Consider the following 144,179-nt stretch of genomic DNA (forward strand, 5'->3'; position numbering starts at 1 on the left):
TTAGGATTCTTTGGTTGTCCATGGAATTCAATATTTTCACCAGGATATGTAAAAATGTTTGTCAGATTTAATTAAATCTTCTGGAGAAAGTGGATAAAGTTCACCTGACAGGTTCACAACTTATTTGGTTTTAGAAACATTTTATTCTGTATTACTTTGAATATTTTTTTCTGATTTGTTCTTTAGGCCTAGCAGTTATTCTTTTTTCTAGTCCATGTTTATTTACATCATCTTTTTTCTGACTTTTTACATCTGTCATTTTTCTCTCCATCCAAATTTCACTTTGATTTGGTGCTCTGTTATTACTTTTGTACAACACTGAATTTCTACTCTGCTATTATTTGTTTTACTTTATTTTCTGGAGTCTGTTTTATCCAGTCGTGGTAATGCAATTTCAATCAAAATACAGTGGAATATCTTGGGAGACTTGACATCCTAAAGATTATCTATAGGAAAAAATCTATAAAACTAAATGGGACATTATGAGGGAGGGAATGGGGAAGAGTAGAAATAAAAGGAGGGGATCCATGCAATAAAAGATATTAAAATGAACTTTAAAACTAAAATAACAAAAACAGAAAGAATCATAGCCTCTTGCCAATATAGGTAGGCAAATAAATGGAATGGTATAATTTTGTTTCAGCTGGAAAGAAAAAGGATTCTACTTGGCAAAGGCAATGAAACTCCTAGCTAACCACTTAGGGAAAAAATACCATACTAGAGCCCTGACTTATATTTTATAATCTAAGTTCTAAATGAATTAAAGATTTCATTTTTTAATACATAAGAATACTTAGATAAAATTGATCAATATTTACATAATCCTCATATATAAGAAGACGTTTGAAGTATATCAACAAAGATAAAAACGATAGAGCAAAATCTAACAAATTTAGAAAAATAAACATTGAAGGTAGTGGGAAAAGATACAAATGAGAATTGTTTTTAAAAGGAAAGAAAAGAAGAAAGAGAGAGAAAGAGGGTGGAAGGAGGGAAGTGTAACTGAGCAGGAGACTGTGGGGTCTTCCCAGAACAGGGCTTCCCCCATGCCCTCTGCTTGCCTTTTGTCTGTACAAAAACTTTAGTCAAAGAATAAATTTAATCAGAGAAGTGAGAAAATGCAGAAAGAAAGGAAAACAGTCAAGCAAGACAAACTAATATTAGTTTGGCCATTAAGCAAAGTCAAGGACATTTAGTTCCTCCTCAAGGGCTGTAGATAATATTTGGAACCATGTCCTTTGAGCTGTTTTGCAGATACTGAAACTCCCACCAGGTGGAAGAAGTGAACTGTATGCTGCCCACAATGACATAGACCCCAGATCAGTTGGAACCAGAAGGTTGATCATGTTGATTCCTGATGACCTCACCAGCAACCAATCAGAAGAATGTCCACGAGCTGATCACACACCCCACAATGCCCCTCCGTCACCCTGTCTTTATAAACCTTTCCCTGAAAGCCTTTGGGGAGTTCTGATCTTTTAAGCACTAGCTATCTGGATTCCTTGCTTGTCGCCCCGAATAAACGCTTCATTTTCCTTCACCAAAGCCTGGTGTCAGTAGATTGGCTTTACTGTGCGCGGGCAAGCGGACCCAAGTTTAGTCCAGTAACAGAAGGAAGGAAGGGAGGGAGGGAAGGCGGGAGGGAGGGAGGGAGAGAGGGAGGGAGGAAGGAAGGAGGGAGGAAAAAAGAAATATGTATGGCCCAAAACTTAAGAGAAACAGTAAACTCACTATAATCAAATCATTGATTATAATCAAATCATTATAAATGGAAGGTAACTCTTAACATGTTCTCAACTTTTATCTCTTGCTTCAGAAGCTCTATTTTTATGCATTTGTGATATGTAAAAGGATTTAACTGGACAGTCTTGTAAGACGTGAAGTTGGCAGAACTTGCTGGAAACTGGCTAAAGGGGAGACAGACATGAAGTAGAATACTATAACTGTGCCCGAAATAAAAATCACAACAGGTAGGACTAGGCTCAGATGACAGAAAACTCACCATGGCTGATGTCGTCCAAGAAGACATTCAGGAAAACTGGAGTCTTGAACTTGAGCTTGAGAAAAGAAAAATCCAGAACAGTGAACTTGAGTGTACTTCATACTTGGCAACCTGCCTCAGGTGACCAAGATGGCTGTGAATTCACGGAAGATAACTGGGCAGTAGAAAATTTACTCAGCCTAGATTGCAAGAAAATGTGTTTATGCATCATGCTTTATAGTTCTAAAAAATCCTTTGATACATTATTTTCACATAATCTTCCCACAACCCTTAGCGTTAGGCAATGAACAGGTCATAACCCTCCTTTTAAGAAGAAACTGAGGTCTAGAGAGATAGGATGATGCACCTGCACTTGAACTACTAGATGTAACTGGAGGAAGTACTTCAGCCCCATCTCACAGGGAAGCTTGCCTTCTTCTTCTCCACCCTGTTGCCATGTGGAATAAAAATAACCAGCTCCACGCCTCTGCCGTACAGCTGCACCAGCTTCAAAGAGTGGATGCTCATCCAAATTTCAAGTTGTTGCGCTAAGGAACACCAATTGCTGTTGCATGTAAAATGTTCTTAAAAAATTCAGGGCTTCCCTGGGGGCGCAGTGGTTAAGAATAAACCTGCCAGTGCAGGGGACACGGGTTCGAGCCCTGATCCGGGAAGATCCCACATGCTGCGGAGCAGCTAAGCCCATGCGCCACAACTACTGAGCCCCACTCTAGAGCCCTCAAGCCACAACTACTGGGCCCGTGCGCCACAAGTACTGAAGCCCACGCGCCTAGAGCCCGTGCTCCGCAACAAGAGAAGCCACCGCAATGAGAAGCCCACGCACCGCAACAAAGAGTAGCCCCCGCTTGCCGCAACTAGAGAAAGCCCGTGCGCAGCAACGAAGACTCACCGCAGACAAAAATAAATGAATAAATAAATACATTTATTTAAAAAAAAAAAAGAATCCAGATACGCTTACCACCAAGAGAACCCTTTTGCTGTATCTGGAGCCCATTCTCGAAAGAGTAAAGAAACACTGCAATGAAAGTATAAAAGTTGCTGCCACAATGGCATCACAGCTGTAAACAGATAAATCAGAAAACACCTACTAGGATATGTCGCCGACCACGACAGAACTTGCTGTGCTATTACTCCTCATGTTGGGCGTCTGTTTCCCCAGATACAAAACTACAAGTGAGATGCTCTCTAAACACCCTCTCTCCCTTGGCTCTGAGGGGTACCATGGTTTGAGTAGGAAGTAGGCACACACTCAGAGAGGATTAAATAAGGCAAGAGGCCTGGAAACCACGTGACGACAAGGAGTGACCAAAGGAACCAGGGATAGAGATGAGACACTGAGGGACAAGAGTGATGTCTGCAGGGCTGGCTTAGGGAAGACTGACTGGTGGCCACAGAGAGGGAAACTGAGACTGATGAGCGAAAGCCCGGGGAGTCAGAAATTGATTTAAAAAAAAAATAGAGCCATCCAAAGATAAAACAAGCAGCTTCCAGGGAAGGGAAAGAGAAGGGAGAGAGGAAAACAGTTATTGCACTCCTGTCTTGACCTTTGACTTGCATGACCTCTGACCCCTGAAACAATCTTGATACCTGGGCATTATCAACCCTATTTTCCAGGTTAGGAAACTACTGCTCAGAAAGAAACCATTTGATCAACATCAGGGTAGTGAGTTACTGAATGCCCCATCAGGAGGATATTGAAACAGAGGATGAAATACTAATTTAAATGTATTTAGGCATCACATGTAGGAGGTTAGAGGAAAAGGTCTCTATGATCCCCTCCAGCCAGGGAATCCCATTATTCTATTGTATTTGGGTGCTACTTCCTAATCACAAAGAAGAATCATGTACTTCAAAATACTGAATGGGAAGAAAAAGCCCCATTGCTACTAAGCCGCCAGCACCATGATGACCACCACCATCACTGTCATCACTAACAGCGGCGCCGTTATCAGTAGCAACACCTACTACGTGCTGGGTACTAGTATAAGCTATAATTGGAGATACTGATTGCCATTCAATACAAGAGCTGTCAAGGTACGTTTCTCTGTCATCATTTCCCAAGTGAGAAAACTGAGCCGCAAAGAGGTAAATTATTATCACCTAGCAAGTTAAAGGCAGAACTCAGCCTCAAGCCCAGTTCTGTTTTCTTCCAACACTGGTGCTGTCTCCAGGATACCCCACTCTCTCCCTAAGACTTCCTGCATGCCGCCATACCAACCTTGCACCTGAGCACAGGATATACCACGTTAGGAAGCAGAGGAACAGGTGTTAGAGCCGCCCCTGCTCGCATGGTTTAAAAAAAAAATGCTCTCCTGCATGTAGCTATCACAACAAGTCTTGCTTCGATGGGCTACCACACTCCTTGAGAAACATGAACTTGATGGCACGCTAAGAAGCAGCCTGGCTTCTCAGCTCTCTGTGGCTCTCGAAAGGAAGCTCCAGGACTCTGGCCACTCCATTGGAAAGCTCTACTGGCAGGACCTCAAGCAGGCAAGACGCCAACTTGCAGAGTGTACCTCATTGGGAAGATTCGGCCCCCAGGGCCATCCTCCCCGCTCTGGGATGCTGACTTGGCTTGCCTACCTCACAAGGTACCAAGGCTGTCAGTAACCTTCCCCACACACGCACTTGTTCCGACTCTCTGGCTCTTTCAGCTGAGGCTGCAATGTTAAGCACATAGTTCTGTAAATTAATTCTTTGAAGATTCACTCTCGTCAGCTAACTTTTCTCACTGCAATAAGCCAAGGAAGTCACTTCCTCGCAACTGAATTTTCCATTTTCACGTACTCCTGAGCCTTTTTCATTTGACAGTGCTCCAAAACCTCTGTTCAGCAGGGCTCAGCAGTGAGATCCAGGAATCTCAAAAATGTTCGCTTAAAATTATCGGGGAAAGGGATAATCCCATCTTGGCCTTGGATTTTAAACAGTGGGTATATCATCTGGGGTGAGAAAGGAGGCAGAAGATGAAGACGCTTTCAGTCAGCAGTTGACTTAAGACCATCCCAGTTTTTCAGTCTTGTTCTCCATTCCAGCCTCAGTACCGCAGTCATCTGTGCCTTGAATAGACTGGCCAGGCTACAGGTAAATGTCACGACAGGTGAGAACTTAGAAGAACGAGTCACAGCCTCTGCCCTCCAAGAGATCACAGCTGAATAGTGGACACACCATCCACCATGGGGCAGGGCAGACAGTCCTCAAGGTGCAGGGTGTCCTGGGAGCAACTCTGGGCCCAGAGGCTTGAGTCCTGCCTTTGGGTTCTGACTGCATCCCTCATTTACTCCATAAATTTGGACAAATTGCTCCCCTTCCTAAATTTCAACTCATTCATTCTTCTAAAACAAAAAGGTAGCACCAGAGGATAACTAAGATTCTTTCTGTCTCTAGCTTTCTAAGAGTTAGGAATAGCAAAACGTTCCAGGAGAAATACAAAGGTTCTAGCAGAAAATGAGAAGAGTGGTTGTCATAGGGTTGATCGGGGAGAGTGCTGGGAAGGCGGCCGTCGTGAGCTGGCCTTTGAGAAACGCCTAGAACGTTGATGGATCTGGAGATGAAGTGTTGAGAGATATTTCTGTCAAAGGTGACACCCCTGCAGCTGCTGGAGAGGAGAGGGAGGGAGATGGAGAGGTAGGGGAAGGGAGAAGAGCAGAGGTAACACCACCTGATGAATAGTAGTAGTCACAGCTGCACCACGCTTTACCGTTCTCAGAGCAGTTCCCCATACACTGGCTCGTTTCAGGACACAGCCGGGAGGCAGGGAGCGGCACTTTAGCCCACCTTATGGACTCAGAGTCGCTCACACGTCTGGTAAGTGGTGGAGCCAGGACTCACCCTGAGGTCTGACCGACAGCAAGCCTCACATCACACAGCACAACTACAAGCTCGGCCTGCTGCCACCACACGACGTGGTGTCCAAAGGCAGTCTGCACGCATGCCCTCAGCTGTGTCAGTGGCTAACGTGGTCTCCAGAGGCAATGAGAGGGAACCTGCTGTGTTTTTTTTTTTTTTGGCTGCGTTGGGTCTTCGTTGCTGCGTGCGGGCCTTCTTTAGTTGCAGCGAGCGTGGGCTACTCTTCGTGGCGGTGCGCAGGCTTCTCATTGCGGTGGCTTCTCTTGTTGTGGAGCACGGGCTCTAGGCGTGCGGGCTTCAGTAGTTGCAGCACATGGGCTTGGTAGTTGTGGCTCGCAGGCTCTAGAGCACAGGCTCAGTAGTTGTGGCACAAGGGCTCAGTTGCTCCACGGTATGTGGGATCTTCCCAGACCAGGGCTCAAACCCCTGTCCCCTGCATTGACAGGCAGATTCTTAACCACTGCACCACCAGTAAGCCCCTCTGCCATGTTCTCATCAGCCCGGGACCACTGCTTTCACTCTAGGTCCCACACTTCATCAGGGAAATTGCCCCATTGGAACATTGCAGAGAATAGGTAGAATTCCTAAAGCCATGCAATGTTAGTCACAGTTGAGGGATCTTGGGGCATTCGAGTGGAGAAGACATAGTGGATATGCAGTGTATTAGAATTATCTGAGGGGCTATTGTATCAGCCGGAGTCCCAACTGGAAACAGATGGCTTTATCCAATTGGGTTAATTCGAGGAAGATTCGTCTACGAAGGGACTATTTGCAGTGGAATAGGTATAAAAGGAAAAAAAGAAGAAGGCTAGAAGCAGAGAAGCTGTCCCCCCAAGACACAGAGTATGTAGGGAGGAAGTAGTTCCTGAAACCTGAAGAAAGTCATGCAGAGAGAAGGTCTCCTTGAAAACCAATCAGTGACAATCAGTAAGAACAAACCCCACCAGAGAGAACCCCACAGGTAGGCGCCTAGGTAATACAGACATCCGAACCCACTCTCCTCTCTCCTTTCAGTCTCCTATGGCCAAAGCCAACCAGAAGTCAGAGCACACAGGACCCCACGGATGAAGCCCCTTGAATTCCATATAGGTCAGCGTCCCAGGGCAGAGAGCAGGTGAAGAGACGAGGTGAACAGAGGGTCTGGAGGGCCAGAGGGATGTTACCAGACACAGCTGGTCTTGTAGAAGAATTAGACGTGGGTGTGAGACCATAACGGGAAAGGGGGGGTGGAGGCAGGTGGAGAAGGAATTAGGACCAAGAAACTTTATGAGGAAATGAATTTTAGCTAAATTTTTAAATAAGTAAGGAAGAAATTAATAGTCAAAAAGAGGGAGGTATAAATTAGGAGGTTGGGATTAACAGATACACACCACCATATATAAAAGAGATAACCAACAAGGACCTACTGTATAGCACAGGGAACTCTACTCAATATTTTGTAATAACCTATGAGGGAAAAGAATCTGTAAAAGAATGGCCGTATCTATCTATCTAGCTATAAATATGTATGTATATATCTCTGAATCACTGTGCTGTACACCTGAAACTAGCATGACATTGTAAATCAACTACACTTCAATTGTTTACAAAATCTAGTGAAAGACAGCTGAGCTAGGAAGACTGCTAGTTCCTGCTGAGCTTCCCACCACCCAACTTCAAGTCGAAGTTAGAAGACCAGTGACACAAATTCTCTAGAGGAAATTCAGTGGTCAACTGGATTAAATAACTTGTAAAGTTTCCTCTAACCCTGATATTTCAACATTTTATACATAAAAAAGGATAAAAAGTAAAATAATAGGAGGGTGTTTGGTGTTTTTAAATCAATCTAGAAGTTCTCCCAATCTTCCCCCTCCATCTTCTCCCCAATTAAGTACCTGCCTTCACTGTGCCTGGAAGATAATAAAAGATGCTTAGTGACTAAGGAGGGCACCAGAGTTCAAGTTCTGATTAGGTACAATTTTGAAGTCCTTTGAGTTTTTTAAACAAACCTCTTGCTTGCCTGCTGTGAAAATAGGATGACCTTGACAAGGAAAGGGAATGTTTTTGTCCAAACCAAACAACATCAGAAGACCACTTTCTTCATCATCTCAAGAGGTGTCACATTTCCTCACAGAATGTTCAGCCATAACTTCCCCAGAGTCTCCCTAAAATGGAGCCGAAAGTTACAAATGAGGGAGTAGCTGAGAAGTGATTTGCCAACTTTATTAACCTCTAGATTTGTTTTCCCTCTTGTTTAGCAAATAACAATAACAGTATTTTTCCCAGCCTTATTTACCAAAAGAGTTACACTGTGATCACTGTCAAGGTTAATTAACATCTGGATTTGCTGATGTTTCCATTTCCTGAATTTTCAAACAAATGCTTTAGAAGACTTTAACAACTGCATAATTACCCATAATGTATTTCATATACTAGAGGCATCTCACGTGGGCTCTGTATTAAATGAATAATAGCAATGTTGTTTTGAGTGAATAGTAGTTTCGTTAACTCCATTGTTACTAAGTAATTTACACTTAGTTAGAAAACCAAGAAGGTCATTTGGAATTGTGTGCGCTGAAATCTGCCATACAGATGATGTGTACCTCCGTTACACAATGTGCTTCCCATTATTTCACAATGTCTTGAAGAATGGAACTAATAAAACTGATATTCCATAGTGTAGGGTGCAGGCTAGCAGTTTGATGTAATGTTTCAGCTCACGATTCCTTTTATACAAGGAACAGATTAATCTATTCAACTGGAGAAAAAGACCACCCAATGTTTCACTGTGCAGGTGAGGTGCAAAGAAAAACTGGCTGGCGACTGTTTTCTCCCAGAATTAATGGAACCAATTGGCATATCTCCCGAACAAGCATGACAGAGCCATAGGTCGACGGATTCCATTACTGGTCTACAAAAACCATGAATTAATTCAGTTATGCTCAGGAAGCCAAAATATTGCAGCCATTAGGGAATCTTTTAGGAACCATGGTTTTGATTTCTTTGTTCCCACATAGTCAGTAGTAAGTGGAAGACGTGATCATGAGCTCAGGCCGTGTCACGACAGATTAGTGGAGAGCCATTCCCACACAGGCCGCCCCATGAGGAGGGCAAGAGGAACGTTGTGCCTGGCAAAATCTTCCAAATGCGATTCCCAATGCCAGAATTTCACCTAATCCCCGAGAAATTCTTGTTGCCTACATAATCTCTTCTACCCACACAGTACGACATTTTTAAGTCCTAAACCAAAAAAGCAATGCTGTCTCTTCTCTGCATTCATTCAGCAAAATCCACCTTCATCCATGCATTTGTTCACGTTTGTTACAGACACTCACAGGCTCTTCGCCTACACTGAGCAGGAGGTCTTCACAGACCAAGTTTCATCTTATCCACATACTAAGTCTGCCATGCATATGTCATGGCTGTTTTCATCATTATTGTGTGTATCACTCCCTCCCAGCAATGTTGGCCTATGTGCTTGCTAACACAGCACAACTCACAGATGGGGAAACAAATCCACGTGGGCAATGGGCTTGCCCAAGTCACCTGGTGCCTTCGTGCACTCAGGCTACTGTAACCAAAACACCAGAGACTGGGTGGCTTATGAACAGCAGATATTTATTTCTCACAGTTGTGGAGGCTGGAGGTCCAAGATGAAGATGATGGCAGATCCGATGTCAGGTGAGGGCCTGCTTCCTGGTATATAGTCTTTTGGCTGTGTCCTCACGGGGAAGGGAGGAGGGAGTTCTCTGGGATCTCTTTGATAAGGGCACTAATTCCATCAATAGGGCTCCACCCTCGTGACCTGATCACCTCCCAAAGACCTCACCTCCTCATACCATCACATTGGGGGTTAAGTTTCATCACATGAATTTTGGGGGGACACAAACATTCAGTTTATCAAACCTGGTGAATGGTCACAGAACTTAGGTATTGAGAGCATTCCAGGTCAGTCTGACAGCAAGTTCCATGATCCTTCTACTGTAGCAAATGATTTCAAGCACTGCAGCATCAACCATTTTCTCATGGGCTCTACCAGCGATAGTAGGAGAAACATATTCTGGACACTGTCCAGTGGACTCACACATACAAATGCCTGGTACTCACTGAGCACTTCCTGTGTGCCAGGCACTGTTCTAAATGCTTTACAAGTTGTTTTACACACCTTTCAATCCTTACAACTATCATGAGGAAAGTTATTAGTATTATCCTCATTCAACAGATGAGAAACATGAGGCACAGAGGGGTTAAGTAACTTTCCCAAGGTCGCACAGCCAGGAATTAGCAAAGTTGAGATTCAACACCAGGTAGTATGGTTCCAGAGTCTGTGCTTTTAACCTCTACATTCCCCTCCATCAACATATGGGATCTTCATTTATTGAATAAAGCAACCATTTACTAAATGCCTCCTATGTGCCATCAGGGAACAGGTCCTGGGCACCCCAGAGGTAGTGAGAGGATGTGATCCTTTCTGTGCTAGCGTTTATAGCATGATGCGAGGGGCAGATAGTAAACAATTAAGAGCTATGGAGGAAAACACACGGTAAGAAAAAAACGATGATGCAGAGGCAGGGGACAAGATCGTTTTTAGACTGAGTGGTCAGAAAATGCTTCCTGGCTCTAATTTGATGAGAATCAGCACTTCAGAGAAATATAAATAATGGATGAGAAGGACACAGATTCTCCCTTCATAGTTCATTTCCTCAGCCTGAGTTTGCATCTCAGCCTGGACCATTACCAGCTTTGGGGCTTTGAATAAGTTCCTTCCTTGAGATACCACATTCCCATCTATAAAAGGGAGGTAGTAATAATAACTCCCTAGGCTGCTATGATCTTTAGGATGTAGAGGAAGCACCTGGTTCAGGCCTTGCTACCCAGTAGATGCTGAACAAGGGTCTGTCCTTTTGCCCTTATTTCTTCTCATGAGCCTCATGAGCCAAACCAGTGCTGGGGCCCTGGTACCAGCGGGGGCAGGTGTCAATGGAAGGTTCCAGCTCAGTCACCCTCACACCCAAATCTTCTCGGCGAGGCCCAGACCTGCTCCATTAGTGTCTGAAATAAAACACACCTGAGTGTCAGCTGTGAATGCAGCACTGTGAAGGCCATATGGGCAAAGTGAAGCCATCTGCATTTCCACCTCTGCCCTCAAGTAGTGTATCAGTCAGGATAAGCTCGGTTCTGCTGCAATTAAGAAAGAAATAATCCCAAATACCCAGAGACTTAAAACAACAGAGGCTGATTTCTTGCTTGTGTTATTGGGTTGGCCAAAAAGTGCTTTTGGTCTTTTAAGTAAAAATAAAAGACACATTTTTCATTTACACCAAGAACTTCATTGAACAACGTATCACCCTTTTGTTCCACTACCTTCTGCCATTTTTCTAGCAACTTCATAATTCCATCTTCCCAAAACTTTGTATCTTTTTGAGCAAAGAACTGTTCCAGGTGCCTTTTACAGTCTTCCAGGGTATTGAAATTTTTTCCATTAAGAGAATTTTGTAAAGATGGAAATAAATGGAAATCCAAAGGTGCAACGTCTGGTGAATACAGAGGATGAATCAGAACTTCCCAGCCAAGCTGTAACAGTTTTTGCCTGGTCATCAAAGAAATATGTGGTCTCACGTTATCCTGATGGAAGATTATGTTTTCTGTTGACTAATTCTGGATGCTTTTCGTAGAGTGCCGCTTTCAGTTGGTCTAACTGGGAGCAGTACTTGTTGGAATTAATCGTTTGGTTTTCTGGAAGGAGCTCATAATAGAGGACTTCCTTCCAATCCCACCATATACACAACATCACCTTCTTTGGATGAAGACCGGCTTTTGGCGTGGGCGTGGTGGTTCATTTCGCTTGCCCCACGATCTCTTCCATTCCACATTATTGTACAGTATCCACTTTTCATCGCCCGTCACAATTTGTTTTAAAGACAGAACTTTTTCATTACATTTCAGTAGAAAATGGCATGAGAAAATATGGTCAAGAAGGTTCTTCTCACTTAACTTATGTGGAACCCAAACATCAAAGGGAATCACATAACCAAGCTGGTGCAAATGACTAACACTTGATTTGGATATTTTGAGTATGTCAGCTATCTCCTGCGTGGTGTAACATTGATCGTTCTCAATTAGTGTCTCTATTTGATCGCTATCAACTTCAACTGGTCTACCGGATCGTGGAGCATCGTCCAGCAAGAAATCTCCAGCACGAAACATCGCAAACCACTGTTGACATGTTTGATCAGTCACAGCACCTTCCCCATACACTGCACACATCTTTTTTTGCGTTTCAGTTGCGTTTTTACCTTTCTTGAAACAATAAAGCATAATATGCCGAAAATGTTGCTTTTTTTCTTCCATCTTCAATATTAAAATGGCTACACAAAAATTCACCGATTTTGATAAGTCACTTTTTAAATGCACGCTGATATGACAGCTGTCACATACAATCTAACAAAATTGTTTCTAATTAAGTTAAGGGCAACTAAGTGCTACGAGAGCCATCTTACGGCAAAAACCAAACGAACCTTCTGGCCCACCCAATACATGTCACTGTGACCTGCTGGGAGACCCTGCCAGAGACCCAGGCTGAGTGAAGCTTGTCCCATTTCCACGATGGCTGAGACTGGACAGAGCAAAAGGGCGAACCAGATGCTGGCTCATGAGCTTCTGCTCCCATGACAAATATCACTTCTGCCCACGTTTCGTTGTCTATGACAAGTTCCACAGTTACACCAAATGTCAAGGGGCCAGGGGAGTGCCGGAAGAACAAGATATAGTCTCTCCACAGCTCCAATGTCCCCACAAGGAGTGTATAAAGATACTGCGCATGCCCAAGAGGAGGGAACCTTCCTGGGAGGTTCTCTTCCAGAAGGCTGGGAGGAAACTGCTCCCTCAAATCGCCCTGGTGAGCAATTTCCTTGAAGCCTTATGTTTTTTCCTAGAAGTTCATGTGAATTTTGCATCCAACTCCATTACATGTAACTGTGTGTTTTAATATCAAAATCGATGCTTACAGAAGGTGGGCAGTGCTGTGTTTTTGCATTACACCTATCCCATCTCACCTCATGTTTCTGGGAAAGCATAGAGACAGATCCCTGACATTCCAAAAAATTATTCTTGAAATTTTCACAAATTGCCAACATCTGTAAACCATCATTTAATTTTTTTGACTTAGATCGCTTTTTTTTTCTGGATAAAAATACTATTAACCGGGACTTCCCTGGCAGTCCAGTGGTTAGGACTCCACGCTTCCACTGCAGGGAGCACAGGTTCGATCCCTGGTCAGGGAACTAAGATCCCGCATGACGTGAGGTATCGCCAAAAAAGAAAAAAAAAAAAAAACACTATTGACTGTTTACTGAGAACCTATTATGTGTCAGCCATGATCTCATTATCTCATTCCATACATGATCTACATCACCTCATTCCATACTCGTAACAGTTCTCTGAGAAAGACAGTTTCTACTAATGATCAGAGGTAGAGGCTCAGGAAGGTCAGGGATTGGTCAGAGCAACATAATAAGAGGCTGAAAGGAACGGGAACCCCGTTCTGAATGGCTCTGTATCCCTCACCTTTTTCCACAACAACCATGTTCCCTCCCAGTTGCCACTAGGAAGTCAACCTCAGATCCCCATCAGTACAAATGAGAATCTGCAACACCAATGTTATTTCCTTGCATCTTTAGCGCACATGAAGAAAGAACCACTCGATTACTCCACAGGTGGCACTAAAAAGCTACTTTGAAATACAGGGATGGACAGGGATGGCTCTGCTCATCAATCTGCTAAGCAACACCGTCACACACCAGCCTCACGGCCACTGGGATTCAAGTTCACACCATGGGGAAGACGACAGGCTACCACGCAGCGTGGACCTCAGAGTATCTGGTGATGAGTCCAGCCAGGATTATAAAAGACACAAAGAAGAGTGTGGCCCCCGCTTCCCAGGTAGGATGATGGGAGGCTGGGGCCAATGGTAAGAGGACAAGCAGCGGGTGTGAGCGAGGCGCAGGCTTCCTGATGGGCTCACAGCATCACCACGAGGCCCCAAAGGCCTTTGCCAAGCATCCTTGTGTCAGTTAACCATGGACCCTGGAGGCAGTGGACACAAGCTCAGCTGGAGGGGAAATGTCACACAGCACATCAGCTCTACCTGTCAGTTCTGGTTCCAGAGACAGAAAGCCTTTCTGAACATTGTTCTGCTAAGTGGCAAAGCCACTACATCTTACATTTTTTAAGAGATAGGTCAAAAAAGATGTTCTAAACATGAAAGCAATGGCTGTTATCAAAAAAGAAAGAAAAATAGATGCAACAACAAAACACGTTAAACCCCACATGTCAAAAACAATTCCCCAAACAAAATTAAAAGGCAAATGACAACCTAAGTAGGAAAATATTTGTAATTTAGCAAACATGAATACAGGGCAATTCATACAAATTGATGTAAAATGGACATTTTTTTAAAGAAAAAGACATTCACAGAAGAACTATAAATGGTCAATAAGCATTTCTAAAATGTTTATCCTTACTGCTTACCAGGAATGCAAATTAAAATAAGGTACCTTTTTTTGCCTAATTGGCAAAAATGATCATTTTTCTCTTTTCAAGAGAATACTCAGCACTCTTGAGAGTGCCACAATGCAGGCTGTGAGAGGGTAGATTCCAGGAAAGCAGTTTAGCAAAATGTATCAGAAGCCCTAGCAATGTTATCTTCTTTGATCTAGTCATTCACTTCTGGGGATCTGTCCTAGGAAAATCACCAGAAATGTGGATAAAGATTTATATTCCAGAGTCTTCAATATACTGTCATTTATAATACCTAAAAACGAACAAACAAAAAGAAATGCAAGCAACCTAAACAGCAGAAAAAAAATTAAAATTAAAGACAGGGTAAGGATAAATATGGTGGAGAGATACAACAGAATATTGAAAGGTATCATATTTTCAAGAATTATTTGGTGACATGGGGAAATGTTCATAATATAATGTCAATTTAAAAGGCAGGCTCTGATATTCTTTTAGAAGAAAATATTACACAAACGTATATACACGCACAGTCATCAATTCACTCACATGCTCGTAAGACAGGAGGAAACACTAAAATACTGACAATGATCATCTCTGAGTGGCGCGTTATAGATGATTTTTGTCCTTCTTTAGATTTTTCCGTATCTCCCCAATTTTCCAAACGAACACAATATACGTATAATACATGTATAAGATATAAATATATCATACATACATTCATTTTTATAACCTAAAAGAAGTGTTTTGAAAACAGAATGTGATAGGTGGACAACAGTGCCACAAATTATTCCCTCCCTGCATCCATGCCCTTGGGCAGCGACCACCACGCAGATTCTGAGCCAGGTAACTTGGTCAGCGGGATGTTAGCGGTTGTGACACAAACAGAGGCTAAAAGGCGTTCACACGCTGGAGCTTGTCTAACCTGGTTGCTCTTGGATCCTAAGACAACTACCGTGCGACAGAGCCTGGGCTTGTCTGTGGCGTGATGAGAGACAAACTGTCCCGGTGCCCCAGCCATAAGCCAGCTAATCTCGAGAAACAGAGGTGCCTAGCCAGTAGCAGCTCACCACTGAGGCAGAAAAGCCACCCAGCTGATTCCAGTCCAAATCGCCAACCCAGGGAGTCATCAAATAAATAAGTTGTTGTTGTTTTAATCCACTAAGATTTGGGGTGGTTTGTTATGCAACAAAAAATAAATGACATAGAAGAAAACATACTCTAGTAGTAAAGTGGGGAAATCTTGGGTTTCTCCATTAGGTACTTTATTTGACCTCCCAGTGACTCTATTTTTTAATCTCTAACATGAGAATAACACTACGTGCTTCCCTGGGTAGTTGTGAGAATCAAATGAGTTAATGTACATGAAAGCATCTGACGTAGAGTGAGGCTAATGAATCTGAACTACTATTGTTAGGAATTGTTAAGAAAAAAGAAACAGTTAAGAACGTTAGGAATAGATGAATCGGAATACGTCTATCTCCACAGTGCAGGAGTGGGCTAAAAATATTATTTTAGGAGTCAAAGGATTTCAGTATTATGAGCAAAGGATAAAGCCTTGGGCTGGAAATTGGGAGCATGAGTTTTACACCCTAACTCTCCCACTGACTTAGAATGTGACATAGGATGCTTTTTTGATATAGCCATTAACTCCTAAGTGGTGGTCCCTCAGGTCCGAGCCAATTGCAACAGAGCCAGGGAAGAGCTCTAGCCAGGGTTATTTTGGATGTAAAGCCTGAAGTCCATCTTCTTACCTGGACTTTTACAAATTAGTTTCAAACTGCTTCTGCCATTCACAGCCCTTCCTACCCCATAAGCTTAGCACTTCAGCCAAATAAAACATCCCGATATTCTCGAGACACAGCACATGACTATTGTACCTTTCTTATGCTGTTCCTCTGCTTGGAATGTCTTTTCCTATCATCAAATTCGCATGCATCCTTCGAGACCTACCCGAAGGAAGACTCCTCTGAGCTCCCAGACAAAAGCATCTCCTTCTCTTCTGTCCCAACAGCTACTGATTTTCAGTCAGGCTCTCTAGAACTAAATCAGAGATCCTTGTGCAAGTAAACCATTAAGGGAGGGCTCTCAGTAAGATCCTTACGGAGGAGAGGGAAGCAGATGGGGCAGTGGAGAGAGCTAAGCAAAAATCTGGGCTCAGCTGAAGCCAATGTGGACCATAAAAGAAACCCTAGGGTTGTCCTACCTTGAGGCAAGGGGTCAGTCTAGTCTTCTGTATCCCGAGTTAACCTTTGGCTGGAACCCATCCTCTGGGGGAGAATGTAACCTTGCAAGCATTTCCAGGGCTGCACCCACTATCCAAGGCAATTCTCAAGAGAAGGAACTATCAGGTAGAAGGGGTCTACATGGGCATCAGCAATGCGGTCCAACGCTTCACCACTCACATCCTTTGCCTCTCATATTAAGTTCACTCTATTAAGGCACAGCTTCTTTGGGATTCTGACTGGGCATACTTCCTGGGGAAACTTACAAGACAGGGGCTGTTGCGTTGTTCCCAAGGTCGTATCTGAAGTTCATCATCTCCTTCCTCCACCACCCACACTGTTTCCCACCATGTTAGCTAGCACTGCTGACCTATGTGGATTTTCCCGAGGCAGAGGGAGACCCGACCATCCCCTAAGGGGGCCTGAGCCCCTATTAAGCCATAGCTGTGGAACTTGCCCATTTACTGTCAAAATCGAGTGTGGGAGTGCCAAGAGATGCCCAGGGGACCAACTCAACGCCAAACGTATTTCCCCTGCCCTCATTATAAAGCAGCAGTCCCACTTCCTCATGATGAGCACGGCCAATTACCTCTACCAGTAGAGGAACTCCTTTCTTTGCCTCATGATTATTGGCACAAAGAGCCCAAAATGGCCAGCAGATGCTGTAGCTTTAAGTCTATGGTTTCTTGTATTCCTTGGTGATGACATTGCCACTCTGGGACCCAAGACCTCTAGACCCTCAGAGCCCAAAGTTGCAGAAGTGACAGGAAACATAAATTCCCCAAGTGGGTCATTAGGGGGCGATGGTGAGCAGAGCCACTCCTGCTCCCATCTCTTAGCTCCTGGACCCGTGTGATCTACCTATTCCACAGCACGTCTCACTCCAGGGACTATATTTGTGTCTGTCTTCTAATGCCCCCTTGTCCAAGGGCTCCTTGGGGGCCGGATCTATTTTCATTGCTCAGAACTCACAGTGCCCAGCATACAGTGAGGGTGATGAAAGCAATAAAAAGAAGCACTTTCTTACACCGCATACCGCATGCCTCTGGATGGCCAGTCTCACCTTCCTCCAAACAAATGGCTCCAAAACAAATGGCTACCCAATTGGGGATAGCTCCTTGAAGACCTGGCAAAATTAAAAATACCAGCAGCAGCACATGTGTGGTTGGGAAGAGGGAGAGGGAGGGAAAAGGCCGGGGTTTCCAAGGTAAAAAATCAGACTTTGAAGATGAAACCCATTTCCCTGCCAGACAAGACTCCCCTATGTGGGACTTGGGGCTGAGAGACAGTCACCTGGGATCACAGCAATGTCAGGTCTCTGTCCCCAGGACCACATCTGTTTGGGCTCTGGAAGTGGGAGATACGATGGGTGGGCAGAAGGAGGGACCATAGAAAACTCTGGACAAGGACCAGCTCCCTGGCCACAGCCAACACTGCATATCCTGCCTTGGTCAGAAGGGACCTGGAAAGGAAGCAGACACAGAACAATTGGGAAAGGTCTAAAAACCATAGGAGTCTGATGAATAAAGCCAAGAGGCTGCCCAGTGATGCAACTCATGGGAGACAAAAAAAAAAAAAAAAAAGAAAGAAAGAAGAGAAAAGAAAAAAAATAAATAAGAAAAAAGAACCTTCCAGTCCTACCCGGGAGCATTCATCCTTCAGCTTGACCTTCCAGGAATCTGCTGACAAACACAAAGTGTTTTGTGTGACTTTCTGCCTGGGTCCTGGAATGACTGAGAAGGGGAGGAAGGCAGGGAAGGGGCTGGAGTGGGTGGGGGAGACAGGGGGAAGGGGAGGGCTGGGGACCGGGGGAAACCTCGTTCCCGGCACGGTGCGTTGTTGGGCGCCATCTGCTGGTGTCCTGGGGAACCACACCCATCTCCCTGCCCAAACAAAGTAAAAACAATGTTTCAGAGAGAAGGTACATGTCAGAGGAAAGCAATAAAAATCTGCCTCTGATGAGCCAGATGCTTCCATGTACCTTGAATGTTACGTTCCTGTTAGGTGAGAATTGCTCTGCCAGTTTTACAGATGGGAAACTGAGGTTCAGGGAGATAATTAATTTCACAGAGGGCAAGACGATGAATTTGCTGTCATTGAAAAATCCATCCTCTTTCTGAGCTCATACAGCCTGGAATAGTTCCTGAAGCATAAACGTTCTCTGAGTGAATGACTGGACCAGGCTTCAGTAACTGGATCTTTTTGTAATCTGTCTGTATAAATCCAACAGAATAGGAAAAACTAAATGCAAAAATTAGAACAGCAGCTGTGTTTGTCAGTGGCGCTCAGGAAATGCCCGGGGCTTTATCATCCTCCAAGATTACAAACTACTTCAAAGCCTGGGAGGGGTTTGATTCCTTCTGGACCTCTTCCTAGCCCTGAGCTGCTCCGGAGGGGCCACATTAGGAAGGAGATCAAGCTGCACAGGCAGGCGCCGAATTAGAGGAACTCGAACCAGTCCTAGGTGGCCGGTGGCAGCCACCACTGAGGGTTCTGAAAAAACATTCACTATTGTGACAGCTTTATCCCCTTTGTTTCCTGTCCCAGACTAGGACCCTTCTTCCTCTCCAATGTCTGGTGATATTCAGGCTCATCAAGTCTCTTCATGCTGGGCCCTACCAACCGTTCCATTCATTCCCCCCCCAACACCCCCCCCCCCCCACACACACACACACACGACCTTCCTATAAACACAGAAGCATACCTACTATCCATACTCCTATACACAGGCAAAAATTGCACCAGTCATGGACTCCGGCACAGAAACCTCAACATCCCCAAACACGCCGGGATCTGTCACATCTTTGAATCTTTGTGGTACTTCTCTCTGGCTGGGATGACTCTCCTTCTCAGGCAAACTCCTATTCAACCTTCAAGACCCATCTCCAATATCACCCCTTTGTGAAACCTCCCCCCACGACCCCATTCACTATTTAGTTGTTCCCTTATCTGAATACCCAGAGACTTTGTTCATACTTTACTACCATACATAAAGCACTATCTTCATCTGTGCATGTCCTAGATAGAAGTAGATACTTGGTAAGCGTTCACTGAATGCGTACAGGAAAGAATGAGCACAAGCTGCTTACAAACGCTCTGAGAAAAAGAAAAAGAGTCAAAGCGGGAAGGAACCCGCACACCATCAGCCACTAGATCCCAGCTTCAGGACCAGGCAGCTCTCAACCCTTGGTCTGGAGCCGCTCGGCAAGGGAAGCTGACTTTCTGGAGGGGGTGGGGGGGGGGGAAGTGGGAGGCTCCTAACTTGTGGAGGAACAATGCACAGCCAGTCAGAGAGAAAAATGACCCTCGTGTCAGCAGCATGTCAGAAGTACTGAGATCTAGAAGCTTCTGCATCCAGCTCGGCTCCTGTACAAACGTGGTCCAGCACTGGGCACTCAGTTATTGTGCTCAGGCTCTGATCTCTCTTTATATTTACCTAGAAAATGGGATTTCCCGAGTGCCCAAGCTAGGAAGCAGCACCGTTCCCTCATTTCTAAATGAACGGTTTAAAAATAAGAGGACAAAAATGACCAAAACCAGTGGTAAATCTGCTCATCTGAGATCTTCATCCCTGTCCCAAGGCCCTGAGTCCTAGATTACAATGATCCCGCCCAGGAAGGGAGAAGAGCGCCAACAGTTAGTGACCATCCACTGTGCACCAGCTGCTTGACCTGCACAAACGGCTTCGAGGCAGATGTCATCAGGCTCTTCTGCCAGATGAGGACAGAGGCTCAGAGAAGCAGAGGAACTTGCCCAGGGCGCCCAGCTTGTCAAGCAGGGCAGCCGGCCTCACTCGAGGGGTTGGCTCCAGCACCTCACCCACTGCACTGCAAAGACAGCCTCCCGCGCACACTGGGGGCTGGGGAGCAGGTAGCAGAGCCAGCTGGCTTCCTTTGCTGTTTGTCCTCTAAGTGACCCCCTTTCAACTCTGTATCCCACGTGGGAAGGACTCTACAAAGGGTTTGAGGGAAAACTCCATCTACGCAAGGAAAACTGCAGAGAGGAAGACAGAAGCTGAAGCCTTTGCTCTCCTTTGGATGAGCAGGTATACCCCCCGCGGACCAGGTGTGCCTGGCCCTCCCCTTCACGGCACAGCGACAGAACGCGCACTGCCCACACCTTGACTGTGGGGCAGTCCCGCAGGCCTTGGGACTATAAGCCTGGTTCAGGGCTGCGAATAGGTGCACTACCACTTTTTGACCAAAGCTTGGCAAAGGCGGAGAAGTGAGAAGATCATATATTACAGGATGTGAAACTAAGTTTCAGGCTAGCAAACCCTTGATCAGCCTTCCTCAACAGTATCGCTATGGTGCATGTCAGAAACACTCACTGTATAAGCCAAACACTGCCTCAATTTTTTGGAACACAAAGGCAAAAAAAAACACCAAGTTATGATCCTTACGGCAAAAACAAATGGCTCATCAAAACGGCAGGACCTTCCCTCGGGGAGAGCAAGATGCCTAGCAGTGGCAGAGAGATTTGCACCATTATTTCTCCCTTATTTATTCATTAACAAAAGTGCATTGGGTGATTACCAGGTCCCAGCCACTGTCCCAGGCCCTGGAGATGCAGCAGCGACAAGATGGACAAAATTGCCCGTCTGAATGCAGCTTACATCCCAGTGGAGGAAGACAGACGGACAAGGCAAGCTTGCAAAGCACAGGCAACGTAAGAAGGTGATGCACGCTACAGAAAAGATACAATGAAGAAGGCAGGGGAATGAGAAGCGCAGGCCGCACAGTGCAGAGCACCAGCTCCCACAGTGCCACTCCCCTAAGGAGCTTCTGGAAAAGGATGGATAAAGGAAGGCTTCCCAGAGGGGGTGACCTTTGAGCAATATTGTCCAGCAGACCGGGGGCAGGGAGGGTGGGCATTTCAGCCGACAGTCAAAGGCCCAAGTGCACACGCAGACAAATGTCCTTAGGGGTGTTGACTAGCTGAACGTATCAGTCAGCTCAGGCTGCTGTAACAAAACACCATAGACTGGGGCCTCAAACAACAGAAATTAATTTTCTCCCAGTTCTGGAGGCTGGAAGTTCAACATCAAGGTGTCAGCAGTTTGGGTTTTTTGAGGCTTCTCTTCTTGCTTTGTAGATGGCCACCATCTCACTGTGTCCTCACGTGGTCTTTCCTCTGTACCCACACATCCCTGGTGCCTCTACATGTTCAGGTTTCCTCTTCTTATAAGAATCTCAGTCATACTGGATTAGGGATCACTCTAAAGACTTCATTTTGACTTAATCACCTCTTTAAATGCCCCATCTCCGAATGCAGTCATATTCTGAAGCACCGGGGTTGGGACTTCAGCATATGAACTTGAGGGGATACCATTCAGCACAAAACCCCTAGCTTATCAAGAAATGATTTCCCATGGATAAAGAAGAAGAGGTGGTGTGTGTGTATATATATGGAATATTACTGGAATATTGGAATACACACACTGGAATACACACACTGGAATATTACTCAGCCACAAAAAAGAATGAAATGTTGCCATTCACAGCCACATGGATAGACCTAGAGATTACCACACTAAGTGAAGTAAGTCAGACAGAGAAAGACAAATATTATATGATATCACTTATATGTGGAATCTAAAAAATAATGCAAATGAATCTATTTACAGAACTGAAACAGACTCACAGAAAACAAACTAATGATTACCAAAGGGGATATGGAGGGGAGGAGGGGTAAATTAGGAATATGGAATTAACACATACACACTACTATATATATGAAATAGATAAGCAACAAGGATTTACCATATAGCTCAGGGAACAATATTCAGTATCTTGTATTAACCTATAATGGAAAATAATCTGAAAAAAATATATATGTAGAACTGAATCACTGTGCTATACACGTGAACCTAACGTGATACTGTAAATCACTATACTTCAATTAAAAAAAGAAAGAAATTTAAATTGTCTAAAAAAAACAAAGTTCCCCTTGACCCCTTCAGAGCAGAACACCTCAAAGTGGTCATCCAAATTCATTGCTTCCATGTCTTCATATCCATTCTTCTGAAAATGTTCTTCTTAGGATTCTCAAGCCTCCCATGGTGCCAAGTCCAATGGACCCGTGTGTCCAACCACCCAACGGGGACCCTAAATTTAACGTGTCCAGCATGGAGCTAAGTGGGCTTCTCCCTTTGCCTTTCCTAATTCGCTTTATCTGCTACCATCGTCTTGCTAGATTAACCCCAAACACAGGAAACACCCTTGATTTCTCCTTTTCCTTTAAGCCTCCCATCTAAACAACCAAAATCCCTCTGGCTCTACCTCCAGAATTTCCTAAATCCACCTGCTGTTCACTGCCCCCACCACCCCTTCCTTGGGGCAAGCCTCCGCCTGACCCTCACGTTCACTGTTGCTGTTACTCATCCTTCCCATCACTTCCCCCCACCTCCTTAAAATACCTCAGGGACTTCCCCATGGAAGGCCCTGAGCAATCAGCCACCTGCCATTTTCTCTCAGCTCCTGTCATGTCCCTTCCCTCCCCCGCTGTCACACTGGCCTTCTTTCACTGCTCTGAGCACACCTGGCTCTCTCCAGCCCCAGGTCTCTGTACTTACTGTTCCCTCTGCCTGGAAAGCCCTCTCCCCAGCCCATCTCATGGAGGAATTGTTCTCACCCTCAATGCTCAACTTCAGCACAGACCTTAGCCAGTCACCTCCCCAAAGCAACCACTCCCCGCATCCGGCCCCTGCAATAATGCTGCCTCACCTCCAGGTGGCACCTTTTAGAGCACCCTCTTGATTACACGGTTACTGTCTGTACTTCAACTACAAGGGCAATGCCAAGGCAGCAGGGACCTTGTCTCCTGTCACTGGACCAGTGCGGATAGAAGGAGCCCCAGCTGAGCAGAGGCATCAGCGGAGACATGAACAGAAGCACTGGGATCTAAGCGCTCACACGGCGTCATCCTGGACAGGCACACGTGGCCGGCCCTCAGAATGTTCTAGCCTCCAGTGACTCAGGCCATTCAGAGGAGGTGTCTGAGGGGGACTCTAGTCCTGGCCACCTGAGATGCATTTCCCTCTCAGCATTCGGGAAAGACCCACTCAATCAAAAACCTTTATCTTTGCAGGAGTCCCTGCTCCCTGGCCCCAACTAACAGGACAAGAATTTTCTCCATTGTTTGGTGTTGCGTTTCTCCCTAAGACCCTCCATTAGCTCCTTATCACCTACAGGCACTCCAAGCCGTTGTATCCAGACCAGATTGCCCACTCTGGCCTCATCTCCCACCACCAGCTCAGAGGGCCTGCACTCCAGGCATATAAACTCCAAGATTTCTGCATGCCCAGCTAAGCTTTTGCTTACACTTGTTCCCTGAGCCTGGATTGCTCGCTTCCTTTCTCTCCATCTCTCTAGAATGAAGCACTTCTTCCGAGTTAGTCCCACACCAGTATATTGATATTTCCCATTTGAGCCTCTTACAGCAAGTCTCTTGGATCGATGGAAACCAGTTTACTCCACTAGATGGTTGTAAGACCCTAACACCAAACTAAAGTTGTTACTAGAGTATGATCCACCACGAGTCACCACAGGAAACATGGCTGGGGCAGGACAGCTGAGACGGATGCCACAGTAAAGATCTTACAGGATGGGGTGGAACCCAGTACGGGGATGCCGGCCAGTGTAGGAATAGAAGTGGACTTGGAGTCAGGCAGGGAGCAGCGTTCAAAACCCACCTCTGACACTGCTTAACAAGGCAGACTTGAGCAAGCCACTTCCCTTCATCCCTGAGCAAGATCATGAACCCCTGATCAGAGTCAGTAATTGCCCATCCCTCCTCCCTCCCCTCCCTGGCCTCCCCAGGACTCTGCCGTGAGGCACGCTGCCGTTCTGTGACCTCTCTGCCTCTATCTCCTGCTCTCGGCTCTGCCCTGAATCTCTCAGGTCTGAGGGATACACTTTGGGTGATGTCACCCCAGCCTTCCCCAGCTTATTCCCATCCATAGACTTCACTGTCCCAGCCCTGCCCCTGCTCACCTACCCTGACGCTGGCAACCACATGAGATTTCAAACCTCAGACACAGGTTTAAGTTGCAGCTCTGCCCCTCACAGGTCGTGTGATCTTAGACTCAGCAAAACATGTCTACGTGGGGTGGTATTTATTCCCTCACCAGCCATGCGTTCAATCCTCTGGCTGACATGTGAATGTGCTCTGTGACCTGCAGACCCCACGCTCATCGTTGTTACTTGGAAGTCAGGAAGGGCGTTTTCTCCACTGTTCTCGTATCTGTGAAATTTAGGTTACTTGACAAAAATTACAGACCGTGTCCTGTTGTGTGATCCCTTAGGATAGCCTATCTATCTGCACTCGATGGTGGGCTTCTATCTGCCACTCGATGGTGGGTTTCTTGCAGGTGGGGATGGTGTCTTCTCTCTGTCTTCCCCTTCCTTGGCACAGAGAGGTGCTCAGAATAAGTTTGTCGTGGGCGTCAATGATTTGCTGACTGAGTGACTCCAGTTTAACCGAACCTGTCTTCCAACATCTCTAGGCCCACTTCTTCATCTGAAAGATGGAGAGCACATGGCCCCAAGAGGCAAATGTAGTGAAGGTTTTCTTCATCCCTCTCCTTTCCTTCCCTCTTCTTCATCCGTCCCTTTCCTTTCGGAATTCTCCTCTGGACAGGTGCCCCACCACCTGCCCAAGCTCCAGGGGTTCCCATACCCCTCGAGGTGCCTCTGCCCAAAGGAAAGCCTGTAGATGAACTACGTGCTCAGTGTGTGAGCTTGTGACATCAACGCCTCACCGAATGTGTCATCAGGTACAGTTCATGTGACTTATCTGATGGCTCACCTGTCCAGGACTAACCACACTCACTGAGAAAATGAATCACTTGCTAAAGGGGGCTAAAGGAGATTAGAAGCCTAAGTATTCTAAGCTGGTGAAAATTCAGACACTGCAACCATGGATAGGAAGCAAGTTTCTTCCAGGATACACTCAAATCCACACCGCAGAGGAACACGGCTGAGAACAGACTATGACGTTTTCCATCCATCCAAATACCTACTGGGGTACAGTTCAAGCCCAGGCACTTCCTAGCTCTGTGACCAAGGGTAGGTTAATTTATCCCCTTGAGCCTCAGTTTCCTCATCTGTAAAATGGTGACAATAACACCTATTTAAAGCATTACTGGGATGATTAGAATAATTAAATAGATACATTAAATAAAATCAATAAAAAGAAGTAGATATAATAACTAAATACATAGGATAATTAGAAACAGAAACCCATTCTATAATGAGTACATTATTTGCCTGCATAATAAGCACTCAATAAATGAAATTAAATTTAGTATCTTGACTCTAGACTCACTTTTTGTGTGACTTTGGTCAGGATCTTTATTTTCTGCACCCTAGAGTTTTCATCTGGAAATTAGAAACAACTTCCACCCAGCAATGCCATGGTGAGTGTAATGCGATATCGTAGACGTGAAACCATCAAGCCTGCCACGTGGCAAAATGTAATTTCCTTCCACGGCTTATCCGTTAGACGGGAGCTGGGGAAAGCAGGAAGGTGAGATCATGTGTCCCTCCCTGCAACACCAGGAGCCAAGGAGCTGCCCAAATTTGATTCTGGGATTCCGCTTGAGCCCCGAAGCAACTCTTAGTAGTGATGATGATGTGTGATGTTCATCCCACCTACTACGTGCTAGGCTCTGAGATAACTGTTTCCTGGCTCCGTCCCAGGCTAGCTCCGGAAAGCAGAAGTTTTGTGAACGACAAACCTGTCCACAGGAGCCGGGGATCCTCCCGGGGAAACAGATCGCCCCTTCTCGGGCTGCCAGGCGCCCTTCCAGGGAGCGCGGGGCACACAGCTGCAGCTGGAGGCTGGCCGGGCCAGTGCACACTTGCCCGATTGTGTCAGCAACCAATAGGAGAAACAGTGTCCGCTCTGAGATGCACAATGGTGCTGTCAGCCTCCCTCTTCAGGTGCTGCCCACAGGGCACCTTTCCAGGGACAACAGAGCTGTTCCTCATGCGTTCACTGCAGGGTGTCAGGACCTTCCCACGGGTCTGCTTTTTGCTTCAGTAAACTAGCAAATGGCATTTAGGTAATAGCGATAATAGGTGATGCCTTGAAAGGAACTTCCAGAGCCACCTATTTTAGCTCCATTTTCATCGTGTGAGGCCACTCTCCTGCCGGTCATCATCCCAGATGTTACTGGTAATAGGTATACTCTGTCCTCTTCGTAGATTAGAGGAGAGAAGCGTAGACTCTTTGAACCAGAAGGAAACTTAAAATTCACCTAACCAGTGGTTCTCAAACTTTAGGTTATACTAGAACCACCCCCTTCCAAAGGGCCTGGGGAAACAGACTGCTGCTCCCTGAGCCCTGAATGCTGATTCCAAAGGTCTGGGGAGCGGCCTGAGAACACACATTTCTAATGAGTTCCCAGGTGGTGCTGAGGCCGCCCGCCCAGAGCCCGCACTTGGAGAACTGTGGTCCAGCCCCATCAGTTAACCTCATGGTGGAGAAACAGGAGCCCGGAGAGGGGAAGGGACTCTGCGGGGGTGACACCAGGAGTGAGGAGGGGGGCTCCTGACAGGCAAGGCAGTCTTAGCCCGCCCGCCCAGGGCCCTTCGAGCTTGCTTTTGCGGTGACGCTCTTGTCTCTACGACTGGGAACTACTAACAGAAGTTAGCGTAGGGATTGCCTGAGATCTGTCCAACGTTTTCAGAAAATGGTCCCCAGATTTCTCAAGGGAGGAAAGAGCTGGGGCGATGGGGAGGGCTGGTGGCTCAGTGTGGCTGGGCTGGGGGCAGTGGGCCGGGAAGGCGTGGCCAGTGAGATCCATTCCAGCCCAGCCCAGCCCCGCAGCCCACCCGGCCGGGCCCCAAGCCTTGTGAGAGATTCCCTGTCCATACCCCCTTCTCTGCTCACCTGTCCCTCCATTTACCACTGAGCAGCATGGCTCAGGGAAGCTTGCCCAATAGCAAGTCATAGCCAGTGAAGAGCCAGGTCTTCACCATCTCCGTGCAGAGGAACTCAGCCGCTTTGACACCGGCTTTGGGTTCGAGTCTACGTCCATTACACACACGGCCTTCACTGCCCTCACCTTGAGGGTGGTCTTGAGCATGAGGTTGATAATAGTCCGAAGCTCCCCTCACGATGCCTGGTACATAGCACGTGCTCAAGTCATCACTTCACCCCTTGTAGTTCTGACCCTGGGTCAAATGGTGACTCATCAGATTTCTATATGCACTGAAGACTGTGCCACACACAGAAAACAACAGCAGAGAATCAGAGATGCCTTCTCTGACGAGGTGAAAACTGTGAAAAATGCCTTCGGAGGCTGTTCCGCAGAGCTGACAGGAGCTGGTCCATTTGGGTAGGAGAAAAGGCCCATAGCGTTAGCATCTTCACCCTTTCTGGGGGTCGTTAAGGGTTTGCAAGAGCCGTTTAAATCTAGTCTGTTTTCAACCTCCTTCAGGTGTCCCCTGCATTCAGGACCGGCAGCCACTGAGGCCAAAAGACCAGCCCAATCAGTCTTTAGCAGGAGTGAAACATAAATCTTTAAGCTAAAGAGTCCAGAGATAAGAAAGGAAGCCCCCAAGAAACAAACAAACAAAAACAGACGGAACCAGCTGGGACCAAGGTGGTGACCAATCTGACCTCCAACAGATCCCGACTCATTATATGCTGATTTGACGACATCAGCATATTAAATGACACGCCTACCTACCAACGACCAGGGCCAGACATTAAGGACCAAAAAAGGATAAAGAGGGGGTGGCACCCCTCTCCCTCAAAAAGTCCCACCCCTTCCCCATAGACTAATGCATATGCCCCCCATCATTAGCCTCACTCCTCCTCCCTTTGTCTTTACTCTTTAAATTAAATTCCTCTTGCCACGTGGGCAAGAAATTGCTCTGTGAACTTAGTTCCCGCTTCTCCATCTTTTGGCCACTGAATAAAGCCTGTGCGGCTTTGATCTCAGCTTCAGTTCCATTATTCCGGCTGCTCCTACCCGAACGGAAAAAGAACCCTTCCCACCAACACAGAGAGCCTTGGCCAGGCTAGGGCCCGAGCGGGGTCCATAAGATTTAATTCCGTACCAGCTCAGCCTGGGGAAGAAACGACTTGCGGGAGAAAACAGAACACGGTAACATCAAGTGATTGCCTGAGTGTGGTGTATCAGTGCAGTCTAGCAACAGGAGATATGAATGCTGTCCTGTGATTTTTGTCCTTCCCTGACTTGGGTTTTTATGGAGAAACTATTTTTGTTCAATCTACGTATATTAATTCATTAAATAGTAATAGCTAATACTCAGAATGCACTGAATAGGCACCAGGAGCTGCTTCAAATGTTCACAAACATTCATTCGTTTACTCAATCTGCACAAGCTACAGGTATCCTCCCCATTTTAAAGGCGAAGACGCTGAGGCACAGAGAGGGTAAGTAACTTGCCCGTGGACACAGTTCATTAGCCCAGGCTGTGTGGCTCCCGAGTCACTGCTTTGAGCCACTACTTACACGCCCTGGGCTACCCTCCCAGGATTCCAGTTATCCCTGTGCGTGTCACAGGAAATCGTAATTACTGATGTACTTGTGGGTCTGTCTCTTCAACACCCCCTGCCTCCGGTCTAAAGCTCCTCCTAGCCTTCGATTTGCTCATCGTGTGATCATTAGCTGTGCGTGAGAGCCTGCCACGTGCCTGGTGTCATGGGCCTACAGCAAAAGTGGAAGGGACAAATGCACGGGGGATTATGGGAGAGCAAATTCGCGTATCCGTTTGAAAAAACATACAGTGCAAGAAGATCTAATATTGATGGGAAAAATCCTCTATGTCAGAAACTTTCTAGGTATGTTATTATTTTTCATCTGCAAAACAAGACGGTGAAGAAATATCAGCTTGATTTTACAGATGAGGAATGAAGGGGTTAAATAACACGGCCAAAGCCACGATCCCAGCGTTCTCCGGGCTCAGAGAAAAAATTGTGAAAGTCTCTGAAATGGGAATAAAACAGATTACTAGGTGTTTTTTCTAGAGCATCCTTTCAAGATATCTAAAACTTCTGTGCTATTTACTACTCTGTAAACTGTAGAAAACTGACAGTAATGCAAACAATTCTTGTCCACGGAAATGCAAGTGAATTTTGGTCCCCGGAGACACAGCTGATTATTGCCCTGTGGACACTGAATTGTTTTGCATCTATTTGCAAATTCAGTTCCCAACTGCTGACTGCCTGTGTTTGTGTGTTCTTTGAATTCTCCATTGAACCTGCCTGTACATTTTACTGATTCCCTCGTTAATTAATGAGTTAAATAAAATTCTTGGCATGCATTCATTATGTATTTCCATGAGAGTCTCCATTTTACCTTTATTTTAATTTCAGCAGCAATTAGGATTCAAATCCATGTTTGTTGGTTCTTTCTGATAAATTATACACACACATACACATACTCACGTCACCGCTGATCACAAGTTCTTTATCATAAAGCTCTCTGTCCAAGGCAAAATAAGCTTGGCTAAAATGTCAAAGCAACACATATTTAAATAGGCCTTTTAAAAATTGTGTTTTTCAGTATTGTCTATTAAGGACTGAATTAGAAAGGTTTGATTTGAGTAATGCGGCAGGTCATCCCCGGGGGCAGCCCTGGGTTCCCACTATAATATGTACCCCAGTCCTCTCTATTCTGTGCAGTCTTTGTTTCTGTGCTTGCCTGCCTCCCTCTCCACCAAAGCCACAGGGCACGAGCCACGTATTTTCTTCTGTTTCTCCTACCCTACACTGTAGCCCACAGCAAACCAACACACGGTCAGGGCAAAAGAATTCAGGCTGGATTCAATCGAACTGAACTGAACTGGGCCAGCCTCCAGCATCTACCCAGGAATCCTTACCTTCCCACAAAGCCAGGTCTTCGAGAACTGTCTTCCAGAGATGCTATCCTGAGAAGCCTGGGGGAATCCCAGATTTTTCTCCCAGGAAGGTGACCAGAAGGTTATCAAGGCAGGAAAAATGGCTGCTGCCATCAGCAGACCCCGGGGTTAACAGGTCCGGTGCCCCTACCCATCCATACACGCGCTAAATGAGACGGTGTGGCTTCGATGGAACAAATTCTGGAGTCAGCTCCCGACTCGAGTCCTAGGTACACCAGCCCATGTTTCTCTGAGTTTCAGCTTTATCATCTGTGATGGTTAGTTTTTCTGCATCAACTTGGCTAGACTATGCCTGGTGCCCAGATGTTTGGTCACACACTAGTCCAGATGTTGCTATGAAGGTATTTTTTTAGGTGGGATTAACACTTAAATCAGTAGACTTTGAGTTAAGCAGAGGACCCGCCATGATGTGAGTGGTTTCATCCAATCAATTGAAGACCTTCGGAGGAAAAGACTGAGGTCCCCTAAGGAAGAAAGACTTCTGCCTCCAGACTCCCTTTGGACTTGAGTTACATCACCTCTTCCCTGGGTCTCCAGGCTGCCAGCCTGCCCTGCAAATTTCAGACTTGCAGCACCCACAACTCTGTGAACCAATTCCTCTCTCTCTCTCTCCCTCTCCCTCACCCTCTTTCTCTCTCTAAATAAAAAAATATTAAATGACAGTCCAGGGGTGAACTTGCAGGACTGGGCTGTCTTGGATATTACAGAACAATAAAAAATTTACTTTCATAGACCCAGTGAGAGACTATCTTACTTGGCTATTGTCCTGCAGATAAACGAAGGGCCAGAGGAAACTCTAATGCATCACAGTGAATCCTCTGCTCTCCGCGCTGTGTGACCACCTCACTTCCAATAGGTGTCTGCACCTTTGGTTAAATAAACAGAAAACTTAATGCAACCGGAGAGCGGATATTTGCCTGAGATGAGGTGGTAGCAAACCCATAATCCACCTGAAATGTTGCACAACTGAAAACTGAAAGATGATTCTAAAATGTGATCTCTTCTGAGGACCGCTTTACCAGCCGCAGAAAGGTCAGTGAGCGAGTAGGCTGTTGGGATAGTGTTTGGAATGTTTTACGTCACCCATAGTCCCCCAGGCTATTCCATCTGATCAAATGCAGACTGAAACCAACAGGGTGGCTGCTGCCACCAGACTCTGCATTCACATCGAATTCCATGCGTGTCTATGAGTGCAGCTGTCCTCCTGATGGGGACTCCCCGAGGTGTCCCTCACAAGGTGTGACCCTTGGGGGTTCACACTCCCCAAGGTGTGAACCCACTCCCTCAATTCCTATCACTATTCCATGGGTATCGCCAAAAGCTCTGATGGGAAAAAACAAGACAATAATTAACTCCAAGGCCACATTTCCCCTCTTCTGAAAATTCACCTTTATTCTATTTCGCTTTGTATGTTAAGGTCAGCCATATAGTCTAATACAGCCCTGGAGAGATTGTACACGGAGCCCAAATATACATTAAAGAATGCTCTGAAATATGGACACTAAATTGTTTCCCATTTTTAAATTTCCACATAGGAATTAAAGGCCAAAGAAATCGCATCTAAAATAATTCTCCTTTCAAATGTCTCATTCTACTCAGAATTAGAGAAAGAGGTCCTGATGAAAGTAGATTCTGGATGGATTTGTTCCAAAGCGGCTGCTTCCTGAGCTCCTTCCAATGGAAGGGATGTGATTTTTTTTTTTAACACTCGCAAAGGGGCAGAAATCCAATGCCAAGTCTCTCGTATGCCTCATTTTTCCAAAGATCCATGAAGAACCACAAGATTACCTCAGCACCACCACCACCACCCACACATGTTACAAAACCCTAGCAAATCCCTAGCTCTGTGAAAATTAGGGTGGCGAGACCAGTTCACTGCACAGTTCAGCACCCAGCCAGACATCGCTACAGATTTCAGAAATTCCTGTGAGAGGACAAGAAATGGAAAATACACGGGAAAAGTTCAATCTGCTTGGTTTCAGCTTCAGCAGAAGCCCAGTGAGTCTGGCCATTTTTGGGTTGCGTTTTTTTTTTCCAGAAGCACAAATTTAGCAGGAAGCCTTCACCTTGGAGGAGGTTCGGGGTGATGGCTGCAAATAGACGGCTCTTCAGAAAGTGACATTTGAGACACCGCCGTCTTCCTGAAAACTTGAGAAATTTGAAGTCTCCGTATTTATTAGAGGCTCCCTTCTGCCTCTTAAAGTCTCTTCATCTGTTTCCCCAGGCGTTCCTGGCACCCCCAGTGCCTAACCGTGTCTCCCATCAATCTCTGCTCCCTCAGCAGAGCAAACCACATTTATGTGTAGCGCTTTGCTTCCTGACAATTCCGTTTTGGTTTTCTTCTCTCTGCGTTACTCAAGAAGATGGAATAACCCTCACAAAACAACTCCTTCCCCCGGCTCACAAAGGTCTTTATCCTTTTGTAGATAAAATCCACCATCACGCTGCTGTGGTTGAACCCACTGTCTGGGTCTTTCAAATCCCTAATAATCAGAGTTTACGACGTGAGCACTGACGAGGAAGCCGAGCCCCACCTCCCTGGAGGATGGAGATCCAGAGACTCAGATCCAGTTGGTCTGGGGCGGGACTTTCACATCAGTGATGTTTAAAATACCACCCCCCTCCCATTAATTCTAAAATCCAATCAACGTTGAGGATCTCTGATGGTAGGAACTCGAAGGTTCTCTGTTCTAAACCAGCATCAGTCACAGCTGTAATGCTGATGGGGGCACAGAGCTGCAGCCTCCCCAAGGACAACGGAGGCCCACAGGGTCTGTAAACACTCCGCCTCCCCACCAAGAATCTGCTTCTCTTCATGTAAAACTCGCAAACTTTATGCTCAGAGATTCCCAGCCAGAACGCACCGAGATCTATCAGCGACTCCTCCTCCATTCTGCACCAGGAACTAACAGGCCTGCAGGAACCAAATATCAGGTTTTTTTTTTTTTTAACCTGGACAAGGTGTCCACAGCCGCCTCTCTCCTGGAAGAACAGGAGAAGAGCTGGGATGGAGATGACCTGGACCTGAGCCCAGATGAGGCTCCGCCTCCCTCTCCTCAGGTGTGAAGATGCTGGGAGCCCACCCGGCCAGCCTTGGGCTCGGAGGTCGAGAGGGAGCGAGCAGAAGGTGGGTCCCCCCTGCTCACACGTTTTCGGAGCTGGGCTCCGGGGGGCTCTGAGAGGGCCTGAGACTTGTTCAGCCAGAAGTGAGACTCAGTCCAGGCACCTCCCTAACACCCACCGTCCCCGCCCCCAGATAAACTTACCCTTCCCTCCACGCTGCCACCCCCGCCTAGGACCCTGGACGTTTCTATCGCTGCACCTGCCCCACCTCAGCACACCATTTCTTAAACGTCTATCTCCTCCTGAGCACGGGCTCCTCGGAGCCCCTAGCAGCTAGCATTTCTTCAGGCGTATAGTGGGTCTGCAATGTACTTTACTCCTTCAGAGGCTGGCTTTGTTGTCAAGTACTAGCTCTAAGGTGCCAGACACCACTCATTGTCCCATAAACACTCACTCTAGGCAAAAAGCAGCTTATAAATAAATGGATTGGCGCTCTTGAGATCTGGCCACTGGATGGAATAAAAAGGACTGTCCTTGAAGAGTCTGATGAGTGAAGAAGCCTTGTCCCTTAGGAACAGTGGAAGCATGGAGGCGACGGGAGGCGGGTGCTGGGTCTAGTCTCCGCAGGTCGTTTCTCTCTCTTCTTCCTGCTTCTTTCCTGCTCCTGCTGTGTTGTTCTTTTTGTTTCTTTCTCACTTTATTTTGCTGGCATCCTTTGATAATTTTCATCTGTTTTATTGAAACCCTAATAATATATTCACATAGTCCTAAAAGTCAAAGAGTGTTACTAGAAGACACAGAACCAAACTCTAGCCTGGCCTGGCCACCACACACATACCCATTCTGCTCCTTGGAGACGGGCCTTTCCAACTCTTTCAGCTGTTGATTCTGGTATTTCACTTTTTCTATTTCTAAATAACATGAACGTACTATAATATTTGCATTAACCAAATTGAGATACTACTTACTGACTTACTATGACAGATGAAGATTTTATCTTTCATATGCCCTCTTTTCCCATCCCCAAACCTCCTAGTATAAACGCCATGATATTTTGTATTTCTATAACTTTTTACTTTTCCTGGGGCGGAGAGTTGCTCCTTTGTTATTGCTTATCATTCTTTCAATGTAGTTCTAATTCCTCCCTTCTCCAAAAAAACATCTTATGGGAGAAGAAAGCTTCTCAGTAGCATTTTTTCACATTGTCAAATACCTCCCTCCTTTTTTCTCCTTCTTTAACAAACAGGAAAAGAAAACACAGAACTCAGGATGAAACACCACTTCTCCTAAAGCACAGTGACCTCGCTGTCACAGGAGGCCTGGGCCACCTCCCTCCCCAGGACTGCTCTGTCATCGTGCTTCTCTCCAACCAGAATCCCTTCCCTCATCTGTTCTCTCGTTCTGTGGATCAGTTAGGTAGCACCAGCTGCTGTCGCAAATAAACCTCTGAATCTCAGAGGTTATCACCATGGAAACTGATTTCTCCCTCTGCAAAGTTCATCTGCGTATTTGGCGGGCGGCCCACTACAGAGTGAGTCGGGGATCCAGGTTCCTTCCATCCTGTGGCTCTGCCCTGGAGACCTTCGCTTCCAGCGATGCAGAGAGACAGGGAATGTGAAAAAGGCACACCTGGTTTTCAACCGCTTTGGCCCAGAGGTGGTCAGATCACTGCTGCTTATAATTCCATTGCCAAGATGGGGGTGACACAGCCCCACCTAGATGTGGGGCTGGAGGCTGGGGTCTAGGGAACTTAGTCCCCGGGCGGAAGCTGTTTTTCAGCAACGACTCTCCAGGACAGCAGGACTCTTCAGAGGACAGCTAACCACCTCTGCTCTACCTCCTAAAGCTCAGGGTCTCCAAATGCCCTGCCCCATTTTCCCAGGAAGTCCAAAACCAATTAACATTTCCACCAGGATATTATACAGCAGGAATTCAGCAACTGAACATGAGTGTCATTCCTTTGTGTTCCTAGGCTGCTGTAACACATCTGTGGCAAACAAAGAGCAGAAGGCCGAAGACGAGTACCATTCACTCACTCCCGCGCCCCAGACGCTATTTCCTCGGTTCACACTCTGGTGCGTCCAATCGGTAGGTTTCATGGTGCCTGGCGAGTCCTCCAGTGCAGCCCAGAGTCGGTGTCTTTGGCAGGAGTTTCAGTGACACATGCTCCATTCGCCCACCCAAGCAGAATTGGGTCTTTGCAGATACTTCTGAATCGAAAGGTCAAGCTCTGCTTGGTGAGAGGAACAGGGCCTGGTTTGCATTCGTTTCTGGTCGAAACAGGAAGCGCTTACCCCCTTTTTCAAAATGTGTTAGTTCGAAAAGGCACTGCGGCACGCACAATGATTCAGCCCTGAGTAATCTGTGGAAGATGCTTCAGGTCTTTCTCACGGCCTAATCCCTGCTCTGTGTCCTCTTGTCTCCATCAGCCCAGCCAGGGCACGTGTTGGTGCCTCTCTTGTGTGCAGAGTTCTGGGCACACCGTGGGGCTGCTCTGATCTTAGCTCACTTCACCTCCATCGCCCCAGTGGCCACCCATACGTCTGCCACTCTCGGTGGGTGCAGTGGGACAGGGCCTGTTAACACTTGAGATCATGCTAGATTTGGAGACCCCAGTTCCTGCTCTGCCTTTTACTTATCAGAGGACCTTCAACCAATCACAGTCTCTCTGAACGTCAATTTTCTCCTCAGTAAAACAGAGCGAATGTAAAAAGTGATCGGAAACAGCAATGACAATAAAGCTCAGGATAGTGCCATGTCCAAAGCACAGACATGCCCGTAATTTTGTGCCCTTATTTGCTTCATGGCAACCGTGTGGAGCCAGCAGGGATAACGATGCTCTCCCACTTCACAGATGAGGAAACTCATGCCCAGGAAGGATGCTGGTGCCCGTGAGGAAAGACTGCAAGACCGACGAGGGTTACAAATCAACCTTTCTGGACATAAATGGGGCGCCAGGCCCTGCAATCATTGCTTTGGAAAAGAAATATAAGAGCTTGTCCTTCTACGGGGCTGAGTTGAAGTGGGATGACACAGGGAAAGGGAGACTTCCCTGCTCCTGGCCCGGCTCCGTCTTGCTCAGCAAGTCAGGATGAACTGAATGACTGGCGTGCGGCAGCCACCCAGAGAGCTTCACGGAGACCATAGGAAGGTGAGGCTTACACCAGGCCTTGAGAGATGCTTGAGGCGTGCCTGCAGAAGGGGGCCGGGGGGGGGGGGGGGCGGCAGGGACCAAGCCAGTGAGCTCAGGAATGTGCAAGCACTCCGTACACTGGAAAGAGATGCTCAGAGGGGCACTACTGTAAGTGCGGCCTATCGGCACGCGAGTTGAGAGATGTCCTTAGAGGACTTGTTTCAATGAACATATTGTCAAAGAAAATAATCAATCAACGATCTCTAATAAGAATAAAAAAGCGTTTTATTTGAGCCACACTGAGGACCTACAGCCCAGAAGCCACCTTCCCAGATTACTCTGAGAAAGTGCTCCAGAGAAGCACGGTTTTCAGCACAGTTTTATATGTTATCAGAACAAAGGACATGGAAGAAGTCAGGGATATATTTCTTCAACCTTAAAAAAAAAAAAAAAACAGACCAGCATGTGCACAGCGAGTCAGTATGGCCTCGGCACCTGGGAAGGGAGTCCTATCGTCAAAGGAGTCCCAGCATTGGTGTCCCAGGAACGGAGGCGTTTAATCTTTATTTTTTAAATGGACATTCTTTAGCTCTGGTCACTGCGCCCTTTTCGTTAATAATTAAAGCAGATGTACAAGGTGTGCTTGGTAGGTCACAAAGAAAGCTGTTCTAATTAGCATAAAATTCGAGTTAGCGCATGTATAAGCCAGAATGACTTCCCCGGAACTCAATATGTGAGCATTTCTTTTATCAATATGAACAGGCATATCAACTATACCGAAAACAAACGGCCTCAGAAAAGCCATGTTTTATCCACAGGCATGGGTGAGACCTTCCCACAGACATGCAGGACACGCTCAGTTTTAATGTCTGCCCTTTTCATAAGCTCTCGTTTTCATACGTTGTCCATCGACAGCCCTAAATTATTTCTTGTATCTGAATTTCAATTTCTGTACTTTAGCTGATGATTTTACACTGTTGTAAAAGGATGCTCGTTGCCAGGTACTGCCATTCTGCGGAAAGAAAAAGCCACGCCTTCTCTGAGGCCCAAGTCAAGTTCATTGTCATTCATGGGCAGGAGAGGTGCCAGGCCTGGTTCCCCAGTCCCTGGGAAAGCCATTCCAGGGCCCCCCAAATTCATGCAAAAGTTCTTACCTGACCACTCGCCAACTTTCTCCCAAAGCAAGCAAAACCACCCTTAGAAGTTTCAAAATCGCTTTGGTTCCCTGGAAACAGAATTGCCCACCTGCCTCCCCTAATGCATGCAGATGTGCATTTAGCCCATCAGACCCTCCACATCGTTGGAGGGACGGTCCCCGCCCTGTGTGAGGGGCTGCCAAGCAGGCCTCATCCTCGCTGTTCCCTCTGGCGGGTGGGGGCGCTGAGCTTCTGCTGCACGATGCAGGTGCAGGCCAGCTGGGCCCAAAAGCGGCAGGCACGCTCCCTTCTCCACGGAGCCAAAGACGGGAGGAATTTTCTAGTGTGGGGGGTGAAAAGAGATATTTAAACGCTCCAATGAAACTTCAGGCAACTTCCATAACTTCTGTCATTTTGGGGAAAAAAGCTGACCCGTGAGTGCCCATTTTCTTCACTTGTGCTCCATCAACCAGAATCCTGGAGGAGAGAAGGGCGATGGGCACCCCAGACCCAGCCTCCAAGTGTGCTGATGCGTTAAGTACCGAATGATGTCGCACGATGTCCGAACGATAGTTTTAGGGCACTTCAAACAGAGAAGATTAGGACGATGGAATGGTAGTGCGAGCCCTGGCTAAATACCAAAGTCCCCATTTCCAAATCAGTGCCACGCTTATCCCATCAGACAATTTACTGAGGGGACCTCCATCCTGTTGGAAGAATCTGCAACCGCTCATTAGCCGTCAGTGTTGCTGGAAATGGGAAATAAGAACTTCTTCATTCCTGTGTTTTGCAGAAGTCAGTGTTAATAATGATTTAAACGATGACCCACCATGCTCAAAAAATCAAAAGGATCAGGCTGACAAATGAAACATAAAACACGGATACGTCTATTATAAACCCAAACCCAGCACCATCTCGCCAGCCTTAATACACCATTTTCTACCACATAACATTCAGGTTAATTTGAATTTCATTGGTGCTTTAGTTTTATCTGCTCTTAATTTTGAAGGCATTTTGTTTTTATTATTGTACAAGGGCTCTTGCTTTCTGTTTATGCGTACTTAAATACAACTATATAAAAATGATTTAGTTCAACACCGCAACACTTTGAAGATCCCTGTATTGTTTGAATTGGAGAAAAGACGCTACGTAGCATTTGTCCACTTAACACACGCTCTCCAGTCCTAAGAGGTTCGCCTATTCGGGTACCGTAAACTTATTTCTGCGGAAGGTCCAGATGAAAACAATTTTACTGCGTAAGAAATTATTTCCATTATCATCCTTTGTGTGCTGCATGAAGACAAGAACACGAACTTTTGTCCAGAACTAGATCTCCCTCAATAAAACAGAGGTTAACGGCTTCACTCAGTCAACAGGCACTGTTTATTTTTAGAATATCCCTGAAATATGAATCAAAAAGACAAAAGAATAAAAGCGAAACTATCAGGCCACTCTGGAAGGAAAAATATAAAGTTCCCAAATGAATGTGTTCCTTGAAAATATAAACCATTTCTTCCTAGCTTGGCTCTGTCGTGCATCTCGGAAAAGGATGTTTTTACAATCAGAGCAGAAATATGACTGGCGCTCCTACACTTACATTTCTTTGTTGCAAAATGAATGTAACTTGTTCGGATTCCAGCAGCAGAGAAGTCGTGGTTACTTTCCAAAGTGAAACCTAAAACCACCATCTCCGGTTCACAAAAGGCAGAATGAGTCACCGGAAGAGGCTACTTGCTTGCAAAACTCATTAAAAGCAATGCAAGGCTGAATGGACTTCCTGCACCAGTGAAAGGATCGCTGGCATCAGGACAGCAGCTCAAGGCTCCAGCAATCTGGGGGAGGAAGGGAGCCGTCAGAAATCCGGGCCGAGCCCAGGTCTGCGGGTTCACACGCACTCCCATCTCCTCCCAGCCGGGACCAGCGGCCCGAGATGCCCAGGAAGGTGGTTCCGGCTGGCAGCTGAGCCTCAAAGGCTCGGGACACCTTGGACTCGGTCGAGGCGCTGTATTGGGTTTCCAGGGGCCCCCAACCTTCAGCAGCTTTCTGTGGCCCTGACCAGGCCAAAGTTAGATGTCAGCAGCTATAACACAGAAGCGGCTCCCTGGGAACAGGATCCGGCCTCAGGTGTGTCCTCTGGAACTTGAGCGTGCATCAGAATCCTGGGGAGGATTTATTAGTACAGACTGTGGGCCCCATGCCCAGGGTTTGATTCAGGAGGCCCAGGGAAGAGCCCAGGAACGTGCATTTCTAGCAAGCTCTGATGCTGCCGCTACAGGCCCTGAGACCACATACTTTTGAGAACCACGAATCTAAATGGGTCTTAGACCTGAATGACGAGCTGCCACAAACTGCTCCGTCCTCGAGGCTGGTTAGTGACGTCTGACCTGGGGCCATGCCAACTGAAGGCACTTGGGTACCAGAACGGTCCCTCCTTTCTCTCCCCATAAGCTCACAACACACCTGGCTGGCCTCCAAGGCAAGCACTACAGGGAGGGGCCTTTGTCAAGCCAGGACAATGTGTTTAAAGGTTGAACTGCCAACCAAAACAGATTGCGCCCCCCGGTGGCCATCTGGGGGCCAATGACTTCCAGGGCCAGCTTCTGTCTGCTCAAATTCTGGTTTTCTGCAGACACCGAGACCTATCGCGGTGGTGGTGACACCCACCTCCACCTTCCACTGCAGCAGGAGTTGAAAAAGGGGTCAGAAACAGGAAGGAGACTCTAGTGGCATTTTTTTTTTTTTGGTTGGGTTTTTTTTTTTAAATTATTTTATTTATTTTATCTTTGGCTGCATTGGGTCTTCGTTGCTGCGCGCGGGCTTTCTCTAGTTGCGGCGAGCGGGGCAGTGCCCAGGCTTCTCGTTGCGGTGGCTTCTCTTGTTGCAGGGCACAGGCTCTAGGAGCATAGGCTTCAGCAGTTGTGGCACGTGGGCTCAGTAGCTGTGGCTCGTGGGCTCTAGAGCGCAGGCTCAGTAGTTGTGGTGCACGGGCTTAGTTGCTCCGCGGCATGTGGGATCTTCCCAGACCAGGGCTCGAACCCATGTCCCCTGCACTGGCAGGCAGATTCTTAACCACTGCACCACCAGGGAAGCCCTCTAGTGGCGCTTTTAACCACCTTATCTTTGCCTAGCACAGAGACGGGATACCCCGCCACCCCCCACCACTGCAGACCCATAGAAGCAGGGCACAGTGCTTTGTACAGACACTTTCAAGGGGAGGCAGATAAGTAGGAAATGATGGGTGATGTCACAAAGCTCCCTGGAACAGCTGGTTAGGACAACACTCCTGCTGGAACAAGGAAGTCAGATTCCAGAGTTTCATTTTTTTAAATGGGGCTTGTGTAACTTTCCTCCACTCCTGTTCTCCTGTCCCAGGTGTGTACCAGGGCTGCCTGTGTTACCTTTTATAGGGAAGGTCACTCTGAGGTCCAAAGCCGGCGGTCACTGACCCATCGGCAATGTTCCTTGAGGTCCCATGACGGCACTGGCAAACCTGGTGGGGTGTATCAGGGTTTGAAAACAAGGACAGGAAGTATTTTGAATATTCAGGTGATTACAGCTGAGACGTTGGGGAAATGCAAGCTACCGAACTGGTTTCCCCGGCGCATGTGTGAAGGCTGCTTGCACAACCGAATGGAAACAGCAGAGCCTACTGGCTCCACGGAGACAAAGTGGCGATGGGAGAGCAGGTGGGGATCGCCGGGCCCAAGATGCAGTTTATACTGATTTTTGCTTTCCAGATAAAAGCACCTACAACTTGAAATCAGGGTTGGAATAAATCTGTGATGTTCAGCTAAATGAGAGTTTGTTTTGTTTTTAAGATACAGAGGCGTGAAGAGATGAACTGTTTGGATCTGGGCTTCAGGAGGAGCTCAGCCCGGCACCCTGTACCAGAGTACCAGAGACATCTTTGAAGCATTTCAAAGAGGGACGAATATTCTTACATTTATTCCCGAAACACTCAGGCTGACGCACACGGCTAAATCAACGGATGCCTCAGGCATCCTATTGTGTCGACGATGCACAACATCGATAGGAGTTACAACGGCGTTCAGGTGATCTGGGTAAACTCGCCAAGGGTTTTGACTGATTTGTTCAAACTGAGAGACAAATCGGGTATACCACAGAAAGTGTCCAAAAAATGAGGACAGTGGACATGACGCAAGGGAACCTGTATCGTGTCTTTTATTTTACGTATATTATAGTGTTTTGGGATCTTAAAAAACTTGCTGGCTGGGAAAGACGGGCTGGCCATGTTTTAGGGATAGCAAAGGGCCCAGCTGAAGCACGCCTGTGATGTGCAGACTAGCCGATCCAGAGCCAGGCCTCCTGTCTGGCCTGTGCACCCCCAGGAGGCACTAGTCCTCTGCCTTAATCAGGCAACCAAGGGCCACCCCTATAGCTCAGAGGCCACTGAAATGATTTGCACTAGGCAGTCCTAAGCTGTTCACCTTGCCCTGCCTTTCCTGCAGAAATCCCAGCAAAGGCCGTGGCCTCAGCTCCGCCCCCGCCCCCATCACTTGTCTTTTGCCTCCTGACCACCCTGGTGCTTCCCCACGTGGCCCTGCTGGTGAGCTGCCTCCTATTCTGAGAAGCCGCTAGCATAAGCTTGGTTTTCCTGAGCCTCTCCTGTGTTTTCTCTTGTGGCTGCCACCCGACTGACATCCCATTCAAGAACAGGGAACGGAGCCCACCCGTGTAAGAGCCACGTGTTAAACACCGATTACAGGCCAGGTCCTGGGAGGCGCCTCAGGTACAGCGTTTAACGGAACCCTCCCTGCTCCAGAGTCACTCCCATCAAGGTGGGACAAGCCCGGGGGGGCAGCCCTCTCCTCTCCTCTCTGTCTTCACCCCTCCTTCCCCCCACCCCGCGGCGAGTGCACACAGAGGGTCAGTATTTCACCGAAGGCATCAGAAGAGACGGGCTCTTTTATTCCAAATATTGAATGAACAGTTCACAGCATTAAGGGTTTCGTTTTTTTGTTTACTGAGTACAAAATAACATGCTTGATATCACACAGTAGGAAATCAGCATCTTAATAACTTACCAAAAACTATTTAAAATTCACACACCTGATTTTCAGGGAAGTCTGTCATTCGTCTCATTTGTTACAATACATCCTAGCTTTGCATCCAGCACAATGCAATGAAGTATTACAGTGATTTTTATCGTCGTACCAGCATACACAAATACAGGTCAAGCATTGCAAATAAAATATATTTAAAGTGGCGATCCAAACCTAAAATGGAAAAGGGACTCCTCTTTGAAGGTGTCATCATTTTCTCCAATGTACCAGGGACATATACTTTTCTTCATCACGTGTGATGAACGTTTGATGACTTGTCGCGATGGAGGGATTCGTTTCCATCGGGCAACTCTGAAATGCGTGGCCCAAACACAGCATCCTAGCACGTGGCTTTGGGGTCACTGAGTTACGGTTGTGTGAACACAGATAAACAAGCTCGCACATGCGTGAGCACGGCCCGGGCACAAATCCCGCTTTCCGAAGCCACGAGGCAGGTGTGAATGTCACTGCTTCTCCAGGGGTCACACTCTGACCCTGACACAGACCCGAGTGCGACTTTCTGGAAGGCGTGCTCTGTCTCAGAGGGCAGTGGCGTGGAAGCTTAGACTGCATCAAAATTGGGGGTTCCAAAGTTGCATGCTCTTGCGAGAGGACTACAGCTGGTCGTCTTCCACTTAGCTCACAGCAGTTAAAGTTCACCGCAAGATACCCTCGTGACAGAAAGAATGAAGGTAGCCTCGGAAGGTCACTACTGGCTAGCCCAGGTTAAGGCAGGACTATTTTAAATCATTTTTAATGCCTCCAAAAGGGCATCTACGCATGCGGCGTGTGCTGCTCCGCGAATCTGCGACCAGCTACGCACGGCACGGGTGCTTGCGTTTCTCTGGGTGGCCGCACGAACCGCTCGGGAAAGGCGTCCGCTGCCAGCAGAGCCTGCCGGCGACAGGGGAGGCAACGCCTCTGGGTTTTCTTTCACAGAAAGAGTAAAACTGCATTCAACTGTTTCACTGTGTGCCTCCAGGACTCTAACCATGCGATTTAAATAGGAGAGCATCTCAACCACCGGAGTAAAACGCTCTTTAACAAAATAAGAGCTCGAAAAGCGAAATCTTTTACCAAAATAATTCTTTCACTTTTCAAATTATTCTCTTCTCCACAGGCCAATTTAACAAACAAGTAAAAGAATCATCTTCTACCGGCTTGACGAATGTCACTCAAATGACTACTTATCCACTTGCCCTTAAATCTGAGTGGGAAAAGCTAAGGGAAATAAAAAGTATGACTCATAAATTCCAAAAGAAGGTCAGTGCTGTGAGAATTACAGAATAAGGCTCTTTGGATGGTCTAACACGTATATCTTTTTAATGTGTTACTGACAGTTATAATAGAAAGAACATGGCTAAAATGCTTATAGCAGTAACCCAATCAGAGTAAGGTAATAAATAATACTATCCACAAAGAATATAATTTAACTTCTTCAAACTATTTTCTTAAAACCAACCAGTTTCTGTTGAGAGCTCCCAAAAGAAACTGACACCGTCACCGCTCGGCATAAGCTCTGCGCGAGCCCACGTTTTCAGCAGCGCGTCGCCAGACAGGTTGCTGGCAGAGTGTCGAACTGATTCGAAATACTGCCCTAATAATATTTCCTATAATCTGAACTTAAGGCATCGCAGAGGTACAGGAAGCTGGAAAAAGCACATTCTAAATAAAACATCTGCCACGGGTGCGTTAAGGCATAAATATTCCAGCCTTGTGCCACAAAAGTAGGGGAAAATATGCCAGTTATATAGGTTAGCTTTAACCAGAGGAATTAAAACCATCAGACCAGTCGGCAAACACCACACAGGGACATCCGCAAGGTCAAGGCCCAGAACGGTGGGGTTTGGAGTCCCTTCTGAGACCTCAGATTCAGGTCACGGGACCCTGCACAGCCCTCCACGTGGCACAAATGTGTCCCCCACTCTCCCAGAAGTCATGCACACCTGGTGCCCCTCCTTGGATCCCATCATTCCAGGGACCCCCGCTTCACAGCCCCTCTTGCACACTAACCGCTCCCAGCCTGCAGCAGGCTGGGGAGGGCAGCGCTGCCACAGGCTCGAAGCCTCAACCGGGCATGGCCTCCCCACCAGGGACGCACCCGACGCCCCGTCTAGGACGTACACATCGCTTAGAAATGTCAACCCCGGCCAGGGGCACCAGGAGAGAAATGCTCCTCTGCTCTTAAGCAAATGACTGCAGGTTCCCAAACCTATCCTTTAATGGGGGCGCCTGATCTCCACAGGATGCCAGGAAGTGGCCCGGAACGTACTATGCTGATGCAGAATGAACGTCCTGGTTTTCAAAGGGTGGCGGTGGTTCTCTCCAAAAGGTGAAGTTACTGAATGTATCTGAACAGGGAAAGTCTGAAGAATGGCTCCTTTTCAGCAAGGGGAAAACGTGGTCGACCACCTCGCAGAGTCTCACATACCTGGGAGGAAGATGGACAACGTCACCACCTGGGAGGGACACTCGGCCACGCGGGACACCAGCACGTATCCCCCGAGCGGTGCCCGGGAGTCAGGAGGGATCCAGGACCCCCAAGAATGGACCATGTGCTTAACACGAGGGAGGCTGTTCTAGAATAATCCCTCACTAATTAACGGGAAATCAGAGAGTCTGCCAAGGAGGGGAGTCGGAGATGGCCTCGTGGGCAAGGCGGGTGTGACCTGACTTCACTCAAAGGAGCAGAAGCGAGACAGCATGACAGACGTACAGCCGCCCGCCTTGGGGGCAGTGGAGACAGGAATCGCAGAGAAGGCACATCTTCGGAGCGTCACCCAGAGGCTGCCTCACTGTGCAATGAAAGGGCACTGGGCCCCGGGGTTAGGAGACTCCAATCTGACCTTCAGCTCTGCCATTTATGGGCTGTGCCACCTCTGACAAGTGGCTTCATCTCCCTAAGCCACGATTCCCTCAACCGTAAAGGGAGAAAATGAAAACTGTGCACAGTGCTCACGTGAGAATTAAACCAGATAACGTATGCCACGGGAAAATAATGTGAGCCGATGCCCCATAAATTTATTCAACAATAAACCATGAACACTACAAAATAATTCGCCCTGGCTAACTGTCAGCCTCAGGAAAAAAAGCCATAGTTGGCATGAGGGTCAAGAGACCTGGGTCAAGACGCCCGCCTTACTGCTGCGGAACCCTGGGCAGGTGTCTTGCCCTCTCTGGGCCTCAGGTCCTTATGAATATGGACTTGGACCTGATCAGTGTTTCTCAACGCTCCCTGCAAGACTCTCTCACTCTGTTTTCTGTGTATTCCCAAGAAGATGTTGCGTATTAGTTTCTGTGGCCTAGAACTACCAAAAGAAAGTTGCTCTACTGAATATGCATTCTCAGACCTCCGGGCACCTCCAACCAGAAACTGTGACAAGCCCAGGCCTCCCTGCATATCCTCGGAGTCCTCCCTGACAGCCGCCGGTCTCTCTCCAGCTCTAATTTGCTAAGAACCAAAAAGGCTTTTGAAATCCAAACTCAAGGAGTTAGCATGTTCTGAGGCATAAAATAACTTTTAAATAAGGATGAGTGTGTGTGTGTGTTTAATAAAGGACCTCCAAAGACTTATGAGAAACACTGTGCTTTTGCACAAAATGGGCAAAATCTCTCTTAATAAGAATCGTCTTTCCTAGGGATTAAAACAAAATTTTAAAATACCCTCTGGCTTGGAGACCTGTCTGTTGGAGTTTTGTGGCTCTGGAAGGGGGCCCCTCCCTGCAGGGGGCAGTTCACGGCTCATCATCAGCTCCGTCTGTGCCTCTCGGACCAGCCCTCCACGCACGGGGCTCCTTCAGAGCAGGCAGAGCTCACACGCTGCTGGCCATCAATGCCAAGAAGGAAAGCACTGAAGCCCCCCATCGGCGTGGGCCCCTGACTTCTCCAAGACAATGTCCCAGCTTCCAAGGGGCAAGCACCCACTTGGCTCTGAAATGGTGGTACCGAGTTTGGTACCACCAGAGAAAAGTGTGTGCTTAAACTGGGGCAGGAGAGTCTCTCTCCCACAGGGAGAATCACATCTCCCGGTCTAGGTAGAAGAAGACACCATTCCTTGGCGATAAATAAAGTTTCCTCCCCCAAGGCGTGGGCAAAGCGTGCATTTTTACCCCAGCGTCTCAGCGAACGGGATAACCTCAGAGGCCTCCTGGGCAGACCTTCGGAGATGCTGGCATCCCCCTTTCAACACCTCTTAGGACAAGACATGCCACTGGGCTGCTGCCTGGGCAGAAACCTTTGCCACTTCAGGGCAGTGTGCCTTCAGCTGACAGTTCTTTCAACCCTAAATGGAAATCCGCTCTCCCCTCGAGATCGAGGAGAGACTTTCACGTGGGGAACGACGGAGAAGAGGGAACTGAGACGTTATCAGGGCGGCCGCTCAGAACTCAGGAGAGGGAGAAACCGTAAGGAAAGGGGTGTGGAAGAAAGAGTCCCTGCTGTCGTTCTGCCCATCAGGCAGCACCTGCACGGCCTCCCCTTGTGAAGGATGGAGGCGGATCCTGGCTCCCCCACTCCCCTCTCGCCCCACATACCCTGGGAACTGCTTACTTAGGCCCTGGCCTGGCTATGGGGGAGGGAGGCAGACCCCAGGGTGCCCTCTAGCCTGGAACTATCCTCTTTACCCTGGATTAGACTCCCAACGGGTAAAAGGATCATCTTGAAAGTGAAAATCTGCCCTAGGGGAACGTAGATCTCTATCAAACAAAAAAACCAATCCCTGGGAAGCCGCTAGACCCGAACTCCCCCGGTCCAACTCCTCCACATAAGGAGGGCCCCAGCAGGCCCCCTGGGGTCGCTCAGGCCAGAAGCTGTTTTCCAGGTCTGCAGGGATCAGGCCAACAGGGGTACGGCCTCTGAAACGGACAAGGCAGGACGACACCTGTCTGCCCGACATCACCCAGTGGGCAAAGCTGAGGAAACGCTCTCCACTCTAAGAAGTCAGGAACCCAAAGAGAGACATATCCAAGTCAAAGGAGATTCCCGGCCAGCCAGGAGGCCTCGCTGCAAACAGTAACCCAGTTCAGCCCACGGCCTTGGGGAGAACGCGCTTCGGCCACAAATACGAGAATTCTCACCATCACATAGCCATGTTTCTGGTGAGAATGTTATTACAGGTCAGTAATGTGAAGGGCTACATAGGTTCTTCATCTGTAAATATATCTTCTTATGATATTTTAATCTGGCTATATTTCTAATTCGCATTCTAGGCTTTCAAAACGAATTCGGCAAATGTAAGCCAGTGGTTTTCAAATTCATGCCATTCCACTCTGCAGCAGCATCTAACCACTCGTTTAAATTTTCGACCTGGTGGGGATCTGATTTAATAATGCAGGCTGTCCAAAAGTTAGGTTCTGGACAAAATCCGACACGTTAACGTATGTTTCCCTTGTAGGAATTAAAGATTAAAATATAGGCACCGAAGGATTAAAAAGGTATAATACTGTTGACTGTGAAACACCACTCCAAGGTCAAGATGACGACAACAGGCAATGACACAGCGATGACAGCGAGGGGCCACAATACTCACGAGGAGACGTTGGTCTTCGCGTGTTCCTGCACCAGCTCTCCTTTGGGATTGACGGTGAATATCCTGTTCAGAGACACGCCCACTTGCTTGTACGAGTACACATCCTATATTTGGTAAAGTGTTAATGAGAAGAAAAGAGTTCATCGTAAATACAAATATTTCAGATTTGATACAAACACAGGCAGACCACAGAGTTACTGCGGGTTCGGTTCCAGACACCACGACAAAGCCAAGCACACGAACATTTTGGTGTGCCGGTGTATATAGGAGTCATGTTTACACTACACTGCACTCTACTAAGCGTGCGACAGCTTTATGTCTAGAAAAAGTGCATACAAAAGACACTTCAGGGCTTCCCTGGTGGTGCAGTGGTTGAGAGTCTGCCTGCCGATGCAGGGGACGCGGGTTCGTGCCCCGGTCCGGGAGGATCCCACGTGCCGCGGAGCGGCTGGGCCCGTGAGCCATGGCCGCTGAGCCTGCGCGTCCGGAGCCTGTGCTCCGCAACAGGAGAGGCCACGACGGTGAGAGGCCCGTGTACCGCCAAAAAAAAAAAAAAAAAAAAAGTTTAAAAAAACACTTTATTGCTGAAAATGCTAACCCTTATCTGAGTCTTCAGCGAGTCCTAGCAGTCACATCAAAGATCTCTGATCCCAGATCACCGTAATGTATAAAATCATGAAAAAGCTTGAAATATCGCAAGAATTACCAAAACGTGACACAGAAACAGGAAGTGAGCAAATGCCGTTGGAAGAATGGTGCTGACAGACTTGCTCGATGCCACAAACTTTTAATTTGTAAAAAAAAAAAAAAAAAAAAAGCAATATTTGCAGAGTGTCACAAATCGAAGCGCAATAAAACGAGGTCTGCCTGCGTTATACAACTTTCATTAAACTCGAATAATACCTCCAAGTAGTGTAGAGAAAGAAAGTCTCTGGATGTGAAACTAGTAAGTAAGTTGTCCTCTCTGGGCCTCAGTTCACCCCTCTATTCAAGAACTGAGTTAAAAAGTAAACCACCTACGACATCCCCTGCAATTCTAACATTCCTTAAGGTTACTCCGTGACCCATTTTCTTGGGCATGAGTTTCAAAAGCAGGAGAATTTTCTGACTGGGAAGTAAGTACCCAACTACCTTCTCCAGAATGCTGACCCTTCTAGCAAATTTGGGAAGTATGCACAAAATCTCAAAGTACTACTTTTACTATAGGAAATAACACTCTTAAAACTTGAGACACTGAATTCACCTTTGTGCTCTGCGGTCCCATTCCGGCGGAAAGGATCTAGTCCCATTTAATGTTCTTGTTTTACTAATTTAGCAAGCAATTTGGAATTTAAAGTTTCTAGTTTCAAACTGAAACCCACAAGCCCACCTTCAAAGAAAACTAGAGGCCACGAAATAATGACGATCTCCTTGCCTTTAGATGTAGGCAAGCGGCTCCTTAGCAGTTATTTCTAGTAGTAGGAGAATCTGGCTTCACATGGGAGTCTAGGCCGGCCTTTCAGATGACGGCTACGTGAACAGACAGTAATTTCAAGAACTCGTATACACCCGACTACTACTTACAGCTGGTCGGTTTCCAAAAGCAGCATAAAAGGGTTCTGTATTTGGAGAAAACAAGTTTTTGATGTCTGTCAAACACTGGACTTTAAACTTCTCTGGCTTCTTTTCGATCACTTCTCTGTTAAAACAAATAAATAACGGGTCAGCACGAGAGCGTCAGCTTCATTAGCAACAAACTACTTTTAACCGTCAGAGGTGCTGGGATACTAAGAGCGCTTTCTTTTGTATCTTCAGAAGTTAAATATGCGCAAGTCGGTCAAGCCATCCCAGAGAAGCGCTGGACAGAAAGTGAATCCGTACTTTCAAGTCTTCCCACAAGGAAAACACCCCAGACAAGTGATTTCGACAGAGACTTCCACCAGTCATCCAAGGAACAAAGAATTCCAGGGCACAGAGGAAGAGAAAACCTCTCCTGACTCACTTCACGAGGCCAGCATGACCTCGAACACTACACCGAAAGAGGTAGTAAAGTATGGGGAACGTGTGGGCCAATCTCACTCGGGAACGCCAGTGCAAAAATTCTAAATGAGTTAAACACTTTATTGCAATATATTAGCGAAGACCTAAATAAATGAAGAAATATACCATACAATTGAATTGGAATATTCAATATTATAATGAGATATTAATTCTCCATTGGTCTACAGATTCACTGTCATTTCAATTAAACTCTCACCAGGTTGTTGTCTGCATGTTTTTATGGAATGTGACTCAAATCGCTATAGAGACGAACGAAGGCCAGAAACGGAGGCACACATTTCCGGGCCTTCAATTTATGACCACGACGACAAGTCAAAGCAGAGGAGAAGGGCACTCATTTCAGCAAATGGTGCTGAGACAACTGAATATCCATACAGGTATAAAGAAAAAGAAAATGGACCCCTAGTGCACTCGATATACAAAAAGCAATTCCTGGTGAATTACAGACCTCAATGTGAAAGGCGACACCTTTAGGTAAAATACAGGAGACTTTCCTCAGGCCCACAGTCAGGGAAGGCTTTGTCAACACACAGAAAGAACAAAACTCCAGGGGAAATGATCTGTTCAACTAAAGGCAACTCAGATTTATGTCCATCAAAAGCCATAAACTGGAGAAAGATATTTGTAGCGCTCGTACCAAAGGCTACGTGTGCACAATCTCTAACACTGTTACAAATCAAAAGGAAAATAAGGGACAGACGTGAACAGGCACATCACAGAAGATGAAGCCCACATGGCCAATAAACGTGTGGAAAGAGACATTTCTTACCCACCAGAGTAGCAAACATGTAAACGGCTGACAACATGTAGGTAAGAAAGTAAAGCCGATGGAAGGAACACTTCGCACTGTTTGCTTCTGGTGTACGAACTGGTTCAACTACTTTGGACAACAGTTTGCAATGGCCAAAGAAGACCACACATGTGCATGCTCTGTGGCCCAGCAATCCTGCTCCTGGGGGTGTACCCCGGAGCACACTGCACAGCTGCCCCCAGAGGACACACACAGGCAGCACTGCGCCCGAGAGCAGAAAACCACAAGTGGCTCAAGCACCCACCAACAGCAGAATAGATAAGCGGGCTGTGGTGGAGTCTAACAACGGGACCCACACAGAAGCAAAGACGAGCCAGTTACAGCGACTCTCAACGATCCTGGGAACGTCACGTTGAGCAGTAGAAGTGAGCTCCGGAAGAACATATGATTCATTTCCATAAAGTTCACAAATGTGCACAATTCAGCATACTGGTTAGGATCACACATACACGTGCTAACTATTTAGAGGAGCAGGGAATGACTAACGCACAATCCAGGGATAGCAGCCACTATTACGGCTCAGAGGGTGGAGTGAGAGCACATCCTCTCGCTTTATCTCGGTCGTGGGCAGGCTGGTGTTCACTGTCTGATTATTGGATGATCTCAAGGGTCCCTCTCAGCTTGCGTATATTACAGAGATACTGCATATCTATCTATCTATCTATCTATCGACAGATGCCTTGCATGTATTTTTTGAACTATTCTTCGGCGCCTCAACAAAACGTAATTTAGATGACGCTGATGAGCCCCAAACGGAGTGTCAGGAGGCCCAGGGGCTGGTCCTGGCTCTGCATGGACTTCTATGGACTCCAGAACCCTCCTTAGCACTAAAAGGGCCTTACAGTCTACATCTCAGGACTCTTATACAGAGACACATGAGTGAATGTATGATTGTAAGTCTCAAACTTCAATCCACTGCTTTGAGAGCAGCTCAGGACACTGCCCTGGGCCCCCAGCTCCAGGGAGGCCGCTGCTTTCCTGCCCCCCACCAGGAGGCCAGACTTAGTTTGGCTGGGCTGTCCTGAATGCAGGCATGAAGGGAAGGGGAGAGGGTCATCAGAAATGGGCTGGTGTTCAACACCCATTTATGATAAAAACTCTCCAGAAAGTAGGCATACAGGGAGCTTACCTCAACATAATAAAGGCCATATATGACAAACCCATAGCCAACAGCGTTCTCAATGGTGAAAAACTGAAACCATTTCCTCTAAAATCAGGAACAAGACAAGGATGCCCACTCTCACCACGGTTATTCAACAAAGTTTTGAAAGTTTTAGCTACAGCAATCAGAGAATAAAAAGAAATAAAAGGAATTCAAATCGGAAAAGAAGAAGTAAAGCTGTCACTGTTTGCAGATGACATGATACTATACATAGAGAATTCTAAAGATGCTATCAGGAAACTACTAGAGTTAATCAATGAATTTGGTAAAGTATCAGGATACAAAATTAACACATAGAAATCTCTTGCATTCCTAGACACTAATGATGAAAAATCTGAAAGGGAAATTAAGAAAACACTCCTATTTACCACTGAAACAAAAAGAATAAAATACCTAGGAATAAACCTACCCAAGGAGACAGAAGACCTGTATGCAGGAAACTAGAAGACAGTGATGAAAGAAATTAAAGATGATACAAACAGATGGAGAGATAAACCATGTTCTTGGATTGGAAGAATCAACCTTGACAAAATGACTATACTACCCAAAGCAATCTACAGATGCAATGCAATACCTATCAAACCACCAATGGCATTTTTACAGAACTGGAACAAAAAATTTCACAATGTGTATGGAAACACAAAAGACCCCAAAGAGCCAAAGCAATCTTGAGAAAGAAAAACGGAGCTGGAGGAATTAGGCTCCCGGAATTCAGACTATACTACAAAGCTACAGTAATCAAGATGGTATGGTACTGGCACAAAAAAACAGAAATATAGATCAATGGAACAGGATGGAAAGCCCAGAGATAGACCCACACACATACGGTCACCTTATCTTTGATAAAGGAGGCAAGAATATACAATGGAGAAAAGACAGCCCCTTCAATAAGTGGTTCTGGGAAAACTGGACAGCTACATGTAAAAGAATGAAATGAGAACACTCCCTAACACCATACACAAAAATAAGCTCAAAATGGATTAAAGACCTAAATGTAAGGCCAGACACTATCAAACTTTCAGAGGAAAACACAGGCAGAAAGAACACTCTATGACATAAATCACAGCAAGATCCTTTTTGACCCACCTCTTAGAGGAGAAATGGAAATAAAAACAAACAAATGGAACCTAATGAAATTTAAAAGCTTTTGCACAGCAAAGGAAACCATAAACAAGACAAAAAGACAACCCTCAGAATGGGAGAATATATTTGCAAATGAAGCAACTGACAAAGGATTAATCTCCAAAATACACAAGCGGCTCATGCAGCTCAATAACAAAAAACCAAACAACCCAATCCAGAAATGGGCAGAAGATCTAAACAGATATTTCTCCAAAGAAGATATACAGATGGCCAACAAACACATGAAAGGATGCTCAACATCACTAATCATTAGAGAAATGCAAATCCAAACTACAATGAGGTATCACCTCACACGGGTCAGGATGGTCATCATCAAAAAATCTAGAAACAATAAATGCTGGAGAGGGTGTGGAGAAAAGGGAACCCTCTTGCACTGTTGGTGGGAATGCAAATTGATACAGTCACTGTGGAGAACAGTATGGAGGTTCCTTAAAGAACTAAAAATAGAACTACCATACGACCCAGCAATCCTACTACTGGGCGTATACCCTGACAAAACCATAATTCAATAAGAGTCATGTACCACAATGTTCACTGCAGCACTATTTACAATAGCCAGGACGTGGAAGCAACCTAAGTGTCCATCGACAGATGATGTGTGCTAACACATATGTATGGAATAAAAAAAAAAAAAAAAAAGCTTCTGATGAACCTAAGGTCAGGACAGGAATAAAGACGCAAACGTAGAGAATGGACTCAAGGACACGGGGACGGGGAAGGGTAAGCTGCGGCTAAGTAAGAGCATGGCACGGACATATGTACACTACCAAATGTAAAATAGACAGCTAGTGGGAAGCAGCTGCATCACAAGGGGAGATAAGCTCAGTGCTCTGTGACCACCTAGAGGGGTGGGATAGGGAGGGTGGGAGGGAGGGAGACGCAAGAAGGAGGGGATATGGGGATGTATGTATACGTATAGCTGATTCACTTTGTTATACAGCAGAAACTAACACACCATTGTAAAGCAATTATACTCCCATAAAGATGTTAAAAATAAATAAATATTTTTAAAAATAACCAATGAAAGAAAAGAACTGGGCTGGTGGTCTATAAAAATAAACGGTGTGACCAGGACTCCTCATTACGGGAGGTCTCAGGCCAGGCAGGTGGTGATGGTGGCTGGTAGAGGGGCCACTGGACCCAGCCGAGGACCCTGATTCGACGGAAAGCACATAGATAGATTCTCAGAGTCACTAAGACTCAGGCCAGCGATGCAGGGAGAGGGGCAGCTCCCCACGAAGGAGGGCAGCACGTGCTAAGGCTCAGAGCAGAGACCGTCTCTCTGGACAACGGAGACAGCTCAGCACGACTGCATCCCAGAACCCAGAGAGAATGAGATGGGCGAGAAGGACAAGGCGGGTGGTGAAGAGCCTGTGATGCCGAGCTCGTGGCCTCGGGCTTTCTCCCGAGGGCCGTGACGAGCCAGCGAAGGATGCTGATGGGTGACGAGGCCAGACCCGCACTTGAGGCTTAATCTCCGGGGCCCAGCACGGAGCGGGGGTGTCGGCTGGGAGGACGAGTGAAGCAGCTCTTCTGGCAAAACCTCCGGTGAGCGGGAGAGGGGTCCCGAGCCGGCCCAGCGGTGCGGGGCGGGGGGCGGGCAGGCTGAGCCCTCACCTGTGCAAGGCGGAGAAGAGGCTACTGGGGCTGAGGAGCAGCGGCCCCTGGGGCAGCACCGTGCCCCGCTCGTTGACCCAGTGCAGGTAGCCCCGCGTCATGTCCGCCATCCCGATGGCCCGTGCGGAGCAGTAGAGGAACTTGTACCCGTTTCTGAAAAAGAGATGAAACGTTCCCGCTTAACAGCATCACACGATGGAGCCTCTCGCGTGCACAAACCCCGATCTGTACCTGTTTCCGGAGGACGGGCGCGGCTCTAGTTCCCAAGCAAAACGCCGCATTCTATAAAATCTTAATGGCGAAAGAAGCCTGAACACCTTCCCCTGCCGTTTGCTAAAGGACCCTCACGGCCTCACTCAGTTTAATCCTCAAGGGAACCTTGTTCAGTAGGTGTCTTCCTCTCGCTTTACAGTTAGGGAAACTGAGGCCGGAGGCATCAAACTGTCCAACTTAGCTGCACCCGGACCATTCATACAGCTCCATCTGGCTGCTCAGCTGTACCCTTTATAATACCCTGATAACACAGACCGGTGAATGCGTTTCCCCAAGTCCTATGAGCCGTCATCAAACCTGGGGAGGGCATGTGGGAACCCTCACTTTGTAGCCAAGTCAGGCAGAAGTGTGGGTAAGCTGAGGACCTACCACTCACGACTGGTGTCTGAATTTGGGGAGGCCTTGCGGGAATGAGCCCTTAACCCGTGGGGTCTGCACTAACTAGTTAGTGTCAGAATTAAACTAATGGACACCCAGTTGGTGTCTGAAGAGAACTTGGGAATTGTGAAACGTGTGAAACCCCCACACATCTGGTGTCGGAAGTGTCGCGAGTGAAGAAACAGATCACAGGAGGGTTCTTCTGTTAAACACAACTTTATTACTTTAGGAGAACTACATGTCCCTGTTTTTGAACCGCTGAAAACTTAGGAGTCCGAAATGAGATGTTGTGCTACAAATATAAAATATAGGCCAGATTTCAAGGCCTTACTATAAAGACAGAATATGAGATACCACCCATTCAGTTTTGATATCGAGTACATGATTAAATGGTAGTATTTTAATATACTGGATTAAATACATGAAAAAAAATGTTTAACCCCCATCTGTACACGGATATCTCTCAACTTTACATTCGTAGCCCAGACCCCTCTCTTCAGCTCCAGAGCAATAGGCTCAGCGGCACACCCCACATTACCCATCAGATACCCACGAGTAGTACCTCAAACACTTCCAGGCACCCCTGGAAGCCCAGGGGTGGGGCCCACATCTCAGGGGCCCCCCCTGGGTTTCTACCCCCACTGCAACCCATCGGCAAGCCCGCTCAGTCCCACCCATAACACCATGAACCCCCTGCCGCCCCTCAGTCCCCCTGCCCCCGCCAGCGGGACCTCTGACCTCTATTCCTGCAACAGCATCATCTCCCTGCCCCCCGCCGAGCCTCCACAGAGAAAGAAAACTTAATACTCAGCTCTCCAAAGCCTTGCCAGTTCTCTCAGATATAATCCAAATTCCTCGTCGGGACCCGCAAGGCCACTGAGACCTGGTCCCTGCCTTTCTCTCCAGCCCCATCTGCTCCCTGGCACCGGGCTGGACACCAGGTGTCCTCACCGATCCTCGCACTCACCACACCCCTTCCTGCACCTGCCGTTCCTGCTGCCTGCACACTGTTCCCCTAGACCTCCGGGCTTGCCTGCCCCCTCACCTCGTCGAGACCTGCTCAGACAGTACCTCCTCGGCGGGCCCTCCCTCGTCCGCCTAGCTAATAAAACACACCCTCCCTCACCCTCACCCCAGGCACTAAGCCCTCGCTCTGCTTTTTTCCTCATGTACCACCGGTCACTAATATTACACGACAGCCCCTTGTTTGACTGTGTCTCATTAATTCATGAGCTCCCTGAGGGTGGGGACCTTGTCTCATTCCTTGCTGTTAACTCCAGCGCCAAAAACAGTGCTTGGCAAGTAGCAGACACTCTGTACATCTTTGCTGATGGGTAAATACAAACTACCCGCTTCCTATCCGACTTACTGCTCCACCATGAATACTTAGTGCTGGCCAAAGGACTTGTCTTGAGATTTGCCTAATAATATGTTCTTTAAAACCAAGAAACAGGAACGTGCTGGGACGAAGAGAATCTAGAAATATCAGGTTGTTTGGAATACAGGGATGTATTTGAAAATCAAGCAAGCACTTTAATGAAACATCTTTGTATCTGAGCCGTCTAATTAATGCAATCTTTTTTTAAAAAATCACTATTTCTGTATATAGCTCTTCACATCAAAGTCCTAAAAGCTGCCACCTGCAGGGGTCTGAGACGCTAATTTTATTTAAGGCCTGGTTTGCAAATATGCTTCACGGCTTGACCCTGCCACTGGCTGTCCTCACCACACAAGTGTTCTGCTTCAAAGGCCGTTACTAAATGTAGCTGGAAAAGCAGCTCGAGGATGTCCTAACGGGAGAAATGCCTGTTGGTGGCAGCAGGGATCACCTCTCCAGAGCCTTCATCCCGGTGAAAGCTGTGTGAAACGCCAGGTGTTCCCATCAGTCACTCAGGTGGCAGAGAGTCACCAGAAAGATTACTCTCAACGGTACCCCTCGTGGATAAGACCCTCGCTCAGAAGGGCAGCCAGTAGCAGGATACAGCAGGCATACCCACCGGACACTCCAGGGCCAGGCTGGGCTGGGCGTGCTCAGGGCCCAGCACAGCCCTTCCCTGTAGTAGCGTGTACTGCGGGACGAACTATAACGGAAACAGGACACGGGACGGAGCAAGGCGGCCACGAGGGACCCCAGGGCAGGAAGGACAGCCCTGCCTGAAGAGGTACCAGTGAACAGAGGTGCAACACACACACGTGGGTCACACTCATCCCTCCGACATCTCAGCAGCTAGAACAGGGCTCTGGGGAAACGCCAGAGACAAAAAGAAGGCATCATTCCACGGCCAGGCTTGGTACAAATGATTTTCTCCTTTTGTCCCAATCTCTACATCCCTCTTAGAGGCCTGGAGAGATACTGAAATAGACTGGAAAGATTCCCTTTGGGTAACCTTCTACCTCTTCTACTTAATTTTCCAAGATAAGCTTCTACATTGGAGTTTCTCGATTACTAGTTGCCAGTGACACGCCCCAGTCATGACAATCAAAGATGTCTCCAGACATTGCCACACACCATGGGGGGCAAAATCCCCACTGAACGACAGTGATGTAGAGGAAAGGGAACTCGGTAGCCCTGTCTGCAGCCCTAGAGGAAGGGTACTCGCCTGCCACCTTAAGAAAGGAAAGCTCAGGGCCAAACGCAGGCTCGTTCTCAGCCCCGCCTCCACGGGCCCTGCTGTCTCGTGCCAGCCAACTTCCAAGTCACATAGGCCACCGACCCCCTGCACCGCGGGCCCCCTGCACCGCAGGCCCCCTGCACCGCCGAGCCCCTGCACCGCGGGCCCCCTGCACCGCCGGCCCCCTGCACCGCGGGCCCCCTGCACCGCGGGCCCCCTGCACCGCCGGCCCCCTGCACCGCCAACCCCCTGCACCGCCGGCCCCCTGCACCGCGACCTCCTTTCTGTGAGCGCTCCTCACCCCCACGAACCTGCCCATCTCTCAGCCCCTCTTCCCACTGCTACCTCCACCTGTGATGAGCCCTCCTCTCTTTCAAAACTCTGCTCACCCAGTAAGGCTCAGCTCAGGTGCCACCTTCTCGCTGAAGCCTTCTTTGATTCCCCGCCCTTCCAATCAGAATTCATTTCTCCTTCACTGACGTCTGTAAAATCTGCCTCTCTCACTACACCCCGCCCCAGTGCCTCGTTACAGGGCGCGCCGTAGGGGTCCTTCTTGGGGGTCACAGGGTGCCCGACGGGAGGGGCTGGCAGCACCCCCTAGCGCACCCAGAACAGCGCCCGGTGCACAGCGGGTTTGGGGTCGGGCTCAGCGCATCCTCAGGGCTCTCACGGAGCGCACGCGGGCTCAGGACTGACTGGAACCACCCGACCTAGCGGCGCAGTGCTGCCAGCCTAGCAGGGACCGACCGAAGGGATGGTGGGATCCAACTCCGCCCTTCGGGGATGAGGAAGCCAAAGCCGCGAGCAGGGGACGGGTCGGAAGGTCTGTGGTGGCCCGACGGCTACGGCCCCTAGAGCCCAGGTCCCCGACTCCCTCCCATTCGCCACACCACACTCTCCCTTCCTGGCAGACAGCGATGACATGATAACTTAGGAAGACCTGAGGTGAGGGGAAGAAAGAAGCGCTGTGGCAGGAGAAGAAGAAAGATGCTAATGAGTCTGCTAACGATCGGTCCCCGTCTTCAGCATCTCGGCTTCAGACGATACGTTCCGCAGATGAACTAACTTATCCATGGAAACCCAGGAAGCGTTCCTCTCACTAAGTCATGGAGCCACTGATTTCCGGTTACGTGAATATAAAAATATTTATCCAGGAAGGCAGGAAATTAGAGCAGTTTTTGTCCATACTTAGCCCCCCGCAAATCCCCACTGGCTCAATGATCTACATATTTTAGGAAACGGTCCTGCTTTATTTTCCTTCTACTTATTGGACACGTATATTTGAATTCGCAGGAGTTTCACATCTCTTCTATTTGTATTTGCTATAGCTCCTTTTAATCAATGACCAAGCCCGCTTTTTAAAATCAGTAACCAGGCGAGCTTTATAACCTCCCTACGAACAAGGTGATAATCAACCTGGCAGGTAATTTCTCACGGGCTGACTTATTCAAACGAGTAATTACATTTGGCGAAAAATAAATACAATGGTCCTCACTTTCTGTTGTTTCCAGGCAAGTGGTCATCTGCAAGACTGGTTTTTCCATTAGAAAAATACTGCAGGGCATAAAGTTTGAGGGGTACCCAAATGCAAGGAAAGAAGCAGCAGGGAAGAGCGATCAGTCCAAAACTCAGTTAAACGGCCCCTTCCTCCTGGTACTCTTTCATGCGAAACATTTCTCTAAATACGTCTCTGGGTGATCACAAACATGACACCCGCAGAAACGGCCACCCAGCCTTTGCCAGTTCTCAGTCCGTCCCTGCCCTTCTCCCAGCTGGGGCTGCCGCAGACTTGGAGGAGGTAGCACGTGAGACGCTGGCTGGACGGGCATTCGCTCTAACCAGCTATGAAAGCCGACGCCACGTCCAGCCTGGGCTGGAACTCTGGGATGGTACCAAGGCCACCAAGCCAGGCCGAGCCCTTGGGTATCAGGAAGCCTAGAGGAGGAGGACGTAGGGCTGCCCGGGGCACCGATTCTGGCCTGGAGGGGCTTGGTGGGGACCACGGGGTCTGAGCCGGGCATTACAGGCTGAAAAACTGGGGGAGGCAAAAATCAGAGGTAAAGGCAGGCCAAGCAGAAGGCACCGTGTGAGCAAAGGTGGGAAGATGGGAAAACGATGGATACGGGGTGGGGAACAGTCAGACTGGATTCGAGCAGGAAGGTCTGCGGAGAAGCAGCAGCAGATCAGGAACTAGCGGAAGCTGACTCGAAACCGCAGGGTTTGAGAGCCACGCTGAGGAGGCTGCCCGTGCTCCTGTACAGAGCCCCTGAAGGCGACGGCCGAGCTGGGGGACAGCCAGGACATCACTGGTCTAACCGTCCGGGTGCCACTGAGGACACACGTCAAACTCAGTGAACAAGTTAAGTGTCAGGCTCCTTCCTCTCAACCAGAATGAAAACACAACAAGCACTCTGTGATCCTCAGGTCCTCACCCACAGACCGGACTCATTCTCAATCAATCAACTGAACCAGAACAACAACCAGGAATTCTTTGGTAAGCTACGCAACTTTATTTTTCAAGAAGATACCTTTTCTAGGAAAACCCAAGAGAGACACAAATCAAAACCAAAAAAAAAAAAAGAACCGGCAAAACACAGTGCCTTTTTTTTTTTAACTTTACAGTAAGAACAGGAATAGCTTTATGTTCCAAAACCCACAATGAATGAGCCTGTGAACTACTCTGTATCCTGATCCACAGGGGTTTCTTTCGACTAAAAATAGAGACAGTTTTCAGTGTGAGGCCAGTCAAGGCAGCTCATCAGTGCATTAATCCTTCGAGGCAAAGAGTCGGACGTGCGGAGGTGGCGGGAAGGCCCTGAACACACCGCCTACAGGAGGGAGGCCGGGAGAACCTCTCAGGGGGCAGCTCGGGAATATCGACCAAACCTTTCCGTGTGCTCACCTTCCATCGGCAATTCTGCTTCTGAGAATCCACCTTACAGCGGCCCCTATGTAAGCGTCATACCTTCTCTACTTATCTGTACGCTCGTTGTACACAATAAGGACTTTCTGTAAATGCTTATTGCATCACTATTGGAAAGAGTGAAAAACTGGAAACGCCCTATCGTGTTCACCAACAGGACTAGTTAAATGCAGGATGGTTTATCCACAGCATGGAATTTTGTACTGCAGTTAAGAAGAACGAGGTAAACCTCACACGTAATGAAACAGAAGGATCTTTCATTAAATAATGTGCACGTGGGGCGGGGGAGCATGTAAATGAATTTTCAGCATACACGGAACCAAACCGGTCACGGTGGTTCCGCTGGTAGAGAACGTATAATACTCGTAGCCGATAACTTTCAGCTTATCGGTAAGGCAGGAGAAAGATGTGACCTTTGTACTTTTATATTTCTCTCGTTTTTCTTATTTATTTTTTCGAAGAAGCGTGTATTACTTTTAGCATTTCTTAAGGAAGACATCCAGAAAAGGAAAGTCAAATCAATGAGCTGGGCATCTAAGAAGTGAGAAGCTTTGAATCCACCAGGAGGAAAGGTCCTCCCAGGCACCTCGTGCCCCACCAACCCGAAGCGTGAGGTCCAGCAGGCCAGAGACCACGTCTGCACCTCCCGGCTGTAACTAACTGGAGGACAGAGAGGTTTCACTTACGTGGGAGACTCTAGTCCACAGAGAGATGGAGACAGTGGGACCAAGCACCTGCTGGTGGTGGTGCAGGGATGGGGACCCCAAGGGCTCTGAACCCTGGAGACGAACCAGAGCAGAAGTACTGCACTTGGAGCTATAGGTCGACCAGGGTTTCAGTGAGTTCTGCCTCTTAGCAGCTACGGGAATTTGGACAAATTGTTTTAACCCTCTAAATCTAGAAATGATATTACTTGCTTCTCGGAACTACTGTAAGAGTTAAGTGAAGTGACAGATGTACCCGACACACGAGAGCAACTCAAATCTTCCCTCCCACACTGACGTCTCAGGTACGGCCCCTCAGCAGAGCGCTCCCCAGACCAGGTGGGCAAGGGGTGCACTGCTGGCTGGCCCACAAAACCTGCTTGGAATCTGGACCTTTTCAGCCTAAAATAACTCCCTTGGTCTACATCAGAGACTACCATGTCCTCACCCGACTATCTGTGCCATTCCTCAGTATGAACTGAACCTCAAGCCCTCCCCTAAGGCTGCCACCGCCTTCCTCCTCTGTCAGTTTGCAATTCCCCGGCCACTTCCTCTCTTGCCTTTTGGTACTGAATTCAGATCTGGAGTTGGCGGGAGTCACCACGCGCTCACCCTCCCCGGCCGAGGGGCACCCGTCTGTAAGTCAGCCCGTCGGCAAAGGTTCCGTGTGCGGATTTGCCGCAAGCACTTCGCTGGGTACTTACTGGCTCACTTTATGGTACAACTTGGCGATGCCCTGGTGGGTCCAATCCTTCCCAAGGGTGGGCAAAATGTGGCCAAGAGTATCTGATCTAAATAAAAACAGAGACAGGAAAAATAAAGTTAAAAGGGCATCGCAAAAGGGGAAAAAAAAAAAGTCATTCTGACTCATCACACCAAATGTCTCATTAAAAAATGCAAATGGGATGCACGACTTGCTCTCTGGACGGAAACCCCGAAACTGAGCAACAAAGCCAGGGAGCCACCGCCCCAGAGGGAAGCGACCCCCAATCCCCCACTGCAGCTGTTTAAATCAAGGAGCTATGGCTCCGCGGGCGGCACCGACCGCCCCAGAAACTGAGCTGCATGAGCTGCACGGCGCCCCGGAAAGAGGAAATGACACGCTGGCTCCAGGCCCCGGGGTCCCACGGCCCCGTGTCGGCGGGACCCACCTAGTGATGGTTCCGTCGATGTCAGAGATGATAACCTTATCGTCCCAGTTCCACAAGTAGATGGTGCCTTCGCAGCGGCACGTGCCCTGGTACTGCGTGGTGACGCTGAAGACCACGTCGTTGGGTCCGTTCTTCAACTTCAGGCTTTTCTGAAAGATATGCACTCTGTGTCTGCTGGAGGGCGAGGCTCAGAGAGAGGGATATTTGGTTTCTGTTCCACGAGAAACCGGATCCGGATTTTATTTTTTTCAAAGCACCACCCTAGGCCACCGTACAGTTCTTTTCCTGTCTTGCTCTCGAGGAGGACTGTTCTTTCCAGGACTTGGGCAACCTGAACCCCAGGCCCCCTCGCAGGCCCCAGCATAGTGCAGCTCACCCTCACCCACGCCCCCTGGGGTTTGTAAGTGACGGGCTCTGAGGGTCGCCGCAGGAAATCACAACTTCAGACAGGGATGCGTTTACTAGGTCACGGCTGAGTACGAAGGGCCATGGCCGGGGAGACGAATCTACGTCAAGGGTGAAAATACGTTCCCCGAACCAGCCACGAGTACTAGTTAATACACGGACACAAACTGGAAGAAAGCAGTCGTCTCAGTTATCAGGTACATCTCATATCCAGAAGCCCAGAAGCTAGACCCCAGGAAATCACACCGGATTCCGAAGGCAGAATCCCCTCTCAGCGGTTCTGAATCTCGGCACCGGGGCCCTCGAGTGCAAGCCAGCTGGGGGCAGGAGTCCAGGTCACCCCCAGCGGCGCAGGGTGTCAGGCCTGACCGTTCTCTTTTCCCATCAGACACCATCACAACTAAGCCTGGCCCCCACGAACTCCTAGGTGAGCAGCAGAGCGCAGATACCTGCTCGCTGTCTGCTCCTGGGAAACAGGGTCCAGGGATTACAACTGGTGGCACGGCCACAGAGCAGAGGACGCTGTGACCAGGATGGCCCCCTGCTACCGGAAGCTCTCTGAATCCCATCACAAGTCCTCCTTTTCCCCCAATTCAGGAGATGCGGTTGACTTAACAAACATCTCTGGAAAAGTGGAAACAGCCCTGCGAGATCTGGGCTCTCAGGCATTCACAGCTCAGGATAAATTCACGCCTTCAGGCCGCCCTCCGCCAACACTTGCGGACAGGAGCCTCCCGGGCAGCGGCAGGGCCGGCACAGGGGAAGTGATGCCTTGGAGCCAGCCTGGACAGGAGCTGACGTGGGGCGCGAACCGGAGGCACCAAAAGGGGGATGTGAGGTCGCGGGGGGGCGGCAGGCAGTTGGATAGAGAAGGTGCCAGAGCTGAAGCCGGAGCCAGAGCACGGGAGGGACGCCCGGATCATTGAACCCACCGAGTCCAGGTGGCCGTGGCTGGGCCAGTGCCCGCAGCGTGGTGGAGGGGGAGGACAGGACACTCACCAGCTGCTCTGACGTGAGGCGCAGGGTCTTCTTGTAGCCAACGCTGGACAGCAGGGGGGGGCGGCTCGTGCTGGGCAGCCTGGCGGACGCGTGTTCCTCCTCACTGGAGGATGACTCATGCTTTATTCTGGAACACACAGTGATGTAACTGCCAATTAGGAAGTACATCTGGGTAGCCATTAAAAATGCATCAGGCCAGGCTTCCCTGGTGGCGCAGTGGTTGAGAGTCCGCCTGCCGATGCAGGGGACACGGGTTTGTGCCCCGGTCCGGGAGGATCCCACATGCCGCGGAGCGGCTGAGCCCGTGAGCCGTGGCCGCTGAGTCTGTGCTCCGTGACGGGAGGGCCTACAGCAGTGAGAGGCCCGCGTACCGCAAAAAAAAAAAAAAAAAAAAAAAAAAAAGCATCAGGCCAGACTCGATGACGGAGCCCATCGGGTGTCTCCCGGTGCCGTCTCTGGGTGGTCACTGACCAGATGCCATCACTAACGCCATCCATGCGGCTCCTGCATTATTCATCCGGGACTGTCTCTCCTCATTCACCCTGTCATCATCACTCTACTTTAAACCAGGAGGCTCCCGTCCTGATCAGCTCAAGCTCCCTCCTGGCCTTGGAGGATGCTCACATTCCCTCTCTTGCCGTGTCCCAGGCTGCTGGCCAAGCACAGGAGCCCAAATTTCCTGCACGTCCAAGCTGACCAGTTCCCAGTACACACCGCTCTAAACGCGCAATCCCAGGTAACGAGGACACTCTAGGCCTCACGAACAGGTGCCGGGGGAGCCAAGAAAGGCCCCCCGATGCTCCCCTGGACTCCTAAGCAGGCTCCCCAGGAGCCAGAGCCGTACCTCATTCACCTGCACAGGATCCAGCGCCCCGAGCGCTTCTGGACTTCTCCACGTGGTCGGGGCTGGGAGGTGCGGGTGGGAAGCAGGCTCATTTTCTTTAAATAGCTCAGATAAGGCATGTCAGCAATTAGCTGTCCCCTGGATTCAAATCCTGCTATGGCATAGTCCACAACCCAGCAGCACTAGACCTGCTTCCCGGGACCATTTTCTTTGAAAATGCCGTTAACGCCCTACAAAGTGCTCCGTAGACGTTTGTTAGGCTAAATGGAGAAAGCTAGGCAGCCCCAGAGCAGGCCCCGCCCGACTCCCGGGATGCACGCCTCCCCCCGGCCCCCCGCCCCGCCGCCAAGCTTCTGGCTCAGCGCATCCCTTTATGCAAGACAGGCACACGGGGCTCCATCTTAGCTTTGCATCTCAGTGAACTCCTGCCCCCTCGCCCTCCCTTCCCTTCTACCAGGAAATGACTGGGTATTTCCTCTGCAGCCTGTTGCTTTCTTGCCCCATGTGCTCGTTCCAGAAGCAGCTCCTACAATCTGATACTACCCCGCACTAGGGCAGACAAGAGGGAAGACCCCATTACGCGGCACCCCGCTTCTGCGTTCTTTCTACTGGCTCCTTCCATGTCCAGAATGAGCCGCCCCTCCCCAGGCCCCTGCTCCCGGGGCCCTACGAGGGGCGGCCTGTGGGCTGCGGGCTGGTGGACTGGAGCTCATGCCACCGATGCCTCTAGGCACCACGCCAGGCGTGGAGGATACAGCAAGCGGCCTGGCCCCTGCGCTCCCCGGGGCTTTCTGTCTGAACAACCACAACAGAGCTGGACAAGTGCTACACTAAGAAGGCAGAGGACATCTGAGAGCAGCCGGACGAGGGGTCCAGGAGCTACACAGAACAATCTGGGCTGGAGTCACAGATTTGCCCATCAGGGGGACACAGCCCTGGTGAACGAGCCGTGGGGACAGGTGACTATGTCCACGGAGAAAGAGCAGGTAGCCTAGAATCCCGGTTGGTCCATGGCGGGTTTAAGCTACAACCGGATGAATGAATCTACACCTGCGACGCTGGGGGCCAGTTCTAGGTAGAGTGGAGACCTGAGAAGCCCGGGTTTGAACCCCAGGAACTTCAGGCTGTGTTATCCTGCTCAGACTATTTTCTTTCAGACTAGATCTCCTCATCTTAAAGTGCAGGGGAGCAAACGGCATCCCACCGACCAAGAGATCCCGGAGGCCGGCAGGTACGAGACAGAAGGAAGTGGACCGGGAAACAGGCGTCCCAGGAAAGGCCTCACAGCCTCAGGATTCCCCTCTGGGCCTCAGTGGCTCATCTGTAAAATGACACAGAAGTCCCTTCCCCTTCCGACCTCTGCCGAGCCTACAAACAACGCTGATCCTTTTCAACCAACGACCTAGAGGCTGGTTTTCAGACAGACGGGTACACGTGGTCCTGGCGCCAAGCGGCCTGACCAGTGCCTGGGTGGGAACCCAGGAGATGAAGCTACAGGCCCCTCATTGAATTGGAAAATGTTTACATTCCACGCAAACAGTTTGGTGGGAAATGAGATCCAAATGTGAACTGAAGCTCTCAGTGGCAACAGATTGATGTGAGCCTCTGCTGGTGGGATGCGGAAGCAAGGCAGAAGAGCTCTTATCTCCATCTGCTGCTTTAAAACAAAACCCGAAACGCCTAGATCGGTGCGGCATGCCACGTTTGAGGGAGCGCGGGAAGGAAAACACAGATACGGAAACTTGCCATGGGAGCTGTACACCTGAGCTGGCGGTGCCGGCTTAGGGCGAGGGCACGGTCATCTGTGGACCTGGCCACCCCCTTCCCCACTCCTGCAACAGTCCTTAACGTCACTGGCTTCGCGGCGTCTGCAAGGAGCGACAGAACGAAACAAAAGGGCTCATCTCACTCGAGTGTCTGTGTTCCGCCAAGGAGCTGTGAACAACACTGAAGTTCGCACTTGTCAGTGTGCAGTTTTTGATGGTATTTTAATGACTTGCATGGTGACAAGCTGTTTGCTCAATTATGAGGCTTCAGGGACTGTTCTGTCAATCACAAGTCTGTCAATTAGGAAAGCACTCCGACACTTTTTTTCAGTCAACTGCATGAATCTAATTAGGGGACTAGGATGCCAGTAAAAATGAAAAGATGTACACTGCTCAGGAGACTTTACACGAAGACTTTTCAGAGCCTCAAATCCTTTTCGCAACAGTCAATTCTTCGTGTTTCAGGTTTTGTAAAAAAAATGTAGCCTGACTAACTAACTCAGAGTGGCCAACAGCCAAATTCTATCTAAGAGGGCAGAGCGTTTCTGTCAACATCTGAATAGGATCATATCAGATACTAAGAAAATCCGAAGCGCTTCAGATGGACTGTGTCAGCCGATGTTCCAGCTCAGGAAGAGCTGCAGGAGCGCCCTGCTGCCTCCTCCACCCTCGGCCCACCGGGCGGCCTCCGGGAGCGGTCACGCGGCTGGAAAGGAGAAGAACACACAGCCCGTACCAGCCACCGTCGTGTTCTGTCCCTTTTAAACCTCTCTGAGCCCCTGGCCAGCCTTCCCCAGGTCTCAGACTGGCATATCACAGGCCGGATTTGGCAGACATCCTGCGTTTGGCCCATATTGTGGAGTATAATTTTAAACACTTGCAACTGCATGGTTAAGATGAGCCTGGGCTTCCCTGGTGGCGCAGTGGTTGAGAGTCCGCCTGCTGATGCAGGGGACACGGGTTCGTGCCCTGGTCTGGGAAAATCCCACATGCTGCGGAGCAGCTGCGCCCGTGAGCCATGGCTGCTGAGCCTGCGTGTCCGGAGCCTGTGCTCCGCAACGGGAGAGGCCACAACAGTGAGAGGCCCGCGTACCGCAAAAAAAAAAAAAAAAAAAAAAAAAAGATGAGCCTGTGTCTTCCAGGCCACCACAGAGCCACCCACCCTCCTGACCACAGGCACAGCCCATGTGGCCTTGTTGGGTTTCACGTTCTGCACCTCCTTTCTCATGAGGCTGCCGTGAGGATTAGATGAGCCAACACCTGCGGTGTGGGTGTCAGTCTTGTGCCCATTTCACAGATGAAGGAGGAAACACCGAGGGGCTGATGAATTCGCCAAAGATCATAGAGAAGAGTGACAAAGTCCCAGCTCATGCTGCCTCTTCTGCTTGGAAATTACTGCAGGACACAGAGGGTCTCAAAAAGAGCCCCAGGAGAGCAGGGTATTTCCAGTGCAGCCAAACTGCTGGTTTCAACTGCTCAGGACAGAAGGGTGGCATCTTTGCTTGTGTCTCCTTCCCTGGTTGCTCTGGGAACGGACAGCACGCTAGTTCCTTCCCTCAGATACGGAAAGGAGTTTACCCAAAGCCAGGACTCCAAGCCGGATCTGCCTGACTCCAAAGTCTGCCGTGTACATCCTGCTGCTTCAAACACCTACTTACCGAAAACCCACTGCCTTCTATCCTAGCGGCCTCCTACACCCCCTCAGGACCGCGCATTTCTAGCCCGAGCTCCACCTGCCTTCTCCCCTCCAAGCTCACTCAAGGTACACTCAAAATTCCAGGTCGGGAAGGTATCCAGATAACCGTGCCGGAAAGCCCCTCCCCAGAGAATGAGCCAGAGATGGAGGGTGAAGATTGGAAAAGAAACACACAAGCTCTTCAGCCCTGCTCCCTTGTCCAGGGCAGACCGGCAGGGGGTCAGGCGGGAAGGAACAGCGCCAGGGCACCAGCAGAGGGAACAGAAAGGGTGTCCTGTGGTAGCATCCCCGCCGACAGCCGGCCCTGCCATGCAGTTTTATCAGGTCCTGCACACTCTTCTCCACAGAGGACAAGAAAGAAATCAGACTGTTTCCTACGTGACACCTACATGAGTTTCTATTTCCAACAATGAGTTCTAGAAATAAAATAGTTTAAGATACAGAGCTCCGGCCAGGAATCCAAGGACTTGAAATCTAAGCCCGCCTCCCCTAGGAAACAACAATATACTGGAAAAATCTCATCAGTTCAGTAATAGCACATTGAAGACATGCCTGCTCTGGGTCAGCCGCTGGCTTGGCCTCTAAGCTATAAAGAGGATAGAGGGCTTCCCTGGTGGCGCAGTGTTGAGAATCTGCCTGCCAGTGCAGGGGACACGGGTTCGAGCCCCGGTCTGGGAGGAACCCACATGCCACGGAGCAACTAGGCCCATGAGCCACAACTGCTGAGCCTGCACGTCTGGAGCCTGTGCTCCGCAACAAGAGAGGCCGCGACAGTGAGAGGCCCGCGCACCGCGATGAAGAGTGGGCCCCGCTCGCTGCAACTAGAGAAAGCCCTCGCACAGAAACGAAGACCCAACACAGCCGTAAGTAAATAAATAAATAAAATTTAAAAAAAAAAAAAAAGGATAGAGATATGCATCTTGCCCTCAATGAACATGTTAGCATCTTCTGCCTGCTAAATAAGAAACGCAACCCTGGGTTTCTCAAGCACAGGAATACCAGAAGGGTGAGGTCATATGTAAAAGGTGTTATACCAGCTCAGATCACTCAGCGTCAATATGCAGTAACACCGTCGAATTAGAGGGTGACGGTATGGCCCTCACAGTAGTTACCCTCAAATCCCGTACAAGTAGGTTACCCTGAAGACAAAACACGACTCATACGATCCGTATTATCAAACTCTAAGGGCTCCTGTACAAGTTAACATGAATCCCTATCAACACTTAGGAAAGTATCAATGTAGGTCCTGGTAAGCGTTTAAACTCTAGAGAAAGGCAAGTTCCTTCAGAAGGGCAACTTGTTTTCATGCCCGTTAACGCCGCTGTTCAACCTCATCATCATTATTTACCACCACTGCTCCCACCTTTTGTAAACGGAGGGCTAGCACACGCCAAGAGTACGAGGGGTGCTCGTTACGTCGTCTCATGCACGCCTCACGTTTACTTTGGAAATTCGGTATCTGAGGAGCAAGCGCTTCCATCTGATTCTTGGGAACAACCATTTGAGTAAATTGCTCCAGGTCATTGAGTAAAGGACAGAGCCAGGTCTGCAACCCGGGTCCGTCTGGGTCCAAGGCCCGGGCTATTCGGTGAACGCTATCAGCATCTGTGCCTTGACCGTAGACACGGAAAGGAGCCGCAACGCCCCAAGGTGACGTGGCACTGTACCTGGTAGCCATGCCCAGCTGTGACGGCTGCTCCCCAGTGCTGTGGCTCTTTCCTGCTAGGCACTGCTCTGGCTTACTTTCCTGGAGAAGAAGAAGACAAAGAATCATGAACACACCAAAGGGAAACCACCTACACAACCACTGGCGCTCTGTGACGGGCTCCTCAAAGTCCAGAGCAGGGCCCCAGTGCCCTCCCCAACGGCAGCGCCCCCACAGGGATGGTGGGTCCTAGTTACTCCTTTGCTTAGCCGTCTACAATTAAGCTGAGAAGTATTTTTGACAAAAATAAGTCTGTTTTCCATAAGTATTCTTGGCACCAAACCAAACTTCATAATCACTGTAGCTTATGCAAATGCTCTATCAAGGGCTGCTTGGATACGCGAGGGCTTTCAAAATATTTTCTTATAATTGCTGATAGAAATGCCTGAAAATATTTTCACACCATATTTTGCCTGAGAAAAACATGGGCGCATTCTCTTTCTCAATACCGCATGCTCTTAATAGAAGATGCTCCTTTGATGTACTGGAAAGAGCTTTGGAATTCTAAGAGCTCTGGGCTCAGTCCTGCTTCCCTGGCTTAGGAACCTCGGGCAAGTCATGCAACCTTCTGGAGCCTCGTTTCCTCACCAGCAACACAGGGATGATGACATGCCTCTCCTAGTGCTGCCATGGGGACCACAGAGATGCTGCAAATAAACACAGAGCCTGGCCCACAGCAGGCAAGGGAGGAGGAGAACATCCACGAGCCCCACAGACGTCACAGGAAGTCATCACAGGCCAGACACGTGTGTCAAAGGCCACAGAATTTACAAATTTCACGATCTGTGGTCATTTGGTCAGGGGGTAGAGATTGATGTTTTCAATATGAATAAAGAAAATGAGTGATAGAAACTGTGTAACAGGGTGATGAGCTTAACATTTGATGGGGACAAGCTATTTTCAAATATTCTTTAGCTTTTTATAAGCATGCAAATAATTGATGTGAGAACAGGCCCAGTAATGTTTAATTTATCTGTTGAGGCAGGTAACTTAGCCGCCACTATTAACAATTCTTTATTAGACCAGCACAAAAATGTGTATCTATCTGAAATATATTTCAGGTTTTTAAGAGATTTCATAACTCTTCCTTATTGCATGCCGTATTCTCCTCAGTTCCAACTAATGAAACTCTGGACACTCTGCAAGAATAGGTCTCTGAAGTAGCCTTCTTCTTAAATTCTCGAACATTCTGCTCTCCAGTAAGAGAATCAGAAAGGCCCCTTACACCTTAAGTCTCCTAAAGTAAAGCGTGTGCTTGCTCCACCGTGTCTATACCCCTTGGAGATAATGGGACAGTCAGTAAAGCTCAGGTATGCCAACAGAAAATGCCCAAGAACAGTTTTATCTTGATGAAACCCTCCCAACAGACTCTTTCCCTTTGAACTAATGAAATAAACAAACTGAGCTCCTGGGATTTCTTTTACTCTTATAATAACCAACTTGCCCACTGCCCTTGGGGTTTCTTCACACTAGATTCCAAAAGTACAATCAGCATTCCCTCAAATACCTGCCGAACCCCTGCTCTGGGTCCCAAAACGGGTGCTCGGGAGACCCCAGGGATCCAAGCCACGAGCACGTGTGCTCTCTGCCTTCATGGAGTTTAGGGTCTGGAGGGGACATAGGGATGTTAATCAAATAGTCGTACTAATCGGGGTATAATTATAAACGATGAGAAAACCTGTGAAGGAAAAGTTCCCAGGCAGGGTTAGGAGAGCAGAGAACAGCAGACTAGACGAACCTGCCCAGAAAGGGCCATTTGAGATGCTAGTTAATTAAGTGAAGAAGGGTGACAGGGGTCCTAAGAACACTAGGCAGAGAAATAACACATGCAAGAGTCCTGGGGTAGAAGGTACTTTCAGCCAGGGACACCAAAGCACAGAGGGCAGGGGGAGAATGGCAAAGGGTGAGGCTCTACAGAGGCAGGGGCCAGGATACACAAGCCCTGCAGACCATGCTAGGGATACTGGTCTTAATTACAAGAGTGCTGGGAAACCACGGAAAGCTTTTAAGCAGGGAGAAATATAAATGGGGCCATTATACTACATAGACCAATGCCAACTGCAGAGAATGAGGAAGAAAGGGCAAGAATGGATACAGAAAGACCGTTTGGAAGCAATCCTCGGAGGGAAGGTGGCAGCCTTGAGTTGTGGGGTGCGGAGCTAGAGAGAAATGGAAAGCCTGAGCGATACTTAGGATGGTAAACTGACAGGAGGGGTGAGGGAAGAAGGAAGTGCTAGCCTGTGGGTGGACAGTGTGCCATTTGCTGACGGTGGTCCAACAAAGGAAGAACTCTAGAGAAAACCATCAGATCGATTTCAGAAATGACAAGTTTGAAGTACCTGAAGCGTCCACGTGGAGGTATCTGCCTAGCTAGCTATCTGATAAACGGACATGGAGTACAAAACGCCCTCCTTGTTAATAAAAATGGAGTCATCGCATGGGCGTGAATGAGGCTGCCTAGGGAAAAACAGGCAGTCGAAGCAGGAGAGAAGGCTCTAAGACAACCCTTGAGAACCCACTTACAAAGGGGCTGAGCCAGGGGAGGAACAGCCCCCGAGGCGGGGGGAAGACCAGGCAGACACACTGGCACAGAAGCCAAGCAAAGCAAGTGCTTCCAGAAATAGGCTGAGAGGTTGGCAAAGATCTGAAACAAATTATAGGCATTTATAGAAATGGAAACCAAAGCCACCAAAGTGGAACGACTAATGGGAATTAGTCTAGGCTGTTAAGTCTACCTCGTTAAAACTGTTCTCACAAGCAACAGGAAGATATTTAACTTAAAAAAAAAAAATTAAACATCACGTTGAATCTCTTCTTTTTACAGATGAAGACACGTTACAGAGCAGGAGTGACCCGATCACGGTCCCCAGGCTGAGAGGTAACAGAGCCAGGATGTGACGGCAACTCTGCTCACCGCTCCGGGCCCTTCTCCACCTCCCCTCATTCTGTGCTGCCTTTGCGTACCCCGTGGCAGGCCTGACTCTTGCACACTCAGTGTGATGGCTTCTTTCACTGACACGCGCATGGAGACAAACCCTACTACCCAAACCCAAAATTTGCTGAGCTAAGCAGGAACACTCTTGTTTTTCAGACTCACCTCTTTGATTGTGCTGTTTCTTCCCCTCCATGAAAACCACCATCTTCCTCCCTTTCTGGGCATCTTATCCCTCATGATAGATTCCACCGTGGCCTGTTTTAAATGGATGGTAACATAAATAATGGAACCAAAAAAAGATCAACTTAGCACATTCAAACCAAAAGACACACACATGCAAATTAAAGTAAGATTTAAAAAAAAAAAAAATCAGAGAAAACACAACATACTATTTGTGAATTAAAAATTTTTGAGAAGCAAAACCTAATGGAGTCCAAAATTACATTAAGATAACTTAAGCATGAAGACTTAAGAAGATGTTAAAGGAATCAACAAACAACAAATAAAATACAACACAACAACAACAGAAAAAGAAAGCATTGAAAATCATTAGTGATTAGTCAGACCAGAGGTTTTCAAATTAAAGTGGTTTACTGATTAAGATATTGTTATTCTCAATAAGATGATTGTAAAATAAAAAATGAAATGATTAACATGAGGTATAGGGTAAACAGTCTTCCACAAAAGGTAAAACGCACAGGATCTTTTTAGCAAATGTAAGTTTTCAAATTGTGGCACACTGAGTATTAATAGATGCATCTGATTTAAAAGCTCAAGGATTAGAAAGAAAATTCATACTCTTGCCCTAAATAAATGCCAATGGAATAGGAGGAGATTAAATGTTAATTAATAATTTTCTTTATAAACCAACTGTACTTTAATAAAATAAATTTTAAAAAAATAATTATAATTTTCCACATATTTCCAAAGAACAAAATAGCCATCTTGAGGCTAATTCCAGGACCAAGGTAAATGTTATCTAATTTCCTTTCCTTGGTTTACAGAACTATCAGGTAGCTGATACCTCAGCTAGTAATGAAAGAAAGATTTAAGTCTTTCAACCGAACGAGTTGCAGGTAAGTGGAAAGAGAAATAATTCACATATTTAGCCTGACGTGTGCGTCTTTCTATCATTTAAAAATCCCTACCTGACACAAAAGAAAACCACAAAATACACCAAAAAGCAAACCATGCATACCCAATTCACGAACAGGACAAGTCATGAAGATGTCAATTACCCTATTCTATCCATAAATATAACAAAACTCCAAGTAAAAAAAACTACCAGGATTCTTTCCAAACCTAGACTAACTGATTCTAAAGTTCAATTATAAAACAAACAAATAAAACTCGCCAAGAAAACTCAGACAGAATAATAAGTAGGCATGAGCCTTAATAAAATTTATTTTATTAAAATACATTTAAAAACCATAGTATTTAAAAGAACGCGGTGTTGGGACATGAGTAAACATGTTGATGCAACAGAAGACAAAGTCCAGAGATAAATCTAAATTCATGGAGGAAGTAGTCATATGATAGAGTTGTAACTGCCTATCAGCGGGAGAAAGAGTTATCTAATGAAAGGTATCGGGATAATTAGGTAGCTTTGACAGACCCTCTCGGTGGCTTCCCTGGGTGAATCATCCCGTTTCTTTCTTGCCACCATAGCCAACACTTTGCTCGAGAACCAGACTACACTGTACAGGATGTTCTGGGAAGGCAGGCTCAACTCCAGGGGAGGAACTTCGATGGGTCAGCACCACTTCGACTGGCCATTCCACCGTGTTGCCATCAACTGGCTTGGAGCTGGTCATGTGACCAAGTTGTGGCCAATGAAACGTGAGAAGCCTGCCTCTATCCTTCCTATTTTGGATGCGAGATGATGGGTAAAACAGTCATCTTGGGATCGTAAAGGGGAAGCCAAGGAAATCAAAGAAGCTCACCCAGACTCATCAAGCCTGAAACTACCAACCTCTAACATTCTTACTATGCCAGATAATAAACCCCTATTATTTTAGGCACTTGTAGTCACTCTGTTTCTTGCAACCAAAGCATATCCTAATTCAATAACCAGCTGAAGAGAAAAAAAAAAAACTGATTTGGGTCCTGACACCTCACTCATGACTCTCAAAATATCCAAGTGTGATACAAAACCAGCAGCCACAAAAGAAAACGGTGAAAAATTCTACATATAAAGATAAATTCTGTATTAGATAAACACTGAAAACAGAACGCAAAAAATTACTGACAACCTGTAGGAAGATTGAGAACGCCTACCACAAAGACTAATTTCTTTAAGTTCAGGAGGCATTTCTTTTTCCGTGAACTTTATCACTAAATACCTAGTACATTGTTCTTTCTTCTTTTTGAGCTGTTCAGAGCTGAGACACGTAACATACAAGTCTGTCCTGGGCCACAGATGCTATGCAGAAGCTGCCGAGGACAAAACAAAACCCGCTCTGGAGAACATGCCCTCGGCCCCGTCCAACAAAGGATACTCACAGATAAAGCACCACCAAGGACGAGGTCACAATCCCAAAGCACGCACACACACAACCACAAAGGAGCGAGCAGGGGCTCCACGAAGTCGGATTAGACCTTCAGGAACCTCAGAGATGAGAGTTCCGACAGACCACAACATCCACGGCAGCACAAAGCGCTCGCTAAGCACATGAGGGAGGCAAGCGTGAGACGTGGCCTCTGCAGCAAAAAGAACGTAGCATCTGGTAGAAAGACTCAACGCTGGAAAACGGTCAATCCCAGGCGAGGCCCAGGGAGCCGGCAGGGGGAGGATGCGGGCACAGCGGGGCCGCGGCGGTGCGTCTGCCCCTCGCCCTGCCTCTTCCCTGCAGCCGCTCACCTGTGCTCAGGTGCAGCTACGAGCTGCCCAGAGCCCGCACCTGCTCCTACTCGGCCCATCGGCCCCAGACCCGCTTCCTGGCTGAGGGACGCCTCATGCTGACGGTGACACCTGGCACCTGGTACAGCGCTTCCCTGCGCCCAACCCTGCTGCCTGCTCCCACCCTTTCTCCCCTCATCTCCCTTGGGCTCAGACGTCGGCCCGTCTGCTCTGCCTCCACCTGTGTCCCTGGCACGGCGGGTGCGGGGACAGGGGACTGGAGGGGGCAGGGCTCAGACCGGCACTGCCTTGACTGCGAGGAGGGGAGAAGGACAGTCAAGGTGCAAGAGAGACCCTGACGTTTACACCCTTGGACTTCCAAACAGCACAGTGTAATTCACCTCGTGGTTTCTAAATTAAAAGCTAAGTTCCAACCCCCCCAACACTCATCTCGCCATCATTTTCCATGTCCCTTTCTGTCTCATGGTAAAGCTCACCTTTGGCAAAGGTTTCTGGAAGGCCTGCATCGCCAGGAGCAGAGGTGCCGCCGTCGTCCAGTTATAGTACCTGACACAAAACAACAAAAAAGATGTCAGAAGACCAAGGCTCAGACTGAAAACCTCATGTCCTGAGAAGCGGTCATGGAAGGCTCTGGAACCCTAGCTGGGTCCTTAAAGAGCCCATGACTGTGGCCAGCTCCCCGGCCCAGCCCCCCCACATGCCCTGCCCTTGCAGGAGCCCCTCCTCCATCAAACCCACAGCGGCCACGGCCGTCTGGCACGACGCACGACGTGGCGGGCGACCAAGAGGCCAGCTGAGAGCAGCCTTCGCCCCGCAGCGCATCAACCACCAACGCGCTGGGGCATTTCTTGCCACCTTTCAAGGAAAAGGAAACTAGGGCCCTCAGTTAACACGTAAACGTCCATGGCTTCCTCTTGGAGAGAAAAGTTTGCCAACAGTCTGTAAAAACACGTGCACGTCCCTTGACCCTAGACAACGAAGCTTTCATGGGGTGTGTGCACTGTCTATCGTGCGACACCCGCGCATCATACGGGCCGAGCCCCACAGGCCAAGGTTGTGACATCACACCTCCCATCATGAAATCTCATGCAGGTGAGTGTAGACGCCTGGGGATCCAGTTACGTCAACGCTCTCGCTATATGGTGACGCAGCATTTTGCCAAGAGTGAAGAGACAGTAGTAGACTTTTAACAGAGACTTAATTTCACATATTTCCAAGAGCTATCGTCCAGGTCTCTAGGGTTGAGAAACTGAAGCTGAAGCATTATCACACGACAGCTGAAATGACTTTCGGGAGGAACTTACTTATTCCCGATCTTCACCACAAGATTGGGGTCGTCAATGAGGGCAGGGTTGTCCACAAACTGCTGATATGACACGGCTTGTTCCAAAAACGCATCTGCGAAAGCAAGCATAGGGAAAACATAAGGAAAATTTGGTTCAAAAACCAGGCCTGTTTTTCAGTCGCTCATGTTCACAGGTATTTTGAGAGTTTATACATTCCAACTGTGCAGACAATCCGATAAAATCTATTTGCAAAGGGGGCTTCCGTTAGTTTGGGGGCAGTGTCTGCACATAAATGGAGGGAGGTGGGGCGTTCGGAGGATGGGGGGCAGGCTGACCCTTAATCAGTGCACACGCGCTTACGCGGCAGCAGGCGTGTGGGACTACGGTAAACACATGTGTCCGCAGAAGCAGACGACCGGGGAGCAGGGCTCAAGGTCCGGCCACCCGGGTTTAAGTCACAGTCACTGGTGTGACTCAGTTCCCTCACGTGTAACGTGGGAATAGGAACCTCGCCTACCCCCTCGGTAGTCGTGAGGATGAACAAGTCACAAATGAAAGCACGGTGACCTGCCTAAGGCAGGTTGGGGGTGGGAAACACCCAGGGCCACCAGGGCCAGGAATCATCAGCTGGAATGGCTGACTGCATCGACTGGGGGTCTCAGGGCCACCTCACCACATAACTGGCGTAAGATGCTGGGACACCACTGTTATAAGTAGGGTGGGTGCCCCCTTCGGATGCAGCCGGGATGTGTCCCAGCACTTGCTCAGACATCCCTCCCTCCTCCGGCACTTCTGCACACTTGCAACGTACTGCGTTTTCCCCGTGTTGACGCTGCCGCCCTGGGACACCCCTTGCAGGACGGGCACACGCTGTGCTCTGCGAGCACACTTGACGACCCGTGACCCCAGTGGCTTTGCTGTCGCCTGGAGCCACGTGTGACCCACAGAACCCTGAGGTCAGCCAACTGCCAGGCAGCAACATTCGGGTCCTGAGCAACAGTGGGTCATGTGTGCTCCACTAACCGGGCCAGAGAACATCGCCCGTGACCTGAACGCATTCTAGGAGCCCAGGTTTCGAGCCGTTCCCAACAGCGGCCACCAGGGGGAGCTCTTGGCTTAAGCCCGGCTCCGGGACGGTACCTTTGGTGATCTCCCTGTTGTCACTGAGGCCGCCGCACAGGGAGATGGCGATGGACGGCAGGTCCCTCAGGCTGTCCGAGGTGCTCTCCATGCCACTGTCAGCGCCAGAGCTGCCCACGGACTGCGGGGACTGGTTGGCTGAGCGGGCTCCGTTGTCGCTGGCGTGTTTTGTGAGCCCAGAAGGGTCTCCGCTGGAAGCAGAAGAGTGGAACGGGCTGTGAGGTCTCACATGGGTATCAAGGGGCTCTGGCAATCAGAGGAGCCAATGATTTCATCCCAGGACAGACTTTCATTCAGGCACCATGACAAAGACAGACAAGCTCAGTGAACGACCTCAGGAGGGAAGACGGTCATTTTTGGCCTCTACGTCTCCCTGCACCCTCTCCCAGACACACTGAAACCGACAGAAGAGAAAGCACGCTGTCCTAAGAGGCCACAGTCCTCTGCTACATGCTCCGAGGATCTGGCCCTCCCTGCAGATCACGGGAGAACTGAAGATGGGCCCCCAATGGCCACGGGGGACTCTCCCCTGGGGAGGGACAGGGCCACACAGCTGCCCGCTCTTGGCCACTGATTCGGGCTGCGGGCCACTGACCACCGCGACACCACCCTGGTGCCATCGGGGAGGTGGCCTCGTGCCTGCGTTCCCGCTCAGGTGCCACCTGGGGACACGCCCACCCACTCTCATCTCCACAGAGGGTCCACTGCTTTCACTGGTTTCTTCTCACAGTAAACCGTGAGCCTCCTGCGGCCTTTGCTCACTCACTTTCTAATCAAATGTAAGGAAAAGGCGGACTCCCAGATTAATATTCAGATTACAGAAACTGATACGAAGAATAAAAAGGATGGTTACTTTTTGGGAAAATACAGGGCAGCGACTTCAGGATCCATGTCTGTGAGGTCATCCAGGTAGACGCCGTCGGCACCAAGGTGTCTGCTCCGTTTGTCTAAAACAGCAAAGGGGTCAGATCAGAGCACCGTTCTCCAGAGACAACCTCATGGACTTCTGAGCATCTCCAGAAAGGGGACTTGAGCACAGTGTGCAGATGCTGCAAGAAACCCAAGAGCTAGAAGCCAGCGGCACAGCGTCGCCACCGAGGCCGACGGCCCAGGTTCGCATGCGGCTCCCACCCTCGCCAGCCGTGTGGCCTGGGCCGGTGGCCTAACTTCGCTGAGCCTCAGCTCCCCAGCTGGGAAGGACCTGAAGAGTACTAAGCACTCAATATACTGACACGATTACTATTGTTATTATTATTGGTATTAATGGCATGGGTTTTGTTGTTATTATTATTACTAAACAATAATGCTTTCGTTAAGCACTTCCCCATCGAGACTCTGAAGCACAGTACCCTAATGAGGGTACCATCGGCCCCTGGGCACCATGACTGCAGCCTTCCAGTTTACTTCTGCTGGAGAATTACGTCACTGGTTCATACAAACCTAGAACACTGCACAAAGCCACACGGCTAACAGACAGGCTTAACGTCATTCCTCCAGACAGGCAACCAGGTGGCCATTCAGCTATATGTAAGGAGCCCCCACTACGTGCCAACCACTATTCTAAGTACCACGGAAACAGGTAAACAGACCAAAAAGATTCTTGACCTTGTAGAGCACATATGTTCTAGTAGGGAAGTCAGGCAAAAAAAGAAACAAAGGATCATTTGAAATAGTGACACACAGTACGCAGAAATTAAAACAGGATAATGCACTAGAGAGAAACTAGGGGCAAGGGGAGAGGGGGCACAGATTAGCTTAGTCATCAGCGTCTTGTGCAGTCCCAGCGTGTGCTGGACCCCAGCACCCCTGACCTGCACAGGGCGGGGCTCACCACACCATCCCCGAGGCCTCCTTCAGGCCGGATTTTCTATGACTACATTCTGAGAACTCACATATTCAGCAAAAGGGTACGGACCGAACAGGAGAGATGTCCTGTTTCCACTCTGAAGCACCCCGAACTTTGGGGGGAAGAAGCTGTAGTTTGCCGAGCCCCAGGTTCGCAGGAGGGAGCTGGGAAGCGCCGGCATTCTCACCCTTTTTCCTAGAAGGCGAATCTGTCTTGCTGGCTGTGGGGGCAGCACTGGCGGAGAGGGCTTTGGACTCTTCGATCGTAGGCAACGGGGGCGCTGCAGCTCCTAAGGCCTCAACATCTTCTTCGTTCGCGAACTCAATCTCCGTCTGCGGCTTGTTCTGCTCCAACAGCGGCTGCACGGGAGACGCCCCAGCCAGTGTCGGTGACTGGTCACTAAACGCGTCTGAAGATTCACTGTGGATGGCTTGAAAGTGCATCTCATCACAGACTTCTCTACTGTTCAGCGGGCTGGACTCTTTCATCTTGTGTGCAGATGACTAGATCAAAGGGGCAGGGAGGGAGAGAGAAGGTCAGAGAGAAACTGAGTCACCGAAGAACAACCGGGCAGGCAAGGATCTCCAGAGCCATGCCCACACTTGGCAGGACACGGTGAAGCCTCGGAAGTCACCTGGTGATTCCGTACCTGCCAAAAGGTCTGGAAACCAAGGACAGTACTTCCAAAGTGAATGAACTTTCACAGAAAACATCAACTACCAAAGAGCAGTGAGTGAGATTAGCAACAGAACGCAAACGTCCAGCAGGAAGATGGGAAGTGTATTCACACCACAGGGCGTTTGCAGTAATAAGAATAACAAGTGAATTACGATTACACCCAACAACATGATGAATCTTGCAAAACTAATCTCTGCTGTTAGAGTCAAGATTGGGTTTATCCTGGGGGTTTGGGGGGGGAGGGCGGGCGGTCAGTTGGAACAGTAACTGCAAAGGGTTGGAGGGTTTCCAAGTTCTGATTTAGCCCCACTTCCTGGCCTGGGTGCAAGTCACGTGGACACGTTCACAGTGTGAAAATTTACTGATCTCAGCACTTAGGATCTGGGTATTTCTCTGCCCGTGTGTTATATTTCAACGAAGTCTACCCCCCCAAAACGTGAATGAACAAGGGCAGACTTGGTGGCTGGTTCACATGAGTGGGAAATTAGCATTTCTGTCTCTATCTCTCCAAGGAGTTTCCAGTTATGGAAAAGATTTATCCAAACAGAAACCGAAATGCCATTTGTGGGCCAGAAAGTGGGGAGAGGGTATGCATTTCTGTATCTGATCCCACAGCTTCGAACACAAATGGAAACAATGCAACAGCGGATCTGTGGCCGGAACTGTTTTGCCAGAAGAAGTGATGGGTTTGCACTTTCGTGCCGTTTCTCCAGCAACAAACGACGTGAATTTGTAAAGATGGTTGGCTGGGTCAGCACTACCACTTGTGGGCAGAGAAGTCATCATTTTCCATGAAAGTTAAATAACCTAGAAAGCAAATTAACCCCCAACTCCAGCCGCAACAGACCTAGTCTCCAAAGAGCTGCCCTTCTTGAGTCATAATAGAAATGCTTTCCATCTTCACTCACTCACTCATTCATTTATTCATATCACAAAGACTTACTGGGGATACAAGAGGCCGTAGCATCTTCCAAGGATCTTACAATATTATTATTTTTTTTTAAAAAAAGCCCCAGCTTGCGATATAATAATATAATTCAAGGTTCTTGTAACACATTGGAATATGAAATAAAATTTCTTGAAAGAAAGAACTGTGCCCATTACATGTTTTTCCCAACTACCTTCAGTGCGTAGCAGAATTGAGCAGGCGGCGGGCGGGGGGGAACTTACCTTTGCGGCTTGGGGCAATTCTCCCCAAAGCCAGAGCATTTCTAGATTATCCTTTTGCATTGTCCTGTCCACAGACTTGCTGACCAATTCCGAATCACTTTTAGGTGTTGAAGGTCGGGAAACTGAAGGACTTAAGAAAACACAAATGCATGATTAAAGTGGGAAGGGAAACATTTAAAACTTGTTTTTGGCCCAGAATTCTAGGGTTCAGGAGAGCCCAGAAAAATGCACCCAACCCGCCACTGCCTTATGTCCACGGCTTCATGACTATCCCCTCTGTGGCCACCAGGGGTCGACAGAACACGCGCCAAGGGGGAAGGTGCTCCCAATTTGCATAGCCCTGTCCCAACCTGCCGCCAAATTCCAAGTAAGTAAGGATGAAAAGAAGGAGCATTTAAAAGGGCAAGTTGGAAAAAAGAGAGATGGAACGGGAAACTGATCGTGGGCCAACTTTACCACAAATAACTCACTAACGTGGCAGGGACCTCCAAGCTGAGATTTTGCAAAATATTATCTCTTCCAAGAATACTTCAAAGATTCCTATTTGCTAAGCTCTTCCTGCAACAACACATCATGATGCTTAATTCTCAGACCAGCTTTTAAGTGGCTGTAACTTGGGTTTGCCTCTCTGCGTTTTCTACATTTTCATTCCTGAGCCCTGAGCCGTCATACCTCTGTCCAAGCACAGAAACCATCACCTTATCTACAGAGTTCTCACAGCCTTCTAAGCAACAACCGGAGGAGAAGGACGCATTTAATTATCTCTGGTCTTCCGTCTCCTGCACCGTTTCCTCTAAGATGACAGTTTTAAATGATGTGAGAAAGAAAGCCCCTGTAATTTTCCTTTTGCACCTTCTCTCACAGACCTCACACAGTCTCCCCTAAGTCACCTCTCATCCACGTGCTTGGTTTCATTTATCTGCTCGAGTTAGATGTCAGCTCCAAGGGAACAGAACTTTCCTGCCAGGACAAGGAGAGCCCGTGGAGGACACACAGCCATGTTTCAGACAAACAGGGACCCTGAATGGCTAAACTGCTCCTGGCTCTCTTTAGTCCAGCCATTCGGACAAACAGACTAAATGCTGCTTCTCGCCATCGTTTCATACTGAGGGGGACGCTGGCTGGTTCCTCCTCCCTGGGCGCCCGGTGCCCTCCACCCATGTCAACGGCACGTGGCAGCCCTCGGGCTCCGCTTGGCCAGTCTGCGTAGAGGAGGACCCTGAGATAGCATACCGTGGGCGTGTAAACGATGGGACACCTCTGCACGCATGAGCGTGCATGCGCGCGTGCACACACACATATACACACACACGCACTCGTGCCCACAAGGAAGGAGTCCCCGGAGAAGGAACGCTGGGCCCTCCAGACATCTGAGAGGTGAAGCGTTCATCACCTCCGATCTGTCTTGCTTCCTCTAGTTTCCTAAGGCTGCTTTTCTCCAAAGGGTCAGTGCTTTTCTGGCACCTAAGTGTCCAGAATTACACGTTCAGCATCAGTGACATGCACAAATGGAGCGCTGTGGCCTCCAGCGAGGGGCCTTTGTGCCGACAACTGTGACCTGGGTCATTCTTTCTCCAGAGGCGTCACGGGGGAAAATCCATCGTAACTGGCTTCCCGCCCTCATCGGCGCTGCACCCAAACCTCAAATCATTTGTTTGAAAAGAACACAATTTATTTATATTTCGTTATAAATTCTTTGGAACAATACATCGTCTTACCCACCGCACAAAATGAAGTCAAGCCCTTTAGACTGGGCCTGCTCTGGAGACAGGTGTTGGCAAACGTTTTCTCTAAGACGCCAGGTAGCAAGAATTCCAAGCTTTGTGGGTTATGGGATCTTTGCAGCAACTACTCAATTCTGCCCGCGCGGTGCAAAGGCAGCCGCAGACAATATATGGACAAACTGGCTGTGCCCCGTAAAACTTTACAGAAACAGAGGGTGGGCCGGACTGGGGCCACGGGCTGTAGTTTACCAAACCCCACTCTAGAAGAATGCACACGCTGAACACGGCGCTCTGTCACTCCGCTCAACTCCAGAATCCCTAACATTCTGATCCTGTGATAAAAGTTACAAGCCATACGGTTTCCATAGAGGCGTGCAGGTGGGCAAATTCATATTCACAAAGGACCCAGCCCTGTGTGAGCCATAAGCCAGACGTGCCACCTGTCACGTTCACTGTGCCACTACAGTAAACGCTGGCCCCCAGGCCGCACCAGCCTCTCGGAAGGATGCTGCACCCAAATACGTGAGCACAGTCGGCGCCCTTGTTGAGAGAATTCAGATAGACAGAAGATGAATTAGGAAAAAGACTCCCAATGCTGACTGTGATCGATGAGAAAGATGGTTCCAAAATTTCTAATACGATTACCAAATATTAGACTTTTAAGATAAGGGTTGTTCAAAAAAGTAAGCTTCAAGGTCGCTGATTGATTTTCATAACGAATGCATTTATTAGCCATAATAGTTTTCAGCATTTTTCCTGAAATCCCAATCAGGGACATCCGTTATAACTGCTCACAACTTAGCTGACCTCATTTGAAAGTGGCCTTTCTTCTGCACAGTAAGCTGTGAGTGAAGTACGTCCTGAGATTGGGTTCTTGAATCAAAAAGAAAAACAGTTTCCCAGGTAGACGTTAATCACAGCTTCTCTGTTCAGGTGTCTAAAGAAAACCCTGTAAGTCTACAAAGCAGGCAGGTCAAAGCGTGGGCAATGTTGAGGGAATGGAGGCAGGAATCTAAGCCCTCTGCCTCAGATGAAGACTCTAACCTAGGATCCCAAACCTTCAAGTCCATCCTATGCTATTCTCCAAAATTCTATGCTACAAATGCTGTGGAAACATCTGATTATATTACGCAGAAAGTCTATAAGCTATTTTTTTTAGGAATTTTTTTTTTTTGATGTAGACCATTTTAAAATCTTTACTGAATTTGTCACAATATTGCTTCTGTTTTATGTTTTGGTTTTCTGGCCGTGAAGTGCGTGGGATCTTAGCTCCCCGACCAGGAACTGAACCCATACCCCCTGCCTTGGAAGGTGAAGTCTTAACCACTGGACCGCCAGGGATGTCCCGGAAGGTCCATAAGCTATTTAGTGAGTTATAATAATAACTCTCCTTATGCTTAAGCAACATCTTAAGAAAGTCTCGTAAACTTATTTGTTGAACAACCCCAGACACAAAACAGAGATCATATTCCCAATTTTCAATGCACTGTTGTATTTTTCAAAGCACTTCACAAAATTAGAAAGAATTATATGCGTGACCCTAATTTCCAGAGAGTTAAATTTAGTACTTAAAAAAAAAAAAATCTAACCATCGACAAATGCTTAAAATGAAAGGAAAAGTAATAATCTATACGTATTTTCTTCATAAGTGATTTGGTTAGTTGGTAAAATAGATTGGTAAGAGTTAAATCTACACTTTCACTTCATAGAATCTATATGTATTTTCCACGTAAGTAATTTGGTTAATGGCAACACACAGTTCTAAGAGTTAGATCAAAGTTTTTATTATCAAAGACATCCACGGTGGGAAGATCACCCATCTACCTTTCCGAAGCGTGGAAGTGGGAAGACTGTGGAGGGCAAGAACTAGAAAGACCGCCCTCAGCCGCAGCTGCCAGACGAGGGGGGCTCCCCCTGCAATCTGTCAGGCTACTGGATGCCACGTGATCCACATTAAAGGAGAGAGAAATCACAGGTCAATTCAATTAAACAAAATTTCTTATCAATTATTTGGCTACTCTCCACGCTAACATCTTTAAGAAAGTGAAGGTACTTGGGCATCCAACAATAGCAGAGGATCACATGTTGAAATCACTAAGAAATCAACATGAATCTTCTGAACCACAGAAGCAGGACACTGCCAAGACACCCATTTCACTTTCTATTTCAACCATATGCCCATAAACGCTTGCTTTTCTTGGGTCAGAATTTAGTGCCTAATCAAATGACTTAATCCAAAAGGCTGGATAATTTGGGCTGGTAACTGTCTCTTAAAAGAAAACACATAAACCCAAGTATGGAAATGTATCTATTTATCCTAACTTGTAATTGCATTTAACAGTGGCCAGATCACTTAATCTGACGTGGTCATTCTTCTAGATTCACAGAGCCAAACATGAAAGACAGAGAAACATATTCAGGATTGTGTTTAAAACATTTGTTTAAAATGCTTAAAATTAGAGTGTTTGAACAGATTTTTCTACCTATTAGTGGTTTCTAAATATTCCACGTCATTTTCTTCCTAAAAGTACTGTGTTTTTTCCCTCAGGGTTTAACTCCACAGGTCTAGGGAGAGAATGTACAAGGTTCTAGAAAGGTCTTACACCTGCACTGTCCAATATGATAGCCACGGGCTGCATGTGGCTACTGAGCATTTGAAATGTGACTGGTCCACACTGAGATGTTCTGTATATATGAGATACACGACTCCAAGGCTTATGAAAATGAGAATTGAAACAGCTCATAATGTTTTAAAAAACTGATTACCTGAAATGAAAATATTTTGGATATACCAGGTCATTGAAATAGATCATCAAAATTAATTTCATCAGTTTCTTTTCATTTTTTAAGGATGGTTACTAGAAAATTTTCAATTACGTATGTAGCTAGCATTATGTTTCCACTGGACAGGGCTGGCCTGAGGACAGACAGACCCCCATGAGGGGACCCCACAGGCCCCCAGCCCCACATTCACTGTCACGGTCCCGGCTAGAAACCAGGCATGTGATGCACCCATTTTTCTCCAACCTCAACTTCAGCACACAGCGCTGACCGTGCCATCTCACTAATGAGATTACTCGGGTCAAACTGGGACCGGGAGTGGCGTCTATGTGAGCCTGGCTTCAGGTGGAAAGCCCTGCAGCACATGCCAGGGCTTAGGGGCTCCGAAACCTCCCCTTTAGACCAGAAGCAAACCTAACACGTTAGAGGCACGAGTAACCTGAGGATGTCGCTGTCACTTAGATCAGTGCTTCCTAACCTCTTTTCTATTCTCGCCACACCTCCGGGACCTTTTTTTTCCCAATAGCCCTCCCTCCACCATGAAACTGTAACGCCATGGATACACCATGCATCTGCTCATGTACTGTGGCCCTCTGAAGGCTACACACTATTATAATATCTAAGATTTTTTTGCCACCCCAGAACCAAGTTGTGTCCCGACAGGGGTGACAGTATCCCTGCTGAGAAGGCACGCTTCAGTTCTGTCCCCTCCCCAGTCCTGAAAACTGCTCAGAAGGGCTCACGTATCCTCACAGGTTTCACAGCCTTCAACGCTTTAGAGTCTTCCCTGCACACCGAGCAGCTCTGGTTCTCCAAGTTGATACAGGAAGTCTAGGGCCCCTTGAGAGCTCATTTCAGGGAAACCAATATTCGTAAACGCAGCAAGGGAAGAAGGCCTCATTCTCACAGCCCCGAAGGACCGCAGGGGCCCCCGAAGCAATCTCTTTGCTCTTGAATCCCACTTCAGGGCTCAGTATCCAGAAAGGCTCTGTCACCTGTCTGCTGCTGCTGACAATTAGCTTTATGTAACTTAACAAGTGGTTGGCCTTTCAGCGTCTCCTGGGGAAGCTAAGAGCCGTATCTGTAGTTCCATTTTGCTATTAGATAGAAGTTTATGATCTGCACATTCTCTGGTTTTAATCCTGATCTGTACCTCTTACTCTAAACTGTGTTTTTTCCAGTCCTAATTTGTTTCATTTTTTACTTAGATTTCACCATTTTATTAAACATGTTTCCTGTAACTGACTTGGAATCCTCTGGACCAGGACAGGTGAACACACACGTACACACACCAGCCACTCACCTGGCACTAGGTGACCACTCTCTGTCGGAATTCGGGTAAGATGCTGACTGAAGGTAAGTCATGACTGGGGAAAGGTTTTCCTTAGGGATATCTCCTTGGAATGGAGGTATATCATTAGAAAGAGTTCTGGAGACCAAAAAAAAAAAAAAAAAAATCAAAGTCAAAGAATTATTAGTGATAGATTCATAATAAAGGCAAGTTTCCATTTTTTCCTTGATTATCGCTAATACTTCATAGATTAACATGATCTCCTTTTAAACTACCCCGGCGGGACATCCCTGGTGGCACAGTGGTTAAGAATCCGCCTGCCAATGCAGGGGACGTGAGTTCGAGCCCTGGTCCGGGAAGATCCCACATGTCGCGGAGCAACTAAGCCCACGCACCACAACTACTGAGCCTGCGCTCTACAGCCCGCGAGCCATAACTACTGAGCCCATGTGCCACAACTACTGAAGCCCATGCGCCTAGAGCCTGTGCTCTACAATAAGAAAAGCCACCTCCATGAAAACCCCATGCGCCGCAACGAAGAGTAGCCCCTGCTTGCCGCAACTAGAGAAAGCCCTCATGTAGCAACGAAGACCCAATACAGCCAAAAATTAATAAATAAATAAGACTTAAAAAAATAAAATAAATAAACTACCCAGGCATATTCCAGGCACATTCCAGGACAGGAATGGACAGGACAAAAGTGACTCAGAGAAATGTTTTGTGTGCTCATGCTTTGGCTGAATTATACATGTTAAGTGATTTTGTTCAAGAATTGGGATTTAGACATGGGCTTGATGACCACACTGCTTCTTGCTTACACGGTAGGGCCTACGGAGTTGTCTTTCACATTTCACGTCTCAAAAGCCTGAGAGGTAGATTGGGCCCAAAACTGTACCCAGAGGGTTAATAAAACTCTTGCCATGTACGAGTGAGCTACCAAATCCCTGGATGGCCGTACACAGATAATGTTTCGTCCAGCAGAATTAAATAAATGTCACAACCAGTCGTAGTCTTATCATTATGAAATGGTTGCAAATCTACTTCGTTTCAGGTATAGCATGCTCAACGAAATAGGATTCACTATTTCACTCACGCAGAGGCCACTGGTCTCTATGTTTGGATGTTATCTGAAATACCTAACACTAAGTTCTGGAACTAAAAGCCATGCAGGGAAGGCGACTGTAATGAACCCAACCACCCAGCTTCTGAGCCCACAGCAGATCAGAGGCCACAGTTAGGAAAATCGACGTTGCCAATGTGCCTTTATTTTTAGCCAGGAAAAAAAAAAAATTCTATTCTAAATAACAAAGCAGAGCTTAACCCTGATGGTCCTTCTCCCCTTTTTTTTTTAATTGAAGTATAGTTAATTTACAAGGTTATGTTAGCTTCAAGTGTACAGCAAAGCGATTCAGTTACCCATCCTTCTCCCTGTTGTGTTAACAAGACACAAAAACAATGAGCAAAAATTACACTGAATTACATAAAAATATGAAACATCAAATATTCTTTACAAATGTTTTGCCTTTTAAAAACGGCATTTTTCACCAAAATAGTAATACCCAGAAACAGCATTCTGCCACACTATTAAAAGCAAAGAAAAAAAACAACAGGTGTCCCTTCAACTTTGGGCCTCATCAAAATTGAAAAGTCTGCTTGTGGAGAAACCGGTCATGTTCTACATTCACCTGTGGCCCTAAGTCTGTAACAGATTGGCCTCCAGCTATCCATCAGCCCAACTACCGGGCTCACAGGTGGTGCTCAAATAGGAATAAGCGGGTTCTGAAACAACGGTTTCATGCATGAAGTGTTCATTTGCTGAGCTCCTGTTTCTTGGTTCTGATCTGGAAAGCTGAAGTTATCACCAAGGATGTTACCAATCGTCTCTCTGTCACAAGCTACCTCCCATCTTTATGCAACTTTAGAATCGGGCCTGCAGGATTCCAAAATTCAGTCTCAGATGCATTAACAGAAGAGTAAGAAATTCTGGGGGAAGAAAAGTTTATAAGAATAATCCTACTGCAATCCCACTGCTGGGCCAATATATGGAGAAAACCACAATTCGAAAAGACACCTGCACCCCAATGTTCATAGCAGCACTATTCACAACAGCCAAGACATGGAAGCAACCTGAATGTCCATCAGCAGATGAATGGATAAAGAAGATGTGGTGTATATATACATAATGGAATATCACTCAGCCATCAAAAAGAATGAAACAATGCCATTTGCAGCAACATGAATGGACCTAGAGATCATCATACTAAGTGAAGTAAGCTAGACAGAGAAAGACAAATATCGTACCATATCACTTATATGTGCAATCGAAAAAAAAAAAAGATACAAATGAAATAGACCCACAGACATAGAAAACAAACTTACGGTTACCAAAGGGAAAAGGGGGGAGGGATAAATTAGCAGTTTGGGATTAACAGATACACACTAGTATATACAAAACAGATAAACCACAAGGACCTACTGTAGAGCACAGGGAACTCTAGTCAATATTCTGTAATAACTTATAAGGGAAAAGAATCTGAAAAAGAACAGATATATACATATATATATGTATATATTAAAAAAACCGATTCACTCCTGTACACCTGAAACTAACGCAACATTATAAATCAACTATACGTCAATTTAAAAATAAATAAATAAATAAAAGGATCATCCTAAACAATGAATTCACCCAGTTCTAGCTGAGGCCCTGCCTTTCACCCACACGTACCTACTGCTGTCCTGCAGCTCGTCCGAGCTCATCTCTATGGGGAACATGTCTTCATCCTCGGACGTGTTCGTGTTGTCGTCCCGCTTCAGGCTGTCCAGCTGCAACTTCCTCCTCCTCTTCCTTCGCTTCTTCACTAAAGAGCCACTTGAAGGGGTCTCGCTGGGAGGTAAGACCTGCACTGACGTGTTGGGGTCCAGGCTTCTCATCCAATCTACGGAGCTCCTCCTCAGCTGGGACTCCATCCTCGAGGCTCCTTCCGACAGGATCGGGGAGGTGGCCAGGTGCACGGGGATCACCTCCTGAAAGACAGAACACATTTCCGAGAAGGAGCGTCGTTAGTTGGGGTTTAAGGAGCCGGTGGTGCCGACGACCCACCAGTGCTCATTCCGGGGCCCAGGCACGGGGGGCAGTGGGGAGCACAGGGCGTCACGGCGATCTGCAGACGCGGCTGCCGAATTTGACAGCTGGTCATAAAGTCGACAAGTCGCTAACTGCCATTTTGTACTGAATCCTGTGTTTTCGTAATTATAACAAAGTGAGGTAATTATCAGTTATTTCAGGCTGCCAAAATTCCACTTGGTCTGAAATTGCCAGGGTAAAGACGAAAAATGGGCTTGGAGTCATTACATTACCCTGGGAACAGGACTCTGTTTTGCACTCGTGTCTGTGTGTGTGTAAGAGAGAATGTGTGTGTGTGTTTTTAACATGCACTGAATTAGGATAATAATAATTTTTAAAGAAAACATCTGACAGTGTCCCCACACCGTGCCCCAAGTGCCCACCTGCACCAGAGCACACCTAGGTATGCAGCTGTCAAGTGATTAGGTACTGACCCTCTTCTCTACAAGAAAACAAAAATAACAACAACCAAAAAAAAAAACCTCCACCGCCTGTCAATTTAATAGTTGTTTTATAATGATTCACCAGTTTTTTAAAAAACTATAGCCATCATTTTATTATCAAATGACTCATTTCTTATCAGAAACCTGGTAACAGGTAGTAAAAAATAGGGTTCCACCTCTGATGTGCTATGTGATCTTGGGCAGAGTCACTTAACTTCTGAGTCTGTCTCCCTCATCAGAAAAATGGAAGTGATAATCCCGACCTTACGGCGTTGTCAGATAAAAGGGAACAACGTAACTACTGTACATACAGCCTGACACATATGCAAAAATTCACAGACAAACATGAATGGACAACAGAAAACGGTATTGGAACAGTGGGAATCAGCAGTTTTACACAGGAAGCTTTGGGAGATGTTGTGTACTGTCGTCTGCCCGAAGTGGCAACAGAACTGAACAAACAAGAGGAGTTTGGTGCTTTGGAAAGCGTGAAAGCTGCTCGTGAACTCTATTCTCCTCTATCAGGAGAAGTAAATGAAATTAATGAAGCTCTATCAGAAAATCCAGGACTTGTCAATAAATCTGGTTACGAAGATGGTTGGCTGATCGAGATGACACCCGGAACTAGGTGAACTAGTGAGTGAAGAAGCATATGAGGAATACATAAAATGTATTGAGGAGAGACGATGGAACCCCTAAATAAACTAGTTTGAAAGAAAATCTAGGGAAAAAAAGAAGTAAAGAATATATACAAAAGAGAGGGGGGATTAACAAGCATGCTGCTGATCGTTTAAAGTAGCTTAGAGAGGGACTTCCCTGGCGGTCCAGTGGTTAAGACTCCGCACTTCCACTGCAGGGGGCTCAGGTTCGATCCCTGGTCAGGGAACTAAATCCCGCAGGCTGCGGCATGGCCAAAAGATAAATAATTAAATAAATAAAGTGGGTTACAGAGCATCAGACAATGTGCTACACGTATGAGATCCACATGTGAGCGGGAAGGCTGAGGCTGGGAGAGACCCTGGCACCTCTGGGAAGACCAGAAGGAAGCAGAGCCTGGGATGTTTTTGTCCTGAAATTGAAACTATGGGCATTCATTTTAGAGCCTGGAGCTATTTACAGCCGTTCCTCTAGAAAGGCTATCTTCTCATAAAGGAACTAGCTCAAGTGGTTTTTATTGAGGAATCTCTACATCAGATCCCTTCAAAGTGGCTTTCCCAGTGAATGAAAGAGTAAAAACAAACGGTTTGTCTTAGAAGAAGACATGGGGGTAAACCTTCATGACTTGGAACTCGGCCAAGGATTCTTACCTGTGACAACAAAAGCACGAGCCACAAAGAGAAAACAGATAAATTTAAAACTTGTGTGTTTCAAAGGACAACATCAAGAAAGTGAAAACACAACTCACACAATGGAAGAAAATATTTACAAATCGTCTACCTGATAAGGGACTCGTATCTAGAATATATAATGAACTCTTATAACTCAAGGATAAAAAGACAAATAACCCAATAAAAAAACGATCCAAGGATCTGAATAGACACTTCTCCAAAGAATACATACAAATGGCCAATAAGCACATGAAAAGATGCTCAACATCATGAGTCATTAGGGAAACGCAAATCAACACCATGATGGGATACCACCTCACACCCACCAGGATGGCTAGAATCACCAAGTCAAAGAGCAAGTATTGACGAGGGTATAGACAAATCAGAACCCTCGTACACTGCTGGTGGGAATGTAAAATGGGGCAGCAGCTTCGGACAACAGCCTGGCAGTTCCTCAGCGGTAAATTCAGTGTTACATATGGCCCGGCAATTCCACTCCCAGGTATATACCCCTCAAGATGAAAGCATGTGTCTATACGGAAACTTGTACACAGCGTTATTCACAACGGCCAAAAGGTGGAACACAAACCGAAGGGTCCACCAACACGTGAAAAGATAAACGAAATGTGGTAAACAGATGCAGTGGACTATCATTCGGCCACACAATGGAATGAAGTACTGACACAGCCAGAACACGGATGAATCTTGAAAACATTAGCCTACACGAAAGTCAGGCACAAAAGACCACGAACGATGTGATTCTATTCAGGTGGAAGTTCAGATTAGGGAAATCTATAGACAGAAAGTTTGATTAGTGGTTGCTCAGGGCTCGGGGTGGTGGGGAGTTAGGGCTTCAGGGATAGGGGAGGGGTAGCTAAAGGGTACAGAGTCTATTTCTGGGGCGACGAAGATGTTCTAAAACTGACTGCGGGGATGACTTGCATGTATCCGTGAAAACACTAAAAACCACAGAGCTGCGCACGTGAGATGGCTGAAGCCCATGGTGTGAGAATGATGTCTCCACAGAGCTGTTAAACATTTTCTCATAGTAAAAAAGTAATGTGATTGAGTCACTCACTAAACAAAAACTAGAACATTTCAGCCGTCTGAGATTTGACACGCGAGTGTAACTTGCATGCTTTTGGATGATGGTTTCAGGCCAGTGTCATTCAACTCCTCTGTCTCCCTGGAACCAGGGAGCGAACGCATCAGGCTGAGTCTTGGGTAGACATAGCACACACTTACCCTGTGGCTCAAATCCCCAGGACAGGTAAACAGCCACTTTTCTCCTCTTCCGTCACCCACACAGCCGGCCCCAGCATCACCTCTCCACACACGCTCCCAGATGAGCCCTGCTCAAAGCTCAAAATGCGGGAGAAAGCTTCACCACCCAGGCTCCCTTACCTGATCGTTATCAGTCTCTTGAACAAAAAATGCTTCTCCATTATCTCCCAATTTCATGTGCAAATCCACTGCTTCCCCATTGATTTCTATGTCAACCTGAAGGAAAAACATATGTTCTTCATCACAACAGGAAACCTCACGGGCAATGACCAGGTCTCTACGTACACTTCAGTCACACACGTCCCCAAGATATCTCACAATTCCAAACCTCCGCTGGTCACTCCGGTCAAGAAACGGAGTCTACTCCCCCCCCCACCACCACCATCCTGGGGCCATGCAAGCCTGTGATTGCCCCAGGGAGAGAGCACAACACAAGTAAGGCCACGTGGCTTCCGAGGCTGGACCAGAAAAAGAAGGCAGAGTCCGCCCGGCTCCCTCCCTTGCAGCCAGCCGCCATGGTGTGAGGAAGCCCAGGCCACATGGGGAGCCCACGCGGAGGCGTCTGGGTGACAGCCTCGGCTAAGAGTCCAGCCAAGGGCCACCAGCCGAGTGAGCAAGTGCATCTACCCAGGGTCCCAGCCCCCAGCCCTGAGGCTTCAGCTGAGGCCCCAGGCGGCAAAGAGCAGAGATGGGCCAGCCTGAGGCACTTGCTGTGAATTCCTGACCCACAGAACCCCCGGAGCTTAATAAACAGTTGGTTTATGTCACTAAATCTTGGAGAAATTTACGCAAGCATAGAGATCAGAACAATCTGAGTAACTGTCAACTCAGGGACCAGCCCTTTCCAACGGAAAGCTAAAACTCGGGGTCCGCGAGGAGCTCCGGATACGTAAGGCCGCAGGATTTTTCTCTAAGGAGAACCCGTCCCCCAGGTCACGTACCACCTTCTCTCGGGAACGCAGGACCCCCATCTTCCCAAAGCGGACGTGGAAGGGGGAGCACTGCAGGTTCCCGTTGGGCTGGCGGACCACGATGATGTCAATGCATCCGGACAGGGTGGCAGGGTTCAGCCCCTTGTAGAGCTCCTTCACGGTGACAAACACCTGGCCTGCCAGCTGCCCGACGTAATTCATGGTTTGAGCCTAGGAGACAGAGACACAAGGTGCACAAACGATTAACTCGGGGCAGGCTCCAGAGCCAGTCAAGGTGAACGTGCCCGCGCCGCACGCCCGACTTCAAAGACACCCAGCTCAGGGCATCTGGCTGCCCTGGAATGGGCCCCACCCAGCGCTCCCCACCCCAAGCCCCGGCCACCCCAGGAGGCCTGATCTCCGTCGTCACCGGGCTCTGCCTCTCTGAGTCCGCAGTACGTGTGGCGCTCGCTCTTTCATCATGTGCAGGTTTCACAGACCAAATCTTCAGACTCTCGGGAAAAGAGGCTGTATTTGAGACCTCTTCATACTCCCCACCACGCCAAAAAGAGTAGGCGCTTAATAACGCTGGTAGAAAAAAATGACTGTTTTTACTCGAGAAGGAAAAAATAAGTGACTTTTGTTTTGAACAGTTTCCACCCTGGTCCTTCTCTGCCCGCCTGATGCTCTCACATCTCGAGGGACACTTGCGCTGGGCTTCGGTCTGTCTGCCCAGCCGATCAACCGAAGTCCACTCAGCAAACATCCAGGGCCTCCCCTCCACGAGGGGCCTGGCGCCGGGAACACAGATTAAAAAGATGCGGACCCCGTCCCCCGGAGGGACTCGGGCTCGTGAAGGAGAGAGAAGGAGAACACACGTCCGCGTGGTCGTGTCTGCTTGGACTTAAGGAGACGCTGAGGGACTTACGTCCAGGGAAAGAGGAGAGCCATCCCAGAGGAGCCGACAGTCGATGGGTGGGGAGCAGGGCTGGGATGCTCCCCGGGAGAGGAAGGTGGACAGGCCGCCGCAGACAGACAGGTGTGCGCACAGGCACAGAGGGGGTGGCGCCTGCGGCAGAGAACGCGCAGGGGAAGGACGACAGCCGACACCTGCCAGGAGACTCGGAAGATGCTTTGTAGCAACTGAAGCCGTCGGGGACTCGGGAACCACAAGATCGGGATGCGATCCGTGATTTAGATAGAGCACTGTGGTAAAAACGTAGAGAAGGCGGCCAAGAAAAGACACTGAAGGCAGGAAGACCAACCTGTGGCTTCTGGTGATGGTGCCGACAAGACAGGATGCCAGCCTGAAAGGCGGCAGTGACGGAAGAAACGAGGCAGAGCGCCAATCCGGGAGACGCTGGGGCACAGGGCAACGGGAGCCCCGCCGGCGCCGAGCCCTGGCCCTCCTCACAGCTGGGGCTCTGACGGCCACCCCGGCGTGAGCCACACCCGCCTGGCTGCCCAGCCAGGTGCAGCGACGGCGTGGTGACCCCTCAACAAACTTAAGACAGGGCTGCCACATGACCTAGCAATGCCACCTCTGGGTATACAGTCGAGAGAACTGAAAGCTAGGTCTCAAAGAGATAACCTGCACACCCGTGTTCACAGCAGCATTACTCCCAACAGCCAAAAGGTGGGAACAACCCAAGAGGCCACAGATGGATAAATGGATAAGCAGAATGCAGTATTACAGACACAATGGAATACTACTCAGCCTTAAAAAGGAAGGAAACTCTGGCACGTTACAACACGCATGAGCCTTGAGGGCATGACGCTAAGTGACACAAGCCGGTTACAAAAGGACAAATACTGTATGCTCCTACTTATCTGAGGTACCTAGAGCAGATAAACCCAGAGAAACAGAAGGCAGAACGGTGGTTACCAGGGGGTAGGGATAGGGCAGGGGAAGTTCACGTCTAACGGGGACAGAGCTTCAGTTGTGCAAGATGAGAAAGTTCTGGAGCTAGATGGTGACTGTCCACCGTGTGAACGCACAACCACGTGCGTGTATTGCATTAAGTCTACTGAACTGTTCACTCAAAAGTGGTTCGAAGAATAAATTCTATGTCACGTGCATTTTACCACCATTTTTAAATTTTTTTACAAGGAGGGTAAAGGAGAATACTGCATTAACCAAAACTCATTTCAGGAAGAGGAACCATTATTTGGTTAAAAAGTTTCTCTGAGTGACAGCTTGGGCCCACGTCACCTCCAGTGCCTGCCTGGCCTAGGGGCATGAAGGCAACCACACTCTCCTTGACCTTCCCTTCGTCCAGGGTCTCTTGTAAATACGTGCTGGCGAATAGGTACCGAATACAAGAATAAACCAGCTGGGCGCCGGTTCCCAAGTTTCACTTCCGTCAGTTCTGTTTGAAGTAAAAGGCTCAAGGAAGAAGCTAAGTTGATGTCAGTGAAGAAGCCAGGCCAGCCCGAGTCCCCCTCCCTGCCGCCCTTCACCTCCCTCCCGCCACGGTGTCCGCGGAGACACACCAGCAGGCGTTGAGGGGAACGTTTGCCCCGAAGAAGAAAGTGCCTCAGGACCTCAAGAGAAGCCAAAGATGTGCACAAAACAGACGCTGCAACTTCCGCTGAACGGCGTTGAGACACCTGCTCTCCACTCACCCGTTCCAAGTTACTTTTCAATCTCTTGCTTTTAATCTCAGGATTTGGCAGGAAACGCCTGCTTCACCTGACGAGGCTTCACTGACCACGTGAAACGGGATTCCACAGCCCTCGTTCCAAAGTTTTTCAAGGAAAGCTGAACCAAACCTCCAAAAAAAACCCTCTGGCCAGACTGGGGCTCTCTAAGCTGTGCTTAACTCTGAGGTTAGGAAACAGGTAAATATATTTTTCTCAACATGACATCTTCCAGCTTGACCTCCTGGAATACTACTAATTTTCTAAGATTCTTCCATGCCGTTGGAACAGCGTCTTTCTGGATACTCTTCCCTAAGTTAGAAACCACTGCAGTAGTGGTGTTAGACCCAAATAGATAATACACCATGGAGCACAAAACTCCAAAAGCATATTCCCACTGGGGATTCTATCTACAACATTCATAATCAACAGCGTCTTCAGCTTGAAGAGCATCAATTATTAAAACTAGGGACTTCCCTGGTGGCGCAGTGGTTAAGAATCCACCTGCCAATGCAGGGGACACGGGTTTGAGCCCTGGTCCAGGAAGATCCCACAGGCCGCGGAGCAACTAAGCTCGTGTGCCACTACTGCTGAGCCTGCGCTCTAGAGCCCGCGAGCCACAACTACTGAGCCCGTGTGCCTAGAGCCCGTGCTCCGCAACAAGAGAAGCCACCGCAATGAGAAGCCCGCGCACCGCAACGAAGAGCAGCCTCCGCTCGCCGTAACTAGAGAAAGTCCCTGCGCAGCAACAAAGACCCAACGCAGCCAAAAATAAATTAATTAATTTTTAAAAAAAAGAACCTAAATACGGGGCTTTGAATTATTTTAGGCCAGTCCCTTTAATCGTCAATTCAGGAATCATCCCCACTCATTTATTATGCAAGTGGATAAAAGTGATTTTAATTCCCTTCCCGGGTCTGTCAAGGAGACTATTATCGAAGGCATGTTATCTAGGAAATAACAGTGTCTCCATTTTCATACTGTGGCTGTGCTTCCCGGCCGTGACACAGTGATGCTACGACAGGCGACACCCAAGTCGGAGCTACTCCTCTCCAGGAAGGCTGGTGGATCAGGGCGCGGGGCTGAGAAACCTCACCTTAGCAAAGGTCAAAAAGAGTGCAAAACTGTCTCAATAAACACAATTCTCAGAATCCCCATGTTTGTTAAACCTTCCTCACCTTCATCATTTCCTTCTACCTTCATCTCTTTAAGTCCCGCAAGAGTTCTACAATCACCCCTTAACCTGTATTTCCCATCGCGTCTCCAACGTCCTCATCTGCATATCAGGATACCTTGTTCATCTACGCGCCCAAAATCACTCATCGTTTTGCAAACTGAACCTTCCACTGGCCCTCCTGTTCAGTTAACACCAACCCCTCCCATCCTGGAAAGTTGCTTGATAAACACAGGCTGTCATTTGTCAAGCTGCTGGAGAGACCCCATCCAGCAAGCTGTCTGCCCCCCTTGAGGACGGGGAGGGGGCCTGCTCATCTCTGGGCACCCAGGAAATGTTGCGGCCACACACGACCACGTTTCCTTTAACTTCCCAGGCTACCTTTGACTACATTCTTCAGCATTTGCCAGGAGCCTAATCTCTTGTATTTGTCTATTAAGATAGGTACGTGTGGAATGACGTGATTGAATTAAATCTATATGGTGACTGTCTTCCAAAAAGTGAAAATGCTTCATTGGTTGGGAACGCTTTTGCATTGGTTCGATGGAAACAGAGGACGCACAATCAAAGCTGCCCCGGTCCTACTCTTATCACTTTGAAACAAACGCACGTCCCAGAGTGACGGACCAGAGTGCAGGAGAAGCCTATTTCTCCCTGGTGACCATCGTGGCACAACAGGACTGGGGCGGTGGCAGGCAGGGGGATGCGAAGCTATGTCACAAAGGGGGCCCCCAGGGCAGACATGGCCACACGGGTGGGGACAATATTCTAGTGCTTTAATGAGGAACGAGGAGACAGGTCATCACATAAAGAGAAAAGAGGAAACGTACCAGAAGCTAATGAAAGAGAACTACTGAAAACAAATTCCCCAACTCTACTAGAATTTCAGCAAAGGCTAACCTGTGGATCATCTCTGAAAGGACATACAGAATGAAACAGAATTTCAGGCTCTCTGAGAAAACAAATTCTACTGCCGTATGATGTTAACTTTTTGTCGGTCAACCCAGCCCCCCCCCCCGCCCCCAGACCGATTCTTGTTTCCGTGAGGCTCTCCGGGGAGCTGCAGGTGCAGTCTGAACACACGTGCTTCTTACCTGACGCAACAACCAGGAACTCCAGGGAGAATAAGTGGAGACAAGAAGATAAAATGATGGTTTGGAGAAAGATTTAAATGGGCTTGGAAAACCACGACGGGTGCCTACTGACTCTGGAGAACAAGGAATACTCCAAAGCCATCAGACCTAACGCCCACCCCGTGGGTGCCGCAAATCCTCCGCAGGCCACTAACCACTAATAATCACCTTTTCCCGAATCCCAGGTGAAAGGCCACGCAAGCCTCCACACGACATTTGCTCAGCACTTCACGACACAAGAAACTCCTTTGCCCAGGGCAGCTCATCTGATGCAAATCTATGAAACTCCTTTGCCTAGGTTGAGTACTCAGGACCGACATCATCACTCCATTTCCGACAAGGAACTGGGGCACCAGGCTTGCGTGGTGTTCAGGGCAACACAGCCAGTAAGGGGCAGTGAGGACAGGAGCCCAGGTTGAACCCCTGGCCCTCCCTGTCCTGCTGTGCGTAGCGTTGCCTCCCGTTCTTGCTGGACAGAACTGGTATCAATGGGTGAGGCCCAGTTAAAGAAAGACCCGTCTGGTGGCTTTAGCGGAACAGATGGCAGTCATCTAGTTCTAAAGGTCGGTAACGTTCGGCACACGTTTACAGGGTATCCAGCGCTACCCCAGTGATCAGAGATTGTAATTAAAGTTGGAATCAGAGAGAGGCCATCCCAGAGCCAGGGTGGAAAGCACAATCTAGAACAGTCAGTTCTACGAGAACTGACTCGTTAGAGGGAGTGAGCTCAGCATCAGTGGGAGTATTCAAAGAATCTCAGGCACGATCCAACAAAGAGGTTGTAAAGGAAATTCAAAAATGGGGCTCTAAGCTGACGATTCTGTGACCTGGTCATAACAACATCATAAAAGCAAGTTTTCATCCCAAGCAAGAAATCAGGGGTTTGGAGTTGTTTTTTTGTTTTAGGGTTATTGGGGGTTTTTTTTTGTTTTTTGTTTTTTGGCCAGGGGAGGGATAGAGCGGGGATGTAGGGGAGAGGGATTCGTTTGGGAATTTTTTTTTGTCCCATCATAAAAAATTCCAGATGTGCACACACCGCCTCAAAGTAGCTTAGCAAGTCTGGGTATGAGGGGAACCGTGCTAAAATTCAACAATTAGAAGAAACTAAGAAAACGGGAATTGTTCTCTCCCAGGAACATAAAACTCATGAAGACAATGCCCCCAACTAAATTCACTACAAACGCAGTTTAGGCAACAAGCTCATAACACGTTTCTTGACAACAAACAGGCCATGAAAGATAAAGGATAAGTAGGAAAAACAGAAACTGCATAAAATTGGGGGTGAGGACAAAAAAATAAATGTTGCCTGCCATTCTGGTAAACAATGAATGTCGCCGCACCATCAAGCCACCCGCCACTGCAGCCACCCCAACGGTGCACCCTGAAGGAACTCAGGATGGAGAAAAACAGGATACCCGCCCTAGACAATTAAAATCTATTTCAAAGAATTCGTTTCAATGAGCCCAGATTCTGGCATCTTCCCAAATTTCTAACTTGAGATGTCTGGGGTTCTGTCATTAGCAGTAATTTTTTTTTCTTTTTTTTTTTTTTTGCGGTACGCGGGCCTCTCACTGTTGTGGCCTCTCCCGTTGCGGAGCACAGGCTCCGGACGCGCAGGCTCAGCGGCCATGGCTCACGGGCCCAGCCGCTCCGCGGCATGTGGGATCCTCCCGGACCGGGGCACGAACCCACGTCCCCTGCATCGGCAGGCGGACTCTCAACCACTGCGCCACCAGGGAAGCCCAGCAGTAATCTTTTGATGTTCAACTAAATTTTTTGTTTTCAGCAAAAAATTCCTCTATCCGCTGGCTCCCCCCTTACCTCTCTGGAGCACCCAGGCTGCTAGTCCTCAACAAGGTCACAGATAAACATAGCTCTCCGCTTTCAGGTGCGCATGTGTGTTTAGTCAATGGGGCTCCGAAGGCCTGGATGTGCTCGCCTTCCTCTGGCACTTGTGAGCTGTGTGCACGGCGGCCGGGTCTTCACACGGCCTCTCTGATGAGGCCTCGCCGCTGTCACCAAGAGCGAGGTACAAGACGGTGACTTTGAAAAGGTCTTTGCCCTTGGAAAGCACAGGCCGAACGTCTGCCATTTCTTCCCTGAGCAAATGACTCGATAAGTGGGACTCAGTCGTGGGTTCTGGGTGCGACATTCTCACAGGCGTTCACACCTTCCTCAGCTACCCCTCCTCGGGGCTGCAGAAGGTCAATTCAAAACCTTCCCCCACAGTCCTCAGGGTCTAAAAGGTCAGACACCCTCCTTCATGCAGTCTGGGATCCGAAGACATCTTCAGCACTTCTGTCCTCAGGATGACTCATGGCTTCCTGGAGCGAGCCTGCCGGGAATCCCCCACCTGTGCACACAGCCGTGTGCTCTGTCACCTCTCCCCTCACAGCAGGTGCCTAAGGGACTCCTGTGGACTCTGGGTTTAAGGCACATACAGGGAGTGTCCTGGTTGGAAAACCAACCCAACATCACGCAGGACGAGGCCTCTGACTCTGTGCTCCTGTGATCGGCAGCAGGATCACACCCCCAGAAACCCAACCAGCTGCTGCTCTCCGGGGCCAGCGGGCCGGCCTGCCAGCTACTCTGGTCAAAGGAGCGCATCTGAGGGACTTCTCGATATCCACTGAGTGGATACTTACCGGCAGCGCTAGGCGAACACAATAACGCAGCAAACCGGCGTGACACAAACCTTTAAACCTGCTGTCCGTGTTCACATACCATTAAGGCTGGTCCACTGTCCAGATGGGATAATCATCAAGAGTTTAAGTTGTTTGCTTAGTTATCATCATGATGCAAGGTATATAATTTTCCCAGTTTGCAGAGTCTATGTATAACCTGGGCAGGGTAAGGGGTGGAAGTACATCCAACCCAGGTTCAGTCTATATCCAACGCTATGACAATCCTGCCAGCCTCCCGTATGACTTGATGGTCCGACCTACCTATGGGGCAGCGTGCGCAGACTTTAAATTACACCTGCGGAAAGGTAAATATAACGCACAGCATTTAAAAATATATTCACTTCTCCAACGGTGAAGGCAAAGTTATCCACCGCGGTACGTTTTAAGAGCTGTATCTGCTGGCTTGGAAATTGGTCTGCTTGCTCCAGGGGTATGTCTGTGCTTGCCGGTTGGTCCAGGAGCGGCAGACCAGCCTCATCCTCTGACATGTCCAGGTGGCACACGCAGGTGAGCAGAAGGTGCTCAGGGCAGGCGCACAGGCTCGGCCGAGCCCTGCCACCAGCTAATAATCAGGGCCATGCCCCAGGGACCTTGCAGCTCTGGAAAGGGTCTCATTACTTTTGAGTTAACGAAGAAAAAGGGCAAAGAGATTTTACCATTAAAATCTAAATTAAATGCCCATGGATAAAACCTTCCCCTCCTCCTTTTTATCCTGATCTACCTCAAGCATCTGAAAGTCACCTCTGAGGACTGGTGAGTAACTAGCCAATCCCACCCCTTCCCACACACGTCCACTCCCCCTGCACCCACAGGTGACACAAAAGCTCACCTGTGCCCGGCACGGGGCTTGGCACCGGCCAGGGCTAATTCCTGTCCTGAGAAGCTGGAAGTCTTACATCTTAGCTGGCTCAGTTACTGAACAACTGAACGTGGACGTCCATCTATAACCTTTCTGGACGCTGAAGAATTTGCTCTGGGAGAGTGAGCATCTGCCACTGGGCGTATTTAAGCCATTTGGCTTTTATTAGCTAGGACCATTCTTCCTCGAGGACACGACAGAGGCTGCCTCTCTGGGGTTCTCCCCACAGCTCCCTGAAGCCCCGGCACGTCTCTCTCTTCATCTGAGGATGGCTGTGTGACTGCCCCGGCAATCTAGCCGGGCCTCACAGGGATGGGTGGGGGGCGTCCACCCATCACCCCTGGCTGATCTCCGCTGAGCACGTTCCAGACTCTGTCTCCACGTCTGGGGTCCAAATGTGAGGTCTGATCAGCTCTGAGTAACAACAGAAACATCGTGCTGCTCCGGAACTGGCCAAGATCACATTCACCTGGGAGGTTACGAGGCAAACGCTGGTTTTCACACAAAGCATTAAAAAAAGGCAATTTCTAAGAAATTCCAAAAATGATATTATGACTAGTAAGACTTACATGGAAATGAAATTGGTTTATAAACAGCGTATCTTCCTCGTGCTATTTACAGCAACGGCAAAGAGGAAGTCTTTCTTCAGAGCACTGCGTACTGATATTTATCAGTTGGCAAGTGTGATAAATTATATAGACCAACGAGGAAGTATGACTTAGGTGCAGCGTGACGCAGGGTAAACAACGCCAGACTGGAAGTCCGGGTGCCTGGGCTTCACGCCCACCCCTGCCGCGCTGACAGCACACGCGCTGACAGCACACGCTGGGGCAGGTCCCTTCCCCCGGCCAGTCTGGACCAGGTGAGTCTGGCAGCAGCTGCCCCATGTGTTAGTCCGACCATCTTTTTTTTTTTTTTGGCGGTTCGCGGGCCTCTCACGGTTGTGGCCTCTCCCCTTGAGGAGCACAGGCTCTGGACGCGCAGGCTCAGCGGCCATGGCTCACGGGCCCAGCCGCTCCGCGGCATGTGGGATCCTCCTGGACCGGGGCACAAACCCGTGTCCCCTGCATCGGCAGGCGGACTCTCAACCACTGCGCCACCAGGGAAGCCCATGTCCGACCATCTTGAACGGAGCACTAAGAGAAACTTCATACGCAAGGGAGCAAACTTCTGTGTCCGTCAGTACCCCTGGGGATGCGGGGACTTTACTGGCACGCCAGTGTTCTTCAGGAGGCGCTCTGGTCCAAAGTAAGAAAAATTCACCAGAAAAACCTGCAATGCTTTTGAAAAGCTTGCAGGTCACACTAATATCAATACTTCCTGACAAAAGTGATGAAGCAGCAAAACCAGCCCACCCTGGGGTCCCCGCGCCAAAGCCCTCTCTGAATTAAGCAGGTCCTGCCCACCACAGCTCAGCTCCAGGCCCAGAGGAAGGGCGAGCCAGCTGCAGGCCATCCTGCAGGACGCAGGGTACACGGCAGGAGGCGTGGGGCGTGAGTGTGCCCAGGATGCAGGGGGCTGCCACTCTGCAAAGTCAGTCAGGAAAGCGGGCGTCCAGAATAACTCCAGACACTCAGCAAAGACAGAGAGGGAAGGGAAGGCCGAGGAGACTTTCTCCTCCTTGAAGGCCGCCCACAGGGGAGGAGCCCCACACTCTGGGCACACAGCAGATGCACAAACGCGCCAGCTGCCCCAGTCTCGTATGGGTCCAGGGGGCAGCGCTGCGAACACTTGTCAAGATGAGGGAAGGGAGGTCTCATGACTTCTCTCCTCATTGTGACACCAGAAGAATCAGCATTTCATCCAAAATCGGCAGAATCCTTCTCCAGGGTCACAGATTGCCAAGAAACACTGCTTTCTTGGAACTTCTGCCAAAATTCAATACCCCAGCCATCGCTCTCGCAACCCCGTGGCTCTGCTAATACCATCCACCTCTAAAATATTAATGTCAATTTAAGATGGCCTCAGACCAACCCAAAAGAAAAATGAGCAAAAGAGAGAGAGAGAGTTCACAGAGAAAGAAGTCCATTTGGTCAAAGATGTATGAGAAGATACTCAATCCTAGTCATAATTTAAGATATGCAAATCAAAGGAGGCCTTTCAGGTGGTCCAAAATCAAAGCATTCTGTAAAAACCTGAGGGGCTGGTGAGAACAGGAGGAAACGAACACTCACCACTCCCTGCCGGAGGGGTAATAAACGGGGTGAGCATTGTGGCAACAGCTGTCATTTTTTGCACACACCAGCAAACTCCAGCAATTCTTCTGCTATGTACAAAACAGTAATCAGGGCACTGATTATAATAAGGAAAATTAGAAACAAATATCTACAGGACTTCAGTTAAGTAAATTAGGGACCACCCACACCATATAATTGAATATTATGAGGCTGTTAAAAAAAAAAAAAGAGAGAGGGGGGCTTCCCTGGTGGCGCAGTGGTTGAGGGTCCGCCTGCCGATGCAGGGGACATGGGTTCGTGCCCTGGTCCGGGAAGATCCCACATGCCCCGGAGCGGCTGGGCCCATGAGCCATGGCCGCTGGGCCTGCGCATCCGGAGCCTGTGCTCCGCGGTGGGAGAGGCCACGGCAGTGAGAGGCCTGCGTACTGCAAATAAATAAATAAATAAATAAAATTAAAAGAAATGAAAAGAATATTAAAAAAAAAAAAAAGAGGGAGAGGTAGTTCTCCAAATACTAACATGAAAAGGTATATATACTGTGTGAAAAAAGTACAAAAATATTTATAATATGAACCCATTTCTAAGAATTACATTTATACATATTCTCATATGCACAAAAAAATTATGGACTGATGTACATACCAAAAAGGTTCACAGGCTCACCCTAGGGAACAGGCCTGGGGAAGGGGAGGAGACCTTCACTTTTCATCACAAATATTTCCAAGGCGTTGGTTCCTGGGTTTTGTTTTCTACATGCGCATGTACTGCTTTAACGTTAATTTTTAATGACCTCAGAGAACTGGGGGAGGGATGGCAAACTCTGGTCTGCTTGGTGTCAGGGTCTCCCCAGCACTGAAACTGCTGGACAGGCGGGGGCGATGCGGGGTGGTCCTGCTTTGGTCGGAAGGGTCAGATGGGTGACCGCTCCTCCAGCGCTGGGATTGTGCAATGCTCCGATCTTACAATCCTGTGTGATGAGTGTTCTCAGGTCCTTGCCAAGGAGCACAAAAGGCCTGGGTGGTGGAGGGTGGAGGCAGCTGAACTACCCCGGTGGCCAATGTGCTGGAAAAACAGGCCCAGGTTTAGACCCCGATCCCCCAGCTCTTGACCCCGCAACTCACGAATGGAGCACAGGGCTTGCAGCCTCTCTTTCCACCCCAGCAAGGGCCCTCTGTCCAGGTCTGTGTCTTGGCCAAAAAGAAAGCCCTGCTTCTGTGACTTCTGCGTGAACCCTGCTCCCTCCACCCAAATATCACCCAGACGCTCAAGAGTGCTGCCTACAGCTCAGGGGTAAAAGCTTAGTCCGCAGAGGCAGACAGCCGGCCTTCACCTCCCAGCTCCACCACCTGCTAAGCCATGACCATGAACGACTGACCGACCCCTCGGCCGCCCAGTCTCATATCTATAAAACAGACGACCCTAACAGCACCCACCTCATAGGATGGGTAAACGTGGAGTTCTTTTCCAAGTGCACGGCCAAACGAAAGCCAGGTGCTAACCCTCTGGTCACACACGGCACCAAAGGCCGGACTGTGAGTTAAGGCTGCAGCCTGACAGCGCTTTGCATACGTCAACTATTTAGATCGCACCCTCCCAAAAAGACAGGGCCAAAGAATACTACTGGTTGAAATTAATACAGAAATATCAGAAGGGTATGGTTAGATTCCAATAGGCTGGGAATACATTTCCAATTTATCCAAAAATCTGAGCCCAAAGGCACCCCGAAGACCGGGCCACAGGCTGGAGCGATGCAGAGTTCACCGGCAGGAAATTCTCTGGCCAAAGCGGGGAGCTGCCTTGTGGGTGCCCGGTTATCCCACGACCCTCGCTGCCTCTATCTTCTGTAAACCAAAGGTGGATGCCTAGAGAGACCAATCAATGCAGACGAAGATTTCACCAAAAAGAGAGAAGACATGTGTCCAAGGAGATAACGGGCCTTCCGGGAAGGAGGCACGTGGTAGAAGCGTGCTGATGGTGTCCCAGGAGCACTGGGCACACAGGGTGTCTCGAATGCAGGGTCTGTGGTCGGCAGGCAGTCGATGCAGAGCCATGACTCTGCTCTAACAACCTGTAGCTCTTTACTCGAAAGCCCAGCATTCAGCAGCAGGAAAAACGGTTGTTCCAAGAATCCCAAACCTGCTCAGCGTGTTGAGAGATGTGGTTTCCATCACCGGCGCGGAAAAGCATCCTCTCCAGACGGAGCCCTGCCCCTTCGCCCAACACCTGACACACGCGGGCCCCTCCCCGCACACCGGGCACTGGGTCTCACACACCCCGCTTCCCTCCACCAGAGTTCGCACGCGGGGGCACACGGGCACACACACACGCCATCTCAGCTAAACAAGTTTCACAAAACAATACCTCACCTAAGATTAGTATGTCCGGGTCTGGGATTTTCTCTTCTATTCTATTTCACCTTTTCTAAAATGCCCATGGGCCTACTAAACTGATTTTAGGACCAGAGGGTGACAGGCGGCACTGTGAAGAATACTGGCCTGGGCCAGTATTCACTTCTTGTTGCTTAAATAAAAGGTGGGGCGGGGTCAGGGGGGAGACATGGGAAGAGGAAGGAGAAGGGGCACACAGGGAAGTGTGGAGGACACAGGACAGGGGGACAGGTCACAGTCTCCCTGACAGCCCCCCCCCCCCACTGTCAGGAGGGTCTCCCGAGCCCGGCACATTGCATCCCCCGAGCTGGACCTGCTGCCGGAAATGAAAGCAGGTGTCAGGCCCCTGCTCTTTCTAGACCCTCTGCTCACAGCTTAGAAAGCTCCCGCTGATGGGCTTTGCTCGGACTTTGCTCGACTTCTTTTCACAAATCCCACTCCGATTCTAAGTGAGTGGGCTCCGGGCGTAATAAACCCGGCCAGGGTTCAGTGAAACCTAAGAAGTGGGACTTCGCCCGCCCTCCCCAGGGCACTCGCCCCAACGCTGACCGGACATCGCGGCCTCGCACGTTCCTTGTCACCTCAACAGCCCCCGGTTCTCATGGCTCGGTCACGCTGAGGAAGTTGAAGTGCAAACAGGTCAAACCACCAGCCTCAGTGTCCCAACGGGACCACCGTCTCCTAGGTCTTTTTCAAAATTCTCCAAAGGCCATTCCCGTCAACAGGCCTTCCCTGGAATGAGCTGCCTGCAGTGTCATCCATGCCCATCGGCACCCCTGCCCAAATCAATTCATCACATTTGGGTACCTTTTAGACCTTGAACCCAGAAGAGAAAGGACCCAGCGGAGGCCAACTCGCAGCGTGAGGGGGGACCCACAGCGCTGATTCACAGCCCAGAGGCCAGAGTCAGGCAGGACTGTCCCAACTCCACAATTAGCCCTCCTCACTGGCACCCTGCGTTCCTCCCTTAAAATAACAGTGACCACAGGGACCCCGCATTCTTTCCCAGGGGCTCTTGTGTATCTCAGTGAACACGTTTACCATAACTTGCAAATGGGTGTGAGTCTCTCTTCATTGCCTAGGAGAAGAAACACTCAAGAGACACTCGAGAGCATGTGTCTTTGGCCCAAGTTACAAGTGGGTAAAACTACAAAGCCAAGTTCTTTGCACCAGCCTGTGCGCGCCACAGGCCTCAGGCCTTCCTTTGAAATCTCTCTCCATCTCCTGCCCTCCACCCCGCCCTCTGGTCCAGGGCCCTGAACACAGCTGACTGGGTGGGGGGCAGGCTTACAGACTTCCTTCTGGCCGGGCTGGCCACACTGCCCCCTCCCAGGGCAGACTTCCCAGCCTCTCCGAGGTCCCCTCAAGACCAGGAGATCCGTCAGTGCCCCACCCGAGTGCCCAAGTTCTCTCCCTTGCAACAAGACTCAGCAGGTTTGCCCTCTGCAGCCATTCTTTCCCAGAGTGCTGAGATTTGGGGCAACTGAGACCCGGGATGGTGAAGGCACCTGGGCAGGGCCCCACTGCCAAGCTAACGCAGAACCCAGACGAGAGCCCAGGCCTCCAGGCCCACTAAGTTCAGGTCCAGGGCTCTGTCCAGGCCTGGCTCCACACCACACGGCCCTCCACACAAACAAGCATAAAAGCTCCAACCACACACCCACACACAAAACACTCGATAATAAAACAGATGTCGGCAGATGTGAACGAAGCATTATCAAAACACAGAACCGGAAGACAAACTCTTAGATGTCCACCATTTCGGGGGGGAAGACGCGTATGTGTGTGTTTACTTCTCAGTTGCTGCACTTTCTGCAATTGCTTACTAACTCATAAGACCCGAATTATAGAACAGGGACAAACAGTAAATTTCACAAGCACTCCCCCATTACCCGCCCCCTCCCATAAAAACAGTTGATAAGCTCATGTCTCCAAAAAACTCCTCCAAACTACTGGGCTCTAAAAATTCTCTGAATTAACACGGCCAGTTGTTTTAGTCAAGTTCCTATTTGTTGGTCAAAACCGGGTTGACATCTGCGTTCTCCAGCCACTACCCTGCACGCAAATGACCAGCCGGGCATCTATACACACCCCTGCTCCGCGGCTCTTCAAGGTATTTCCAAAACACTACTTTTCATCCTACATTTTCCTCACCTTCCCCAAAATAAAATTATTCGCAGGGGCATCTGATGGAAGGCCTAGCACCCAGCAGGCTGCAGGAAAGGTGCACAGAAGCTGGCAGTGGAGGGACCAGACTGTATGTAATCCGAGAACCAGGATTCCAACCCGGGCTCAGCCTGCCGCCCCGCAGCTGTGTGACCTTGGGCACGTAAGTCAACCTCCCCGAGCCTGTTTCCTCAACAGCAAAGCAGGAATCCCAAATAACCCACCCCCACCTCCCCGACCAGTTTCATAAAAGTCCCCGGCGCTAAGCAAGGGCTGCTTGCCGCCCAAGTACTACCCACACGTCCTGCCAGGACGGAGTCCCGCGGCCACCCCTCGAGTTCGCCACGCCGATCAAGGTCAGCCCTTTGGGAGAAGGCCCGAGGGAAGCTCACGAGGCCGCCGGGTCCGTGGGCCTGTTCTCCGCCTCCCTCCCTGAAACACTTGCCCCGAAAGGGCCGCGGGGACAGAGTGTGGTCCCCGGGCATCACGTCGTCCCGCATCCCCCGGCCGGCAGCGGCCCGACCGCGCCCCCCGCCCCTGGGCGGTGCCCCGCCCTGCCCAGCCTGGCCCCGCAGAGGCTGTGGCCCCTACCTCGGCGGCGGCCGGGGTTTGGCCGGGGCTCCACGGAGGCTCGACACGGCAGGCTGGCGGCGGGGAGGCTGGTACTCACCTTGCGGCGCCGCACGCTTGGCCGCCTTTGTATGCAAACACCCAGCCCGCCTCGCGCTCCTGGTCTGCGCGGCCCGGCCCCCGGGGGCGGGGCGAGTGGGGCGGCGCAAGGGGCCTCACGAGACTCGAGCCTCTCGGCTGCTTTCAGGGCCCGCCCGGCCCCAGGCGGCAGAGCCTCCCTCGCAGGAAGTGCCGGGGCAGCCCGCCCCCTCCTTCCTCGCCTGCCTTAGTGCTCTTTACTGAGATGCAGAAGGAAGACGGAAGATGCGGGCTCGGAAGGAAATACGAGTGCACTTCTGGCCACTCTAAGACTGGGATTTTTTCCAGCCAACCCAGACATGTCGGGAAGGGGAAGGCTTCTGGTGCTCGTTGAAGAAGCCGGCTGGCTCTAGGTAGAAGTTTAGGGTCATCTGCTATCTTTCTCTGCTATCCCCATTATTTCCACTGCATCTAAACAAGTCCAGACTCTGCAGGGAGAATTTGTTTCCAACAAGCAATGAGGAGAAGACACTAGATCACGTTTCAGTATAAACTGAGCTGGATTCACGAAAGCCCTTTGCCCTGCTGATCCTGCCCTGGCTGGAGTCCCCCTGGGAGGGCCCTTGCTGTGCGGTCTGCAACCAAGCAGTCACCCAGCTGTGACTCAGCCAGGACAGCTGAGGTGATCCCCTGGGCCAATCCCTGGACCTGCCACTTTCAGCCCAACTCGGAAGAGGAGAAGGAAACCACCGGGATGCGTAAACTTGCTCCAGCCTCTGGAGGAGGAAGGAGGGAGGAGTGATGCCAGGGCAAAGCGATGCAAGCACCCTCGATCCTAAAAAGACTCAGACTCGGTTTCACTATCTGGAAAATCGGAGGCAGGTCCACTTTGAGGATGGAAATGGCCATCACGTGAAATACATGGCCTTTGCTAACTTGAAAGATTTTGAAGTTCTAGAACCGTATACATTAAGGAGTGGTGATTCCCAGGATCTGTTCAGTGCTTAGCCCAGCTGTGATACAGAGACTGTCCGGCTTGCCCAGCCTCAAGACCCTGCAGGCTGCTGACCTTCCTCCTAGGAGGGACACCTAGAGAAGGCTGATGATGTGTAAGGCTAAACAATTACAACTCCTCGATTGTCAGAACTCTTCTCTACATAGAAAAGGGACGAGAATGATCTAAGCCGCCCTATTCCAGCTGGAAATCTCCATCCTTCTATCCAGTGACAATAACAATCCTGGGAATTCTGAAGTTTTCCAGATTAACTACCTACACAATTGAAAGGGCTCTGCAAGGGGGAGGGGAGACAGGAGGGTGACCTCTTGCCCCTCTTCACCTGAGTCTCATGAAACAATACATGGGTGTGCAATTGACTCATCTCCTGACATTGACAACAGTGGTTAGTTCGGTAAATGCCCAGGGCAGAAAGGATACCAGAGAAAGAACAATGAATTTCCCCCAGAGGGCTATACTTTATCTCTGGTGCCTGACTTGGTCTCCTAGGGAGGGAGGGAATCTCAGTAGGATGCAAGGCCGGGGTTTGGCTGGAGGCCTTCAGCACAGGCACTCCCTTGCTCGAGGCCTCAAGAATCAGATGGGAACCAGGGACCACCCAGTGCTGCGCCGCCCCCTCGGAGGGCAGGGCACAGAGCAGTGTGGAAATCCACCAGAGGTGGAGTGGGTCGCAATCCAGCGGGGTGCCCGTGGGCGGGCTAACCAAAGCGAGTTTCTTGGGGGAAGAGGCAGGTATGAGAGGTCCTGGGTTCCACAGGAGGAGGAGGGAGGGTACACCAGGGGGAGGGAATGCTTGGAACCAAAGCACAGAGGGCCCACCCCCAAATTAGGGGGAGGATCATAGATGAGGGCTGAGGCATCCAAGAGGGCAAAAGAAGTCACAGGGAGATTAAGGGGAGCGGCTGACAATTGGCCACAGCTTGAAGGCCACACCACCCTAATTCACCCTAACAGATACATTAATTAGACAGCACAGTGCACCCTCCCCTGGGCCACGCGCTGGGCAGAGTCCAAGACTCATGGGACTCAGGCACCCCGTGCAGCAGGGAAGCAAGGAGAGCCCCCAGCCTCAGGGCAGAGGGAGACGCAGGTCCCCCACTGGCCGGCGGGCCACACTGCCTGGCATGGAGAGCAGTCACCACCCCCGCAAGCCCCAGCCCCGTCTGTCTCCCCACCTTCATTCAGTACTTATGTGTTGAGTGCCGCCCTGTGCCCATGCTGAGCGCTGGGGGCTCCAGCGGGGACCAGGCCAGTCGCGGCGTCTGTCCTCCGTTGAGTGTTCGGTTGGGGGCAGTAATGTCGGTCGATGGCACAGATACACGTAAAAATTGTGACCCTATTCAGTGCCACCATGAACTGACCGGTTGGACATGGCTGCGGGACTTGACCTGCCCGGCCCCAGAGGAAGAGGGGCAGGCGCTAACGTGCACTGCTCTAGGCCGGGTGTGCCGGAGCAGACCTGGCACCTGCGGGGCTTGAAGGAAGACACCCCCCGCCCCGGCCCTGCACCGCTGGCCTCTGATGGGGGAGGGGGAGCACGCCAAGTCCCTTGACCGCCCCGGCAGTGGCTCCCCGCCTGCGTCCCGGTGATCAAGCGGGGCTGGGACATCCTTTCTCCCCTGGCCGCATGGGGGAGATTCCTAAAGAGTCAGGTGAGGACAAGAAATACATTTTTGCTAAGAAACTACATCGTTCTCTCTTCCTCCTCCACAGCCAGGCCTGCAGGACCCAGGTCTCTATGAAGCAGCCCTCACACCTCGGAAGGTATGTCCTTTGGTGTATACATCACACACACCAAATGTCTGAGTTTCGCTTTATAGCCTTCCTCCCTCCCTGTTTTTACCCCAGCCTTGTAGTGAACAAGTGTCTCTCCTTTGCCAGGCCCGGGACTGACAGTCACTCTGTTTGGTCTGAGACAGGCATTTGCCAATGAGAACAGACATGTAGCACGGCAGAGCAGGGTCCTGCTGGATTCTGGAGAAGGTTGGGAGGTGAAGGGAAGAGGAGAGATGAGGTGGCAGGAGTGAGGCCACTTAGGGAACCTGGGACAGTGACTGGTGACTGGTATGTTAATCATTGGCAAGGCCATACTAGATGAATCTACCTGAGAAGAAAACATATTTGGAATTCAACTGGGAAATGCATCTGCTACGGACTAAATGTTTATATCCCCCCCAAATTTATATGTTGAAGCCCTAACTCCCAGTGTGATGGCATTTGGGATGGGGAGGGAATTAGGCTTGTAGATGAAATCATGAAGGTGGAGCCCCACCAGAAACCTGGACGCCAAAGCTAAACATGGTGGTCCAGCCTCTGACCTCACTGAGGGAAGCTGGCTACAGGATAAAATCAGCTTCCTGCAAGAAGACACTGTGCAACCCGTTACAGGCCGTGGGCTCAGGGCCAGCCCCAAGGTCATTGCTCAGCTACTAGAATTTTCAGCTGATAGACCTTTGTTTGCACCCAGTTAAGATAAAATCTTCAATGCTAACTGATATAATCCTTTGTCGTCTCTAAACAAACAATTAAGAAAGGAGAAGGGACAGGATTTGCCAACAAATTCTCCTATCTGTAAATATGCAGCATTTAAACTCGCCAATAGCCAGGCACATTGGCATCTGCTCGTTGCCTGGAGCCTAACTAAACACAACTTCTTTAATCGTTGACCTAGAACCTGGGGTTGGTTGAGGAAAGTCACTCTATACTCGAGGACTTCAAGTCATCGCTCTCATCATCTCTTGTTCTGAGAATAAGTAAAATTATTCCGAATTGGACATTCTCATCCACCCCTAACACAGTAAAGCAGTGTTTACCATGAAAACTTCTCACATATTAGAATCACCTGGGGAACTGCTAAAACTCTGGATGCCCAGACCAGCCAGGAAAACTTCTCACATATTAGAATCACCTGGGGAACTGTTAAAACTCTCGATGCCCAGACCAGCATTCACATCAACTAACCACAGTCTCTGGAGGCAGGACCCAGGCATCGGTACACCGCAGAACTCCCCATGAGATTCAAGTGCACAGTCACGTTTACAACCCAGTGTTCTCCGAGTCCACTTCCCTTCATCCTGTACCCTGGCCGGCTGGCCTTCCCTCTCTCAAAGCCCACCATCTCCTCTCCCAGCACCCTGTGCCAAGGGTCAACATGTAATTTATGTTCCTTCTAAATGTCCTTATAACAGAACCCATACAAGACAACTCAAGTAGAGTGAGTGAGTGTGAGTGTGAGTGTGTGTGTGTGTGTGTGTGTGTTTGTGTGTGTGTATGGAGCATGATACATTGAAAGGGGCCAGGGATTCCAGCAATGGGCCTTGAACTGTGGCAGATTTCTCTCTGTCCCTCACTGTCTTTCCACTTGCTTAGCTCTGCCCCCTTCCCCTCTCCCAGCTGCTTCCTCTGCTTCCTCTCCAGGGTTGCCTTCTACACACAGCTCACCAGGTAGCTCTTTCCTTCACATGACCACCTACCTCAGTTCCCCTAACCCCAAAATTTCAAGGGAGAAATTGTATTGACTCGGGTCATCTCCCAACCTACAGTACAAAGTCGCAGGTCACTAACATGATAGGAATGACTACCTTTGCTTGTCCATCCCTGGTCCAGTGCTCCCCAGTTCTGCTTGTATCCCCTTTTCCATCACCTCGCGTACCCCAGACACAGTGCTCGACACTGTAGGAGAGCGAGCCGTGAGCCAGACGTGGCACCTTCCTTCAAGGCCTCCGTAAGTCTGTCAAACATCCGAGCCTTGATGTCAGGGGGAACTAAGGGAGGAAGAGAAGCAGGTGCTATGGAAGAGCGGAGAAGACCGGATCAAGCCTGATGGGAGATGCCAGGGCGAGGGGCTCCATGCTGGGCTCTGATCCCAGCTTCACCTCTTGCTAGTTATGTGATCTTGACCTCTCTGACCCTCAGTTTCCTTTTCTACTGAACTGGGGTGAAATATCTGTTTCACGGGCTGTTTGAAGGAATAAATGATCTAAAGTACTTAGTGCAATGCCTGGCACAATATACATGGTCCACTCTGGTGAGTTTTATAATAGTAATGATAATTACTACTACTATTATTATTATTATTTAGTTTGAACACTTAGAAGCCTGATACAGAACACAGTATCACGTTTTGGGCCTTCAGGTTGGGGAAGACTCCTGACCGATGAAGTGTGAGTGGGAGGAGATATTTCAGGCCGAAGGACCAGCACGTGGAAAGGCCCCATGAAGGCATGTGGGAAAGTGGGGAGCTCGTGCCCTGTGGCTCAAATGTGGCGTGGACTCCCCAGTTTGAATGCAAGAATGAATTCATACCCGTCTCTCTTCCATGGTGTCCAGTGCATGCTGGGCCCCCAGGGAGGTCTCAGAGGAGACGCTGAATGACTGCTGAATTGATCGGCTAGGTTTAGTTAGCCTGGGAGAGGGATTAACCACTCCGGAGACTTAAAGTCAATTTCCTGATTTTAAAGCACACGTTCCTTTGTGCTTAGGAGGACTAAATTCAATTTTCCCTTAACCCAAAGCAGAACATTAACATCACACCTGAGCAAAATGACGTGCACCTACGAGGAGCACCAAAGATGGTGGAGCGTCCACATCGCCTCCTCTGGCACCCATGGGAACGCCGCCTCAGTAAACCTCTGGCCTCTCGCTCCACCCTTCGTCCCTTCCGTTCTGTGGAAGGAAGTACGGAGCTGGGACTCAACTGCTCCTTTCTGGTGTGACGGTCAGCACAAACCAAGACAAGATTCCATCTTCCCTGGTGCGACAAGGGAAAGAGGTTGCCTGCCCCTCCCCCCTCTCCTTAGCACGTTTACTATTGGACACTTACTACACATTCTTTCTCTGCCCCTTTGAGAGTAAATCTTAAAAAGTAAATCTTTCTAAAAGCTAAATAAGCCTCTGGGCACCTGTACAACTCAGAAATATTCCTAGCACCTGGCAGCCACCTCTCAGAAATGTAAACAGAAAGATGCCCCCCACCCCCCCAGCCCCCCACCCCGCCCCCGTCTCCCAGCGTCCCTGGGAGGGCAGGCGCCTAACTTCGGCAGGTGTCCTGCCTTGCTCCACGGTGCAAAACTAGCTCTTGTCACAAAGGAACTGGAAGTTTTGTTTTTCCTTTGGATAAAGGCAATAAGCTAACACAGATGGTCACCCCGTTACCAGGTGGACCGTGTGTGACAAATGGTGCTGTCAGGTCCTCTTACTGAGGACTGGTTGTCGTTTAACCTGAGAACACGTCAGCCTGCCTACATGAACATGTGACATCCCTTCATGTCTTTGCACTCTCTTATTGGACGGCCTGGTTTCATGCTTATTCGATAATTAAACGCATTTCTTTGTCATCTCCCTTTGTGGAGGTTTTCTGGGCTGGGTGGAGATTTTGATTTTTTTTCCTTTTTTTTTTTTTACATCTTTATTGGAGTATAATTGCTTTACAATGGTGTGTTAGTTTCTGCTGTATAACAAAGCGAATCAGCTATACATATACATATATCCCCATATCTCTTCCCTCTTGTGTCTCCTTCCCTCCATATCCCACCCCTCCAGGCGGTCACAGAACACCGAGCTGATCTCCCTGTGCTATGCGGCTGCTTCCCACTAGCTATCTATTTTACGTTTGGTAGTGTATTGTGTCCCAGCACCGGCCTGGCTGTCCTCAGGACATAGCCTTCCTGCCCCTTGGTTCCCCGAGCAGCACAGGGAAGCATGCAGTGTGCGGCAGCCAAGGTTAACTCACGAGAGAAGCTCTACAAGCTGCTTCTGGCCACAGGTCATGTGGTTACTGCCGTCCACCCCTCATCCCGCAAGTTCTCTCTCGAAGCATGCTAGGAGTCCAGAGGATCCACGGAGAGAAAGCACACATTCACGAGTTCAATGTGGAAAAAATTAAATCTTCATTTCACTAACTTCTAATTCACATTTAGTAGCGTTCCCTTCAATTATGAACGTAGGGCAACAACACACAATGGTAGCAACAGTTCCTGAGACCAACGCCACCAACTACAGATCACAAATATTTTCACACCACAACAAAGTTGTTGACGACATTGAGAAATATCCTAGACACTCATTACTACTTAAAAATGTTGGTCGTTATTCGATCTGCTGCTCAGGGACAGGGGAACCAAGGCAGCCAGACCTCGGAGAACCAAGGACGGGAGGCAGCCATTGGGACTTAGTCAGAACAACAGAGAACGTCTCCCTCTGCCACCCCACACCCCACAGGGAGAGGAAGAATAACAGGCAAAGGGACCCTCTGTGGGGCCCAGTGCAAAGGGAAGGTCTAAAGCTGAGAGTCAAGCAAGTATTTCTTGGGCAAACCACACCCTGAAACACAAGGTGTTCCCACAGGAATTTGAAGAGTTCAGTGCACTGAGGGTAACCATAGCAACAAGGAACCTCAAGCCCAGCCCAACTTCTACCCAGGTTAAATCCCACCCCGGCGCTAAGGGCCTGCCAGGAGGAAAAGTGGGTCCATTTCTAGAGATTAAAAGCAACTTGTCTAAGTTTCTACAGTTCTACCAGGATGTCCAGCTTTCAAGAAAAAACGAGGAGACACATGAATAGGCGAGATAACACGCTTCCAAGAGACAGTAACAATAAGAGATGAGATGTGACACAGATGTTGGAATTATCTGACTTGCATTTTTTAAATCTGATGTATAGGGTAAAGTCTCTAATGTGTAAGGTACACAATATGCAAGATCAGATGAGTTCACTGGAGAGATGGAAACTATAAGAATCTAAGGAAAATGCTAGAAATGGAAAATACAGTAATGAAGATGAAGACTGTCTTCAGTGGGCTCGTTAATAGACTCAACATAGTGAGGAAAGAATCAGGGAAGCTGAAGTAAGGTGACCAGAAACAGCCAAACTGAAACACAAAGAGTAAAAGCGAGGAGAAAAGAAAGAAATACACATCTGCAGTGGTGGGTCAATGTCAAACATTGTCTAGCATTCATGTAGCAAATGCCAGAAGAAGAGAGTGAGATAGCTAGGCAGAAGAGATCTTTAAAGAAATTATGGCCTAGAATTTTCCAAAATGAGTGAGAGACACCAAACCACAGATCCAAGAATCTCAAAGATCACCAAGCAACCATATTCACACACACACACACACACACACACACACACACACACACACGCATGAACATAGGCATATCATATTGAACCACTGAAAAGTAAGGAAAGAGAAAGTCTCAAAGGCAGCCTGAGAAAAGAAATTACACAGAGGAACAAGATATGAATTACAGCGTATTTCTCATCAGAAACCACGCAGGAGAGCCAGTGGAGAATCCTGGCAGACATGACCTTAACCAGGGGATGCAGGTTAACATCTTAGGTGATGCACAGTGACACCACGTGCCCCTGATGGAATGCACTGAGGAGGCGTGTCCCCTCTGTAACCTTCTTCCCAACAGTAGAACAACTTTATCTGATCCTGAAAAAACACCCACGTCGAGGGGACTTCCAACAAAGTAACTGATGAGTACCCTTCAAAAGTGTCAAGATAGTGAAAGACATGGCGAGACCAAGGAACCGTCACAGACCGGAGGGGACTGAGGAGGCAGGACAACTCAATGCCATTGAGGATCCTGGACTCGATCCTGGAACAGAAAAAGTAATTGGCAGAAAAACTGGCGACATTTGAATAAATTCTGCAGCTTAGCTTGAGAAAAAATAGATGAGAGGTTCGATATTGCCAAATGATTGGCAAAGACCCAAAGGCCCAAGGAGTTAGGGAGGAGTGCTGGGAGGGTTCTGGGTGGAAAAAGGTGCTACAGGCTGTGCTTAATTTACTTAAGCAGATGGGGTCTGATCCAGACCTTGAAGGATCATTGCATAACAAGCAGTGGAAATGAATAGAGAAGGGATTTTGCAGGGGTGGGAGGAAGGGCTGCAGGTAAATGTGGAAAGACAAGTTTATCGAAGTTTTGGCAGTGGGCAAGTCAGAAACGTGTTGGGGATTTGCCGTGCAGGTTATCAAAGAGCGAATATCCTCGTGGGTTTGTTGAGCAGTTAATATGGGCAAGTGGGCTGAGACCAGCACGTCATGGCCTCAAGTGCAGCCTCGTATTATAGTTGGTGTTTTTAACCACCTCGCTTTATGTCAAGCCCGTCCTTCGAGCGTGGCTGTCAAGTACTTGTCATCCCTATTATATTAGAGAGTACAGCTCTTCGGGAAGCTTAGATCTGAATTCACTGTGAATAAAGATAGCAATAGATATTTTATATTTATGGTGAGAATTTCAACCAGCTCTTGATCCCTTTTTAATAAAAATTCTTTGTGTCACATTAACCATTAAAAAATATATAATACTTGGTTCTTTTTGGTTTATGAAATATCTCTGTTAACGCGAAAGTAAGTAATTTAGAATTACAATTAAAGTGAACATTCGCCTACTGCAAAAAGAATGGCACTGCAAATGATGCTTTAAACTGAAGGCCCTGGAGAACCATTAAAAGCTTATAAGCAGGGAGGGAAATGTTATGAAACCTCCATTTTATGGAAATGAATCTGGCCAGGGTGGGCTGGCCATGTGGGATGGCGGGAAGGCTGGGCGGCAGAAGACAGTAGAGGTAGGCGGCTTCTGCGATGGTCTAGGTATCCAGTTCCGGGGTCAAGCAATGATCAGGCATCAGTTGTCATGGAGAACGGATGAAGGGACAGCACCTTTCCAAACTCCTCGGGTTTTCTCAGGTAACAACACTAATCCCCACACTGGCTCCGGGTGGGATAAGTCCTGCCCCAGGTTGTGAAATGAGAGCCCTTAGAACTTCCCTGGAACTGAAATCCTTCTTGGATGTAGAAAACCGGATTTTTCATTTGTTTCTGCCATCATCCATTAAAGAAGGGCAAGAGACCAGGGAGAGAAAGTGATTCGGGAGCTGTGCTTGCCTGTTTCCCAGCTGGGACCCTGGTGTGGGTGTCTGTCCACACAAGCTGGCTGTTTGGAGAGTTCTGTGGCTACCACCCTATCCCAACTCAGAAACATAACAAAACAAAGAAAGAAACCACTCTCTTAAATCCCAACGAAACTGCACCTCCTATAAATGCTTGTGTGCTGATATATTCATGACTAGCTGCTCTGGGCCTTTACCAAGGGGAGGAGGAGGGAGCCAGGAGGGGCTGGAGGGAAAAGCCAGAGTCACCTATTCACAGGGGTGCTGTGGGCTCTGCTTGGGTCCTGGTCTGCGAATCGAAGCTCCTGTCCCTATTGCTTCGTCCTTCTAATGAGAATTAGGCACCAACTTGCAGGACTCCCTGAAAATACTCTCAGTATCACATGCCTGCACGTACATCTAAATGGCATTTCCTTTGCATTTCCCATTAAGATAAAATATTGGAAAATATTTGTATAAATAATGCACCATAGTTTACCATTCTTCAAAGAACTCCACAAGAAGGCAATCCATGACACTGAACAGATGAGGAAACCTGTGTAACAGCCCAGAGCAAACCAATTCACAGAAGGTAGAATTGAGACCCCAAGAGTCTCGTGATAGGGCTCTAGTGTCCCCAGATCTCAGCCACTGATGCCATTCTTCTGTGGGTTCAGTGGCTGAGAAGCCAGCACGGGGGACGTTTGGACGTGTCGTGTGGGGATTGATGCCCCATTATGTCCACCCCCGCAAACCAGCCGTTTACCTTCACTGCCAGCAGAAATCCTCACCTTCCCCACTTGGAAGGCGTGTTGGCAGGACCCCATTCAACGTCCATTAATTTCATCTGGAGGTCGCTGCTCATGGGAACACTGGCCTCCTGGTTGATTTTCCTCTTTCTCCTAGTTTTCTAGTTCCCCTCAGCCCGGGCCACTGCTTACGGGTTGTTGTTAGGACACATGTGGCTGGCTCCCATCCCAGCCTTACCCTTCTCTCTCTTTCCTCCTTGATCTTGCCCCTCAACCTGCCTCGTCCACTGCCATTTTCTCTCCTTCTCCACTGTCCTTTCACCCGTGCCCTCTGCAAAGACTCCGGGAAAAGCTCATTGTTGGGTGGCAGGATTCTGATGACCCCACTGGGGTTATGATGTCAGCATTTGGTGATGCTCAGGGGAGGAGAGAGAGGGCTCAGTAAGGTTGCTGCGTGGAGCTGGTTGGAGGCCAGCACTGGATCCAGAACAGAACCTAGTCAACGCTGGGGCTGATCGAAAGCTTGGAGCACAATGTGACCAAATTCTTCCATGAAATCAGATTTTGCCTGGCTGAATTCTGAGTTATAAAAAGCTAACTAGAAGGGACTTTTCTTTCACTCTAACAAAGTGAGAAAACATTGAGAGAGGAATTAGCATATCCATTTTTTATAGAACACGAAAATTTGGTGTTATCTACTAAGTATACTAGTAAGATATTTATATAATAGACCTTTTTGCAGAAAAAGCATCAATTCCAAGAAATTTAAACTATATAGGAACCCTTTGAAATGCCTAAGTCACGGACAAAAATGATGAGTAATTACAGGATACAGTTGTTTAAGTATTATCCATCAACTAAAAATAGTTTTAAATGGTGATCAACTGGAAAGTTATTATACTGTTAGACTGGAATCCTTTGAAAGATGACAATACTGCTACACAGCGTTAGACGTCTTTGCTCAGGTGTGACGCTGTGAACTCAAACTCTTAGCTGAATCTCGAGGACCACCTTGCACCCAGTCTTTATATAGATGCTTAGGATTACTGTGGGATTGTTTTCTCACAAGCAATTTCTTTAGGCATGACCAGAATGCCTACCACCAGATGTTAAACATCAGAGTAGAAGGTAAAACTTGGAAATATTGGTTCACAAACCATGGGCCTTCTCATTCTTTGGGAAAATCCAGAGTTACAGCCAGAGTTGGTCTTCCAGATGTACACAACCTGCTTACCCCTTCCCATGTCTTCTTCAGATGGTGCTTTTGAATCTTAATGGAAAAGTCGCGTCTGTAAGATCAATTCTTAACAAGGAAGAGAATTGTTCCTTTCGTCTCTAGCTCATGGTAGCTTGGATAGATTTGTGGTTAAGGCAGAGTCCTGAAAAGGATGTTCTAATGTGAAAAGGCTGAGCAGTAGGTCCCAGTAGCTGCGTGGGATTTGTACATTGCTCTGTTGACTTGTCACCATGCAACCCAGCACGTTTCAGGAAGTCACGTGCCAATCTAGCACATTCTGTCCTGTGTGAGAGAATGCCATTGGAAGCAGCAGTGTCTAAGCTACCTACAAACCATTTCAACCAAATATGAGGCTCTTCTTGTAGTTTCTCCAGATCATGTCAACCCAGCCTTACCAAAGTTAGGAGGCTAAAAAACGTTAACTCGCTTCTTAAATTGTGATTCTCATATTTAAAGTGTACAGTTTTCTACTGAGATATGAAGCCAGCATATGCATGGCCACAAGATTCCAGCCTCTGCGCCCCTCTGCCAGCCTCAGGAGAAGAAGATCCCGAACCTTCACACTTCCCCAAACCTGTGGTATTGGGCTGCGCAGATAGACGACTGTTAGCCCGAAACAAAGGAAGTCATCTTTCGTGGTTTTCTCTGCAGGTCACGCCACACTCACAAAACCACATTCGGTGCCACCTTCATACTTGAGCTCCGGAAGGATGGCGCACGCCTCTCTGGAAGGAACGACCCACAACCTGAAAGGTGAGGCCAAACCACTCTCTAATAACAAAAGCTGTTTAACCTGCAAAAGAAAACCCACTGGGGGGGGACAGGAGATGGAAAAATGGTGGCCTAATGCGAGGATAGGATCATATCTGCCTGCAGATTCCAAAGGATCTGAAGGATGAAAGTAGGTGGATTTGTGATCGTGATAAAAAGACCGAAGGAGACAGGTAAGGCGTGTACAGAGACCATCTGGGCTGCGTCTGGAGCCTGGGAGCTCCCAGCTGGATCCCCACTTGGAACAGGGCTGTGGAGGGTTCTGAACGGGAGGCAGATCCAGAGTGAACTGCTGGATCTTTCGCATAACCAGTTTGAGAATTCTGGGCTTAGCCTCGCTGTGTCCCACCCGAGCAGCCCGCAGAGGAATGGTGGTCTGTGTGGAGGTGGGCAGGTCAGGCTCAAAATGCTGCCACCTGATTCTTTGGCTCCTGGAGTGAATTAGCTGCTCTCCACCTCCACCCCACCCCCCAAAGAGGATGACCTGGTTCTAGGGAAGCTCTATGTTGGGTAAAACAGAGGTGAACGAGGCTTCTGCCCCAAGAGGAGAAAAGGGCCAGGGACACTCTGTCTAAAGGGATTCTGAGAGCAAGCTGGTTCCAAAAGCTAATTCTGAGTTTTAGATCTGCACCTGGTCCAGCGCTCAGGTTGCATCTGTAAGGTAACCCATGTCCCCAGAGGGAAAGTGGCCCTCCCCAAGCTCCACACTAAAGTTGATCTGGGGGACTTCCCTGGTGGCGCAGTGGTTAAGAATCTGCCTGCCAATGCAGGGGACATGGGTTCAAGCCCTGGTCCGGGAAGATCCCACATGCCGCAGAACAACTAACCCCGTGCACCACAACTACTGAGCCTGCACTCTAAAGCCTGCAAGCCACAACTACTGAGCCCACGTGCCACAACTACTGAGCCCACTCACCGCAACTACTGAAGCCCGCGAGCTTAGAGCCCGTGCTCCACAACAAGAGAAGCCCCCGCTCACCGCAGCTAGAGAAAGCCCACGCACAGCAATGAAGACCCAACGCAGCAAAAAAAAAAATTTTTTTTTAAATTTTGTTAAAAAGCTTTAAAAAAATAAATTTGACCTGGGTCTTGGCCACACTCTGTGATTTTTTTCCTCCCCAAACAGTAAGGACATTGGCCCAGTAATAAAATCCCACAGAACTTTCTGGAATCTGAGGTTTCCTGGGCAGGGTGTGGTTCTGGGGAACTGGAGACCTGGGTTCTGGTCTGTGTTCTGCCACTTATAAGACCCTAAAGTTGTCGCCTCAGTCTCCACATCAGAAAGAGAGGAAGTGGGAATAGAGGACCGTCAGCTCTGGCCTGTCATCTACACATCTGTGCTGTGACTTCCTAGGTACAGACAGTCCTGCATCATCACCCCTGCCCAAGCCCCCAAACACACATGCAGTGTGATGATACCTGTCAGTCCTGGGCCCATGACACCCCAGGGCATCTCCGTTCATTTCAGAGGACATTGAGGTAGTTTCAGAAGAAGAAATTAATGTGATTCCACTTTAATTTTAAACTATAACACCCGCACCCAATATTCTCCTCTCCTGTCTCCCTCCCCGGGGGATGTGTAAGTGAAGGTTTGGGCATCACTAACCTAATTACAGGAAATTCTGAGCAGAGTGGGGCATACTCAAGACAGAGAATCAGTTGAGGGTTTCTTGAATTTCCAGTGGGAGGCAGGGACTGGGGGCTGGGCGGACAAAGATTTATCCCGGTCCCAACACTGCTCAGTTTCAGTTCTCTTCTGTCACTCTGTGCTCTGTAGCGTCGAGCCCACCGCGGTACGACTTGCTCCACTGATGCTCAGCTCAGCTGCAGTGTCCTCGGGAGACTCACAGACAGATGGATCAGCTAGAGAGCATCTGAATGGGAAACGGTTCTCTGACACACACACGTGCCCGCTTCTCCAGCATCAAACGTCTGACTGCGTGTCTGCTGTCCCGGCTGCTCTGGTTCCGCTATTTCTCCACACAGTCTAAGCTCCAGCTGCGCTGGATCATTTTCCTGTCTTTGTGCTTGTCTTGTTGCCTTCTACCACCAGGCCTTTGTAGCTGCTGTTCCCCCTGCATGGAATCCTCTCCCCTCTTCACCTGGTTAACCACTGCTCATTCTTCAACCTTAGTTCAAGCATCAGTAACGTCCCCATCTGTCAGTTCTCCCCGTTAGACACTCACACTGCTCTGCATATCTTCCATTCAATGTACTGAGCATAGTTTAAATGCTCCATCTGTGTGTGCAATTATTGTAAAATCTCTCCCCAGCAGACAGACTCTGCAGGAAGGAAAAGACCATTTCTGTCTAAATACCTAGCACCGTTTCTGGCACTTAGTAGGTGCTCAATAAATATTTTGAAATGGATGCATAATTATTATATAGGGGTCATAATGCCTGGTTGCAAATATATATATTCATCCTAATAAAAATAGACTAACTAGGGATGCACTGGTGTTAAAGGTACCAGTGCCCTTATCATGAATGAGGCAGGAGGGAAGTCACAAAGAATGCACCCATCTATGCAACCAGCCATTTCTCTTTTTTACAATAAAATATTTTATTAAAGTCAATAAATCTAAAATATTACCATTACAACAGGTGATCAATATTAGAATTACTAGTGAAATATTTTACGTTCTTTTCTTTTATACTGTCTTTGAAATCCAGGATGTATTTTATACGTGTAACACACTTAGGTCTGTACCAGCCACATCTCAGCTGCTCAGGAGACACACGTGGCTGGTGGATACCGTACTGGAAAGCTCAGGTTTGACATGTCCTGAACCAGCCATTTCTGAGTGCTTACTCTGTGCTAGGTACAGTGGGGGGTTAACGATTAAGAGATGCCTCTGTCCTCAAAGAGCTCAAGATAAGTCGATACACAGTGTGTCCAGCAAGAGAAAACGAACACAAACAATTCAGAACAGGATGCCCACTGGGGTGGGAGAAGGATTTGGTGAAAGGGAGGATTGGGAATACACACTAAAATGAGACGTTCATAGAACGTTTCTATCTATCACAAGTGAGAAAGGAGCCCTGGGACATCTCTATAAAACCTAAGCATTCACTGAACAGGGAATGATCATTCTCTGTAAGGTTCTAATTAAATACATTATTGTTGGATTTGACTGTGCTGGTGCTTGGCACTAGTCCACCCGGGACGTGTACGGCAGAATGGGGCTATCGTGATTCAGGCTAAGGAACGCAATCGGCTGTAAGAGATATGCAGTGCATTTCTAGATAGGAACACAGTGAATGTCATCGGACACGCACAGAATAGCTCCATTAACAATGCTGAACAAGGAAGAAAATCCTGGGGCAGGGTAGCAGGTGAAGCAGAACAAACACGGGTGTGTTTATTTTCCCTTTACTTCCAGACACTGCATCTCATTAAATTTCAAGGCAACTTCAGAACTTAAAAACTTACAACAGTGAAGAGAGAGAACAGGAGGGCCATCTTCTGTGGAAAAGACATCTAATCAAATTTGGAAGGTGAAAGCAAAGGGAAAGGTTGAGTAAAGAAAGAACGCAGAGCACAACGGCTTAATCTCCAAAATATACAAACAGCTCATACAACTCAATAACAAAAAAACAAACAACCCAATCGAAAAATGGGCAGAAGACTTTATTGACATTTCTGCAAAGACGAAATACAGATGGCCAGTAGGCACATGAAAAGATGCTCAACATCACTAATTATTAGAAAAACGCCAATCAAAACTACCGTGAGGTACCACCTCATACCAGTCAGGATGGCCATCATTAAGAAGTCTACAAATAACAAATGCTGGAGAGGGTGTGGAGAAAAGGGAACCCTAGGGCTTCCTTGGTGGCTCAGTGGTTAAGAATCTGTCTGCCAAGGCAGGGGACACAGGTTTGAGCCCTGTTCTGGGAAGATCCCACATGCCACGGAGCAACTAAGCCCATGGGCCACAACTACTGAGCCTGCGTTCTAGAGCCCGCGAGCCATAAATACTGAAGCCTGCGTGCATATGCTCTGCAACAAGAGAAGCCGCCGCAATGAGAAGACGGCTCACCGCAACGAAGAGTAGCCCCCGCTCGCCACAGCTAGAGAAAGACAGCGCAGCTATGAAGACCCAGCCCAGCCAAAAATAAATAATAAATAAACATAAATAAACATTAAAAAAAAGAAAAGAAAAGGGAACCCTTCTACACTGTTGGTGGGGATGTAAGTTGGTGCGGCCCCTATGGAAAACAGTCTGGAAGTTCCTCAGAAAGCTAAAAATAGAATTACCATATGATCCAGCAATCCCACTCCTGGGCACACTCCAGACAAAATTATAATTCAAAAGGATACGTGCACCGCTATGTTCATAGCAGCACTATTCACAATAGCCAAGTCATGGAAACAGCCATGGATGTCCATCGACAGATGAACGGATAGAGAAGATGTGGTACAGATATACAATGGAATACTACTCAGCCATGAAAAAGAATGAAATAATACCATTTGCAGCAACATGGATGCAACCAGAAATCATCATACTAAGTGAAGTAAGTCAGAAAGAGAAAGACAAATACCATATGATATCACTTATATGTGGAATCTAAAATATGACACAAATGAACCTATCTACAAAACAGAAACAGACTCACGGACACAGAGAACAGACTTGTGGTTGCCAAGAGGTGGGGGGGCGGGGGGGGAGGGATGGACTGGGAGTTTGGGATTAGCAGATGCAAACTAGTATATATAGGATGGATAGACAACAAGGTCCTACTGTAGAGCATAGGGAACTATATTCAATATCCTGTGATAAATCATAATGGAAAAAATATTAAAAAAGGAATGTCTACATGTATAGAACCAAGTCACTTTGCTGTACAGCAGAGATTGGCACAGCATTGTAAATCAACTATACTTCAATAAAAAGTAAATAAAATTTTAGAAAAAGAAATAACACGGAGCAAGTTACAACCTGGAATACCTGCAGGGGGGCTGCAGCCAAGGGAGGGGCTACCTGCCCAGGAGACCCTCAAACAGGTGCCGGAGCCAGAACCACACTGTTCCCCGGGTAACCACCGGCTCCCTGACTGGTTAGAGTGAACCCCAGCCATGGGAGTTTCCAGGCAACCTTCCTACCCCAGGCATACAGTCAACTGCCAATCACCAGACATTTGAGGAAACTCTGCAACATGCAAGAGAGAGAAGGACAGACAGGGGGAAACCTGACTCCAGAAGAAATAAAAATAATGAAGGGAACAGAAGAGAAATTAATAGGAAGAAATTCCCAAATTCAAATCTCAGAGAGATCTGGGAAGTTATTTCATTCAGAAAACAAAAAACAGGAGAATGCTGTGAAAGAGAAAAAGACTGGAGAACAAAAAAGAATCTGTTAAAGGAAAAATCTGATTGCCAAAAAGAATCATAACAAAAGTAGAAGATTAAGTGAATGAAAATACCAATTGTAGACCAGAAAGCTGGGCTATGCGAGATAAGAGAGACAGAGGGGAACTTCATGGGTCTCCAGTCACCACTCTTTATCTGTTTTCCATTTTCCTTTAGTCTGTTGACATATTTAATCTGCTGATATTCATTAGCTTACAAGTATGTTGTCCACTAGGACAGTACAGACGTGTGCTCCAAGGTCTAGGCAGAATGAATGAGACATGATCCACTGCTGGGCACATCACTGTGCAGCTTCAGGACACAGAGGATTAGTTGAAGACCCTAAAAACTTACAGGTAGAAAATAGTAATAGTAGGTCACCCAGGAAGGAACAAAAGTCAGACTGGCATAGAGGTAACATTGGTTATTAGAAGTCAGTGAAACAATGCATTCAAATTCTGTGAAAAATTATCAACCTCAAATGCTAATTCCAACCAAACTATCAAATGTGAAGTCAAGTTAAAAAGGAGATTCAGACAGGCAAGGGCTCGAAAACTTATCTTCTATCTCCCTTTTCTGGGAGGTTACATGAAAACAATACTCCAGTTTGCTTATTTTTAAAGAGTGAGCTAAGAAGAAAACAAGGATCTGGGTAAAGGTGGATGTAGTGAGAGCCTCCCAAGATGACAGCTCTGGCAGAAGACTGAGAGCAAGCAGGAAGAGAGATTTCCTGCAGAGAGAGGTCATAGGGAAAAAAAGGACTCCTGCACAGAGAGCTGAGAGTTTGGAAAAATTAGGGAACGTGATAAAAGTACTAAGTGCAAGGAATAAAAGAAAAGAATTAGAAACTACTGAATGAGAAAAACTTCTTATAGAGGCAGCATGTTGCAGTGCTTAGGAATAAAGTCTCTGGAGCTAGAAGATGTGGGTCTGAATCCTAATCCTGCCATTTATCAGCTGTGTGACCTTGAGCAAGTGGCTCAACCTCTCTGTGCTCATTTTCTCATCTCTCAACTGAAGATAATAAGACCAACTTATAGAACTACTATAAGGAAGTAAATGAGTTAAGTTTGTAATACTCTTAGGAGAGAACCTGTCACTTGGTAAGCACCATATAAAGTTTGTTAAATAAATAAGAAAACCGAAGTGCTATATGAAAATCATGGTCATCCAAATAAGATAAATAGATCCCAATTAAAACAAGTTAATGGACTTAAAAATAAAGACTGTGATAGTTTCCAAGTGATAGACTAAAGTCAAAGCTTAAGGACATTATGTGTGTGTGTTGTGGGGACGGAGGGCAGGGGAGAAAGGACGGGCAGGGAATGGGAAGCACAAATTTTTCCTGCTAACAAGGAAAAAGAAAGGCAAACATAACTTCCAGGAAAAACACACCTCTCCCCAAGAAAAATTCTATATATAAGAAAGGCAGAGTCTGAATAAAGAACAAACTAAAACAGGATAAGATTATACATAAATGGCAGAGTCTGAAAAAGGAGGATGCATTAGCATATGACGCTCTGTGAGAATCAGCTAGTTTATCAGTAACTCCATAGGATAAGGTGCAAAGAAGATACGTAAGTAGTTGGCTTTAGTCGTGAGTCAGCATCTCCTAGTTGATTTTCTAGAAAATAGGCACGTGAAGCACTTGGATAAAATTTTTCAAATTTTAATTTAAAATTCAAATTTAATTTAAAATTTAAATTCAAAAATTAATTTAAATTCAAAAATTTAATTTAAAATTTAAATTCAAAAATTAATTTAAATCTAACCAAAAGCCACTTCCTCTCTGCACAAAATGTGCTCTCCATCCAAGAAGACATTTTAAATCCTGTCCTTTTTCAAACTGAAAGATAAGAAAGAAAAGGAATAAGAAAAATATGGTTCCACGTAACTGTGCCAGGATAATCTAGAATTCTGAGAATTGATGCTTTTGTTGGAAATAGGGCAATCAAAGCACAGGCTGGCCAAGAGGGAGGCTTCACGTGACTAACTGTACCACGTTCCCTCGCCTGAGTTAGACGGGTTACGCAGTTTGGGTGAACATCTCATTGCTCAACTTTCCCTCCAGAACTCGGGGGCCTTTTGCCTTGAATGAACCTCCATGTGTACAGGGATGGGTATGCTGGTGTGTATTTGGGGTGTTTCTGCATCCCACGGCCAGACCAAGATTCTTCAAACTGAGAGCTGGACCTCCAGGAAAGCCTTCCCTCAGACATTCCTCGGGTCCAGGAAGGATTCATCACTGGCTTCTCTGTACTAACCAGCCCACATGGAACTCCGTCACGACACGTTTCACAGAGCCTTGTCGCTGCGTCATTCCGTATGCCCCTATCTGCTCTACTGGTTGGTGAGCCCTTCAAGCAAAAGACCAGCCACGACACACTCATCAGTGTACCCTCGTGCCTAGAACATTTATTTGCACAATAAGTAGGAGACAGGGACAGGGACAGGGACAGAGAAAGAGACAGACAGGCAAAGACAGAGATTTTGAGTCCTACTCTCTTGCCCTGTTGTACTTTCCCTTCGTTTGGGTTTTCTCATCACTAAGCATTTTTGGAATTTATGAACCTATCTTCTAAGGATAACAACATAAAAATTACCAAAAGCTGTGACAGTAGAGGTTCTGATTGGAAACCCACCTGTGTGACCTCGCCCACCACCCCTGGCCACACACACTCCCTGGGTGATTTTGTCCCCCTTGGAGACTTCAGCAATACTGCTGACCCACAGATCGGTATCTCCAGTCCTGACCTTGCCTCTCAGCTCCAGACCGAACGTCCAGCTACCTTCTGGAAACCTCCATTTGGACTGTCCACCACGCACTTCAGCTCAACCAGGCTGACGATGACCTCCTAAATGGCCTCCCTGCCTCCAGCCCCATCCCATGACTACCCTGGAACAGGGCTGCAGATGTGACATAGCACTGCCTGCTTAAGGCCCCTCAATGCCAACACCCCGCATTACCATTACTTGTAGGATAAAGTCCAAGGTCTTTAGAAAAGCAAGTGAGGCCCCCCATCATGAGCACCCTGCTCCCTTCTCCTCCACTGTCACCTCCCACTCTTCCCTTCTTCCAATCCCACCACCCAGTTCTCACCTCCGTGCCTGGCTAGCTTACACCTCTTTCAAGACTCTGCATAAGACTCACTTTCTCTTAGAAGCATTTTTCTGAATTGCTTCTAAACTCTCTGCCCCACCCCTCCAAGCTGAGTTCCAAGCCCTCTTCTCTTCTACACAATGCCTGGTGGTGAACAGCAAGCACTCTGTGGTCACGATCGGACGAACTCCCAACGTACAGCCAAGGAACTAAAGCTCAGAGAAGTTAGGGAACCTGCTCGATGTCACACGTACTCTAAGTGGCAGATGTGACCAGAACTTTGGACTCCACATCCAGGTCCCCTGCTTAGATGGTAAGATTTTCTGTAATTTCGCCCTTGCAGCAGAAACTTCCTATTTCACATCCCCTGTCCATCGCTTCCTGTCTTGTTACCGCATGAGCTCTGTGACGGGCCCAGTACAGGGCCCGGCAGCAGAGGCTCAACAGATGCCCTTCCTAGACCGCCTCCCTTGTAACCATGGCCATTGCCCTGCACCTTGGGCCGGAGGCTGGGCCTGGAAACCCGGTGGCCATGGGCTCCAGCCCCCAGGTCTGCAGAATGGGACTTGGCCATGGAGAATGGCAGCCTCACACCACCTTGTGATGGCCAGCCTGCCCGCCTACCCACAGGCGGAGCGGCTCTCTTACCGGGACCTCCTGCCCTTCCTCTCCTCCACAGAGGACGGCTCCCCTCACTCCAGGCTCAGAGGCCACTAGCTGCCTGCCCTGCTTAAGATTCCTGGCCTCTGATTGGGCCCCGTCTCTGCCAATCCACTGGGAAGTATCAATAGAACTTGCGGTCCTCCCAGCGTCGCCGGGGCCAGGCCTTCCTCGGCAGCCTTCTTCATTCACTCAACTGGAGCCCCTGGATTCATCTGAGGAAGAATCTCTCCCTCTGCCTGGCCCTGCACTAGGCCTCTCGGTCCACACTCTGACCAGAGTCTCTCTCCGCACTGAGCTCTTTGAGAGAGACACCAAGTGTTACTCTTATTCTACATCCCCAAGGTTTAGGACAGGCCACAGTCAGGACAAATAAGTCTTCAGGCTTTATCACTTCCTCCCTGGATTATTCCAAAAGCCTTTCCTTGAGCTGTTCCAAGCCTCTTCTCCACAGGAAAGGATCCCAGGCTTAAAATCTATGGGGTAGAGCAAGTTGTATGAACTTGCTGAACTTAGGCAAGGTGAGGGCGAGACGAACATACTGTGAGAAAAGAACCAGGGTGTAGGTGGACCACTGCCAGGGATGCTTCAGCAAATTATCCCCCCGGACTACAGAGGCTCAGCGAGCCAGATTCACGAGCAGAACCTGGAAGCTGGCGTGGGCATGGGGGCGGCGTGGTGCTGGCCCTCGGGCTGCTGAACACGGGGTCTAGGGAGACCCAAAAGAGCAGAGAGCAAAGCACTAAGTACAGTCACAGAGACAACCTGCAGGGCCCAGCTGAGGCTTGGGGACCAGGCACAGGGCAGTGACAAAAGGGGCCAATGGGTACAGGAGGAAGAGGCAGAATCTTCAGGAGGGCTTTGAGGGGTTCAGGGGCAGCCGCAAGGGCTCTTATTAAATAAACGTGACAGTCCGTTAAGGGCAAACGAATGGCATGAACCTGATATGAACATTTTCCTGTTGGCATTAGGGAGCTATCGAATGCTTTTTTTTTTTTTTTTTTTTTGCGGTACGCGGGCCTCTCACTGTTGTGGCCTCTCCCGCTGCGGAGCACAGGCTCTGGACGCGCAGGCTCAGCGGCCATGGCTCACGGGCCCAGCCGCTCCGCGGCATGTGGGACCTTCCCGGACCGGGGCACGAACCCGTGTCCCCTGCATCGGCAGGCGGACTCTCAACCACTGCGCCACCAGGGAAGCCCCATTGAATGCTTTTTAATCAGGGAGGTGACAAAATCAGATCTATGCGTGGCAGAGGTTGGCTCGCAGGGAGAAGAGGTTAGAAACTAGCCATAATGTTCTTAGCTTCATCTGGGGCTCATCAAACCTTTAGAAAGGGCGACAGGCCAACTCTGAAAGCTTCAGTCGAATGGCAGAGTCCTGGTTTGGGGGACTGCATGTATCCATGGCAATAAACCAGTTTGTCAAAGAGTATTTTCTCTCATCTTGAAAAGTCAAAGTATTGATATAATTAGGGCATTCATAGCAACTCTACTCACATTAATGTTTGAAGACCATACATTTCGAATCCATCCAGGGTCTCTCATTATTGGAATCTGGAAAACAAAAACATTAGAAATTACTTAATGGGAATGTTCTGTAATTAGTGGTAGCGATTGCACACCCTTGTGAATACACTAAAAACCACCGAACTGTACACTTTAACACAGTGAATTTTACGGTGTGTGAATTATATCTCAATAAAAAAAAGGAAATGCAGTAAGAAGAAGGATTTGGTGAGGTTTTTTCTGAACACACTCAGAGTGTGAGGTCTTGGTAAGAAACGACACATCGTGAGGTCGTAAATCTCTCTCTCCCACTCCTTTACTTCTCTGTGGTCTCCTCCTTCCCAGAGCACATGGACCTATCGGGGAAATGTCAGGAGATAAGGCAACGTGGAAAAATGATGGGATTTGGAGTCCGAAGACATGCTTTCACGTGCTGCCTCTACTGTTTCTTGGCTGTACGACTTCACAGGGCTAGTTTTCTCTGTAAAATGGGCATAACAACAACCCTGGAATGGATGGGTGTGTAGTGAGCGCTCACTGAGACTATTCCGGTGAAAGGGCAAAGCCTCCTGCACAGATGAGCTGTGAAGACTGTTGGTATGAAATTATCCAAGCAAGCAGGACCTGCACAGTCTGCTTTTCCAACAGGGGCCCCCATTAGAGCTCCCAGCCTAAGGGATGTGAGACGTTTTCATAGTCCTTAAACTATACTTAAGTTATACTCAGAAACACATATGTTCTGGGACTTCCCTGGTGGCGCAGTGGTTAAGACTCTGTGCTTCCAATGCACGGGGCCCGGGTTTGATCCCTGGTCAGGGAACTAGATCCCACATGTGTGCTGCAACTAAGAGTTCACATGCCACAACTAAGGAGCCCACGGGCCACAACTAAGACCCAGCACAACCAAATAAATAAATAAATAAAGTAAAATTTTAAAAAAACATATATGTTCTGAGTGAAACTAAAGCAGCCCAGAATCAACAACCCCTGAAGCCCCTTACTCCTATTTCCCTCATCCTCTCATTCCCTTGCCTATCACCCTACCTGCTATTCATCTACGGCATTTAGCTTTTCCAATCCATATTGTTGATTGGCAGATAATTACTGGTGTTGCTTTACCTGATGGTTCATTTAGTTTCTCGCAGGGGCCAAGTGCTTTGCTAGGTAGTGGGAACAAGGAGATGAGTAAAATAGAAATCCTGTCCTTGAGTCACTCATGATCTAGTGGGGGGCAGGCAGGAAGACATGTAGAAAAGGTTTTCATGGCCAGGACCACCACCAAGACATGCCCAGGGTCGGGTGGGAGCCCGGGAGAGAGGCAATAGTTTGCTTGCGGGGAATATAAGGAAGGTTCTGCGCCATCCACAGAAGGTGACATCTGAGCTGCTTCTGAAGGATAAGTGGGGCTCTCTGAGGAGAGAGGAGGAGAAATTCCATTCCAAGCAGAGAAGAGGGTGTGTTCAAAGAAACAAAGGCACCACACATATGTTTGGGGAACAGCCAGGAGCGCCCAGGACTGGAGAATATCCCATCGTGTGCAAGCGATACAGAGCAGGCCCAGGATGGTCTGCAGTCAGGAGACATGCGTAGAGTGGGGTCATTTTTAAAAAAAGTTCCTTTTTTTTTAACAAATGTCCTCCTTAAACAAAACCTTTTACAGAAGTCCGTATGTAAATAGAAGGGGAATGGGGCTTCCCTAGTGGCGCAGTGGTTGAGAGTCCGCCTGCCGATGCAGGGGACACGGGTTCGTGCCCCAGGCTGGGAAGATCCCACATGCCGCGGAGCAGCTGGGCCCGTGAGCCACAACTACTGATCCTGCGCGTCTGGAGCCCGTGCTCCGCAACAAGAGAGGCCGCAACAATGAGAGGCCCGCGCACCGCGATGAAGCGTGACCTCCACTCGCCGCCAACTAGAGAAAGCCCTCGCACAGAAACGAAGACCCAACACAGCCATAAATAAAAATAAATAAATTTTTTAAAAAATGGGAGGGGAATGCTGTGGTCATTTCAGGGAAGAGGCCTGGCGTCCCCAGGCTTGGGTGCAGAGCCCTGGCTTCAGAGAACACAGTTTGAGAACGGTGACTGTACACGGTGGGGAGCTGCCGAGGGGCGGGATGGTCAGGCCCGTGTTTTACAGGATCACTCTGACATCTGTGTTTTGGACGCAGAGAAGCAAATTTAAAGGCTTTTTTTTTTTTTCCCTTAGCCGCATAGCTTGTGGGATCTTAGTTCCCCAACCAGGGATTCAACCCCAAGCCCTCAGCAGTGAAAGTGCGGAGTCCTAACCACTGGACGGCCATGGAATTCCCTTTTTTTTTTTCTTTGAAGGCTATTCTAGCAAAGCGTGGCCAGGGTATGGGTGAAGAACAGGGAGAGTTTGAGGATGACTGAAGTTTCTGGCCTGGGTGACTTGGTAGATGATGGTATCATTAAGCATCAACCAATGAGGAAAACTGAAAGGGTAAATTTGGGGAGGACTCTTAGAGTATTCTGGAAGATCTGTAATAAAAAGGATAGATTTTCCTCTAAGACAGAACCCAGGAAAGAAGGTAGATGTGAGTTAAGGAATTCTATTCAAGTCCAGATCCTGGTAGGGAGAGCGGACAAGGCGATTGGTTTCTGCATCTATAAATTGCTTAATATAGTAATTATTTCAGTCCTGGTTTCAACCAATCAATGCATTTGAAACACTTCTGGAAGTCCAGTTACTACCTCCATTTTAGCTCCTCTAGAGTATTAGAGCATTCTGCAAAAAATTATGCCACTTGGGTACAGATGTTCTGAACCACCCACCTCAAATTCCTCATGGGACACAAACATAGTCACATGCCCGCCAGCACTCGCTGGGTACAACAGTTGCACGGACTTTACACTCACGAGGTAGGCTAGGAAGACTGGCAGCAGTTCAAATTCACAATGCTTGGATTTGGTCCCAATTAAAAATGAAGTTTCTAATCAAATACCAAATATATTTTTTGCTGCCATGGGAGCAATGACTCTGAGCCCCCAGAAATTTGCTTTGATTTCAGAGATTAAAAATAAACACAAGAACACCAAAAATGGTGAACCCGTGTATTTCAACAGTCATTTCTCTCAAAGCTAAGAAGAAAATAATCTCATTCCACCCCACAGCTATTTGTCTGTTGTCATTCAAAATTCTAACGCAGGGCTTCCCTGGTGGCGCAGTGGTTGGGAGTCCACCTGCCGATGCAAGGGACGCGGGTTCGTGCCCTGGTCCGAGAAGATCCCACATGCCGCGGAGCGGCTGGGCCCGTGAGCCGTGGCCGCTGAGCCTGCGCGTCCGGAGCCTGTGCTCCGCGGCGGGAGAGGCCACAACAGCGAGGGGCCCGCGTACCGCAAAAAAAAAAAAAAAAAAAAATTCTAACGCAAAATTTGAAGCCCAACCTTTGGTCCCTGGGCACCAAGCAGTTAGCAACCCTGGGGGAAGCCAAAAATGAATTTGGGTTTGAACCCCCATTCTCCCAATAAGAGCTGTATGGCCTTTAGCAAGGAATGTAACCTTCTGAAGCCTCAATCTTCTCATCTGTAAAAGGAAGAGAAAAATAAAATAGTTCTGGAGCTGATGTAAGAAAGAAAAGATATAACACTGTGTAAAACAACAGTGCACAAATTTTAATTGCTAATCCTGGATGATGATAGCACGGAAGTCTCAGTGTCAGGAACAGGTGAGCATCTTCTGAACAGCTGGTTTGCTTTCACCTTATTTATACCACGAAATGTGTAACTGCTCAGGTCTTTCCTGAGACATTGGGGGCCAGAGCCACACTTCTGCTCTACTCCTTATAAATGAGCCGGACTCTATGAAACGCATGTTTGTGTTAGCCTCATTCTTGGCTCTATTTTCTGCCTCTACCTCTTATTTTCTTTTATTCCTCACTTAATTTAGACATATGTAACTGCTATGAACTGAATGTTTGTGTCCCTCCCAAATTCATATTTGAAGCCCTAATCCCCAGTGTGATGGTACGTGGAGGTGGGGTCTCTGAGAGGTAATAAGGTCATAAGGGTGGAGTCCTTGTGATGGGATTAGTGCCTTTAAAAGAAGAGATAGGAGAGAAATGAGCTCTCTCTCTGCCATGTAAGGATACATCACGAAGGTGATACATCACCTACAAGCCAGGCGGAGGGCTCCCAGCAGAACTAAACTGTACTTTTGCACCCACAACTTCTTTAGCCTCCAGAACTATGAGACATAAATTTCTGTTGTTTAAGCCACCCAGTCTGTGGTATTTTTGTTATAACAGCCTCAGCTGATCAAGACAGAAATTCTGTTATGTTTTGAACCATCTTTTGTCCTTCGATAAATACAGTAACGCACAGATAGATGATAGACAGATATAGAGAAATGAAAAAATGGTTGGAGAATGGACCTAGTAAGTGTAGATAGAATAATAGATAGGAGATAGATAGATACTTTCCTCTTGTCTTTTCCTTTATGCTGTGTTGATTTGCTTGTTCACTTGACTATATTAATCATTATGGGGTGTAGGGCAGTTGAAATAGAACCACAAAGACTGGTCCTAGTCAGGGCCTCTGCCACTTATAAGTAGAATAATACTGAACCACTGACTCACCCTCTCTGAGCTTCCGTTTCCTCTTCTAAAGAACCTACATGACACTACCCACCTCGGGGCTGCTGTGGGAATTAAGCGAGAGATGTACTTGAAAGTGACCAGCATATGGTAGGTGCTCAATGAAGGTGGATTTGAATCTCGATGGCTGCCTGATGAAGATCAAAGTCCAGGACACAGTCTCCTGTGTTCCTCGTAGGGCCTTTGCCCGTGATTTGCTGGAGGTCACATATATGGGCCTAAATCCAAATTCAAATTCAGGTCTGCGTGACCCCAAAGCTCTTGCTGCCGTTTCACTGATGGAGAAGCATTTGGACCACAGAATTCCCACCACACAGAAGGAGAAAGAGGGAGACTTCAGAGACAAAGTCTTCCAGATCATCAGGCCTTAAGTCCACAGTGATAGGCCAGGCGCGTCCCAGTTTACACATTCTAAGGTTCATTTGTTCATCTGAACTTCTTTTTAAATAAAGAGTAACATTTTCGCATAGAAAGAGTTCCATCCAAGTGAGTTCGTTTTTCCAGGGGAGGAAAGGCAGAGGAAGCCATGGCCTAGATGAACTGAAGCAAGGCTGAGCTGTACAACCAGGGACCTGCTGGCAGTACAGTTTATACAGCCTCCTTTTATGGGAAAATGCATCCAAACGCCAGCTGAGGATTCCAGGAACACCTGGGAACAGCCCAGGGTGCAGTGGGAGGAGCCTTGGTCTGGGGAGGAAGCAATTCAGGATTTAGTCCTGACTGTCTTACTAACTTGGAGGGGGCCTTGGACAAGGTACTTCCCTTCTCTGGGTTTCAGTTTTTCTTCTGTCAAAGGACAGAATTACACTAAGTGCTCTTTATCTCCAAATTTCTATAAGCTTAAATGCACGTGCCCTCCTACATCATGATTCCAATGCCAAGATCCCCCTCTTCTGAGCCCAGCACCCTCTGTCAATACGATCTGAAGTAAGGGATGAGGATAAGGAAGGGTTTGCTCTGGTTGGAAGGAGACGGGGTGAAGAGGAGGACACCACAGGTGGGGCTGGAACTGGACCCAGTCAGACTCTAACCTGGGTCCCCCAGGGTCCCTTCGACTAGTGTAGAAATGGAAAGAGAGTCTGTACTCAAGAGAGCTGGATCTAAGCCCTGGTTATAATACTTAATAATGCTTGGCCTTGGGTAGGTCACTTCATGTCTTAGAAATTCAGTTTCTTCAACTACAAAATGAGGTTAATAGCACTTGCTCCATCTTCAAAGCTCTCGAGGGCAGGTTGAGTGCCTCTGACGTCCCATGTCTCTGACCCATTCTCTGAACTCATGGGATTACGTCCGGCCCACCGGGGTAATCCAGGATAATCTCCCTATTTTAAAGTCGGTGATGAGTAATCTGAATTCCATCTGCAACCTTAATTCTTTTTTGCCACGTGATTAACACATTCACGGGTTCTGAGGATCAAGACATGGGCATCTCAGGGGGCACTATTCTGTGGGCACGGCCTCCTCATGGGATCGCCCACATCTCCTTTTGCCACGTTGTAGTTCATCCTCCTTGCTGCAGCCAAGGGCATCTTTCTGAAACACGATCTGGTCGTTTTACCTCCATGAGTAAAACCACTCAAATAAATATATAAAATGTATACAATTTTTTAAACCCTTCCTTAACTTGGTGAACAAAGTTTCCACCCACCTGTCCAGTCTCATCTCCCACCTGCACCCTTTGATCTCTCTGACCCAGTCACACTGGCCTTTCACCACCTCCTATTCAATTTATTCCATCCAGCCACAGGGCCTTTGCACATGCTACTTCCTCTGCCCAAGACACATATCAGCTGGTTAGCTGCTATGGATCCCCCAGACCACGGCCAAGTATCACCTCAGAGAAGTGGCCCCTGGCCTCCTTGACAGAGATCACATCATGACTGCAGCCTCCGATAGCACCTTATTGCTCTTTGCTGGCACTTAGCACAGTTGGCAAAGTTACAATTGTTTGCACAACTCTTCAGCTAATGACAGCTTCCTCCATCAGGGACAGCGCCTATTGTTCTCACCATCGCACCCCCGGAAGATAGTCAATAAATACTTGTTGAACGGAAGTACAGAAGTGTGACTTTTTCAACATACAGAGGAGGACACTGGAGCTCAGAAGGTCGAGGAACTTGACCAAGGTCACACAGCTAGCAGGCGGGGGTGGGTGAGCTGGGACCTGACCCAGGTGTGGCTGACCTCTAAGCCACAGCGTCACTCCATCTGCATTGCAGGCAACTGGTAAAGGAAGGGGACTGCGGATGGCCTGATTTTCATACTTTTCCTAAGGAAAGATGAAGGTGGTGTCGGTCCCTGCAAGTACTTGAGATATAACTTCCAGGAGAGAACTCTCCCCTGAAAGGAGTGACCCCCCCCCCCCAAGTACAGGCTCTTAATCAAGCCTCATACTTCATGTGCAGCCACTGGAAGGACAATGAAGAGAGGCAGCACCTCCCAGCCCTGCAGGAAGCCCGTGTGTGTGTGTGTGTGTGTGAGAATGTGTGTGAGTGTGTGTGAGAGTGCTGTGTGTGTGAGTGTGTGTGTGTGAGTGTGTGTGAGAGTGTTGTGTATGAGTGTGTGTGTGTGTGTGTGTGTGTGGCGTTAGATCAGAGATGGCCTCAGATTTTTTGCTGCCATTGACAGATAAAGTCTAACAGCCCTCCCCTTCAATCTGAAGAAGCCTAACAGACTTGCTTGCTCGGTGATATGCAGGACAAGTGACATTCTTCAACTCCTGAGGTCATTAGAAACCTTCCAGCGTCCCCTCCGCGTTTTGCAATGCTCTTTAAGGGGGATGCCGGCTGCGACGCAAGAGGTTTGACTACCCTGAGATGTCACGTCTGAGAGGCCCTGCAGGCACTCCTGGCAACAGTCCCGGCTGAGGCCGGCCTACCAGTCACCGCCGCCAAGCCACCAGCCATGTGAGGGAAGCCAGCGTGGTCCATCCAGACCAGCCCGTCTAGCAGTCAGGTTCACTGAGTCATCTCATGAGGAGGCGAAACATCACCAGCCAGGTCCTGCCCAAATCCTGACCCACGATATCATGAGATATAATGAGATAGTTGTTGTGTAAAGGCACTAATTTGTGAAGCAGTTTGCTCTGGAGGAACAAGTAGCCAGAACAGAGGATGTGTGTTGGGGGAGGGCGTCTGGTTTCTATTTCTCTGTTTGTTTACATGTAAAATTACATCTGCGCATCTGTGATTGTGCCTAGTTTTGCAAGTGTGTCTATGTGTTTGCTTGTATCTACACAGCCTGTGCTTCTGTGTGTTTATCTGTGTGTCTTCTTATTTTCTCTGTGTCTGTGTGTGTGTATTTATGGCAAAATGATGAGGACGACTCTCCCCCGTGAAATCCAATCCCTGTGCTAACGTGCCTCCTTGCCTATCTTTAAGAAGAACCCACACAGACCATAGATGTATTCACGTGTGTGTGTGCCTATCCAAGGATAAGGTCTGATTAGAAAACAAGGACATAGCCTCTAATTGGTGGGTTCTATTGGGGAATTCGTTCAATACAGGCAACCACTGAGCACCCACTGTTTGCCAGGCACTGTGCCAGGATCTGGGAATCTAGAGAGAAGCAAGGCCTGGTACAATGCCCTGGGATGCCGGGAGCCTGGGGACCCAGGGAGGATCAGGCCAAGATGAGAGCCCAGAGTTCTGGGGGCAGTGACCTCGGGCTCCTGGGGCACCTGAAGCCCTGTAAGAGCATCAGTCCAAGCCCATGAGTGGGCAGCTCAGAGCCAAGCCACGCCCCACTCCACCCGACAAGCAGGGCAGCCTTCCCCGAGGATTTCTCGTGGGATGGTAGTAAGTCTTACGCAAAAACCAGTTCTGTGGTGGGGTAGATAATTCTGGAAACACCAGATAAAACAGACAAAGATTTATTTCCTGCATAACTTCTTTCCTTACTACCTCATTGTATGCTGTCAATCTCCTAAAGGGAATATAAAACGTAGGGTTTCCTCAAACCACACAATCTTGAAATCCCTTTTCCACTGAGCAAATGGTGGTCTCTGCGTGTCTGGTAACTCATTCACGGAACATTCTGATGCAGAAGTAACAGGTGTGGTCTCCAACCCTGGGGGTCAGTCATCCACATCTCCCATCTCCACCGTCCCCCCCAGAGAAGGTAAGGTAGTAAGTAGTTTTAAGAAATTCAGGGACTTCCCTGGTGGTGCAGTGGTTAAGAATCCATCTGCCAATGCAGGGGACACGGGTTCGAGACCTGGTCCAGGAAGATCCCGCGTGCCGCGGAGCAACTAAGCCCGTGTGCCACAACTACTGAGCCTGCACTCTAGAGCCCGCGAGCCACAACTACTGAGCCCGTGTGCCACAACTACTGAAGCCCGCGCACCTAGAGCCCGTGCTCTGCAACAAGAGAAGCCACCGCAATGAGAAGCCCACGCACCGCAACAGAGTAGCCCCCCCTCCACTGCAACTAGAGAAAACCAGCGCGCAGCAACGAAGACCCAAAGCAGCCAAAAATAAATAAATGAAAGAAATAAATTTATAAAAGAACTTCAAGTCTGGGGAATTCCCTGGCAGTCCAGTGGTTAAGACTTCGCCTTCCAATGAAGGGGTTGCAGGTTCCATCCCTGGTCCGGGAGCTAAGATGCCACATGCCTTGCGGCCAAAAACCAAAACGTAAAACGGAAACAGTATTGTAATAAAAATTCAGCAAAGACTTTAAAAAATGGTCCACATCAAAAATCTTAAAAAAAAAAAAAAAAAAGACAAGTCTGAATGGGGAGGCTAGTGGAAGGAGACACGGGAGGGCTGGGAGGGCTGGGGGGGGAGGGAGGGCAGTAAAAATGAATGAAAACAGGAGATGTTTGTGCCATGGGGATGAGGGACAAGACTGCACCAAGGCCAGAGGAAGGGAGATTGGCCCAAGCCCTCTCTGCTACCATCCTGACACACTCTCCATGCAGGTCTCATCAAAGAGAGAGCCCTGGGCTCTCACTAAGACCTTCTTCGCTAGCCCACACCAAGTAAGCCAAGGTTTGTCTGTCTCAAG

The 144,179-nt window shown here is 48.4% G+C and overlaps 1 protein-coding gene across 1 annotated transcript; it reads right to left on the reverse strand.

The window, feature by feature from the left end:
- Positions 1-42,759: 42,759 nt before the first annotated feature.
- On the reverse strand, positions 42,760-111,351 carry LPIN1 (lipin 1). The gene is made up of 21 exons (XM_060027080.1): positions 111,313-111,351; positions 95,453-95,653; positions 94,632-94,727; positions 91,058-91,356; positions 88,342-88,467; positions 86,082-86,189; positions 82,534-82,663; positions 80,873-81,188; positions 79,693-79,786; positions 78,840-79,030; positions 77,718-77,811; positions 76,890-76,959; positions 73,716-73,808; positions 70,581-70,660; positions 64,608-64,734; positions 63,204-63,352; positions 62,757-62,843; positions 55,163-55,315; positions 49,953-50,067; positions 48,390-48,493; positions 42,760-45,293 (listed from the first exon to the last, which is right to left on the reverse strand). The coding sequence occupies exons 2-21, from the start codon at positions 95,642-95,644 to the stop codon at positions 45,134-45,136; spliced, it is 2,784 nt and encodes a 927-aa protein (XP_059883063.1). The 5' UTR covers positions 95,645-95,653; positions 111,313-111,351; the 3' UTR covers positions 42,760-45,133.
- Between the last annotated feature and the right edge of the window lie 32,828 nt (positions 111,352-144,179).

Source organism: Delphinus delphis, chromosome 12 (assembly GCF_949987515.2).
Source record: "Delphinus delphis chromosome 12, mDelDel1.2, whole genome shotgun sequence".
Classification (NCBI taxonomy): Eukaryota; Metazoa; Chordata; class Mammalia; order Artiodactyla; family Delphinidae; genus Delphinus; species Delphinus delphis.

What these genes read in the sequence shown, in the direction of transcription:
- LPIN1 (XM_060027080.1), bottom strand. Translation starts at nt 95,644, where the DNA reads ATGAATTACGTCGGGCAGCTGGCAGGCCAGGTGTTTGTCACCGTGAAG. An exon ending in GAGCTGCAGGACAGCAGTAG is followed by an intron (nt 88,468 to 91,057) that starts GTACGTGTGGGT and finishes TTTGGTCTCCAG; the next exon opens with AACTCTTTCTAATGATATAC. An exon ending in CTCTTCTCCGCCTTGCACAG is followed by an intron (nt 50,068 to 55,162) that starts GTGAGGGCTCAG and finishes TTGTTTTAACAG; the next exon opens with AGAAGTGATCGAAAAGAAGC.